Raw genomic sequence first — 144,179 nt, 5'->3', positions numbered from 1 at the left:
TTGTCAAGGACTTTGAGGTATCTTACATTAGCAATTTCCCTCAAGAATGACAAGAGAAAGAATGAGCTGGCTGGGTCACCCCAAGTTTAAAGACAGGACTAATCAAATTCCTTTCAAAATGTCATCTGTTGACCCAACCAACTTCATTGGACATATTTCAAAGTCATAACAGCTAACAATGCTCACAAACAATGTTTCAAAGCAAATACTTCATCATTCATTTACAGTTTTTAAAACTGAGACTCAGAGAAGTTAGACAACTTTGCTAAGGTCACACAGCCTGAAAATGGCACTGCTGGAATCTGAACCCAAGTCAGTCTCGAAACCCAGATTTACCTCTTAATTGCCAAGTTACTTAACCTCTGGAATGGCAAATAGATGGGGAAACACTGGAAACTGTGTCAGACTTTAATTTTTTGGGCTCCCAAATCACTGCAGATGGTGATTGCAGCCATGAAATTAAAAGACACTTACTCCTTGGAAGGAAAGTTATGACCAACCTAGACAGCATATTAAAAAGCAGAGACATTACTTTGCCAACAAAGGTCCATCTAGTCAAGGCCATGGTTTTTCCAGTGGTCATGTATGGATGTGAGAGTTGGACTATAAAGAAAGCTGAGCACAGAAGAATTGATGCTTTTGAACTGTGGTGTTGCAGAAGACTCTTGAGAATCCCTTGGACTGCAAGAAGATCCAACCAGTCCATTCTAAACGAGATCAATCCTAGGTGTTCACTGGAAGGACTGATGTTGAAGCTAAAACTCCAATACTTTGGCTACCTGATACAAAGAGCCGACTCATTTGAAAAGACTCTGATGCTGGGAAAGATTGAGGCAGGAGAAGAAGGGGACGACAGAGGATGAGATGGTTGGATGGCATCACTGACTCAATGGACATGAGTTTGGGTAAACTCTGGAAGTTGCTGATGGACAGGGAGGCCTGGCGTGCTGCAGTTCATGTGGTTACAGAGTCGGACACGACTGAGCAACTGAACTGAACTATCCTTTGGAAGCCTGTTTCCTTGCCTGGAAAATCAGGAAACCAAAAAACCTATCACATAGGCCACAGAGAAAACTAAATGAGGTAACTTGTAAATGGTGATCACAAAAGTCCCTGGAATAATTGTACAGTATATATTCTTAACCAGGGTTGTCATTTATTAATAAATTTAAGTTATGAAGGGCTTCCCTGGTAGCTCAGCTGATAAAGAATCTGCCTGCAATGCAGGAGACCCTGGTTTGATTCCTGGGTTGGGAAGATCAGCGGAGAAGGGATAGGCTACCCACTCCAGTATTCTGGCCTAGAGAATTCCATGGACTTGTACAGTCCATGGGGTCGCAAAGAAGTCATACAGGACTAGTGACTTTCACTTTCACTTGAGTTATGAGCCAGGCCTTCTATAGTAGTTCTGTGCTTCCCTGTATTTTATCTAGAGTTGTATTTGAAGAAATCCTGGCTTCTGCAAAAGATCAGGACAAGCTGTGAACTGAGACGAGTTACCTCTGAGACCTGCTTTGTGTACACTTAAGACCTGTACATTCCTACCAAATTAGTTTCATGCTTAGAAAATACCAAGAGGTCACTTAGCTCATCTTCACGCTGTGGCCTGGTCTCTTCTGAAATTATCTACCTCAGTTGGAAATATCTCCAGAGAAAGAGGTTTTATGGCTTCCTATGGTAACAGATTCAAATGTCAGACGTGGACAGACCCAAAGCCACGAGCACCATGCTGTATGCTTCTCTGGGGCATGAGGTCAAGAATACCTAAAATCTTCCTCTAGAGACCCGGGCCATTTTACAAAGGGGCTTCTTGAATTTCAGCTGGTATCCCTCCTTCTAAATCAATGCCTAGTCCATTCTTCCTTTCATCGGTCCTTGGAATTAATGAATATATCTATTTAAAAACTGTATCATCCATTTACAGGAAAAAAAGTTATGTTCCTTTCAGAACTGCAGAGCTCAGTAAGGAAGTGATTTACTGCAAGCTGAGCTCTGTTAAGGGAGCAAACTGGGGGTGTTCTGGGTGAGGGTGAGGGGTGAGTACTGAACTGGTAAGAGTGAGGTGTTAAGAAAACCTCTAGCCTGGGAATAATAAGAAACAGATTATGCAGAAGGCAATGGCACCCCACTCTGGTACTCTTGCCTAGAAAACCCCATGGATGGAGGAGCCTGGCAGGCTGCAGTCCATGGGATCGCGAAGAGTTGGACACAACTGAGCGACTTCACTTTCAGTTTTCACTTTCATGCATTGGAGAAGGAAATGGCAACCCACTCCAGTGTTCTTGCCTGGAGAATCCCAGGGATGGGGGAGCCTGAGGGGCTGCCGTCTATGGGGCTGCAGAGAGTCGAAAACGAATGAAGCGACTTAGCAGTAGCAGCAGCAGCAGGCCGATAAAAAGTGCGTAAGGCTTTACACACTGACCGTTTATCTGGCCTTAGGCAGACCCATAAAAAGGGGATGATGATAACTATGCTGCTTATTTTAAAGGCGTGTTGTGACAATCGAGATCATGTTAAGCAAAGCATGTCAGTGACTATAAGATACTGTGTAACAGGTGGTTCCTGGCGGGGTTGGAGAGGGGAGGACTTGGACACCACCAGGCAAAGTCTCTGACCCACAATCCCAGCAGCATGACCACAGGTGCCTCAACTTTCTGAGCTCCTTCCACCTTTGCAGAAGAGGGTTTGCGTCAAGAGGTGGTCCTCTGCTGGCTTTCAAAGTGAGGACCTGGCTTACAGAGACAGGGAGATGGAGCCTAGCCAACTAAGGGCCAAACTTGACTCAGGAATGCCCAATGCTCCTTAAACCTGGGGTCATGGCTGCACAGAGCAGCCAGCTTTCCTGGCTGCTACTGCAAGTGCTGGTATCAAAGACGGTGTTTGAGTGGGTCTCGGCTAGGACAAGGCTGTTTATTTTACAGGTGCCCCTGGTCAGGGCTCTGAGGCAGGGTGTACACCCCATAGTGGTCCTTCTGAATACTTGACCCTTGCCATCCTCCTCTTTATTCTGGACAGAGAGCAGCGCTGCTTTCCTTCTCTTCAGAAGCATCACCACTACTGTCAACCACTCTTTGCTGGGCTAGATATGAGACCCTTAAAACCCCCATCTTCCCACCCCACCCCTGCTCCAGAGGGATCCAGGGTGTCCTCACATCAGTCCTTTTCCAGTGTCCCTTTCTGCTGGCGAAGCAGGTCTCTCTCCTGTGTCACTGGGCCCGAGCTTCCACTTCTTCTCTTCTCCTCCTCCTCCGTTCACATCCATCCTCCCTGCCTTCACCAGGAACCTGTACCCTCCCAAACCCTAGTGGGAACCCTCACCATCAACCTTAGACTTAGGATTCCTGTCATCATGATTACTGGCATTTGAAAACCACCCTGAAGTTGGATACTGTGTATAGCTATGTAAAACAAGTCACATTATTACTTTCCTTTAAAAAAAAAAAAGAGTTCAATAATTGAGTGTAGAGAGAAAAGCCTTAATAGATAATGATAGACAAAGTGTATCAAAGGCTTACTATGTGCACAGCATCAGATAACAGTTTAAAAGGATTATATCCGTTAATCCTCCATACAGACCAATGAGTTAGGCATTACTCTTATTAGCTCCACTTAACAAATGATTACACTGAGTCTTTAGAGACATTCTATCGCTCTACTTTACACATTTAATAAGTGTAGAATCAGGATTTAAATCATATATTGCACTGCCTCTGTGAAATAATTAAGCAATGGCTTTCTACTGCTAACTGACAGCTTAGTATATGCATGAGGAAACAGTGACTCTGAATTAATACAGATGTATGATAAAGCAAGATAAAGGGATAATAATCCAAAGGGGAAAATGAAATTAAAATCTTCCTTGGGATCAAGGAAAACCAAGGTTTCATTAAACAGCAATTAATACTAGTCAAATTAGCAACCAGTATGTTAGCATTTCTTTTTATCTTGTTCTCCACTGCATTTGCTTCAAGTCAGCTTTGAAATACTTGAGGTTTGCTGATGATTCATCTCTTTTTAGCAGGAGCATACAATTGGCTAGACCATGTGCTCAGGCTCTTCAGTCGTGTCCTCCTCTTTGCGACCCCACGGACTGTTGCCCATCAGGCTCCTCTGTCCATGGGATTTTTCATGCAAGAATATTGGAATGGGTTGCCATTTCCTCCTCCAGGGGATCTTTCCAACCCACTGATTGAACCTGCGTCTCCTCTGTTTCCTGCATTGGCAGGTCGATTCTTTACCATTGAGTCACTGGGTACACATAGGTAATAAAAAGAGCTCTTTTACCTAAGCCTGCTACTGCTATTGGTAAGGAGTTAAGACACCAAGAAAATAACAAACACCATCCCGGTGTGTCTAGGATCTGTGTGCCCATCCAAGATACAATGAGTAACTATTCCTTATGGCCAACATCACACACTTCTAAATGCTTGAAAGAGCCCAGACCTAGGAGTAAGAAGACCTCACATCCTCCAGAAAATGCCTGCCTCCCCGAAGCCTTCTCTGGCTTCCAGATCTGGGTCTTCATACACGCAGCCCTATTACACAAGCCTGTCCCTAGATAATGGGAGCTTTCAGGCAGAAACACAGTGGCAATTACATTAGCGTGCACCTTCAATACATCTTTTAAAACAAGGCATAGATCTCGGAGTAAAAACGTCTTCAGAAGGAATCCCACAACCACCTCCTCTGAAATTGATTTCACTAAATTTGGAGATAAATTACAACAAGTATACTTTTTCTAAATATTTATTTATATTTATTTATTTGACTGTGCTGAGTCTTTGTTGCGGCATGCAGGATCTAATTCCCCGATCAGGGATTGAACCCAGACACCCTGCATTGGGAGCTTTTTGTCTTGGGCGCTAGACCACCAGGGAAGTCCCAACAAGTATACTATTTTTAAACACATGTACTTTTTACTTTTAACTGTAAACAATGAAATAATGAGAAAGCCTTCATTAGGAAGATGAGACACAGGCATTGATAAAAACGCCTTCATTAATATCATGGATTAATGGCCAGCAGGAGTCCTTCCTCTGTGTTCACCCTTCCAGATTTGAAATGAGAAATATCATTAATAGGCCTCATTTGCAGGCTGGCAGTGGGTGGCTCCTCTAAAAGGATGAATGATGATTAGTTCACCTAAAGAGGAGAATGTTTATGGCTCACAGTTGGGAAGCTAGACCATTAAAGTGGTCCACTGCTCTTTCAAAGAAAGGAAGGGTACATTCATGTTGTCCTTCTCTTCAAAGCCCATCCTCTAAATGAGGGTTATAGAGGAGGAAATGCATGCTTTTATCCAAATAACTGATGTCAAACAACCTAATATGGAATCCATTCCATTTGTACCAAATCATCAGAATCTGACACTTTCATTTATTTCCCTAGACTCATTTATTCATGGCTTTGCCTTTTCCAAGAAAAAGTTAGTAATGCCTTTATTCTCTCATCAAATTAAATTAATACATATTTACCTAGTACCTACCATAAGCCATACCACACCAACAGGATACAAAGGAAAACAAGGCATTGTTCTAATCTTCAAAATCTCACTCTAGAATAAGAGGGAGATTTACAGAAGAGTTGCGCTAACAAAGGTAGCTAAAACCATACAGAGGAAGGACAAAGAAGCAACTGATTGATGCTACTTGGATGAGTCAAGCAAGGTTTCAGAGCAAAGAATGACTGAGCCAATCGTTGATGGGTACTTTGTACTTTCCGAAAAGAAGGGCATTCCTACAAGAGGCACCAAGGTCCAGAGGCCCAGTATAATTAGTCCAGCATGTTATATGTGCAGGAAGAGTATAAATAGGAAGGAAGGTTTGGAAGGTAAAGTAACAGAAGGACATATATCAGAGTTAATGTCTGATCTTGCAAGCAGTGAATAGTCACAAACCAATGTGTGTTTTAGAAAAATCACTGATGAGCAGCGTGCAGAGGGAACTGGAGAAGGGTGGTAGGGAGCCCGTGAGAAACCTACGATAGTAGTCCAGACAGGCAGCAATCCAGGCAGGCAGAGGGTAGGAACTAGGGCAGGAGTGGCAGGGTGGAGAAGAAAGGTCAAATGTTTTCTGAAGGAAGAATAAACAGGTGAGCAGCCATTGATAGACTTGAGTTCTTTGAGAAAAGGATTATAGAATCTGCTACCAAGTCCAAGCTCACCCTGCTTGCTCCAAGATAGGTCAGTAAACCGAGAGATGAGGTGTTGAGGCAAGGAATATGAGTTTATGCAGACAGAGAATATGATAGACTACTGTCTCCAAAGGAAAAAAAAAAACATCTTATCAGTGTCTGGATGCCAGCTTCTTTAATAGAACAGAGAGGAAGAGGAGGTGAGGATGTGAAAAGGCCTTTTGTCTTGCAAAATAGGAAGGGATGTTAATTTCTTCTTTTCTGTAGCCATTCACAGGTGGGCAGGGTTCCCTGAAGCAGGCCATTAGGTATCATCATAATACAAAAGGCTTTCCAGGTGGCTCTAGTGGTAAAGATGGAGAAGGAAATGGCAACCCTCTCCAGTACTCCTGCCTGGAGAATCCCATGGATGTGACAGTCCCTGGGGTCGCGAAGAGTCGGACATGACTGAGCGACTTCGCTTTTGCTTTCTAGCGGTAAAGAACCTGCCTGTCAATGCAGGAGACATAAGAGACATAGGTTCAGGTTCCATCCCTGGGTTGGGAAGACCCCCTGGAAGAGGGCATGGCAACCCACTCCAGCATTCTTGCCTGGCGTATCCCACAGACAGAGGAGCCTGGAGGGTTACAGTCCACGGGGTTGCAAAGAGTCAGGCACAACTGGAGCAACTTAGCATGCATGCACATAATTACAAAAGCAACCGAAAACCAAGGTTAAAGTCAAAGAAACAGATCCAACATGGAGTCAGAATTGGCTCTTCCTTGTTACAAATCCCACAGGAGAACAGTATTAGGAGAAAGAAAATGAGTTCATCCTTTCCAGAACAGCAATGGGTGAAGTAGAAGAAATACTCTTCATTCATTCATCTATCCCCGGGTACTGTTTATGTTTCTATGTAGTTTAGAGTACTAATTTTAAAACCTTTAAAAATACTCCAAGTGTTTCAAAGTGAGAAAGCTCAGTGGGTGATGGGTAAAATCGTTAGCAGATAGAGAGATGAGGTTAGAACATCAGGATTACATTAACGAGACAGGACTGCCTGCCCAGAGCAAAGGCAGGAGATGCCCTCTCCGATCAGACAAGACTCCAGCCAGGAGCAAAGGTGTGACACGCTCACTCATGCATGGAGACAAATCAACTTAGACATAATAAAGCCAAAGGATTTGATTAGGAATGTTTGGGATCAGTGACTAGGTTAAAATAACAGGAAAGAAAAGCACAAGGACAGAACATCACATGATACGTGGGAGGGAGGGGGGCAGGGTATACTTTGGTTTGGGTTGATAAAAATAGGTGAGAGAGTCAGGTGATTCTTCCTGGTTTGGTAATGGCTGTGATCGAGCAAATAAGAAAATAGAAGAGGTTTAAAAAAAGAGAAGCCAAATGAATAAGAAAGGATGGCCTAAGAGGCATAAGGATAACGGAACTGTCAGAGTAAAATATTGGGGTCGTGGATAAGGGCAGCCTCCTATGTATAAAGGTCAATTTTAAACTTAGCAGTGAAAAAGACATTTTAAAGGGCAAGTCAGAGCACAGGCAGAAACGATGAGCTGCCTGGGTCACAAATACAACTAGAATTCTGGCACAGACTTCAGCATTTTCTAGCCCAGGAATGAAATCAAGACACTAAGAGCTGGCCATTGCAGTAATAAGCATTACTTGTAATATGACCATTGCTCTGAAAGAACATTAGACTAATTTGGATTTAACTCCCAATAGGCTCATATTTAAGGTAAAAATACAAAAGGAAACAGAGAAAAATGGGAAAAAATGAACAGAAAGACTCCTCCCCTTCACTGCCAGTAATTAACAGACAAGTGGAATAATCTAGTAAGGAAATAGCCAAATCAGTGATTCTAGAATCTCTTATGTACCTATTATAGAGAACATTGTGGGCAGGTAATTTAAGTAACCAGGCCCAGTTGTCTTGCTCCTATGTTACCAGTTTATGAGGTCAAACTCTAACAGATACAATTCTAGACGAAGCCTCAATTCTATGGGATAAGAATTTTTTAAAGGATTTAATCCTGCTAGTTAATTATATATAATATTCACCTATGAGTTTAAATATGTCTTTGCATACACACACTAATGTCTCAGTCCATGCATATATGTATGAGACTATATGAAGACTCACAGTCATAGAAGAAACGCCTGAAAAATTCAACTCTGTCAATTCCGTTTCAGCAGCTGTGCAGTATGAGAAACAATGAAGAGATATATCCCCAAAGGGACAAGCTTGGGCTTCAAAAGTCAAAAAAGAAAATAAGAATTCACAGCACAGTGGATTTCTGAACAACATAGATGGTAGTCAGCTAAGTGACAGCTTACTTAAGAGAATGGCTATCCTACTTTCAGACTGGGAGGGGGACATAAAGTTCACCTCAACATGTGTAAATTTCACAGTTGCTCTGTATGAGACTCAATGCCAAGTGCTTCAGATCCACAGAGGGTAAGATGAATTCCCATTCATTGGCACTCTGTACCAATCTCATCTCTTATCTCTACAGTATTACCACTTAGAGCTGAGAGTGCGTTCAACAGATATCTAGCTAGCAAATATAACCCATAAGGTTGCAAATTCAATACAATTTAATCCATGACCAAAACAGAAAATTCATTTAATTTGTTGTTATTATTGTTCAGTCACAAAGTCATCTCTAATTATTTGTGACCCCTTGGACTGTAGCATGCCAGGCATCTCTGTCCATGGGGTTCTCAGGCAAGAACACTGGAGTAGGATGTTGCCATTTCCTCTTGTAGAGTCTGTTTCCAACCCAGGGATTGAACTTGCTTCTCCTGCATTGGCAGATGGATTCATACCACTGAGTCACCAGGGAAGCCCTCACTTAATTTAGATACTGGCATTTTCAGAACTAAAATGGACTGGAATGGTTAAGTTTAACTCAGATGACCATTATATCTACTACTGTGGGCAAAAATCCTTCAGAAGAAATGAAGTAGCCATCACAGTCAACGAAAGAGTCGAAAATGCAGTATTTGGATGCAATCTCAAAAACGACAGGATGATCTCTGTTCGTTCCCAAGACAAACCATTCAATATTATGGTAATCTAAGTCTATGCCCCAACCAGTAATGCTGAAGAAGCTGAAGTTGAACAGTTCTATGAAGACCTACAAGACCTTCTAGAACTAACACCCAAAAAAGATGTCCTCTTCATCATAGGGGACTGAAATGCAAAAGTAGGGAGTAACCTGGAGTAACAGGCAAATTTGGCCTTAGAGAACAAAACGGCAGGTCAAAGGCTAACAGAGCTTTTCCAAGAGAACTTACTGGTCATAGCAAACACCCTCTTCCAACAACACAGAAGATTCTACACATGGACATCACCAGATGGTCAATACCGAAATCAGACTGATTATATTCTTTGCAGCCAAAGATGGAGAAGCTCTCTGCAGTCAGCAAAAACAAGACCGGGAGCTGACTGTGCCTCAGATCATGAATGCCTTATCGCCAAATTCAGACTTAAATTGAAGAAAGTAGGGAAAACCACTAAATCATTCAGATATGACCTGAATCAAATCCCTTATGATTATACAGTGGAAGTGACAAATAGATTCAAGGGATTAGATCTGATAGAGTGCCTGAGGAACGACAGATGGAGGTTCTAGACATTGTACAGGAGACAGGAATCAAGACCATCCCCAAGAAAAAGAAATGCAAAAGAGCAAAATGGCTGTCTGAGGAGGCCTTACAAATAGCTGAGAAAAGAGGAGAAGAAAGGCAAAGGAGAAAAGAAAAGATATACCCATTTGAATGCAGATTTCCAAAGAATAGCAAGGAGAGATAAGAAAGCCTTCCTCAGGGATCCTTGTAAAGAAATAGAGGGAAACAATAGAATGGGAAAGACTAGAGATCTCTTCAAGAAAATCAGAGATACAAAGGGAACATTTCATGCAAAGATGGGCCCAATAAAGGACAGAAATGTATGGACCTAAGAGAAGAGAAGATATTAAGAAGAGGTGGCAAGAATACACAGAACAGTACAAAAAAGATCTTCATGACCCAGATAATCACGATGGTGTGATCACTCACCTAGAGCCAGACATCCTGGAATGAGAAGTCAAGTGGGCCTTGGGAAGCTTCACTATGAACAAAGCTAGTGAAGGTGATGGAATTCCAGCTGAGTTCTTTCAAATCCTGAAAGATGATGCTGGGAAAGTTCTGCATTCAATATGCCAGCAAATTTGGAAAACTCAGCAGTGACCACAGCACTGGAAAAGGTCAGTTTTCATTCCAATCCCAAAGAAAGACAATGCCAAAGAATGTTCAGACTATTGCACAACTGCACTCATCTCACACGCTAGCAAAGTAATGCTCAAAATTCTCCAAGCCAGACTTCAGCAGTATGTGAACCATGAACTTTCAGATGTTCAAACTGGATTTAGAAAAGGCAGAGGAACCAGGGATCAAATTGCCAACATCCTCTGGATCATCGAAAAAGCAAGAGAGTTCCAAATCTACTTTTGTCTTATTGACTACACCAAAGCTTTGACTGTGTGGATCACAACAAACTGTGGAAAATTCTTAAAGAGATGGGAATACCTGACCACCTTACCTGCCTCCTGAGAAATCTGTATGCAGGTCAAGAAGCAACAGTTAGAACTGGACATGGAACAACAGACTGGTTCCAAACCAGGTAAGAAGTACATCAAGGCTGTATATTGTCACTCTACCTATTTAACTTCTATGCAGAGTACGTCATGCGAAATGCCAGGCTGGATGAAGCTGGAATCAAGATTGGGAGAAATATCAATAACCTCAGATACACAGGTGACACCCCCCTTATGGCAGAAAGTGAAGAAGAACTAAAGAGCTTTTGATGAAAGTGAAAGAGGAGAATGAAAAAGCTGGCTTAAAATTCACCATTCAGAATACTAGCATCATGGAATCCAGTCCCATCACTTCATGGCAAATAGATGGGGAGACAATGGAAACAGTGAGAGACCTTTTTTTTTGGCTCCAAAATCACTGCAGATGGTGACTGAAGCCATGAAATTAAAAGACACTTGCTCCTTGGAAGAAAAGCTATGACCAACCTAGATAGCATATTAAAAAGCAGAGACATCACCTTGCCAACAAATATCTATCTAGTCAAAGCTATAGTTTTTCCAGTAGTCATGTATGGATGCGAGAGTTGGACCATAAAGAAAGCTGAGCACAAGATGCTCTGTAGATGAGGTGGAGGTAAAATTTTTCCTCACTGATTGGCCGACATTTTTCTTGCCAGTGATGTTATCGTTCATCTTCTAAAGTGAAGACATTTTACAACATTTGGGTATAGTATTAACTCTAAAGAATCTTAAGGTTTTTCATGTCATTGAGAAATCTGTTTATATTGAAATCTACTGAACTCCTACTATGTGTCAGACATAACAGGAGTTTCCAAGCCCTCTGATTGGTCATTTGGGCTGCCTGAGGAGTGTTCAAGACCAGGTCAACCTATGGTTTTTCAGTGCCTGACTGACAACACTGCATAGCGTGTACAGACAAGTTCAGTGAATCTTTTTTATTTTAATTGTCTGGTCATTTGTCCACTTTTTGTAACTATCTAACTATCTAATATATATATATACATACATATGTGTACATATGTACGCATATATATAAACATTCTTTTAAAATTTAAAAGAATTGTCAGGCAAAATACAGTTGTGCTATGTCACTTCAGTAGTGTCCATCTCTCTGGGACCCTATGGAACATCGCCCGCCAGGCTTCTCTGTCCATGGGATTCCCCAGGCAGGAATACTGGAGTGGGCTCCTGTGCCCTCCTCCAGAGGATGTTCCCGACTCAGGGATTAAACCTGTGGGACTCAGGGATTGAACTTTCCTATGTCTCCTGCATTTACAGGAGGGTTCTTCACCACTAGTGCCACCTATTTTAGAAAGCAATGAATAATTTTTTAATGTAAGTATATACCAAGCGTTGCATGGGCTCTACTTCCACTTGAAAAAGCATTTGCAGCCTTCCTGAAATTCAAGTTTAACTGAGCATCCTGTATTTTATTTGCAAAATCTGGTGGAGCTGAGCTCTTCAGGATATGAGAGAAATGTTCAGAGTCGGGGTGGGAGGCAAAAAGGAACCCAAACTGAAGACCTTTCTGAATGGCTGCATATTGTAGAAGCTTCCCATGTGTTTGTTCCTCCTTCTCTTTCTCTTCTTTTCTTGACCTTCTGCTGGGCCTTGAAGAAATACCAAGAAGTTTATGTCCCTGTCCTCTGTGAGCATACTACTGCTAAAACAAATAAAGTCATATAATGAAATATGACATGTGCTGAGGCCAAAGAGGAGGATAAAAACCATAAGTCAAAAAGATACTGCACCCCAATGTTCATTGCAGTGCTATTTATAATAGCCAGGACATGCAAGCAACCTAAAAGTTCATCAAGACCTGGCATATATATTTACAATGGAATATTGCTGCTAAGTCGCTTCAGTTGTGTCCGACTCTGTGCGACCCCATAGATGACCACTCACCAGGCTCCCCCGTCCCTGGGATTCTCCAGGCAAGAACACTGGAGTGGGTTGCCATTTCCTTCTCCAATGCATGAAAGTGAAAAGTGAAAGGGAAGTCGCTCAGTCATGTCCAACTCTTCGCGACTCCATGGACTGCAGCCCACCAGGCTCCTCCGCCCATGAGATTTTCCAGGTAAGAGTACTAGAGTGGGGTGCCATTGCCTTCTCTGACAATGGAATACTACTCGGCCATAAAAAGGAACAAAATTGGGTCATTTGCAGTGACATGGATGGACCTAGAGTCTGTCATACAGAATGAAGTAAGTCAGAAGACAAAAAAACAAATAATTGTATATGAAAGCACATATATGGAATCTAGAAAAAGGGTACAGATCAACGTATTTTCAGGGCAGGAATAGAAATGCAGACATAGACCATTCCACATTCTACATGTGGATACAGAGGGGGAAAGGAGAGGGTGAGATGAATCGAGAGAGTAACACTGACCCAGATACACTACCATGTGTAAAACAGATGGCTAGTGGGAAGCTGCTGAATAACACAGGGAGCTCAGCTTGATGCTCCGTGATGGGTGGGATGAGGGGGGTGAGGGGGAGATTAAGAGGAAGGAGATTACACGTATACATATAGTTGATTCACTTTGCAGAAACTAACACAACATTGTAAAGCAATTATACTCTAATAAAATAATAAAATTAAATTTTAAAAAAAAGAGAGCAATCAAGTCTGGTTAAACATGCAACCTTATCTAGTAAGCAAACATTCCTTAAAATATTTCCAACACACAAAGATGTGAGATAAAGTAGGGCTCCACCTGGAGCACTGTCAGTACCCTTCACATCCCTCAATATATATTTTGAGGTTTACCCTCTATTCTCTAAATTATTTTCTACAGGTATCAGCTCAGTCTCATATCTTTGGACTCAGTTAAGCTGGGTTTAAATATCAAATCTCAACTAGCATTTCATAAAATAAGTCCATCAAGGTGGCCATAGTTAACCAGGCCACAGAAACTGGGGAGCCATCCCCGCAGCCCAAGGACACCCTCATTGCTTCTGGGGAACATCTTGGGGTGAACATTCTCTTTTCAAAGACGCAAAGCACAAGGCTTATATTCCCCTATTCTGCAAATCACATTTGCAAAGGTTATGTAGGCAAAATTACTAAACACACACGTTGAAAACACAGATTTTATTTTTTAAATAGGTATAAAAGTTTCCTATAATCTTCATGAAAGTGAAGGTGTTAGTCGTTCAGTCGTGTTTGACTCTTTGCAACCTTGTGGACTGTAGCCCGCCAGGCTCCTCTGTCCATGGGATTTCCCAGGCAAGAATACTGGAGTGGGTTGCCATTCCTTTCTCCTGAGGATCTTCCTGATCCATGCATCGAACCTAGGTCTCCTCCACTGCAGGCAAATTCTCTACCACCTGAGCCACATAAGCCTAGTCATCTTTGCCAAAATAACATCATCAGTGATTTTTCTACTTTTGCCCCTATACCACTCCCAACATAGAGATTAATTTCAAGTGATTTGCTATTAGTCCCCTTACTGAAAAGAGGCATATTTTAAAACTTTTTTCTAAAAATAAAAATACATGCCCACAATAGAAAAGTTTTTAAATGAATTATTTGGAAAAATAAACATCTAGAATGCTGGCTGAGAACATATTTCTTACTAGCTTATATTTATATAACTTATACAATATATAATTACTTATAATCTTATCCTATATAAAATTTTGTACATGCACTACTGAATATGTGTTACACATACAATTTTATATTGAAAGACTATTCCATAATTCATCACTTGTCTATATTTTAGTAAGTGTTTCTGATCAAGACTTCCTAAGTTGGACCTCAATATCTCCAATTAACCTTGTGTGGCCATTAGCATTCCCTGCCTTGGTTTCCTCTGGTTGTTGTGATGAGTCATAAATGCATTAATAATAAGTATAGCACTTATATACTACCTACCACATTATGAATTCTGAATGACATTAGCTATGAATATTTTTGTAATTATGATAAAATTATTTGGTATATCATTTGAAGGCAAGAAGCTCGAAAAATCAGAACAAAAGAGTGTAAATAAAATAGAAAAATTCCAGTAGGACTGATACCAATTTCTCTGATATTACCAGAAATGAAATTTTGTATAGATTTCCAACATTTGGCACATAACAGATGCCCAATTTATGCTACTGAGTGAACTAATCAAGGAATCACAGACCAGTGGCTTTTGGCTTAGGGACACAGATCATATTTTCATTTGTTTCTATGTGTAAGATGTTTCTCTAGAAACTAAATACACATATATATAAAGCCACCAACTTCTTCTGTCTTTGAAATCAAGGAATCAGTCTGTAGAACTACTTGATATAATAAAACAAAGGCTGTTAAAGCGGTTGAAATATCATAAATTTGTATTTGGGAAGAGATTCTTTCATTGTCAAACAAAAGTCCTTATAAAACTGTTACAAAATACCAAGTAATAGTGGAGGGGGGGGGGAAGTTCCTAAACCAACTTCTGAAATGTGAGCTACTATTTCTGAATTGATAACAAAATGTTTAAATATGAAAAAGATTCAATTATAATAGTATCATAAAGAATAAAATACTTAAGACAAACATAATAAAGGAGGCAAAAGACTTGTACACTAACAATAAGAAACATTCCTGAAACAAATTAAAGACACAAACAAGCAGAAAAACCTCCCACTTAATGCATAATAAGATTTAATATTATTAAGATAATACTACTACCTGAAGTAATCTTCAGATTTAATGCAATCCCTCTCAATATCCCAGCAGTGTTTCTTTCAGAAATAGAACAATCTATCTAAAACTTTGTATGGAATTTCAAGTGATTACCAAATAGTGTAAACAATCTTGAAAAAGAAGAATAAAATGATAGGTCTCATATTTTCTAATTTCAAAATGTATTACAAAACTGTAGTAACCAAAATAGTGTGATACAAGAACAATAGCAAACATGAAAAATAATGGAACAGAAACAGCCCAGAAAAAAACTCTTTCATATATTGTCATATGATTTTCAACAACAGTATCATGCTCATTCAATGGGGGAAAGGACAGACTTATCAACAAGTGGTACTGGAAAAACTGGATATTCACATGCAAAAGAATGATGCTGAACTCTTACCTTATAAAAATTAACTCAAGTTGGATCAAAGACCTAAACATATGCGCTAAAACTATAAAATCCTTAAAAGAAAACACAGAGGAAAATCTTTATGACATTGGATTTGGAAATGGTTTCTTGGCAATGCCACCAAAAGCACAGGCAATAAATGACAAAATAAATAACCTGGACTACTTCAAAATTTTAAACTTCTGCACAGAAAGGATATAATCAACAGAGTGAGAGGCAAATTATAAAACAGGAGACAATATTTGCAAAGCAAGTATCTGATAAAGGGTGAGTATCCGATAAAGGGTGAGAATCCAGAATATATAAAGAATTCCTACCACTCAACAACAAAAACAACCTGCTTTTAAAACGGGCAAAGGGCTTGAATAGACATTTCTACAGAGAAGGTATACGAATGGCCAACAAGCAAATGAAATGATATTCAATATCACTATTAATGAAGTGTGAATTAAAACCACAATGAAATGGCCCCTCATGTCCATCAGGATGGCTCCTATCAAACACTCCCCAAAATACCAAATGCTAAGGATCTAAAGAAACTGGAACCCTTATGCACTGTTGGAAATAAAAAATGATATAGCCTCTATGGAAAACAGTATGGTGATTCCTCAAAAATTTAAACACAGAATTATCACATGATTCAGTAATTCGACTTCTGGGTATATGTCCCAAAGAATTAAAAGTTAGATCTTGAAGAGATACCTGTACAATCATGCTCATAGCAGCTGTTTTTACAATAACCAAAACATGGAAGAAACCTAAGTACCTATCAATAGATGAATGGATAAACAAAATGTGGTAAATACAGGAATGGAATATTACTGAGTCTTAAAGAAGGATGGAAATTTTGACACAAACTAAAACATGGATGAACTCTGAGGAAATTATGTTGAATGAAATAAGCCAGTCAGGAATTCCCTGGTGGTCTTGTGGTTAGGAATCTATGCTTCCATTCCTAGGGGCTTGCAAGCAATGCGGCATGATCAAAAATAAATAAATAAATAAAAGAGAGAAAGAAGCCAGTCACAAAAGACAAATACCAAATACTATATGATTTCAACTATATGAACTACCTAGAGTAGTCAGATTCACAGACAGAAAATAGAACTTACGGTTGCTGAGGGCTGGAAAGGGAGAAGGGAATGGGAAGTTATTGTTTAACTGTTTTAGTTCTTCAAGATGAAAAGAATTGTGGAGACTGGTTGCAAAACAATGTGAATGTACTTAACACTACTGAGCCCTACACTAAAAAAGGTTCAGATGACATGGAGTTTGGGATGGACATGTACAAACTACTATATTTAAAATGGATAACCAACAAGGACCCACTGTATAGCATGGTTCCCTGGTGGCTCAGTGTTAAAGAATATGCCTGTAATGCAGGAACCTGAATGCCCAGGTTCGATCCCTGGGTTGGGAAGATCCCCTGGAGAAAGAAATGGCAACCCACTCTAGTATTCTTGCCTGGGAAATCCCATGGACAGAGCAGCCTGGTGGGCTACAGTCCATGGGGTCGCAAAAAGAGTCAGACACGACTCAGTGACTAAACAGAGGCTGTGTAGCACAGGAATCTCTGCTCAAATTTAGGTGGTAGCCTGGATGAGAGGGAAGTCTGGAGGAGAATGAATATATGTATATGTATGGCTGCATCCCTTTGCTATTCACCTGAAACTATCACAACATTGTTAATCTGGCTATGCCCCAATACAAAACAAAAAGGTTTGTTTTTTTTTTTTTTCAAGTTCAGATGACAAACTTTATGTTATATTATGGCATATTTTACCACAATTAAAAAGAAATACATGATTAAAAAATTTTAAGAATAAATACAGAAATATTTCATGATATATTCTTTCTGGCTTTAAATTTTAGGCTTCACTTCTCTCTTAAATCATTGTGCAAGTATAAGTTCTGTTTTCCTAACAAAACCATAATTTCCATGGGATCATGTACTGGGTCCCCTGATTTGGGCCCACAGTAGATTTATAATAAATCTTTGGTAGTTGGCACTAACAAAATTAACATAATAATGTTTGGTTAATCTTCTGTTGAGCCTCAAACATTAATATCCTTTACACTTGTTGAGAGTAATCAGCAGGCAAAGGAGAATTTCCATTCTGCAGGCACATCTATTTCAAAAGACAGAAAATCCTGGACAAGAGAAACTTCATTTACTTCTCTTAATGAAGTGCCCAGAGGATTGCTGGCACTTAATAAAGTCCTTACCTTTTAGGTCTTCAAGGAGGGAATGGTTTGGTATTGAAATACTCTATGCCTCTCCTATAGGAACTATTTGCTTTCATAAGCTGGACTATTCATTGCTGTCCAAATTTGCAACACACATTTTGCTTCTGAACCTTTGTTCACACTGTTTATTTCTCCTGCTTAGCGTCCTCTTGCCTCAACAGAGCAATGCTCACGTCTCATTCCCTGCAGGAAGTATTGCTTGTGATAAACAGTTTAGAGTCTGCTATCTTTGGTGATTGCTACCATCTATAATTCTCACTTGCTAGGATTTCAAAAAGTTTATTATTTATATAGTCCTCTTGTCTCAATAAGACCTAGTCACCAGATCTGAACAGTCTATCTGACTGTCTTTTTGATATTTCCACTTGAGTATCTCAAAGTCACCTCCATATCAATATGCCCGCAAATTGAATTCAAGATTTTAATCCCACAACTAGGGCCTCTTCCGGTTTTCTTGGTCTTGATGAATGACCCCATGATACAAACCAGAAATCTACAAGTCATCTTCATCACCTACTTTTCCCTCATTCTCAAGATGGGCCTCTCCCGGAATAAAGGTATCTCCTACTTATCTCTGCATCTACCAGCTTCTTGCTATCTCCACCACCAACCTAGTCCAGCATGGTTTTAATAGGTCTTATTATTATTTAGGTATGGTAAAGCCAACAGATGTCGAGACAACGGCCATTGAAAGATTGTTTCTTCTCAACAAATCCTAAGAGAGGAAGTACGTGTCACACCATGGGTTGGGGGGGTGCACCCAGGCAATCACAGGGGTCCGTCTTGAGGCAGAAGGAGAGGCAGGAACTGTGGGCAAGAGCCTCTACTCTGGTTTCCATGGGAAGGAAAGGGTAAGGCAGGATCAGCCAGTTTATCATCAGCTCATCTGAATAAGCTCAGCAGGCACTGGGGGTACCGGCTGTGTCTGACACCTGGCCTTGGGGTGATTAGGGCAGATGGACAGCGGGCCATGGAGTGAAGGCCCAAGAAAGAAGGTGGTTGGTGGTGTGGACTTAATCAGCTGCTCCCAAAGGGGAACTGACCAGCTTCTAAGCCAAAGCCTTAAACAGGGTCAAGACAGCATTTAAACTTCATTACAAGTATATCACCCTGGACCATTTACTGTAACAGCCTCCTAAAGGTCTCCCATCCATCATTCCCTTCCATCTCTATAACTTCCCCACCCTCCCCTAAAATCCTTCAGAGGTTCCTACTTTCTCAGAATAAAGATAGAATCCTCTAACATGGTTTATGAACCCCTGAACACCCTGCGGTTCTCACCTCCCCAGGCCCAGTTTCACCCTGCTTCCTCTCACTGTATACTTAGTCCTTATCTACCTGCTGTCTACCTTGTCATTTGCTCCACAAAAAGGTACTTTCCTGCTGAGAAGACATCGGTTGCAGGAAATCTAATGAACATCCTACATCAATTCCAGTTCTGAGACTTATTTTTACTTGGCGTATTAAACTCTGTTATTCAGCATTAATTAATCACATGCTGCTATCCTTTACACATACTTAGCTGCATCACTATATGAACCCTGAAGGTAAAATTGCCGGATTTATTGCCATGGAAAGAGTAGGTTTCAGGTATACATCTGAAATCTGATTACTGAATCTTGCAATGAAAATAGTCTGCTCAGAAAATCCTTGTTTCCAGGAACTTCCAAGCTAATAGAGGCACAAGTTTTGCTTGAGGATGTGTCTGACGACTCCACCAGACTAAAAAACATCCTCAGGATCCGATTGTAGCATGTTAAAAACTCATTTCAAGATGAAATTTTTCCTACAGCATTTAAATCGCGGAAAGAGGATATGAGAATGTGCTTTAATTTCTTTTTATTGATGCATGATCATCATTTTAAATAAAACATTTATTGAAGAGGCAGCAAATCAGTTTATTTGATCCTTGGATTTGTCATAATTTCTCCCACTAACTTGAACATTTTGGTTCATTTTACCAGCAGACAGAACCAGTCAATAACTGGTAAGATTTACTTTATATATGACTTCCAAAGTCCATGATGCCAAAAACATCGCTTTCAATCCGTATGAATGAATGGGCTTTGTGGAAAGACACAGGAAGCGTAGTTGAAACTCAAGTTCCTTTGTTAAAAAAAAGAAAAGTTCTTTTGTAATAACCCTAAATGAGCTTTCTTTATCTCTGAATCTTTGTTTCTCCTTTCTTTCTTTCTTTCCCTTTTCTCTCTCTGTCTCTCTCTTGACTCCCTCACCTCCTGCTCTCTTGACTCTCCCGTTCTTTTAGCTGGTCTTTCACTCAGTTATCCAATAAGAGTTCAATGATCATTTTCTCTATGTGGACACAACACTAGGCCCTGGGGATGAAACAGTGAATAAGACAGAAAAGAGTCCTGTGGTTAGGAAGCTCACAGTCCAAACAAGTGACCCACCATTGGACAATTACAGTCTAGCATGGGAGATGCTATGGCAGGAAAAGTGTAGGGCACTATGAAAGCACCTAGGACGGAAAATAACCTGAACCCAGGAGTCACAGAGGGCTTTCTCAAAGAAGTGACATCTTAGACTATGACATCAAAGAATTAGCCAGAGGTCCATTCCAAGTAAATTTCCATTTAAATGGAAAGGATGCTGACAAAGAGTCTAATGGTAAGTATTCTGGAGTCCATTGGCTCTTGTCTTTGGCCTGCCTAGTTTCTCCCAACTCCCATCCAACCTGCAAACAGTTGCCAAATCCATCTTCCTAAGGCACCACTCAACGTCACATCTCACCTCCAGGATATTTGTGGTGCTCAAGACAGCATCTCACCTACCCTGCATCACCAGTCCCACCTCATCTCCTGGGATAAGCCTCCCACCTTTTACAGACGCCGCCAGAGAATACCCAGCGCTGGAAACACTGATACCCGCTCCTTCCTGCTAAGAAGCTCCGAAGCACTTCTTCTATCTGGTCATTTCTTATATGAACAGAAAGCTTATCGCTCACCTTCACCTTCTCAGTGAAGCCTTTATGGATCCCTCCAGCCTGCGCTGACTCCCCTTTCTCTAAACATCTACTGTGCCCCGTTTTTTGAAACCTCCTTTTTTTACCCAACACCACAGTTTGTGTTTTTTCATGTCCCTAATGATATTACAAATGCTTTTAGATCTTAAAAATCCTTTTATTACCTCTCCTCCTCACCACCCTCTCTGTTAATACTGTTAAGCCCAGAACATCTCCTGAAGTGAATACAAATGAAGACATATTTTTACCCAGTTCCCAAAAGGCAGGTGTGTGGGCTTGCCCCTAGAACAAACAGACCTACAAGAAACAAAATATCCCTATTTACAGTCCCAGTTCCAACATCTACCAGGTGGCCTTTGCCTTCCAAAGGTGGAGGATAGTGCCCTGGATCAGCAGTACCAGCCCTGCCCCAGCACGAATGGGCCACTATCATCACTTGGCAGTGTCTGAGTCCCTGCTCAGGCGCCCAGAAGTCCAGGCACTCACCCCTTCCTCATCCTGTTCGCTTCAGTCCCTCAGTATTCAGGGAGGGGGTCAACGCTGATAGCTTGAGGCCCTTGGGAAAAGATGAAAAAACGGTCTTCAGCTAAGAAGCTCTAAATGTCCATTAAAGCTCTTGCCATTCTGACCACAAACAAAAACAGTCGCTCTCTCTTCTTTATTTTCAAGGATCAGCTACCTTTTGGCTAGCAGATGTGGTCTAGCAGAGAAAGAAATGAACTAGAAGCCCAGTTTTCCAAGCTCAATTCTGACTCTGCTAGTCTCCAGCTTAATAATTCTGGTCTAGTTTTCTAACATCTCTGTGTCACGATTTTCTCATCTACAAGAGGAAGGAGATGGGTCCACATAGTATTTCAAGTCCCTTTTCAGTCTCTACTCTATTGAGATACATTCTATCCCCCAGGGCATTTATAGATAAGCAGAGCAGTAACTGATTAAAGAGGGAAGCACCAGACGACGTAAGGGGAGACAAAAGAGGAGATGAATCATATCACGAGCCCCACGGATGAACATGAGTTTGGAAAACTATTGTGAGGGGAGGTTAACAGCTCATTCTGGGAACACATTTTCTCTCTAGAAAGTTAGCTGGTAACTCAAGCAGTTTGCAGTTCAATCATTCAGCCCTCCTTGTGAACACAGATCTGGGTTCTTGAGAGTTGACTGTACAATTTTCAAGATCTCAGAACAGTTATATTCACAGTCAGGATAGCCCGCTGTCAGATGATGAAACTGTACTATAAGACTTAGTAAAATATCACCCTACTGGATTTGCAGGTAGCAAGGTTTTTATGTGGTTTTGTTGTTTGTTTTCTTTTTTACTGAGGTATAATGGTCGTAAAAGACTCGGACACAACTTCAGCTCAGTTCAGTTCAGTTCATTTCAGTCACTCAGTCGTGTCCGACTCTTTGCGACCCCATGAATCGCAGCACGCAGGCCTCCCTGTCCATCACCAACTCCCAGAGTTCACTCAGACTCACGTCCATCGAGTCAGTGATGCCATCCAGCCATCTCATCCTCACTAAAAACAACAGTGGATGTAACATTATACTAATTTTAGGTGTACAATGTAAGGATCGCTATTTGCATATGTTGTGAAATGAGCACCATAATAAATTAAGTTAACATCCATCACCCTACATGTAGTTTTTGTTTTAACACTTCATAAGAATGGATTTCAACTTTGTATCTTGAAATCACAGACCTTGATGCAGTTTTAGCCTGAGATGGGAAAGGGATATACCAGAAATAAAATATTTTCAGTGAAACCAAAGGGCATTTTCAGGAATATTTAGAGGTGCCTCTTGGATGCTTAGGACATCAGGAATATTCCTTCAAGTGTTACTGAATAGAGTTAGCAGACAAAGAAATTCAGAACACGTTTTCTTAAAAGCACATCTTTCTGATATAAAAATATGTAAATATATTTATTTACTATTTTCAGATAGGAGCAGTCAGTAAATCATATTGCTTTCCTTCCTTCCTCCCTTCTTCCCTCCTTTCCTTTCTTCTCTTTTTATTTAACGAGAAAAGGAAAATCTGACCTCTCTCTGAGTAATGTCTCTCCTTCTGGACTTCCTAGCTTTATAATTTCTCTCCCTGCCTTCTTTAATATCTCTGAACCTTGATTTGTCCAGCAACTAACAATGTAGGTGAAGTATCTAGCATGATACCTGGGATCTTAAATTGACTTATTTATTCATATTGACCTCAGGCCAAAAGCAATTTGAGGGACTACTTGGCCAATAGTAAGTGCTAAAGAAATGTTAATTTCCTTCCTCTCCTCCCTGGAGATCCAACCAGTCCATCCTAAAGGAGATCAGTGCTGGGTGTTCACTGGAAGGACTGATGTTGAAGCTGAATCTCCAATACTTTGGCCACCTGATGCAAAGAGCTGACTCATTTGAAAAGACCCTGATGCTGGGAAAGGCAGAGGGCAGGAGGAGAAGGGGACGACAGAGGATGAGATGGTTGGATGGCATCACTAACTCAATGGACATGGGTTTGGGTAGACTCCAGGAGTTGGTGATGGACAGGGAGGCCTGGTGTGCTGCGGTTCATGGGGTTGCAAAGAGTCAGACACAACTGAGCGACTGAACTGAACTCCCTCTATTTAAATCACTCCTAATTTTGTTGAGAGGGAAGGATAAACTGAGAAGCAAGAAGAATTTGGGAATAAAGGGTATGGAGATAAACTATTAGTGATACAGTTTTTCCCCATCTGAGAGAACGACACCCTTTCACAAGACACAGCACATCTGCAGTGGAAACAGGAGGCTACACATCAAAGTAGGAACATTGGCAAGTGCCTCTGTCTCTGAGGAAAGAGGAAGTTTGGGGCAGGAGGATGTCTTCAAGGCTAGAACAGCTGTCCATCCAAGAGCTCAGCTGCCCAAAGCCAAACTATAGTTTTATTATAATTACATTTGCAATTTATACAGCCTTTTAATACTTCAAACAGCTAACCAAATCATCATCGTGCAGGGCCCCCCAGTCGTCCTGCAGATTTGACCAGCTGGGCCCTTCTGGAAGTGACTGTGATGCAACAGAAATCAGAAGCTGCAGATGAAGAGTGCTTCGGCACACCAACTTCAACACTCTGGACTGTTTCTCTATACATAACGTGGGCTAATTTAAGTTCCATTTCAGCTCTAGAATCAATGCCATGGAAATGAGGTAACATCACCAAGTACTCACTAGTACTTAGCTGAGTAGGATCTTGGATCCTTTTTCTTTGTTCGCTGAATTGTTGTCTTTTTATACAATTTCTCTTCCTCATGTTAAACAAGCAAACTGTGAAAAGACTAAGCAGTCTTCCTTTAATCCCAAAGAATCTGCATTTTTTAGGTTGAAAGTGTGTCTTCACAGAATCATATTTGTAAACTATACAGAAAAGTAAACTATCTGCAGCCACTCTGGAAAAATTTATGGATGTTGCTTTAAAAATTAAAAATAGGGCTACCATATGACCCTGCAATCTCACTCCTGGGCCTACATCTGGAAAAGATGAAAACCCTAATGAGAAAAGATACACGAACCCCAATGTTTATAGCAGCCCTATTTATAATAGCCAAGACATGGAAACAACCTAAATGTCCATCAACAGACGAATGGATGAAGAAGATGTGGTGCGTATATACCGTGGAATACTGCTCAGCCATGAAAAGAATGAAATAACGCCCCTGCAGCAACATGGATGGACCCAGAGACGATCATACTAACTGAAGTGAGTCAGACCCAGGAAGACAAATACCATATGCTATCACTTCTATGGAATTTAAAATGTGATAAAGTGAACTTATTTATAAAACAGACTCACAGAGATAGGAAACAAATTTATGGTTACCAAAGGGTAAGGTGGGGGGGCATAAATTAGGATTTGGGGATTAACAGATATACATTATTATATACAAAATAAGTAAACAATAAGCACCTACTGTATAGGAGAAAAAAATGGCAACCCACTCCAGTATTCTTGCCTAGAGAATCCTATGGACAGAGGAGCCTGGTGGGCTGCTGTCCACAGGGTCACACAGAGTCGGACACGACTGAAGCGACTTAGCAGCAGCAGAGCACAAGGAGCTGTGTTCAAATCCTACAGTAAACCTTAATGTAAATGTATATATACATATATTTATACATATAACTGAATCTTTCTGCTGTATTCTAGAAACTAACAAAACATTGTAAATAAAATATACTTCATTAAAAAAATACCTATCATGACAGGTCACACCATTCACAATGCTGACTTCTTCACAACTAACATTCCTTTTCCTCATCACATCATCATGCATTAGAGTCATACCTCTAAACAGACAGGATACAATTTTGAATTAAAAAATTCAACTGCAGTTTTTTTAGGGGTAAAGTCTTCCATAAATAGACCCAGTAACTTCAGTTGAGAAGGACTAGGTCAAGACTCTGAAAAGGTTTGTCTGTGGAAACACAAATTCATTCTTCCATTTTTGGACACCTTTTTGTACCTACTTTAGTGATGGAAATTATATCTCACATTAGCTGTGCCAGGGATTCTCGAAAGTAAGTTTGATGCCTCTCCAAAATTGCATTATGATTAGCTTTAAATCAGGAAAGAGGCCAAGACTTACTTATCAAGCTAAGTTAGCAGCCTTCCTAAGAAGTTAAATTTGAGGTCAAAGAAAAAGAAAAATGTCATTTAGAATGAGACCACAGTCTAAAACCACCTCTTAATATCTTTTAAGGTTAGGCAGAATTTTTAATCACCCCAAATAATAATTAAATTAAAAATGCTTATGTACACAAACATAACACAGTATTGCATACCTTGAAATAAATTTGGATATTTTTCCAATCAGTGTAAATATATATAAATTTTATAACTGTTTAGTTTGCTTAAATGTATTTTTCCAAATACCAATTAGAGATATCAACTCTAATGATTTTGAAATATTTACTTGATACATTATTAATGGGAAATCTGGACCAATTCCCATGTATTTCAACTAATGACCAAAGATATAAAGTGACTCCATTTATAATTCAAAGCCTGAAGTCACTGCAAGTAAAACAATTTGCTGTTAAATATTGCAAATCATTAGTGCTATCAGCATATATGTCTTTGGAGAATAGCTTCACATCCTAACACAAACCAACCTCCATTTATTGCAAACATGAGTAAGTAAAACACGCCATGCTGGCAGAATACATCTTACCCCTCCCATGCAGCCACTCTTCTTGTTAAAGTTCCCCCTTGATAAATAGGAAAAGTAACAGATGATTAAGATGCTATTGGCTCAGAGTTTGGATCTCATGGGTCAAATACGGGGGCAGGGGGGGCTTTTTCTTCTGACTGGGAGCACTCTCAAGATACCATGAGAGAACTCTCTACATGAATAACAGGTAAAGGAAAGTTCTCAATCTTTCCGTTGCTGTGGAGCTCATGTTCTTTGAAGATGCTCAAATACTTCTGTAAATATCTCCCAATCTTTCTTACATGGGGCAAGGTGTCTTTCCTTAAGACTTTATCATTACCTGTCAGCTGCCAGTGACACCTTTGATACTTGGCTTCTTTGCTAAACTAAATGTGAAAGTCGTTCCCACAGTGAATTATAGAGTAACTGGCAGTGAGAACTGGATGACTGAGCTTCATTTTTGAAATTTATCTTTCTTTTTCTCCTTACATAATCAAAAGCTCAAGTATCTGAGGGAGCCATTTTAACAACTCTGCTCTTAAGTAATAATTAAAGCTGCTGCTACACAGGAGTTTTATGTCTTTATAAATGTCAGCTCAATTCTAACGAATCCCAGCTTCTCGGCACCACGTCCATGAATATATAAAATTCTGAATATATAAAATTTTGAAATGTCTTTTCGCCATCTACACACTTATAAATCATGAGCCAAAGTTAAAACCCCAGTCAAGTGTGTACCTTTCATAAATTCCTGAGCTCACAATTACTGGCATGCATTCTAACACCAGAATTCTTCTCCAATTATTGAGAATAAATATGATGCTGAGCATGCAGAAAGACTTCAACATCTGAAGTTCGACTGCACTTATTCTATAAGAATATAATTTGAGAATTCATGAATATGATTAGCTCCTCTCATTGGAAATTTAAAAATATACATTCAAATCTATCATTTCTAAATAGATATTAAAAACAGATTATTTTTCTGACTCATGTAATTACTAAAACATGTCTGACTCTATTAGAATTAATAAATAATGATAAACCATTTCAAACTCTTTGGATTGACAGGGATAAGAAAGAAAATAAAGTGAGAAAATCCATAAAGCAAAGGCTTATTGAGTGCTTGCTGGATGCTAGATATACACTGGGGATATAAATACAAATAAGGTATACTTGGACCCTTGATGTGCAATGTTCTGAGAACAGACTGTAATAAAATGGAAATGTGCACTGAGATAGAAAGCATGGATGAATATTTTATATTAGTTACTCCAGGAACAGTATGAAGGAGGGCTCTGTGAGAATTAGCCTTTACTAAGCATTGATTGGACACCAGGTTCTTTAGTTCCACTGTTTCATGGAATCCGCACAATAATCCTATATATCACTGTCTCCATTTCTTGGCTAAGGAAAGGAGAAAAAGAAAAAAATAAATGATTTGGCAAACTCACATTGTTAATAACTGGTAAGACTGGAATTTAAATCCTGCCTGGGTCACACTTCAGTTCAGTTCAGTTGCTCAGTTGTCTCCGACTCTTTGTGACCGCATGGACTACAGCACACCAGGCCTCCCTGTCCATCACAACTCCCGGAGTTAACTTAAACTCATGCCCATCAAGTCAGTGATGCCATCCAACCATCTCATCCTCTGTTGTCCCCTTCTCCTCCCGCCTTCAATCTTTCCCAACATCAGGGTCTTTTCAAATGAGTCTCTTCTTCGCATCAGGTGGCCAAAGTATTGGAGCTTCAGCTTCAGCATCAGTCCTTCCAATGAATATTCAGGACTGACTGGTTTGATCTCCTTGTGGTCCACGGGACTCTCAAGAATCTTCTTCAGCACAGTTCAAAAACATCAATTCTTTGGTGCTCAGCTTTCGTTACAGTCCAACTCTCACATACATACATGACTACTGGAAAAACCATAGCTTTGACTAGATGGACCTTTGTTGTTAAAGTAATGTCTCTGCATTTTAATATGCTATCTAGGTTGGTTGTAGCTTTTCTTCCAAGGAGCAAGTGTCTTTTAATTTCACAGCTGTGGTCACCATCTGCAGTGATTTTGGAGCCCAAGAAAATAAAGTCTCTCACTGTTTCCATTGTTTCTCCAGCTATTTGCCATGGAGTCATGGGACCAGATGCCATGATCTTAGTTTTCTGAATGGTGAATTTGGCCAGCTTTTTCACTCTCCTGTTTCACTTTCATCAAGAGGCTCTTTAGTTCCTCTTCACTTTCTGCCAAAAGGGTGGTGTCATCTGCATATCTGAGGTTATTGATATTTCTCCCGGCCATCTTGATTCCAGCTTGTGCTTCATCCAGCCCAGCGTTTCTCATGATAGACCCTGCATAGAAGTTAAATAAGCAGGGTGAAAAATATACATCCTTGACGTACTCCTTTCCCAATTTGGAACTAGTCTGTTGTTCCATGTCCAGTTCTAACTGCTGCTTCTTGACCTGCATACAGAATTCTCAGGAGACAGATAAGGTGGTCAGGTATTCCCATCTCTTTAAGAATTTTCCAAAAAAAAAGAGAATTTTCCACAGTTTGTTGTGATCTACACAGTGAAAGGCTTTGGCATAATCAATAAAGCAGAAGTAGATGTTTTTCTGGATTTTTTTTTGCTTTTTTGATGATCCAGAGGATGTTGGCAATTTGATCTCTGGTTCCTCTGCCTTTTCTAAATCCAGCTTGAACATCTGGAAGTTCGCAGTTCATGTATTGTTGAAGCCTGGCTTGGAGACTTTTGAGCATTACTTTGCTGGTGTGTGAGATGAGTGCAATTGTGTGATAGTTTGAACATTCCTTGGCATTGCCCTTATTTGGGACTGGAATGAAAACTGATCTTTTCCAGTCTCCAATCTTTCCAATGGCATGAACATGCTGTGAAAAATGCAAAATGAAATATGAACAACCTATGTACAGCCTGACCAATACATGGATGCCACTACAAATTAAAACTCATAGGGCTGATGCAAGAAGGAATCTGTGAGATGGCACCAAAGACGGGAACATGACTATCCCCATGACCCAGGGGGCAGGCAACATGGAGAAACTTCAACATGTTCTCTTATGGACTTCATTCCCACAGCACTTTGTGACAAGCAATTACTTGTTCTTAAATTACAGTGGCCGTCTTTGTCAACATTGCCACTCTCTGAAGTGACGCTTTCAGGCTATTCTTCCTTTTCCATCTGCTTTTTTTTTAGGGTGTGCTGTGAGGGTGGTAGCAGGGAAGAAGGCTGGGGAGAAATCACATTGGTTATCAAATGTCTCGACTTCCCTGGAGGCTCAGATGGTAAAAACGTCTGCCTACAATGCAGGAAACCTGAGTTCGATCCCTGGGTGGGGAAGATTCCCTGGAGAAGGAAATGGCAACCCACTCTAGTACCCTTGCCTGGAAAATCCCATGGATGGAGCAGCCTGGTAGGCTATAGTCCATGGGGTGGCAAAGAGTCGGACACGACTGAGTGGCTTCACTACTACTATTAAATGTCTGAAACTATGTTTCTAAGCCATTAAGACTGAGCTGGAAATACTAAGCTTTACCAGCTGCTACTGTACACAAGGCACATCATATAACTGGCCATATGCTATTAGTCACTTTGATGGACAGCCCTGTCTTCTGGGAATGAAACTGCTCTCTAAGCAAGTTGATTTTTAGAAAAGACAGCTTTACAACTGTTAAATCTGAAACCAAACGGAGCAAAAATACATCTTGGCATAGTTTGTTCTGTATGAGTCTGTATTATCAAGTGAGAGATTCAGTATTCCCACTTTATAGGTAAGAAAACTAAGGGAATGAAGAGAAATGACAAGCATGCTTTCACAGACTTTGGGAACGTCAGCTTTGGCTCTTGAATCCAAGCCTGCTGACACACATTACTTAATGCTTTATCTTCCTACTTTAGAAAGTTCTTTTTTTATTTACTAGTATATTTTTGAAGGCTAAAGCATTTACAAATCAATGAGAAAAAGCCAGTATTTCACCATGTTGCTACAAGAATATCACAGATTATGTTATTTTAAGGTAGCAAAAGAAAAACCTGAGGTTCTTATCATCTCCAGTGCTGATTACTAAATACCAACACAGAAAACAGTGTTTTGATGACATGAATAGAACTAGCTGGAATCTGCTACAGCAGTGCTCTCCAAAATGGGTTCCATAAAAACAACTCCCTTATTGTTCCAATATGTTTGTGAAACGTGAAATATCTTATTCTCATCACGCAGATTCCTAGTGCACTCTGGTATATAAAAGTTTGATAAGTCTTATAATGTAAAAGAACCTGTTTGACGTTATTTAATTCAGAGTGCTTCAGATAATGAAAGCAAAACAATAGAAGTGGTTCAGTCTCAGTGATTGAAAGCCCAGAAAGTTTTATAACATGTCTAGATTCAACTCCAAACAATTAGTTAAATCAAAAGTCAAACCAAAGATGGATTTTATAAGATTTCCACTTACTATACTTTGTCACATAAAAACAGTGCCTACTCTGAGCCGGGTGTCCTCCAAGGCCAGGAGTAGCAAGGCAGCTGAAACTAGGGTATCAATCACAATGAATTTGTAGTAAGTGGCTGACTAAAGCATGCTGTTCAAAAATACCTCATGGCTGTGCCTAGTTTGCAAGAGAAAAAGTACCATGATTGACTTGTAGTGTCTGCCACAGACACAGAAGTGAAGAATGGAGGCGTGTGGCCATATATAGTTCATTCACAAACTAGGGAGTGAAGACACATAAATGAACAAACTGGGACATCCCTAGCGGTCCAGTGGCTAAGACTCCATGCTCCCAGTACAGGAAGCCTGGGTTCAATCCCTGGCCAGGGAACTAGATCCCCCATGCTGCAACTAAAGATGCTGCTTGCTGCAACTAAGACCCGACACAGCCTAATAAATAAATATTTTCAAATCAATAAATGAATGAACTGTGGCTCCTGACTTCAAGAAGCTCATCTGGAGTAGGGAAGAAGAAGTACATCATCATCAGATTTCAACACAGATAAGAATAAGAATGAGTGAGGGCATGCTTAGTCCTGTCCAACTCTTCGCAACCCTAGGGACTGCAGCCCACCAGGATCCTCTGTGCCCTCTGTCCATGGGATTCTCCCTGCAAGAATACCAGAATGGGTTGCCATTTCTTCCTCCAGGGCATTTTCCCAACCCAAGGATCGAATCAACATCTCCTGTGTCTCCTGAGCTGCAGGCAGATTCTTTACCCCTAAGCCACCAGGGTAACTCCAGGAATAAGACCAGAAGACTATAATAGGAAAAGAAGAGAAGTTATCAGCTGGCTTCAAAGATTAAGGGCTACCTGATCTGAATCTTGAACGATAAGTGCAAATTCATCAAGTGTGCAGACAGGATGGAGTATCCAAGGTGACACTACAGTTTGAGGCAATATTAACGTGGAGAATGCAAGTGTGGAATCACAGCACACTCATGGGGCTCTTGGCCATTCATCGTAGCTGAAGCACGGGGATTATGGAGGGTACACTTTCCAGCTTTCTTTTGATCATATTTTCTAGGGTAACCCTTGAAACAATTTTCATCATGTGTTTTCTGTTTGTTTTTTATAAATATATGTTTTTCACTATCAGTACTGTGAAGTTATTCAGCCTGGTAAAGGAAAGAATGTTCTGTTTAATGAACCAACATGGTTAAGAGAGGATTACTATATATACAAGAGATATTTTTTATTCTAATTTTCAAAATGACCAGTATGCTCTTAACTACAACGAAGTTCCACATATTTCAGAATACATATGGTACCCTTACTGCTTCTTTGTGATAATTTACTTTCATCACCATGGTAAGTTTTGTGACTCTGATCTTTGTATGTTTAAGAAGTTAGGATGAATATGAATTGACTTTATGTCATGTCTCAGAACCTCTATTAAAAATATAAATCATTCAAATTGACATTTTTTCCATGGCATTTTGTCTCTTCTGCAGATTGTAACTGTTAGCAGCCTTCCCACGGATGGAATACCAGATAACAATGTCCACTTTTCTCCTTGGAAACATTTCATTTTCTTATAGAGAAAGGTGAACGTAAAACAAAATATAGCAAGACAGCAAAAGAGACACAGATGTAAAGAACAGTCTTTCGGACTGTGCGGGAGAAGGCGAGGGTGGGATGATTTGAGAGAATAGCATTGAAACATGCATATTATCATATGTGAAACAGATCGCCAGTCCAGGTTCAATGTGTGAGACAAGGTGCCCAGGGCTGGTGCACTGGGACGACCTGAGGGATGGGATGGGGAGGGAGGTGGGAGGGGGGTTCAGGAGGGGGAACATATGGACACCCATGGTGGATTCATGTCAATGTATGGCAAAAACCCCTACAATGTTGTAAAGTAATTAGCCTCCAATTAAAATAAATAAATTAAGTTTAAAAACTGGTCAAGAGCCCACTTTTGAAAGGGTCTTGAGACAATCATCTGATACAGGTCACGGTAAGTTTCTTTCAGAGTTGCAGTTAAGGGCAGTCATCCCTTTACATTTAAAACAAAGTCCTTGACTCTAAGCAGACATGACTTGAAGCAAATTTAAACATGAAAAATGACCTCGTGGCATATAGGGGTATACGAGGGAAGTACTGATGGAAATGGAGGAAAAGCTTGTCCCTGGAACAAATATCTAGGACTTTAGTGTTAATTCAGTTGTCGTTTTTGTTGCTGTTGGTTTCAGAGAGATTCAGTATATCAGAGCTATTCCTTGAAAGAATGAGATAACAGAGCCCACTGACAAATTAACAGCATAACCATCATGAGTGACCATTTCTACCTCATTTTTCTATTACCCAATTCCTGTGACTTGTGCAAATATATAATTTCCCCTAACAATTTCTATTATACCCCGCACCACCTTTGCACCGCCACTTTGTTTGGGAATATGAGGCTTATTTAGAATAGGCATTCACCACTGTTATAGATAAATAAGCCAGAAGCAGAACAACTTTTGACTCCAGGATATGAAATGCGACAAATTACCTGGAAATAACAAAATGAGGCTGTAAAGACTAGGATAAATATTCCTGGCATTTTCTGAAAAATGCCAGTGTTAGCCATCACAGATGGCTACAGGCCAGTTAGTTCCTTTAGCCTCGTTGTAGGATCCATGGTTTCCTTTTAGGAGGCAGGTTTTATTGTTGCCAAATACATGTAAGTCTGTTCTAAACCATTATTCAAATTTAATATTCATTTCTGCTTACAGATATATTCAATGCGTGAATTAATAAAAGATAATACAAGAGGAAAAAAGGCTCTGAATGAAACAATTTTCTCAGACTTAGCAACAATCCATCTACATATAGTAACAAAAAATAGTAACAACAAAAAAAATCCTTATCTTACTGAGCTATCTAATTCTGTTCTCTGTTGGAGGCCCATCAACGCATTTAGCAAAAACAACCAGAATCCTATAAGTATTGGTAATTACAACTATATTAACTCCTAAAAATGGTTTTGACGAGATCAGTGCCAATGTGGGCAACTCCTAAAACCAGCACTCTGTGGGTGATGCAGGCCTCAGTCAATGTCCTGAGAATGCTGATTTGCAAGTGGCACCTGGTTGGATTTGGGAGAGAATACTTGGGTCTTAGATCTCCTGAACACCACATTAATATAATCCCACTCAATCACGAACAAACTTTAGATGGAAACAAACAAACTTTCCATCTAAAGGTCCCCAATCACCACCCATCTGCTGCCAGTCTTGATGTCCTCAAGATGGCAAGGCTATGTTAGACATAGGAACTTTGATGACCCACGTGCGTGGGCTGGGATCACCATCCTCCTTTGGGAAGTCACTCTTCAATGTTTAACTCACACACTTTCCAAAAACTATATTTTAATGTAAGGTCCTCATATCCTTAGTCTGGAATCTAAAACAGAGCTTATAAGGATAAATAATTTATTGGAAGAGCCAGGGCTTCTAGGGTGCAACTTGCTCAAAACCCTGGGCTTTGGAGCCTACCAGAGCTGGGTTTATGCTTTTGTTCATCACTAACGGGCTGTGTGAATGACTCAGCATGGTCTCCTCTCCTGGGACAGTCATTCCTCTCTCTCAGAGCTGTCATAAAGATTAAACGTGAATCTCAGCCCAACTACCAAACACACGCTTGCCCTTAGCACACACCTCTCTTAGCACCCCCATAGCTGAATTGTTTCTTTGTTTAAATAGGCTGTCCATCCCCTGATTCTGAGCTCCCTGCTTGCTGGTGTCCTGACTAGGCCATAGCTGCACCCTGGCCCAGGTGCCTTGCTTGGTTTATAGAGGCTCAACCTATACTTTCCATGAAAGGAAGAGCAGGCAACTGTCAGTGCTTCTCCAACTATAATATGCATATGAGTTACCTGGGGCTCTTGTTAAAAAGCATATTCTCATGAATCACCAACCGGAAAGTGTGAAAGTGTTAGTCGCTCTGTCGTGCCTGACTCTTTGCAACCTCGTGGACTGTAGTCCACCAGGCTCCTCTATCCATGGGATTTCCCAGGCAAGAATACTGGGGTGGCTAGCTGTTTCCTTCTCCTGAGGATTTTCCTAACCCAGGGACTGAACCTAGGTCTCCCACATTGTAGGCAGATTATTTACTGTCTGAGCCACCAGGGAAGGTAAGCCTCAAAATATTTCATTTCTGACAAGTATCCAGAGAGATGCATGCTGCCAGGATCGCACTTGGGGTAACTAAGTGCTAGTTTCTTCTCCTGCCCTTTCTTTTTGGATCCCACAACATTCCGTGAAGTGGCAACAGGGAGTTATTTGTGAGCAGCTCTTTGATGGCTGTTACCCTTAGCCAAGGGTTTCCCAGGTGGCGCCAGTGGTAAAGAACCTGCCTGCCAATGCAGGAGACAAGGGAGACGCAGGTTCAATCCCTGGGTCAAGAAGATCCCCTGGAGGAGGGTATGGCAATCCACTCCAGTATTCTTGTCTGAAGAATCCCAAGGACAGTGGGGCCCAGCAGGCTATGGTCCATAGGGTCGCACAGAGTCGGACATGACTGAAGCAACTTAGCACACACCCTTAGCCCAACAGCATCCTTTGCCGGATGCAAACACAGAGGATGGGGACACCCAGGATTATACTGTGTGGGGATTATTTGCTGATATATCGCTACCTTATTAGGACAAGCTATTAAGTGAACTCGTGTTAATTGTCAGAAAATAAAAAGCTCCTTAAGGAACAATGAACCGTTTCACTATACTTCTAGAGGGCAACACTATATAATGTGTTAGTACAAGGTGGAGAAGGAAATGGCAACCCACTCCAGTGTTCTTGCCTGGAGAATCCCAGGGCGGGGGAGCCTGGTGGGCTGCCGTCTAGGGTCACACAGAGTTGGACACGGCTGAAGCGACTTAGCAGCAGCAGCAGCAGTATAAGGCACAAATTTACAAATATGTGACATTTAATACCGTGGACTTCAAACAGGTGTCATTCCCTCCACCACAGTTACGTTAACAGAATGAGTATTTATAAATAAAATAGGCCAGAAATGCACACAGCCACATTTGCAAAGGAAGCTGTCATCCAGTTACCACATGGCGCCATCTGCTGGACAGATCCTGACATGCAGGGTAAAAAAAAAATGCAGGGTAACCCGTTGGGAATAATAAAGATTTCTGCAGCTTTTCAATGAGATTTATGCAAATCAAAGCAACTTCCTATTGTTTTGCACTATTTTATTTGGAGAGAATATTGTACATCGTCTACGTCCTTTTGCTTAGAAAAGTAGAACAGTTTTATAAAGATATGCCTATTGATACAGGACTAAAGATTGAATCCAGAAATCCTCATGTGGTCAGGGAGAAGAAAGAACTGCTTCCTTATTTCAAAGAAAATTTGGTTTTCTTGGAACCACTGGAGTTCAAATGACTCTTAATCAACAAAATACTAGTTCACATTATTTTTCAGCACCCCCAGCAAGAAACAGATATACCAATAGAAAATATAAATCCTATTCGAGTTCACCGTGGACACAAGTTCCCCTTGAGCCTCAACACTGGTCAAATTCTTTAGCACAAATGACAGGAAAGGAATGAATGGGAAAGATGGGAGGCTTATGCAAGACTTTCTTATTGACATCTTTCAAGGAAAATGCAACTTGCTGAATCAGAGTAGTAATATAATTTTGAAAGGACCTAACAACTTGCTGTCTGATATACACTCAGTCTAGTTGCGAGAGCTATCACATAGGACTCAGGTAGTCTTCCATTTTAAAGAATTAAGCAGATGAGTTTAACTGGACATATTAAAGAATAATGATTAGTGCTGTGAAATATCTACTTTGGAATGTTAGAGAAAATATACGTAACCAGGTCCTTTTAAGCAAATTTTTATAGAGGATCTCAACGGGTATTACTGGCTTTCATTCAATGACCCTCAGAATGGCTCTACTGAGGTTTTCCAAAGATTCAGAAGTGGAAACTATGAATAAAATATGGATCAATAAAGTTTCTTACAGGTCCTTTAGAGGAACATTAAGTGAATTGCCTGAGGTCACAAAGTCCTAACAGTGAGGGGGAAGAAAAAGAAAAAAGAAAAAAAAAAACCCTGGGACTCAGATTCTAGCTGAAAACATCTACAGCACTTTTTCCTGTAGAATTCTTCTTGGGGGACAATCCCATAACTAATTTAAATAGCTTTCTGGGGTACATTAATTATGTATGCTATTTGTATGCCAGGCCTCTGCAAAGGAGAAAATGGCTTCCTTGCTACTCATAAATGGACTGCTTTCCTCTTAGTGAGACGAAAGCGCTCCAAAAGGCTCTTGGAAGGAAACAGCAGCAAGGCCAGGAGGGCTGGGAGCTCACGTGGAGCACAGATTTTTCATGCAGCTGTCTTGTCTCATCTTGTGGGACTGCCTCAGTAGTCGGGAAAACTGACCTTTCTATCCAACTGTCAAGGCTCCTCCGCCACCCCCACCTGGGCCTTCACCATCCTCAGCGGGTGCATTCCCAACTATACATTTTCATAAACTAAGCACTGCCAGAAGGCCCAGCTGCACTGGAAGGGAAGTCGCACCTACATTCCATCTCTCCAAATGGTTAAGGCAGCAAACCCTTCCCTGTTTGCATCCATACGAATTTCCAATATGTGGCAGTTTCAAGAATGCTGAACCAGAGTTTTGTGAGCACACTCTCACAGGGTAAGATGATGAAACTTAGGATATGGAACTCTATGGCTTGAAAGACTGAAATTCCAAAACAGACACATTCTAAGCTTGTTAGGAAAAGTATTCCTGATGGAAACAGGGCCTCTGGTAAAGCTTAGAAAATTTAGGAGAATGTTATTTTAAGTGCTTAAGTCTAGAACTCTACCCACTAGCACTGAAACAAAAGCTGACTAAAACTTTCTCTCCTTTCTAGCCAAATTAAATCACTTCCTGTCCCCAAGCGCATCTCTGTAGTTTCAAGCCCCACTGTAACTGTTCTTGCCGTTCATTCTCTCACTCACTCATTCCAGCACACATGCACTGAACAAAATTAATATTTAACATTAAGGCCACCTTTGAGTCAGGCACGGTTCCAGGTGGTAAGACAAGAGCAGTGTCCAAGATAAATATGTCCCTGGACTCATGGAGTTGACATCTAGGAGGGTGGGACAGACAGTAAATAATAAACCAATAAATCTACCAGGGATGAATTACTTAGGGAAGAAAGATAAAGCAAAGTAAGGAGACAGAATGGTGAGACAGGTGTATCTATGTCATCAGGGAAAGCCTTTCTGGTAAAGTGACATCTAAACAGAGCTCTGGAGGAAGTGAAGGAGAGAAAGGTATGGTTGCCTGGAGGGGCATCCGAGGTAGGGGGAAATCGAAGCTGAGAACTGTTGCTCACCAAGTTCAAGCAACAGTTAGGAGGCTGCTGGTGCCCCTGATAGACGATGGAGAATGAGGGGGAGAGGCGACAGGGGCAGCGGGGAGGTAGCTCAGGTAAGTGCTCCTCACATTCTGTGGCAAAGAACCACTGGTGTGTTTCTCGCAATCCATGGCAGAGCAAGTATTTTATCAAGCACAGTTAAAACGCCACAGCAACATCTACTGCAGTATAAGCTTCTGAATCTGTGTCCTCACAGATCCACTGCTCTTCTCAGATCAGCAGTGATGGGGGCGGTGGGGGGGACACTGCACAGCATTGGGAGGCTGGGGTCAGTGCTGTGAATTATATTCTGAGCAGCTGTACCACCGCTAGAAGGTTGGTGTTCACTGGAATATTATTGCTTTACAATGTTGCTTTAGCTTCTGGTGTATAACAAAGTAACTCCACCATATCTATACATGTGTCCCTCCTTCTTGAGCCTCCTGCCCACAACCTCCATCACACTCATCGACTAGGTCATCACAGAGCAACGAGCTGAGCTCTCTGTGTTACATAACAGCTTCACACTAGCTATCTGTTTTATACATGGTAGTGTGTTTATGCTAATTCTAGTCTCCCAATTCGTCCCCATCCTTCCCTTCCCCCATGGTGTCCACAAATCTCCTCCCTATGTCTGCGTGAATGGTCATCATCGAAAAATCCACTGAAAAGTTTCAGAGAGCCCTCTGCGCCCTTCTGCATCCGCAGTGCCATGTGGTAGGAGCTCACTCGGTAACAAGAACCATATTCACCACTCACAGAGAATAGCTTCAACCAGGAGCCCTGTGAGCACTCGACAGTCATGCATTAACCCCATCTTGTGTCTTCTCCTCCAACCCCACCCAGAGAAATCGCTTTCAGTGGAAATTCTTCTCTTTTTCTTGGTCTACTCTGCATGGCACTCACCTGCACAATATTAGGATCTTTTGAGCACATGCCATATCTCTCCCTATGGTCTGCAAGCCCTTAAATATCAGAGACTGCTTCATAAATCTCATACAGATTATGTTAACCTGACACTCAATACATGCGCTCAAATTGAACTCTAAACTAGATCTATAAAGATCAGTCATCAACATGATATGACCATATGAAACGATCTTTTAAAGACCTGTTTACAGCATTTTAGAGATTGCTGACATTTTTCAAGTTCCCTGTAACTCTGCAGATCAAATCCAGAAAATCAATACTGGTTCAAAACTTCTGTGTTCAATAGTTCTAATCTCTTGTTTATAGCATATTTCTTGAAATACATGAGATATATTGGTTGGAACTTGTTACCATCTTAGTGTTATATAGATATCTTTTCTAATGAAACAGGTATAATGTAGTCTGACCTGCAGGGCTAAGAATTTAAATGCTCCCTTAAAAAATCAGCAACCAGGAAAGAGCATTGTTTTTATATGTCACAGACCTGTATCTACTTTCCAAATTAGAAGTAATGATGTGCTGTGTTTCATGTGTAGGGAAATAATTAAACATCTGGATTAGGGAACTATAAGATTTAAAACCCAGTAGCAAGTTGAAAATTCAGCTTTCACTATTTTAGCTCAAAGAAGCAGGGCAGGATTATCTCTCTAAAACCCAATATGAATAAGTATATGATGATTCTAACTTTATTTTTACTATACAGAAACAGAGTCATTTGTACATTCTTGAGCATTTGAGTCTTTGGACTGAATCACCATTTGCAATGAAATTCCTGATTCAAAAAAGAAAACACCATTCCCAATCAGAGAACGTTATTATTTTTCTCAAGTTTATAACTTTCTCCCTTGCAAAAGAGGACAATCTTTTAAAGAGGAGGAGGGCAGTAAGGACTATCTGAACAGAGCAGCAGATCTTTTTTTTTTTTTCAGGAACACATTTAAAAAAACACACTTTTATTTTGTACTGAGGTATAGCCAATTAATAAACAGTGTTGCGATAGCTGCAGGTAAACAGCAAAGGGACTCAGCCGTACATATACATGCTTCCACTCTCCCCCAGACCCCCTCCCACCCAGGCTAGAGCCGCAGATCTTTGCTGTAGCTTTTCTGCACGGCAGAGATGTCTTCATTCCTAGCTGTAAAGGGATCTTATTCCCCCCGTACATAGAGTTTTAAAAGGTCTTAGTCCTTTCAGGCTGCTATGACAAAGTACCACAAGGCTGGATGACTTAGAAACAATATAAATGTTTTCCTCACTGTTGTGGAGGCTGCAAAGTCCAAGATCTGGCCCAGGCAGCTCTGGAGTCTAGTGAGAGCCTACTTCCTGGTTTACAGACGGCACCTGTATGCTCTGTCTTCACAAGGCAGAAGGGATGGAGGCTCTCTCAGGCCTTATTTATGAGAGCTCCAATCCCCTTCATGAGGGTTCCACCTTCATTACCTAAATAACCTCCCAGTGGTTCTATTTCTCAATACTGCCATCTTGAGGGTTAAGGATTTCAACACATGAATTTTGGGAAGATACAAACACTCAGTCTACAGCAGTCAGCAACATAGTCTATACTGTATCTGTTCATCCACCCATCCACCTATCGATCCATACATCCACCCACCCATCCATCCATTTGCCCATCCATCCACTCACTCACATCTCTTTATCAATTGATCACTTGATTTCTCTCTCTTTTTATATTCTTCAGAGTGAAAAAAAATAAAGTTTTCTTCCCCAGATTCTAGGATTCAAAACAAAACATCAGGCATATTTTTATGGTTTTCTTTCTATATATTCCTGGATGATCGTCTTTCTTTCTTCAGCAATTTCGCTATTTCTGCCTTTCCCTGTCTCACTTTTCTCTTTAACCTAATCTAATCCTTTTCTTCACTGTGTAACTCCCCATTTCTTTCTGTCAGCTTGCAGAAGCAAATTTAAATGAACACCATAGCTTTTGCTTAGGGATCTTTGTAAAGCAAGAACAGAATGAGGACTCAAGAATTTCCCTTGCTGGGTCTTCTATAGGAAGCCCCTCTCCCCCTGGGGTGGTGGCTTTATTTGCTGCCCGAAGTAGACTTCTAACTTGGCGGCTTTTCTGCCAGTATTTCACTCAGAAAAAAACATATGAAATAACCTAAAGCCATATGAAAAATATCTATAAGAAATAAGAGAAAAAACTGCTCCTCCTAAATCATTGGAAAAAGAAAAGGCAGTTACTTCATATTATGCATTAAAAATCCATGACCAGAATTTGACCTTCCAAGACAGACACTGCTGCCCCTTAAACTGAAATGACCGAATATCAGAAAAGCTTCAAACACTGAACTAGCATCATTGCTTTCATTATAAATTTAACCATATAAAGTTTAAGCACTTAGGGGTTTTCTTTGGGCAGGGCTGGAGTAGGCAAAGGGCACACAGGAGCTTTTAAATACAGTTGTTACATGAAAAGATGTTCAACATCGCTAATTATTAGAGAAATGCAAATAGAAACTACCATGAGGTATCACCTCACACCAGTCAGAATGTCCATTGTCAAAAAGGCTACAAATAATAAATGCTGGAGAAAGTATGCAATACAGGGAACCTTTTACACTGTTGGTGGGAGTGTAAAATGGTGCAGCCATTATGGACAGCAACACGGAGTTTCATCTGAAAAACTAAAAACAGAGCTACCATACGACTCAGCAGTCCCACTCCTGGGCATATACTAGAGAAAACCATAATCTGAAAAGATGAATGTATCCCAACGTTCACAGCAGCACTATTTACAATAGCCAAGACATGGAAGTGACCTAAATGTCCATCAGTAGATGAATGGATAAAGAAGACGTGGTACATGCATACAATGGAATACTGCTCAGCCGTAAAGAGAATGAAATAGTGCCATTCGCAGCAACAGGGACGGACCCAGGGAGTCTCATACTAAGTGAGGTGTTAGACACAGAAAACAAATGTCACTTCTATGTGAAATCCTTAAAATAACGATATAAGTGAATTTATTTACGAAAGGAAATTGACTCACAGATACAGAAAACAAACTTATGGTTACCAAAAGGGAAACAGTAGGGGGTGAGATAAATAAGGAGTTTGGAAATAAAATATCTGCACTACTATATATAAAATAGATAACCAACAAAGACCTAATGTATAGCATAGGGAATCATATTCAGTATCTTCTAATAACCTATAATGGAACAGAATATAAAAAAGAATATATGTATATATGTGAATATGAATCACTTTGTTACACGTGAAACTATCACAACATTTAATCAACCATGTCTCAATAATTTTTTTAATACACTTGTTTGTTTTCTTAAACTGTTTGGTGGCTTTTGTTATTTATACCTTACACATAAGGTATTCTGTTTTTTATACCATATATATATATATATATATATATATATATAATTATCTTGTCTATGTTTAGTATATGGGGCTTCTATGGTGGATCAGCAGTAAACAATCCACCTGCCAATGCAGGCGATGTGGGTTTGATCCCTGGATTGAGAAGATTCCCTGGATAAGGAAATGGCAACCCACTCCACTATTCTTGCCTGGGAAATCCAATAGACAGAGGAGCCTGGCAGGCTATAGTCCATGGAGGCATAAGAGTCAGACACGACCTAGTAACTGAACCACCACCACCATGTTCAATACACATTAAAAACAAAATCATCAAAGCCCATTCTTTGAAAATGCTTGATATATATAGTGTTATCTCTTTAGAAAACACTAAAGAACTTTATTCATGACAGAGATACTTCACAACTTTTTGTAGAGTTGTTAGATAATTAATTTAAGGCACCTAGCACATTGCTTTGCATACAGCAGGTACTCAATGAACCACCCTGATGTCAAAAAAAGATTGATAAACAGGAAACAAAATTCTACTGTAGGAATACATGCAGAATTTCAACAGGTGAATTTGAGGAATTACAAGCATTCAGAGGAGAGCAATGGTAAAGTATGGAATTAGTTAACACTTTACATTAAACATAACTTTTCTAAAGACATGTGGGAAAATGTATGTGATTGATCAGAATGGCCAGGAAGGGATGGGGGAGAAATCTGTGCTGGTAAGTTGTGAAGGAGCAGAAGCCACAGAAGCTGAGAGAGAGAAGGAGAGAGTTCCTTTTAGATATATTATCCAAGTGAGGAGGATAAACAGTTGGGGAGAAGACTCACTGAAGCATTTCTTGGCAAGCATTTTATATGTCATCTTAATGAATCTTCTCAAAACTATGAAAAGTACATGGTATCATCCTGTCCATACAGACGAAGAAATCACTCTTCTGTGAATTTAGAAATGCTATCCCCAGAGACACAAAATTATACCAGGGATTTCAATCCAAATATATTTGACACCAAACCTTACAGGTTTAAACCATGCCACCTCGAGTAGAGCAAAGTCAAGAGAATGTAACGGAGGTGGAGGGAAGAGAGGGCAATCATCTGCCCCTGGAATGGCGAAACTAACACAGAAATTAAACAAAAATCTCATTTGAGTCCTTTCTTCAGCAGTTATTATGGAGATCAGAAAGCTAAAATCATCTTTTAAAGCAGAGGTCAAATTAGTGTTCAGAATATGTGATGCTATGAGTCCGTCTGACACACTGGACATATGAAAATTACCAGGAGTGGTTGTAATATACCTTAAAGGGCTAAGGAATTTCAGGATGAAACACTGGGCTAAAAGGTACCACTTGTCATTTACAAAATTATCCTGAAGTGAGGAGTCTGGAAGGTTTCCAGTATGATCCTAAGATGGAATATGGGATCCTGAGACCTAGATCAGTAACTTGAACTTTCATGTATGACTGGCAGGCGTTGCACAAGTCTGACGCTTCAGACATACGATGGAGACTCTACTTATATCTCTTGTACATGTACATCTATTTCTATAGCATATTACAGTTATTTATGTACATATCTTATCATCCTAACTAGGTTTTACACTGTTTAGCAAAGGCTATGTCTTATTCACGTTGTATGCCCTGACAGCCTGGCATACTGACCTGTACATAACGGATACTCAGTATTTAATTGAATCAACTCCCTACCATATCAGGAAGCACAACTGCTGAGTGGAAAAGCAACTGTGGTTTCTGTCAGGGGAAATACCATTTCACTGATCTAGAATTCTTTAAAAGATTGACATCAGTTTGTGGCCAAGGAGAACCACTGGACATACTTCTCCAACTGAATTGTATGGTAATGGAGAAAATGTTTTGTCAAGGGGAGAAAAGTGTTTCAAAACTAAAAACAAGAAGGAAGGAAAAGTGTATAATTTCCCTAAACAAAAAGGAGTTAACCACAAATAGTCTGTTGCAGATGACCTTACTTAATCTTTTTAAGATATAAATCATCTGGCTGATGAAACCATAACATGTTTCAGATGAGAGATAAGAAGTCAAGTTGATGGACATAAATGGCAAAGAAAATGGCAGAGATGAGTGGAATGAACAGTGACAGACACACACTGAAGACAAGTGCCAACTAAGGATTAAATACAGAAATAACATATAGGGTGACCAACTTGGAGACTCAGAGCCATTGGTAACAATTCTGGAAAACAAGGAAGGCCCTAAATTCAGGCATTTTCTAAACATACAGACCAAAACCTTCCAAGTATTATCAAACAGTATTTGGGAAAGCAGGGGGTATTATTTTCCCTTTGCACTAAATCCAGATTCTGGGACTGTGCCTAAAGAGAGACAGACATACCAAGTCAGAAAGGATCCAAAGATAGACACCTCGGCAGGACACTCAACCTCCGCACTATTGACATTGTAGAAAAACAGTTCTCTGTTGTTAGGATGTGGGTGCTGTCCATGGTACTGCAGAATGTTTAGCACAATCGCTTCCCTGGTGGCTCAGCCAGTTAAGAATCTGCCTGCAATGCGGGAAACTCAGGTTCAAACTCTGGGTCAGAAAGATCCCCTGGAGAAAGGAATTACAACCCATTTTGCCTGGAGAATTCCATGGACAAAGGAGCCTGGCAGGCTATAGTCCATGGGGTTGAACATAACTGAGCAACTAACACTTCACTTTTCATTGACCTCTACCCACTGGATGCCAGTAGCACATTCCCAGTTATGACCAACAAAAGTATCTCTAGACATTGACAAATGTTCCCTGGGCAGCCAAGCTTAATATAAGAACCACTGCTCTAAAGTGATCCTGTGAGTCCCCAGCTGGAGAAGAAATCTGGTAAGTATACGACAGAAATAAATATTTGATGAGAGAAGGTAAATACGCACATGTTTGCTAAACTCCAGGACCCCAGGTGTAGCTGAAGGAAAGCACTTATAAGTGCATTTTAAATCACAGAAGTATTACTATATAGGGTGCAAACTTGTACATTTAATTTTACCCCAGGAAATGGACCGGATCTGGCAAAAACAGGTTGGAGAAATCTTTGGCAAAGTCAGGTATAGCAGATCCCAAAGTTTTATTTTTAATCTTAATCTTTTAGAGGGCAATGCTGTTCCTTCACAAATAATTTATTAATGCAAAGACAGACAGAATACCAGCATAGCTGATCTAACTGTTACTCAAGCTATTAGCTGATTTCTTCAGTTTTGATATTGTGTTCTGTTCATTCTTGGTTTCACCAAATGAATTTGATGAAACTACAGAAGTTATTTCTCATGTAAAGCTAGCCAAGCTTGGGCATACATATGCAGATGAAAAAGAGACAGTGATTGGGTTCATGCTTCTCACAGCATCACTGACAAGTGCTGTCAGACTGGAAAGATGGGTACTTGACCAACAGATGCAAACTCTTCATAAATGTCAGGACTTATAGTCATGGCTTCATATGTTGCCATTTCATGAAGAGTCACTCCATTTCCAAAGACTACACTTTAATCTGGTGTCCTTGCCATTATTGCTTTTTGACCTTGTTTAGCTGTGCTGCACTGAGATCCTTAACAGCAGAGCTTACCCAGCAGTGGAGAATGTAGGGTTTGTATTCAAAATCTGGTTTTTACCATTTATGGTTTGTGTGATCTTAACCACAACACTAAACCTTCTGAGACCCATTTTTTTTTAATGTGCAAAATGCAAGTATAATGACCGTTCTCTCAGTACTGGTGTGATGATTAAACAAGGTGCAAGGTTAGAGAGCCACAGCTGGACTCGTCATAGGTGGTGGAAGGATGGTTTGCTGGGCAGTAGGGTCTGGAAGGCAGACTGTTGAAGGATAAGACAATGTCATAATTCCATGCTTTTTTCTCTTTTTTAAAAAATGACCTCCTTGTGAAAACCTGTGATAACTGTTTTCGAACACTTTCTATTTTTCCCTGTAGCTAATATATAAACATTACATACTCTTGGCATCTATTTTGACAAGGGGCAAAAGCACAACCACCAAGATACCTTGTAAAATCCCTATCGATTAAGGTTTAAGAAAGCGGATCTAGAGTCAGACTGCCTGGGCCCACATGCCAGCACTACCACTTATTAACCACATGGCCCCTCTGTGCCATGTAGTTTTTCAATCTGTAAAATCAGATAATAAAGTTACCTGCCTCACAACGTTGTTATAAGGTATTAAATGAATTAATAACTGTAAGGTACTTAAAAGAGTTCCTGGCAAGTGGTAAGTACTCAATAAGCATTGGCACCATCATCATCATCATTTGTTCTCAGGATCACACTTTGTCAAGAGACAGATACTGATGGGCAGGGGACCCCGACCCCCATCCTAAAGTGTAAAGAGTAGAGTTAAGCTCCTCTATTTCATTTCTTCACGTAATATTCTCCCTATCTCCACATTATGCCAGGTAGGGGTTTTGCTAAGAGAGACTTGAAATTAAAGTAAGATTGAACGATGTTGTGTTAAAGCAAGGGATTTTTCTTGACCTACGTACATTGCTATGAAATTTAACACCCTAGCCTTCAGGCAGACCTGAACACTCATCAGCTGTTTCTAGTTTTGCTTTTTGGCACTGTTAGAATGATGCAATCTTCTGAGCTGTGGGCAGCAAGACTTCTATTTGTCTTCTTCTAATGTATTCCATTCCATACATAACTATCATGCTTTCAAGCTGACCAGCACCTTCCAAATGCTCTCATTATGTTTGGGAAATCTGCAGCCTAATGGATTGATTTTATCATTTTATCAGAATCTAGTAAAGTCAAGTTCCCAGAGCTTCCTTGCAGCTAGGAAACAGGTGCTTGGACAAGGTTTTGCCAGCCAGTCTGTGCTCCTGACTCTGGTTTGGAAACAAGCAACTTGAGGGGATGAGCTCTGGGAGGAGGCCATTGTGCTAGCTTTGATGGCAACAGAGCCCTCTACAATCAGGGGTAGCCAGCCCGGGGGTTCCCCCTGGTTCTCATGGGGCAGCAGAAGCAGCTGCAGTTTACTCATCAGGCATGGTTTTAGTACAGTTCCTGTAAGCTCAGAGCCAACTCTTCTTATGGTTATGCTCCAACCTCCATCACAATTCTTTGAGTTATCTAATATCCTTATCATAAAAGCCTTTTCTGGTTAACCAGCCCAAGTTGGTTTGTATTGTTTCTCCCTGAAAATCTTGACTGAAGAGCTAGATCTACTATGAAAGGGAACACAGCCACCAACCTACATCAGGAATTTATATAAAACACCTGGTGTTTTTAAATGGTGGTTGATATAATTATGTCTACCATAAATATGTAATTTTTTCCTCCAATGTTTTCAAAAAGTACTGCTTCTACAGAGCAAAAAAAAGCCTTTGCCTTGGCCTTTGCAGTTAATAATGTTTTGTCATTATACTATTGAGTTTATCTTATCACTGATTTTTTTTTTTTCAGTAGACCCCTTCTTCCTTGATCATCTCTGTGGTCTGGGCTGATATGACTCAAAGACTAGGACCACTGTTTGGAGCACCTAGAGATGTCTTAGCTTCCTCACAATGTGGTTGTCTCAGGGTAATCAGACTTGTTAGTTTTCAGCTCAAGTACCCAATAAATGAGGGGGAAGCTGTACTAATTTTTATGACCCATCTTGGAAACCACATAGTGTTAATTCTGGCATACCCTACTAACCGAAGCACTCACAAGTCTGCTCAGATTAAGAGGAGGGAAATCCAATTCACCTCCAGATAAAGGAGTCGCAATGAAAGGTGCTATTGCATCGTCTTTGGAAAAGAAAATGTGACACGGAGATGCTGGCAAAATGGATTTAAAACCCAAATGTTAATTCCAAAGATGTCTAGGAGTCAGAGTCAGACATTTAGACTGCTGGAGTACTTTGAGGCTTGATTGCATCATAATACTCTGTATCTGGTATAGGTCTCATAAGCTGACTTTCTCAATTTTACTTTCTATCTTTCATCTATCAGTACATAATTTGACTATAGAATAACCATCTAGAAGAAATCTGGTGACCACTTACCTCCTGAACATTAAAATCTCTCCCTAATAGTCCAAATTAATATATGGTTTGTGTTTCTTCCAGCTTATCATAAGTCCCTGGTGCTATGATTCCTCTGCAAAATAAAGATCTCTTTAAAAATCTTGTGTTTGCTTTCAGAGCAATGTCATGAATATAAAATTCTTTTGATGATAAAAGGATTTTTATGGTGCTCATGTATTTCTTCTAGTTTTATAAATGGAAGATGGTGTTGATAATGGCATAATAATTTATATCATACTCATGGCACAGATCATTGCAGCTGGGTTTTCCATTGAAATATTCAATTACATTTCTCTACATTCTAACACCACTGTCAAAAGATGCAGTGAAATCTTTCCTGACTCTCTTCTAGGCAAAAACAGATTCTGCAAGGAAAAGTCACTTAAGATTCTTGAAGGACATTTCTTCTCATAAGTATGTGATCCAGGGGAGATATATGCTATTTCAAGATACATGTTCATCAGTTATTCTCTTAGCAAATTTTAAAGTTTTCATCATCTGATGGTAAAGGTACAAACTGAGAGCAATTACTCTTAAGGTACCAAGCCAGAAGAAAATATACCCAGTGTCTTTTTTAATGGAATGTACAATTGTTCCTCAAGGCCAGAGCTTGGGTCTTATCCACAAATACCCAGTTCATTAGTGTTTTTTTACCTAATGTCTGTTGACAAGAATTTTATGATTATACATTGCTTCCATGGATATACAGTTCATGCACCACAATGCTGGCTCTTTTATATTTATCTAGGAATTTAAATTTTTAAACTTAAGATGACTGACTTTCCGTGAACTGGTTATTATATTTACATTCTAAGAATATTTACACTTCTTGCATGCATACTGTGTCTGTATGCTAACATCACAGTCAAAATTGATACTAAGACACAGAATTGGTACTAAGACACATGAGGTCAGGACCATGTATACCTTATATATTCCCTGCACTGAGTTGAGTATTCAACAAAACATTTGTAAAATGATGCAATGATTGATTGAATAAATGAAAGAACAAGGCATCCTTGGGTCTGAGATCACCTTGTCTTATTCATTCATCATCTCATGAACTCATCTCATTCTCAAAATAAAGTCAGTAATATCCACATAGTTATAGAATGGAGCCTTAGCTTCTTAAGAATTTAACTGGCTCATATCCTGGATTGTCATTACTAGGAAGGACTGAATTTTCACAAGCAAAGTATGTAAATTGAGCTCAATTTCTAGGAATGATTCTGGATTGGACCGGATAATGGGACGTGTGCAGGTATGTGCTCCTGTTAAGTGAACAGGAAGTGATAGGCATGTAGTTAGCTGGCTGCAAAATCCCATTTCCATGTACACTCCCCTGTGAGTGCCAGGATTCACCCACTCCACAGGCTGCTTTACAAACATTACACATCCACAGTAAAAATAAAACCCTGGCATCGGTGCTACTTAGTCAGTAATCAAATTCCACACACATTCAGAATTTTGCTAGTATGTACATTTTAATAATGAAGTTGTCTTAAGGGCTGTTGAGGGAGAGTGGAAGACTTCATTGCTATACCAAAGTCTGCCAATTATCCCTTAACTTTGTGGCTTTACTAGGGTCAATTATCCATCATATTGTGGTGTTAACCGGTTACAAATTAAACAGGAAAAGTAACAAGAAAAGAAAACATTCCTAGACTACCCTAATCCTACCAAGCATAAAAATGAATTTAACTGAGAAAACTGCTGAGAGATTAATATATAAAATTTGTGTGCTATTAAAGAAACCATTATACCAGCTAAGTTCTGGGAATATAGCCTCTGCAAAAGTGAAGGGAGACAGTAGTGAGATAAAATTTAGATATTTATTTTCTACCAATGTAAATGGGATTTTATTACTACAATTTCACTTAAAGTCACATATGCAAATCTCTAGTGTGTCAGTGAAGGAAAGATTTCAAGGGCTAGGTAATTTAAATTATAGTATTAGCTAAAAGGAAAAGGATGAGCATTTAAAGAAATCTGTAAGAGTGATAATAAGGATTAAACTGAAATAAAAACTAGGCTAGGTGATCTTGCTGTTTAAAGACAAAAATGTTTAGTTACGTTAGGAAAAAAGTCAAGAATAAGGAATTTTTATCTCAAGTATAATTCTTTTTCGTTTTCATTGTCATCACCATCATCATGGCCATCCTTTGCCAAATGTTTATTTGCTAGCAAGCACTTTATACACACTTTCTGTGGATCCTCAGAACAACGCTATAGTCAGGTTCTATTATTACCTACAGTTTACTATTGAAGAAACCGAGGCTCAAACAGTTTAACTAGCACAGATTACTTGCCTAAACATTGTAAGCGGCAGGTTAAAATTCTAGGCAGTCTGATTTCACATTTTCTCATAATTAAGATCTGTTCAGATATTTCTGACAATAGCTCTGATGGACACAGTAGCTACAGACACAGCAAAGCTGTGAACTCATGAACCTCAAAACTTTACTAGATATGTGACTAGTCTCAGGTCACTGAAACTTTCTGGTTTTCAAAGCCCTGTAGAAGGCGGTAGAACTAGACTAGAGATTCGCATCTGGGTGGCATGAGCTGCTAGGGAGGGACTGCACATTTACAGTGGGGTGGGATCACAATGACTGTGGACCACTCTTACGGGCTTGTGGGCGGGGTGGGTGGCGGGCAGGGTCAGTCACAAGTTGTAAAGCGTGGAATAATTCCACTAGAGGAAAACTGGTTGTGTTCTTCATGATTTTCCAAATGTTCCACCAGACATTCGATAAATTCTTTGTATAACAATCTGAGTCTACATGGTAATTCCTTCTCCACATGCAAACAAAAAGTATTTTTTTGTTTTGCGCTATTTTAACATACACTGATTTCTCTAGGAATGCAACGACAGTCTGTGTGGGTGACTGTGTACGGATAAGTGAAGGTGCTTCTCTTTGAACATATTTAAAATTATAGTTCACCATCTGGGAAAATCATACACTATGGTATTTGAGTTGCCAATTCAGCACACCTGTCCCCAAAGGCATTTCTGACTGTTGCACTCATGATACACCCTATGTACAGGTACAGGCATCCGACTACTTCATATGTTTTTAGAAGAGTCATGCTTAAGGAATTATATATTGATACTGATACATGTACATGTACTTGTAGAATTTTTATTATAAACATACTTTTATATATAAGTTTTAATTGTAATTATATATAAATTTATACATATATAATTTCTATACATATATAAATATATTTATTTTATTGGACATATTTCATATATAAATATTTTATTAGACATATTTTTATTTTCTTGATATTTCAATCAGGCTGTTATATTGATGTTTTAAAATTTTTGTGTTGGTTATATTGTTGGTGATGTTTATTAAGCCTAAGCCAGTAAGGCACTGTTACTAAATATTTGCCAAAAAAGGGTGCACTAGTTCTGAGCAGATGAAGAAATTCTGGACGAGGGGTTTCTAAGGTCTCACTCAGCTTTAAGATTCTATTCTATCCTATTAAATAAAGCCATAGCCAGTGATTTGCTCTACAAAAGTGGCTATAGCCAAAATCAAAAGTAAATTACACACTCCCTCGTATTTTGCATTACTGTTCACAGAATACAGACTTATGTTTCTGGAAGTTCTCTAATTTGCACATTTTTTATGATGGAAGTGCCTTTCCTAGTCTATGAAGCAGAAAATGACATTCCACATACACCCCCACAGATTCATTCTTCCCTTTGAACCCACACATAAAACATATCTGACAGAAAGTCAGCTGGATTAGAAAATGAAGTGAGACTGTGCTTACAAATTAATTTTAAATGAAAAAAATATAGTAAATTAAGTAAAAGGATAACAACAGGAACAATGGCTGACAAATGAGAGAAATGATGTGGAATTGAAGTAATTTGATTACTCTGCACTGTGGGCCAACATTATGAAAATATTCAGAGAATTACAGCAAAGTATCACCATCTTAACTAAAGAAGAGCTTAAAGTTTCCCAAGTGCTCTGCCATCTAGAATGTCACTCTGTCAAATAGTAATCAAATGAGAGCTCAGAACTTTTTTCAGAGGGGTATGATAGCCTTTCTAGCGTCTCTCCTCTCACTCAGGTTCACTGGCTAAACAAGACGAACGGAGCCCCCACTGAGCAGATGGGCAGAGCACCGTGCCGAGTACCACGAAGCGTGATGGGAAGGCAGGGCTCCCTGCCCTGCACATTCCTGCAGGACACACACAGCTAAATAAATCTGAAACGAGGAAGACCAGGAAGCACGCTCTAAGGGAGGAACAAAGCACTGACCTGGCCTGGGAGGAGGAGAGATTCATTTCAACTGGGGAAATCTGAAAATGCTCCTTGGAGGATTTGAACTGAGCTTGAAGGGAAGAGAAGCTCTGTTAAGCAAAAATGAGTAGAAGAAAGAGGTAGCCTAGACACAGGAAACAGCTTGAACCTAGGTCTGGGACAGGAGAGGATGTAGAGCAAATTGGACTGATGGTTTAGGGTGGGGAGTGACCCTGGAGAGGGTGGAAATAAGATAAATTTGAAATCCAAGTTGAAGAGTTGGGTCTATATTCTATATTTTCAACATTCATTAAGCAAACATTATAGAGCACCAATTGTGTATCAGACTCTGTTTTAGGCAGTAAGGAAACAGCAGAAAACAGGAAAAAAAAATTCCTGACCTCACAGGGCTTACATAATTAGAGAAAATACAAATTAATTGGAGAGATAAATAAGAACAAATACATAGTATGTCACTGGGTACAAAGTCTTGTGGATTGGCACAGCCATTAGGGAGAACAGTATGGAAGTTCCTTAAAAAACGAAAAGTAGAGCTATCATGTGATCCAGCAATCCTACTGAGCATATAACTGGAGAAAACCCGAATTTGAAAGGATAAGTACGTGCCCGTGTGTATTGCAGTGCTATTGACAACACCGGGGACACGGAAGCAACCCTAAAGGTCCAATGAGAGAAGAATGGGTAAAGAAGATATGATACAGATATCCAACGGAACACTACTCAGTCGTGAAAAAGGAATGAAACAATGCCGTTTACAGAGACATACATGGGCTCAGACATTGGCATACTGAGTGGAGTAAATCAAAGACAAGTATCATATGATATCACTTATTTATAGAATCTTTAAAAAATGGTACAAATGAACCTATTCACAGAACAAAAGCACAGTCACAGAGGCAGAAAACAAACTTATGGTTACCAAGAGGGAAAGAGGGGTGGGGAGGAATAAATTAGGTCAGAATTGACATATACACATTTGTAGTTCAGTTGCTAAGTTCTGTCTTGACTCTTTGCCACCCGATGGACTGTAGCCCGCCAGGCTCCTCTGTCCACGAGGTTTCCCAAGCAGGAATACTGGAGTGGGTTGTCATTTTCCTTCTCCAGGGGATCTTCCCAACCCAGGGGTCGCACCTGCATCTCCTGCATTAGCAGGCAGATTCTTTACCACTGAGCCACCAGGAAAGCCCTTTATACACACGACTACATAAAACAGACAACTAATAAGGATCTGCTGTATGGCACAGGGAATTCTACTCTGTAATAATGTATACTGGAGTAGGAAATGGAAACCCCCTCCAGTATTCTTGCCTGGAGAATCCCATGGACAGGGGAGCCTTGCAGAACACAGTCCATGGGGTCACAAAGAGTCAGACACAACTGAGCAACTAAACAATGACGTATATGGGAAACGAGTCTTTAAAAAGCGGATATATGTGTATGTATAACTCACTCACTTTGCTGTACATCTGAAATTAACACAACACTGTAAATCAACTATATCCCAATAAAAATTTTTAAGAAAAGAATCACAGAAAAGTATTGTGAGGAAAAAATGAAGACGGGAAGAGGAATGGGATGTTGCCATTTTAGAATGTTCTGGGAAGGCTTCACTGAGAAGGTGGCATTTGAACAACAGCTTGTAGGCGATGAGAATGTATGTAATAGGGATTTAAGAATAGGTTGTGGCCACTATACGCCAATCAGAATGGCGAAAATCCAGAACACCGACAACACGAGGATGTGGAGTGAGAGGACGCTGCATGCATGCGCGCATGCTCAGTCGTGTCCGACTCTTTGTGATTGCATGGACTGGAGTCCGCCGGGCTCCTCTGTCCATGGAATTTTCCAGACAAGAATACTGGAGTAGGTTGCCACTTCCTTCTCCAGGGAATCTTTCCAACTCAGGGAGAGAACCCATGTCTCCTGTGTCTCCTGCATTGGCAGGCAGATTCTTTACCACTGAACCACCTGGGAAGCCCCTCACATTGCTGAAAGGAATACAAAATAATACAGTCACTTTGGAAAACAGTTTGGTAGTTTCTTACAAAAACTAAACATATTCGTAAGCATCTAAACCAGCAATTGCACTCCTTGGTATTTACCCAAAGAAAATTTATCGGGTTATCCACACAAAAACCTGCACGTAGCAATGTTACACATAATTGCCCAAACTTGGAAGTGACCAAGATGTCCTTCAGTAGGTGGTTGGATAAATAAGCCGTGATACATTAGAGAATGGCATATTATTCAGCACTAAAAAGACATGAGCTATTAGTCTAGGGAAAGACATGGGGAAACCTCAAATGGATATAATTAATTGAAAGAGGCCAGCTGGAAAAGGCTACATATTGCAGCCTCTGATCCCAACCATATGACACTTTGGAAAAGGTAAAACAATGGAGACAATGAAAAGATTAGTGGTTTCTTCTAGGGACAGGGTAAGAGAGATGAGCAGGCAGAGTGCAGAGGATTCTCAGGGCAGTGAAGACACTCTGTGTGATACTATAATGATGAATACATGCCATTATACATTTGTCTAAACCTACAGAATGTATGCCAGCACAGTGAACCCTAAGGTAAACAAACTAGGGGCTTTGAGTGATTGTGATGGTCAATGTAGGTTCATCCTTGGTTAAAAAAAAAAAAGGGACCAATTTGGTGACTAATGCTAATAATACGGTAAGCTATGCATACTTGGGAATGGTTATATGTGGGAAATCTTTGTTGTAAATTCAAAGTTTTGTTGTAAATTCAAACTGTCCTGAAAACACAAAGTCTTAGAAAGAAGGGAAGGAGGGAAGGGAGGGAGAGAGGGAGGAAAGAAAGAGAAAAAGAAAGGTGAATGATTTACAGAAACCGATTTGTATCTGGGGATGATAACTCTAGAAGTAATATGACTTACTGGTTTGAGGGATGCATTGGGAGAGGCAGGTAACGAAAGGTAGAGAGATAAGCTGGGCAACGCACTGGAGCCACGCTGTGTTCATTATTCCTAGCTACACAGTCGATGTGTAAAAATAAATGTACAAATGGTAAACAGCAAATCTGGTCAGCAGTTATCTTTGGGATGGAGGAAGAGAGAAGAAAAGGAAAGGAGAGAGGAAAAGTTGAAATAGGAAAGGGTTCTGAGGTGGCTTTTACAGATTTTGATGATTTCTTGCTCAAGCTGGTAGTGGGTGCACGGGTGTTTGTTACATCAATCTCTATTTCTACTTGCATATTTGAAATAGTTCACAAAAATAGAAAAAAAATAAAAGTAGAAGCTAGAAATAATTAAAAACAACTCATATATAATTACCATTTACTATGTCCTAAGCAGTAAGGGCTACACAGGAAATATCTCAATTAATTCACAGCCCAGCCTTATGAAAGGAATGTTACTATCTTTCATTTATAGGTGTGCTGTGTTAAGTTGCTTCAGTCGTGTCCAACTGTTTATGATGCTATAGACGGTAGCCCGCCAGACTCCTTTGTCCATGGGATTCTCCAGGCAAGAACACTGGCGAGGGTTGCCACTTCTGCACTGGCAGGCGTGTTCTCTACTATTGGCACCTCCTGGGAAGCCCCTTCATTTGTAGGTAAATGGGGCACAGAGACTAGGAAATCTGGGCACACAACTAGCAAACTAAGCCACATGGGCTCCAAACAAGGTTGTGGAAAGACAATACATGGAACCACTGAACCAAACCGCCTCCCCGAACATAAATAGAAGCTTGAGCTAAAGAAAACTGAACACGAGGGAGGGCTGACAAAGACAGCAATAAAGTTGAGTCACTCTCAAGACACAATGGATTGAAGGGCAACCTGTTACAACATTCACTCCTTAATTTCTTCTTTTCATTGTTCAACTTTCATTGCACATTTCTTGATGCTTATGTATCAGGTACTACTCTAGATGCAGCAATATAAGACAAGATAAGATTGTTTACAGGCTATTGGAATATGGTGTGATCAGTGCTATGATAAAGATATGCACAGAGGTTTGGGAACCTGTGGGAGGCGTATCTAAAACCCAGATCTCAGAGCTGCATTCAGATGAGGAAGTGAAACGGATACAGCAAAGGTTGAGATGTCTGCTCACAGTAGGTGGAGGTGCATTCCCCAAGGCTTACTTGAAGAAATGCAGATGGCTCACACTGCAGCGGAGACAAAAGCGAGTGCATTTGCAAAAGATGCAGCTGGAGCAGTAAACAGGGGCCAGGCGATGGTTAGCCATGCCAAATTGGGAAGGAGTGAAGGATGGGGGTAATTAAGAGCAAATGAGGGTGCAAGGGAGGGGGCAGATGAACCCTGAGAATCTCACATTTTCTAGAGTTGGGCTTGATGAGATCATCTGCTAAGAGGAAGGGAGGTGGGGGGCAGGTAAAAGCTTTGGCATAGAGAAGGTCAGAAACAGCCATGTTAATTAACCTGACAGGAAATTAACAGGTGATCCGAAATTAATGCACCATGACAAAGCTGAGGATGCAGCGAAGGTGAAGTGCCTTGATGCTAAGTTCACGGGTCAGTGCACACACTGATCAGCACCACCGCTGGGAGATCCTGATCCATTCTCAGCCGCTTGGGAATGGGAACCAGAGAGGCTGCAGCAATAACCACGGATAAAGACAATCAGGGTAGGGCATGGTGGATTCCTGGACTAGTTTTTAAATTATTTATAAGGATGCAATGAGTCATAGCAGTAAGGAACACAGACTCCATTGCTTCCGAGTTTATAATGTAATTGGAATAAAGCAAAAGCAACCAATTTATAGTAGCTGAAGATTAGCGAAACAAATCCCAAAAGAATGCTGCACCCATTCCATAGGCAGACTTTTAACTGACCTGTACCATTCCATAGGTAGGCTTCTAAAAATTAAGCAGACTTTGTTAATGTTTCTCAAGGTTCATTTATATGTGTTTCCTACAGATACGGCATCCAAGTAAGTGGTGAGATGAATGAAGAAATCTCTAGATCTTACCTGTGGCTCCACATTAGAAGACAGGTTTTCAAGCAGAATTTCTGTTATTCTTATGTTCTTTTCCTTTCCTGAAAATTACACGTGTTCGACTAAGTGGGAAAAGGAGGACTAAAGGGAGTTTTCACTTCTCTTCCCCTCACTTATTAATTCCTGCAGGTATTGCTACAAATGGACTCTTTGATGAACAGTAAATAGAGTTAAAGAAAAAGGCCCTGTGGATTGAACAAGAGAGAAAGAGAAGAAGCAGCTTCTGGGTATAGTTACCCTCGGTAATCAGGGGGCAGCAGGGTAGGAATTCATTTTTTCTGGACACTAACATCAGAGGAGAGTTTTAAGCCTTAGTCTGTGAAGATGTGATCTGGGGTTCACAAGGGAAGTAAAGGGTAAAAGACTTAAGGCACTGCTGAAGAAGCTGAAGCTGCTAATTGGCTCTAATGATCTGAATGCAAATTAATAAATCTCTGTGCTAAAAATTACACGCATCTATAACTGTGACTTTTATAACTTAAGAGCTCTTTTTAACCCATTATTCACACTCTTTCCTTCATGGGACCTGATAGAGATGGAGAATGTTCAGTTTACTGCCTTTCCTCATCACATGCACTGTTGAGCTTTACAGCTTCTGAAGGTCTTGTTAAAAGGATCTAAGGACCGCAGGCATGAAACCCACAGACAGTTTCACAAAGGAAGGAGAAACAGTCAGGCACGAAGCTGTGGAAGGCTGAGCAGCTTGAAAATTCCCAGCCCAGTTATCTACTCAAGAACCCTGGGACCCAGCCAGAAGAAAACATTGACGCTGCAGTGTGTAGCTGGGCTGTTAGAAATAAGATGGTCAGACTGTATTTTCTTCAATAAAGGGTAGAGTCGTTGCCAGGATGAATGGAGATAATTGATAGGAAGGCCTGAGCATGCCTGGTACACAGCAGGCACTTTAAGTTTTGTCCTTTCATTCATCCATCCACTGAGTCTGAGAGACAGCATCTAATTCCTAATTCAAGCTCCCATTATTTCACCTCTTCCTCGCTGTAGTCTTCTCTTTCCTGTGCACTTGTTCCTTTTCTTACCCGCCTCGTCCCTTCCTCCTCATCTTACACCCTCCATCATATGCAGAGGCACCATTTCACTCCTCTGGGGTCACATGGGAAGAGTAGGTATTGAACATCATCATGAGACACCCACCAGAGACCTAAGCCTTGGACCCCATCCCCTGCACCCGCTGTGTAAACAGTCTACCTTTGCTTCAAGGACCACACCTTTATCAACATAGATGTTCAAGCACCTGAGTCAACACAAGACTAATATTAAGTGAGAATGTCAACTATATCTGGAATGCTGGCAGCCAGGGCAGTGCACATGGGCAGGACATCTCCAAGACTGCCAGAGGACAACGGGATGCAACTGTACTTGGGATCCGATGAGGATGGTACAGGAGAAAAAGAAGTAAACGGACCCAGCAGACCTGAACCCAAACCCATTTTAGGCCATTAAATGGGTGATGATTCACTTGATTCCTTGAATCACTGCCCAACTTCTCTGTGCCTCTGTCTTTGTAAAGTGAAGTCACGGTGAGAATGAAATTAGTCAATACATCTCAAACCTTGAGAACACTGTCAGTCGTGTCCAACTCTGCAGACTGTAGCCCGCCAGGCTCCTCTGTCCATGGGATTCTCCAAGCAAGAATACTGGGCTCCTCTGTCTATGGAATGTATTAAGCCTCAAATAAAGTATTACCTGACTTCCCTGTGGCTCAGACGGTAAAGCATCTGCCTACAACGCGGGAGACCTGGGTTCAATCCCTGGGTCAGGAAGATCTCCTGGAGAAGGAAATGGCAACCCACTCCAGTATTTTTGCCTGGAAAATCCCACGGACGGAGGAGGCTGGTAGGCTACAGTCTATGGGGTCACAAAGAGTCGGACACGACTGAGCGGCTTCACTTTAAAGTATTAGCTACCATGACCACCACCATCATCATTTCATTTTAAGATAAGTCTGGAATTGTGATAATTAATATTAATTATAATAATAGGATTCTGTTTACATTTTGCTTCTTAGTTTCAGAAGCACCTTCTTTATGCTCACATTCTGGCTCCCCAACAGCCCTGCGGAGTGGGAGTGTTATCATCTCTGCTTCACTGACAAGGAATCTGAGCTGCTTGACATAACTGTCCTCCTCTGCCATTCTCTGCGAAGTTCATACCTAAAGAACTCCTGGATTCTGGCTGCAGACATGAGGAAGACAAACACATAAGCAAGGTAAGAGACTAAAACTGGGAGGAAGGGTCTTTCCCTCTCGCCCACGTGTTATGTGTACTCTGCCCTCTCTGCTTTATCCGCTTCTGTTCTCTGCACTCCCTCCTCACGGCCACAGCCTCTGTCATCTCTCACTGGGATGACTGAAACTATGACTTGATGTTCATCCTGCCCCTCGAGTCCCTGCCCCTCCCAACCTTTCTCCACAGAAAACCCCGTCATGTCCCTCTCCTCCAGGGGCTCCCCTTACCTGCCCAGACAGTCTCCTCCAGTCATGTCCCAGTGAATCCATGCATTCTCCGCACCCCCCTCAGATCTCTGTTCACCCTGCTCTGTTTCACTGCTGGCTTTTGTTTCCACACTAGGTTATAAATTCCTTGAGGGCATGGGCCATGACTTTTCATCTTCATTCTCCCACGACCCATCAAAATACCCAACCCATAGTAAATGCTCAGCAAATATCTGCTGAACAAACAAACTGAAATGCAAATAAACGCAAATAAAGGGAAATGGGGGTATAGCCCTGTCTGTACTTACTCAGTATGGCATCAGTGGACACATTCATGGAAAACTGCCTGCTTTGAGTAAAAACTGAACCTGATTAAATCCAGGGTTTCTGATCTTGGGGAAAGGACCCCAGGGTCTTCTTTTGCTGTTTCAATGATTGAATGCTCCCAACCAAAAGGGCTTAGAGTCCGGGTGAACCTACGTCCTAGTCTGCACACAAAATCTCTGATTTGTAACTTTCATCCAACTAAAAACAGCAAGTGTATCCCATTTCACTCTCAAAGATGTCCCCATACAAATGCTGTATTACAGGATGGGGAAAAGGGCAGACCTGGTTTGGGCTTGGTGGCTCAAACGCTAAAGAATCTGCGTGCAATGCCAGAGACCCGGGTTCAATCCTTGGGTCAAGAAGATTCCCTGGGGAAAGGAATGGCAAGCCATTCCAGTAGTCTTGCCTAGAGAATTCCATGGACAGAGGAGCCTGGCAAGCTACAGTGCATGGGGTTACAAAGAGTCAGGCATGACTAAGTGACTAACACTTTCACTTTCACCTTCCTGATGCATGACTTCGGTCAACTTCTCTGAATTTCTCTAAATTTCCATCTGCAAAATGGGTATTTGTTTTATGGGACTGTGAAGATTAAACAAGATGATGCCTGCAAAGAAGTGAGCAACATAATGCCTGGCACCTGGCTCAAAGATATTAAAGCTGTATTATCACCTGATTGGAGAAGCTGATCACTCCAGTGTGCCTGCATTTACGAGCAAAAAAAATGCAGTTACCAAACGTTAGCTCTCCAACACATTCCAACAAATTGAGTCAGGTTAGAGCAGCAGCAGAGCATGTATGAGTGCCTTTTGTGCAGCATTACAATAGTGCTTTTAAGAGCAGAGAAATGGGGAAAGCAGGGCAAAAGACTGCATGCTTGACCTGCGTATTTTGTTAATAATTTAAGTGAGACCACTTAGCACTTTTGCTTACTACAAAGAGCGGGGACCTGCACTCCCACTGTTGTATTTCTAGAACTCTCATCAGCCACAAGGGAACAGAGAGCTGTTTGAAAAACTGCATCTCTCTAGCCTCTAATAATTATATAAAGCATATCACTGAGGATCTATAATTGGTAGAGACGGCTAAGACTAGAAAATGAGACTATTACCCTCTGGAATCATCTTATGATAAATGATACATTTGTTTTAGAGAAATAAGAATCAAAACACATAGGAATAGGAAAGAAAGTTAATGCAGTTTAAAGTATTACTATTCAGCAGAGTTGACATCAATTGGAAATGAATAATCATGAGATGTAGAAGTTATAAGAAACGAAAGCTTTAAGAGACAAAAATTGTAAATGGATTATAAAAAGAGAAGTCTCAGGTTTTATGAAGATAAAACTTAGTCTTGAATACAAGGGCTGTACAATGAATATCTGATGTACAATTTCTTGGACTGAAAAGCAAGGCATAAAGAAACTAAATGCAAAATAGAAAATAAAAGAATATTACTTTTTTCAGGTAACAGAATAATATTTTGAAATATAATCCTAAATATGCATCATCCCTGGCAATTCTTATTACTTCAAAGTCCTTTACTCAGCTGAGGCATTCACTGCTTAAAGAAGAGAGCAGGCCCAGACAATAAGAACAAGCCATTGCCATCTTAGATTTTAAGTAGCCTTGTTTTAAAACAGGTCATGAAAACACTGATTTTGCCTTTAGTACCTAAAGGAGATACTTTCCCTGGACTCCAAAGATGTACTTTAAATATCAAAGCTAGCTTGAAGGACTTAGAATAAAAATCTACAATGAGTCTGGTAGATTTTGCCCACTGAGATCAACACCCCAGAAGAATGGACAGGAACTCTTTAAAAAGACTCAGCATCCAAAAGCAGAGGACACTTGTGGCCCCTGGTCAACTGAAACTCCCAGTGGTTCCAGGGCCAAATCAAGAAGGCTGCAACAGAGCAGAAATGCCAGATTCAGGCAGAGAGAACTAGCCACTCCCACTTCCCTCCATACCAGTCCCTGTGGGCACCAGCAAGGCATGGAGGAGAGCTGAGAATTCCCACGGGCCCTTGAAAGGCTCATGGAGGGACAGGAGGGGATGGGGTTAAGCAGGGGGCCACTGTGCTATCCCATCCGGGTAGCCAGTGACAGAGAATTTGCAGCAACAGCTGTGCGTAGGCCAAAGCCAGGATTTCGTGCAAGTATGGTGGAATCTCAGAGAGAAAACAGCATGAGGAGAAAGCCAAAGTGATGGCAAGGTTAGAGGAGAAGGAGCTTCAGTAGGAGCTTCAGGTACTGATTGTGCTAAGATCAGATCAGAGACACATCAGGAGCAGATGTATGGCAGGGGCTGATGTCCAAAGATCAGGAAGGATGAGCCATCTCAGAGGAGGCAGGGAGAACGGGGGACAGCTGGGGAGCCAGCTGCTGCCCCTCCACCAAGGTCTGGAGGCTGCAGAGTCCACACTGCACTCTGATACCCAGATGCCTGATAGAAAAGGAGAAAAAATCGGAAAGATTAAGATTCTCCATGAAAGAAGAATGCGTTCACCTAAAAATGACCTTCTTACCTTAAATGGGCAAAATTATGAGGAAATGGAGACCAGTGCTACAGTTAGAGGAAACTGAAGTTATGGTATGTGACTCTTGATATAAAATCCCCACGTATGTCCAACTTATGGGAAATTAAATTGATGGCATCTTTCTGTTCAAAGTTAATGATGAAAAGATCCAACAAAGAGCAAAAGTTAGTTTCTCCTGCCACCCCAGAAAAACTCTCCATTTTAAAGTAAGGAATGGTATGAAAAATTGTAGAAAAAGCACTGTGGGGTAGAGGGTGAGGAGCAGTGTACTTAAAATGTACCGAAGACCTTCTACAACCTGGTATCATAATATACTCTGTACTCGATCCTCCCAACAACCACATGAGATGACACGGGCAACAGCATCCCTGTTTTATGGAAGAGTCCAAGGTTCACAGAAGTCAGTGAACATGTACAAGGTCACACAGCTGATTAGGGGCAAAACTGGGATTCAAACCCAGCTGTTCCTAACTCCCCGAAGTCCAGACTTTCTTTTCCTTGAAAGCAGAATCAAACTTAATGATGTAAGCACCTGAAATCTAGAAGGGGAAAAGGCTGAGGAATAGAATTCCAGTGTGTGTTTCACAATATGTGCTGTGCACATGCCTACCACCAATTTAGATCACATAATACCTAAAAACTGAACTTCCTGAATTATAATGAAGCTGATATTGGAAATGCGGTTACATTTTTTGCAGGGGTTACAGTTTGTCTGCTGCCTCCTCTTACCAGAGAACCTAAGTGCACCACAAGGTACTGTTAATACTTTAGCATGAATTCTTTCAAACTCAAATGAAAATACTCACTTAGTAGGTAAATCAGCTGAGAATTAACTCCATAACTAGGTAAAAGCCTTAATATAATATAGTTTTTAAAGAAAGGATTATCTTTAAGTCATATGTAACAGAGGCCTTCAAGCTAAAAATGCACGTAACAAATAGAACAAAATGACTAGTTTTAAAAAAGGAAAACTGTGCATTTGGAGGAATAAATTAACGATGATCTATATATCCTGGGTGGCTTCTACTCTGCAATTTCTGTTTCCTCCCCAAGCCTATTTACAATCTACCTCACCCCCCCTCCATATCATCTCCCTCTTCAGTCAAAAATATTTTTCTTGAAAGTAAATCCAAGAGATTTCCCAATAAAAATTACTTTCATGTCCCAAAGTTTAAGCTCTCCATATGATCTTAAGAGGTTAGACTCCTGAGCTTGGCTCCTATCTTGAGCACTCATTCATCCTACCCTCCATCTACTCTGGAAAGGTGGGACCATTTTTGGTTGGTGGTAAACATAAGCACAAATAAAAAGACAATAATAGCAACAATAATGACAAAGTAATAGTAATAGGAAAAACTAGTATCTATATACCATCATATAGCCAAAAGTGCTCTCCAACAGATATCTCATTTGGTTGTGCCAACCATACTGTGAAGAGGCTCTGGCAAATGTTGCTGCTTTTGTTAATGACTCCTCTTACCACTCCACTTCCTCTATTGGATAGAACAACAGGAGGTTTCAACAGGTTCAAAGAGTTTCTTTGCAAGATCACACCCCTAAGTGAGAGCTGGAATGAGAAGTTCCCTGGGTTCTTTCTCCCCAGTGCTCAGGATCTCCAAGCATCACTCCTTAGATGTTAAATGAATTTCACATCTTGAAAGTTGGGGAATTGAGAAGCAAAACAATTAAAATTGTGATGTGCGAACCACTTGATCTTACCCTTTGTTTCTCAGGCTTTGTTAACCATGTAGGCCTAGGAGATTCAACTGCTTTGAAGACTTTGCCTTCTGGCTTTGCCTTAGGAGCAAAACATACTTTAATAAAGGTTGGCATTTCAAGTGCTAGCAGTACTTAGACATAATAAGGACTACTAAGGCACAGAAATGTTTGAGAAGGCTTAGAATTCAAATTATAATTACTAATGACAATATTTAAGTAATTATAAATGTAAAGTTGCTCATTCTAACTCAATGTTCTCATGGGTAAAATGAGACGGTATCTGTCTCCTGGATTGCTGTGAGGACTGAATGAAATCCTGACCTAAAACACTCAGAATATTGTCTGGAATACCAGGAGCCCATTAATATTAGCTAGTGGCATTATTATTTCTGAAGGTAGAATAATAAACTATGGATATCTTCATCCAGGTCTTTGTTTTTTCTAGAGGTCAAGGAGATTTACTTCTAATATTTAGCTGCCTTTTACCTAGTTAGAAAATTCTATATGCATTGTTACAGACTGAATGTCTATATCCTTCCCCAAATCCATATGTTGAAATCCTAATTCTAAAGGTGAAGGTATTAGAAGGTGGGCCTGCGGAAGGTGATTAGGTGATGAGGATGGAACCCTCATAAATGGTTCTAGTGCTTTTATAAAAGAGAGTCCAGACAGCTCCCTTGCCCCTTTCATGACGGAGAGAAGACAGCCACCTATAAGAAACGGTTGTCATGAGACACCAAATCTGCTGGCATCTTGGTCTTGGACTTCCCAGCCTCCAGAGCTGCAAGAGGAATGTGTATTCTATATAAGCCATTCAGACTATGGTTTTTTGTTACAGCAACCCAAATGGATGAAGACGTATGTTCTGAAAGTGTGTCTGGGCTATCATGTTTTACATATTGTTATTCTAAGACAAACATCTCTTAAGGAATTGACGGTAAGATATGATTATGAAGATTTTAAAAGTTTCTTTATAAACCTTTTATAAATGAATTTTATTAAAATTTTATAAACTTTTAAAAATGAATCTCAAAGTTCATTTTACTAAAAGCAACAGAGCAGTGCATCCCATGTTAAAGTACCTCTCTTTAACTGAAGATTTCTTTACCAATCAAGAGTATGTGAAGATATTAATATTTATTCCCAGATGGCCCCCATCAGAAGAAACAAAATGTTACTTTAATTAGAAGGAAATTTAATTTAGATAAGGATAGGCCTACCTCAGCAGTTCTCTGTCCTCTGTGTGCATTTGAATCATCTAGATTCTGGAGAGCTTTTAACCAAGTCCTGCTCCTGAGGATTCTAATCCAACTGGTCAGAGGTGGGGCTCAAGAACTGAAACATTTTAAACCTATTCAAGAATGTGCAGCCAGGGTTGAGAATCATGGACCAAAAGTCAATATCCAAGGTCCTATTTTGCTAACAGGAACAAAATTTTTGTGAATCTCTGATGTTTTACTACTGAAAAACAGATTAGCTCTCCTCAGACTTCAAAAGACACATTCAAATAAATGAAGCCACGTTTTGACCTGAAGAATACAATGTCCTACAAAGTTTAAAGACATTTGAAAAAATAGTGTGCTCCTCTATAACCACATGGAGAAGGAAATGGCAACCCACCCCAGTGTTCTTGCCCAGAGAATCCTGTGGACAGAGGAGCCTGGTGGGCTGCCATCTATGGGGCTGCACAGAGTCGGACACGACTGAAGAGACAGCATGCGTGCATAACCACAATGGGATGTTAATGAAGAAGTAATTCTGGAAACCACAGCTGATCTAGAGAAGTGAAACTCCAAGAAGGTCCATGATTTGTCCCAGGGAACAAAGCCGGCAGCAGACTCTGGTATCGCACCTTGCTTCCTACCCTGCCACTGTTCCTCCACTGTATTATGTCTAGCTGTTTGTATGCACAAAGCATCCTTTTTCGTTTGTTTGTTTCACAGATTTTTGAAAAACTGTGATCCAATACTGAACATTATCTGCTGTATATGTTCAATTTTTAATATGCTTATATGTGCATCTGAAACTATCACAACATTGTTAAATGGCTATACTCTGAATAAAATACAAAGGTAAAAAACATGCTTATAAACTGCGCTAAATGGTCAATGACAGAAGCTAAAATATATCCTTAGCTTCTGATCAGAATAGATATATTTAGTAGGCTTCCAAATTTTAATAAGAGTGAGATCATGCTAATTTTCTTAAGTGTAATTTCATACTACCTGTATAACATTTAAAGCATTAATTTGTGACACCTTGGCTATATTCCTGAGTAGAGAATGTGTCATAATGTATCAGCATGTGTCATAATGTGCTAACCTGTCATATTTCACATCACTGAGCTTGGGACTGCATTTGTAATAATATAACAATACTATTATAGACATGATCCTATGGACTGTAGCCCACCAGGATCTTCTGTCCATGGGATTTCCTGGGCAAGAATACCAGAGTGGGTTGCCATGCCCTTCTCCAGGGGATCATCGCCACCCAGGGATCAAATCCATGTCTCTTATGTCTCCTGCATTAAAGGCAGATTCTTTACCACTAGCACCACCTGGGAAGACCATAGCAATGATAATAACTGTCATTTGTCAAGTCCCTATTATATGCCATGCATGGTACTAAGGGTTTATGCAGCCTTTAAATTTATTATATACATTTCATAAATGGATAAACCAAGGCTCAGAAAATTTACAGTGCTCACAAGCATAGCCATTTGGTTGCAAACCAAGGATTCCAATCCAGATCAGTTTATCTTAAACGTAATATTTTATCCACAAATTTATACTGCTGTAATAACTGATTTAAAACATTCAAAGTTAAATTTTGTTGAATATAAAATTAGACTAAAAATTTTTGATGAAATTGAATTTAAGCATAATTTAGGTTGAGAAAACCCCAACTGTCCGAGAAAACACTGATGATGAAGATGAAGATGAACACTGATGAATCCTGAATGTAAGACAGTTGAAGAAGCCCTCGTTGGTCCAAATGACAGAAAAATGACACCGGGTTCAGAAGTGACACACCTGTAACAAAATACCACTCTCTGCTCTGTACCGAGAGTGAGCACCAGGGATTATAAAATCAGAAACACAGGCAGAGAGAAAGCATTTTTAAATGCAAATAATTCAGATGATTATAACTGGAATACAAATGAGTTTATTATATATGTTAATGGGTTAACCATCTTAAGACCCCCCAAAAAAATTATCTGACTAAAGATAAATCTTAGCAGGAGGGCAGGGAATGTAGCAGGGTAACAGATGTGCTATGTCTAGAAAGAACTGCATCAATGCAGGAATTGAAACTACGGCTGTGGGTCTTGCCTCTTACAGGATTACCAGTGGTTGTTCAATGACTTTATGATGTGTTTCCTAGAGACTTAAATAACATCACAGAGAGCAGGCGGATTTCAAGGGAAGAGAGTAAACAAGTAAAGTGTTGCTATATTTTCATGTTGATCTAAAAATTATATAGTTGGTTTTCTAGTAGCAGTTTTATGATCATTATAAGCTGCCTAGAAGTCTGTTTTAATGCAATAAAAGTAGAAGGACCTCAAAGCATGGTAAAGCTTTTATATTTCGCCATAAAGGTTGAGTTCTACACTTGGAAGCAACTGGCAAAAGTTCCAACCATTTTTTTTTAGATAATGCCATATTGATTCAAAATTTATACAGGGGTTCTCATAACCTTACTAAGAAATAGGCTGCAGTTATGACTCAATGGTCCAGAACCACTCAAGGACTTAATGTAAATGTTACATATCAAGGACCTGGCGGGGCTATCAGCCCTGGAAAAGTGTTCCTGTCTGAGTGATCACAAAGTCACATATGCTTCTAGGAGGATGGGAAGGTGGAGGGCCTGGCAGTGGCCTGGAATCAATGTGGGGAGATTTATCTCCCACCATAAGTATACACTGGAAGGGTGTGGGGCAGTGTGCTGAGGTTAGGATGCTGCCTGAAGGGTTGGCTGCCGAAAACAGAAATGGGGCAGCTGAGTCCCCCACATCCCAGGGCCTGGAACTCGGGATGACGTGACTTTGGTACTTCCCCAGAGGTCACAGAGCTAGCCGTGCTCCTAAGCGAGGGTGAGAATATATACCATTCCCCCATGGCTCAGCGCAAGAGAATCTGCCTGCGATGCAAGAGATGGAGGTTTGATTCCTGGGTTAGGAAGATTCCCTGGAGAAGGGCTTGGCAACCCACTCCAGTATTCTTGCCTGGGAAATCCCATGAATAAAGGAGCCTGAAGGGCTATAGTCCATAGGGTCGCAGAGTTGGACATGACTGAGAAACTCACCAAGAATCAACTGGATCAGCACGCAGACAATGCTTTGATACACAGATTTTCTTTCCTTATCTCAGATGAGAATGTGTCTTGAGAGAGAGCTAAGAAGTGAGGAGACCCCTTTGGGAAAGATGCCAAAGCAAACTCTTCCTCATTGATGTGGAAAAGGAATTGGAAGCTTCCTGAGAAGATTCCTCCACATTCCCTGAGAAAATAGTACTTGGAAAAGCAGAACGTGATACACGTCCAGTGGGAGACTGCGGGGAAGTCCAGTTCAAACCACACGGGGCAGGTGGCGGTTGCCTTCCTCACTGGAAGGGCAGAGGAAATGCAGCTCAGAGAGTAGATGATAAGGACCTGTGAAGGCCCGGGCAATTCTGGCACAAGGACGCAGCGGCAGTGATACTGGGGCAGCACGCCCACTGTGAAGCTCAGATGGCAGCTGCAATGGCAGAAAGCAGCATCAGGGCAAGCAATGAGCAAGAGACTGGGTCCAGAGATGACGGGAGAGACAGGAGAGATGGTGACAGGGTAGTGACAGCCTGGCCCTCTGGCACATCCGAAAGTCACTCTATTGTACAGCCCAGAAGGGACAGCTAGAGGCTCCCTTGCCTGGCCCCACGCTGGCCCCAGCCACCATCATCGCTCACCTGGATGGCACCGTAGTCTCCTATCTCATCCCTTCCCCCTCAGTGTTGCCTCAATGTAACTGCCAGGGAGATCTTTTTTTAAACTGTAGTAGGAAATAATTTTAGACTCACAAGAAAGTTTCAAAACTAATACAAAGAGATTCTGTGTCCCCCTTCCCCCAATCTTTCCAGAGTATATTATTAAGCAAGGAACACTGACATGGGTACAATATCATTAACTCAACTATAGACCTTATGAGGCTCTTCACCACATTTTTTCATGCATTCACTTTTTTTTTTTTTTTTTACTGTTTGGTTCTGTGAAACATTATAACACAAATAAGTTTGTGCAACCACATTATAATCAGGATACAGAACTCTCCCTTCACAATAAGAAAAAAAAGCCTGTGCTGCTCCTTCACAATCACATCCTCCCCAATCCTCAGCCTCCCAACCATCGACCCATTCTCCGTCACTATCATTTTGCCATTTAGAACACGTTCTATCAGTGGAATCATAGGCTATAACACCTTTTGAGTTCAGCTTTTTATCAGTCAGCATAAGGTGGCGCTAGTGGTAAAGAGCCCACCGGCCAGTGCAGGGAGATGTAAGAGACAAGGGTTCGATCCCTGGGTAGGGAGGATTCCCTGGAGGAGGAAATGGCAACCCACTCCAGTATTCTTGCCTGGAGAATCCCATGGACAGAGGAGCCTGGTGGGCTACAGTCCATGGGGTCGTAGAGTCAGACATGACTGAAGCGACTTAGCATAACAACCTTAAGCTCCATCCAAGCTGTGTGCAGTTAACAGTTCTTTCTTTTTACTCTTGAGTAGTATTTCATTATCTCTATGTACCAAAGCTTGTTTTCCATTCACTCACTGAGCACTGAGGGACATTTGGGTTGTTTCCAGTTTGCTGCTATGAACATTTTCTGCTGTGAAAATTTAGCTGCTATGCAGCTGCACAGGTTTTTGTGCAAACTCAAGTTCCCACTTCCCTCGGATAAATACCCAGAAGTGTGATTGCAGGGTTAAATGGTAAATGTATGTCAACCTTTATTGGGAACCACTAAGCTATTTTCACGATCATTTTAAATGAAACGTCATGCTATATCATTTCTTGTTCAAAACCCTCCAGGGGCTTTTCCAGTTAAAAGCCGAAGTCCATTCAGTCCTCTCAAACACCTTACAGAATCTGGTCCCTATTACCTCTCTCACCTCATTTCTTGTGGCTTGACTGCTCATTCTGCTCGGCCACATGAGCCTCCTTTCTGTTCATCTCATCAGCCATGCTCCTTCCAACTTGAGTCTTCTGCCTGGACCACTTGTCCCTCAGAAGTCCATGTGCCTTCCTCGCTCATTCTCAAGGCCCGGCCTTTATTTTATCCAGAAAGGACATGTTGCTTTCTTTTTTAAAAAAAAAAATTGAGGCACAGTTGATTTACAGTTGTATTAGTTTCTGTTGTATGGCAAAGCACTTTTTTTTTCCCCAGGTTCTTTTCCATTATAGACTATTACAAGGCACTCAATATAGTTCCCTGTGCTATACCCTAGGTCCTTATTGCTGATCTATTTACAATATTTTGTATCTGCCAAACCCAAACTCCTAATTTATCCCTCCCCTACCCTCCCCCTTCTTTGGTGACCTGAGTTTGTTTCTACGTCTCTGAGGCCTTCTGTTTTGTAAATAAGTTCATTTATAGCATTTGTTTAGAGTCCACACAGAAAGTATGTTGATGTGTCTTTCTCTGCCTAACTTACTTCACTTAACATGACCATCTCTTTTCAGAAGGTCTATTCAGAGAGAACACTTGAAAGTCTTTCTCCAGTCTTTTCTGTGAGTGTCTACTGAGGCTCATGGAGAAAAACCCTTAAGAGAGTGTGCACTCCCGCCACTGCCGCCCCTAAGGCCTCCACATCCTCTCTCTCTACCATAGTCAAATTACCGCCCAGCGCTGCGCTGTGTCTGCTGCAGGTAAGCCAGCGTTTGCATCTTGTCTCTTTGGCAGCAACCTGTTTCCTTAGATGTAGGGTCAGCTGCAACCAACTCTCCAACGAGTTAGAAAAACATAAGCTTGGGGTTTGAAGTGCTTTTTAAATTTTTTTTCACTGTGAAGACAGGAAGATGCTCTTTCCAGCTGACCACCAACCCAGGAGAGAGGCCACGTGCTTCATACCCATGGTGTGCAAAGCAGGCCTCTAGGATCACTGGTCCGGGCCACATTCCCCTGCCTTTGCCTTCCCAGGTCCTCATAGGCCCAGCCCTGCCCTGATTCCTAGGCTAATTCTGAAAATGGCAAGAGTTTGATCAGAAGACAGAGACTGCCATCCAGACCCAGACCTGAGAATTAAACTGTGCTCTCAATCTGCCTCCACAGGGCACAAGCAGGAAGCATCCACCTTTGTATTTCTAGAATCTTCCTGGATATACAGGCCATTAACCTAGGTTCCCTCTGGGACTTGGAACCCTAGTCACTGTGATTGCACCCCTCTGCCCCTTCCCTTGCGCCTCCCAGGTGGCGTTAGTGGGAAAGAACCCGCCTGCCAATACAGGAGACATAAGAGACGTGGGTTCAATCCCTGGGTCAGAAAGATCCTCTGGAGGAGGGCATGGCAAACCACTCGAATATTCTTGCCTGGAGAAACTTATGGACAGAGGAGCCTGGCAGGCTGTAGTCCATAGGGTCACACAGAGTCGGACACGACTGAAGCAACTAAGCCCAGCACAACCCTTCTTGGGGTCTTGCTGTCATCCTCCAGCCAGTGGCTGTGATTCTGCTGGGAAGAAACAGGGTTTCCTGACGTGGCTCAGCTGTGCTGATTCTGCCCGCTGAGAGGGCACTGCAACCATGATGCAGCCCATCTGCCAGACGATCTACCCGCGGACCACAGACTGCTAAGCACACCCCTTCTTTTTTTGAATGACCTTAGATGACTGAAAAAAATCTTTTATTGAGAAATACTCGATGTACAAAAATACATACGTTTCAGGTGTACAACACAGTGATTTACAATTTTTAAAGGTTATACTTCATCTACAGTTAGGATAAAATACTAGCTATCTTTCCTGTGCTGTACTATATAAACAGTCTGTACCTCAGTCTCCTACTACTATCTTGCTCCTTCCTCCTTCCCTCTCTCCACTGGAAACCACTAGTTTATTCTGTTTATCTGTGAGTCTGTTGCAGTTTTGCTGTAGTCACTATCTTATTTTATTTTTTAGATTCCACATATTTCACTGTATGTGATAACATACAGCGTTCATCTTCTCTGATTTGTTTCACTAAGCATGATGCCCATCAGGTCCATCCACATTCAACACTCCCTTATTCTTCAGACACATCTTTGGGTTACTCAGGTGCCCTGACAGCATGCTCACAGCCTTATTGTGTCTGAATTCTCTGCTTCTGCCTGAGCCCTCACTGCAGGCTCCCCTGAGCACCACTGATAAGCAAAAATGAGTCTTGCTTACCAATGACTGCCATATTCAAGGATTTGTCCTCGAAGGTAAAGGTAGCCTAGACCTGCCACTACCTCCCACGGTTCATATCAGTGTGCTACTGGTTTATTTCATATTAATGTTCATTTGTCAGAACCAAAGGAGGTTATACACGTCTTGTAGTATCCTGCTGTTCCTAGTGTCTTAATTCTAATGTTAATACATCTTTGTTACTAGTTTAGCCCAAAGATTAAATGTATTGAAATTCAAACTGACGGTAGCTACTTCTGGCATCTAACAGGAAAGCCAAAATCCATATCTTTGAGAAAAAAACCATGTGCTATCCTCTGATCTTTTGCAGTTTCAGAACTTACGGAGAAGTGAGGGATGGGACAGATGAGACAGAGGTGAGGAGACATGACCGAGAAGGGAGAGGGAAGGCCGAAATTCCAAAGCCGCTGCCAGTTCCGCTGCACGGGTAAAGGCGGGTGGCCATTTTGCATGGTGAGATAGTAATGAATCCTTAGACAGACAGAGGCAGGCATGGAGCCAAACTGTGGGTTGTGCTACACTGCACTGCATAAAGGGTGAGAGAAACTGAATTTGAAGTGGAGAGAGAACTGGAGTGGCACGTGGGTGGGCAAGAGTGACCTGTGAGAATGTTCTCTCTTCCGGAGTGGATGAGGGACATTTAGGAAAAGGAAAGTCTAACGTCAAGTCTAGGTTACTCAGCCACACAAAAGAATGAAGTAACGCTACTTGCAGCAACATGGATGGGCCTAGAGATGCTCACACTAAGTGAAGTAAGTCAGACAGAGACAAATATCATACGGTACCACTTATATATGGACTCTGAAATAAAATAATACAAATAAACTTATTTATGAAACAGAAATAGAGTCACAGAGAGAGAAAACAAACGTATGGTTACCAAAGCGGAAAAGTCGTGGGGGGAAGGGATAAATTAGGAGATAGGGATTAGCATACACATGTTATCATATATAAGATAGATAAACGACAAGGACTTACTGTATAGCACAGGGAAATCTACTCAATATTCTGTAATAATCTATATGGGATAAGAATCTGAAAAAGAATATAGGTGTATGGGTAACTGAATCATTTTGCTGTATACTTGAAATTAACACAACATTGTACATCAAGTACACTCCAATATAAAACAAAAGTAAATATATAAAAACAAATTCAATTCCAGTTAATTTGCATTGTGATGGTGTAACTGCTCACTCTCCCCCACTGCCTCAAGCTTTCAGTAGACTGTTAAACCTAAAAATGTCTTGTCTGAGTAACTGGCAGGGAAATCCAGAGGTGAAAAAGTCACGTGTAGGTCAATATGAAGCAGAGGGAAGAAAACAGCAAAGGCAACCAAGCCTTCCACGGGAACCAGAGCTCAAAGTGAGAATGACTACGAGAATTTATCTAAAAAAACAAAAAGTCTTTCTCGGGTCTGGGTTCCCTCTGGGATGTAGAAGAGAGGATTTAACTCAGTGTTTTTGAATCCTAACAAAGAAGCTTAGCTGTCACCTGCAATGTGGTTCTGCACGTGAGGAGACACCTCCCCACATCTTCTGTGGATGGCTGTGGTATAAGATCAGGCTTCCCAGGTGGCGTAGCGGTAAAGAATTCACCTGCCAATGCAGGAGACGCGGATTTGATCCCTGGGTCAGGAAGATTCCCTAGAGTAGGAAATGGCAACCCACTCCACACTCCACTATTCTTGCCAGGAAAAGTTCACAGACAGAGGAGCGTGGTGGGCCACATACAGTCCATGGGATCACAAAGAGTCGAATACGAGTGAGTACCCACAAGCACATGGTATAAAATTGGGTCCAGGTGATAGGAAGGAAGACATAAAGGGGTTAAAATTCTGCCACAAAGAACTGCTTTGGCAGACTGGAGAGAAAGTCAGGAAGTTGCTTTTAGAATCCAGAGAGTTCCAAGTTAACCAGCTGTAACAAATTCTTCATTCTAAGTTAAGTGTCATGAAACAAGGATTAGGAAGATGGCTTGGCAGTTTTCTGGTTCCACAATTTCAAAAACCATGTCCAAGATAAGGGAACAATAATTAGGATGTGTCAAGGAAATTTCCAGACCCTTCCTAAATCCTGCTTCCACAGTAAGAGGAAGCTGCTCAGACTGAGAGGCAGGGTAGAATGATGGTTAGTGCACAAGCACATGCTGGCTTGCCTGAATCCAAATACTCAGTCATTTGCCAGCTGCGAGACCCTCCTAGTCTACAGTGAGTCTACTACTCATAAGTCTCTGTGTTCATTTTTTCCCTATACCATGTGAACGATAATCAGTTCAGTTCAGTTCAGTCACTCAGTCATGTCAAACTCTTTGCGATCCCATGAATCGCAGCACACCAGGCCTCCCTGTCCATCACCAACTCCCGGAGTCTACTGAGACTCACGTCCATCAAGTCAGTGATGCCATCCAGCCATCTCATCCTCTGTCATCCCCTTCTCCTCCTGTCCCCAATCCCTCCCAGCATCACAGTCTTTTCCAATGAGTCAACTCTTCACATGAGGTGGCCAAAGTACTGGAGTTTCAGCTTTAGCATCATTCCTTCCAAAGAAATCCCAGGGCTGATCTCCTTCAGAATGGACTGGTTGGATCTCCTTGCAGTCCAAGGGATTCTCAAGAGTCTTCTCCAACACCACAGTTCAAAAGCATCAATTCTTCGGGGCTCAGCCTTCTTCACATAATAAACAGTACTACATTCATGGCGTTGTGGGAGGATGTCATGAACGAACACATGTAAAGTTTCTAGATTAGAAGCAGGTGCCCAGAAGGTACTCAATATGTGTTTGTTTCCTTAATAATAAGAAGGAAAGAGCTCCTCGAAAGCACTGGAAACTCCAGCCCCGAAAGCTAGGAATTATGTCCCTCTATTTAGCAAGAAAAGTTAGGATCAAAGCCTAAGACTCTTGGAGCTGTCTATATAAGTGAAGGTCAAAGCACAACAGCTTGTAGCATTTCTGCCTCTTCTTGATTAGCTCTGGCAATACAGAAAGCTGACACTGGATTAACACCTGCACATGCTTACATACCATGTAGGTAAGAAAAATGCATTCCGTTCAATTTGATTAAGACCACGATACAGCCAAGGTGGGCCAGCAGCTGCTTCAGAACACTTGCCTCAGAGACTAGCATACTCACAAGCGGGAGATGGCATTTGAGATCAAACTGTGCGGTGCTGCCTCCATACAGATGTTTTCACAAAGAGGTGACAAAGTGACAATAAACCTAGTAATGTGAACAGATCCAGTTATACCAACACAGGGGAAATTAATACTCTGCCTCAGAATAGTGCTAGACCAGTGATTCCTTTTTGTGACTTATAGTACCTCATTTTCTTGAATTTGATCCTGAAATACTTTTTTATATTGTTCTGTTGGTGACATCGGTGTGAATCCAAACACATGCACACACATCAGTCAGGGCTTTGTAAATCCCAGTAATAATAATCACCTGCCACAAAATGCTAGGATTCATTTTTCTATAAAAGCCAAATCCTTTGCAAAGCAAAGGAAAACCATCAATACTGACGAGAATATACTGCCAAGCCCCTGTGCTGTAAAATCTCAAACAAACAATATTTTGGGAGCTAAGGGGGGGAAATCATGTTTATTTATCACCTTTATCACCTAACTGCTTGTCCAAATGCTAACTGTTCCATAATCCCTGAAAATCCTACAAAGTGAAGGAATTTTAAAGACAATTTTACTCATGTTAAACTAAGGCAAGAACTAAGGTTCAAAATCAGTTCCAAATTCAGAGCCTGTGCTGTGCGCATGACACTAATATCATAAGATACAGATTCCCCAGCCTTCCTCAATAACTGGTTACAGTTTGTGACATTTTTTTATTTAATGATGCTCACTTTAAAGAAATGTTTCCCAATATTTAATCTAAACCTCTTTCTTCTCCTCAGGTTTACACAATTCCTATTATTTATGTCTTCAACGGGGAGAGAGAACGTTGGTCATTGTCTTCCTTAATAACAATTCTTTAATCATGATTACATTGCCTCTACTCCAGACTAAATGCATCCAACTCCTCTAACCTTTCGTTAAAGGCCCGATTTTCCTACCTATTGATAAATGTATCTGCTCTTCTCTGGACTCATTCCAAGCTCTTAAAGTTGTCTCAAAATGCCTATTATACACACACACACAATTGCTGCTGTTTAGACACTCAGTCATGACTCTTTTGCAACCCTATGGACTATAGCCCACCAGGCTCCACTGTCCCTGGTATTTCCCAGGCAAGAAAACAGGACTGGATTACCATTTCCTTCTCCAGGGATAGAATCTGTGTCTCCTGCACTGCAGGCGGATTCTTTACCACTGAGCCACCAGGGAAGGTATATATACTCTCTATATAACAGATAATATATAATGATATTATGTTATATAATATCACTATCCATATATATAGTAATATATAATGATATTATGTTATATATCTATATAATGTATATGATACATGCATATATACATGTACATACACATACATATATGTATGTGTATTTATATACACACACCCTCCTCCTAACACACACACTCCTCCTAAAGTGAAGAACCTATGCCAAGTACACCTAAAATAATCCTTCCCAGTTTCTTTTTCATATGAGAAAGAATGAGATTTGATTCATAATTTTAATAAAAGCTTTATCTTGTTAGGATATTCGAGATCAACTTACAAACCATGATCATCACAGATCTCTTGTTACGACCCTCTTTCCTAGTCCAGCTTGTACTCAATGTGGTGTGTTTATTACCAGCAATTACAATCTACCTTGAAATTACTCTCCACAAGCATGCCAAATGCTCTGGTGCCTAGAGGGGAAATAGAGCATGCTGGTAGGTGTTGGGTTGCTGAGCAGGGGCGTTTATGTAAGGCCTCAACACCCAGCATCCTGACAGTGGCTTAGGGTGATAGCGGCAGGGCACAGTATGCACCTAACAGCCTCGTCCTTTGAGCAGAGGCGTGTGGCAGAGAAAGGTCGCAGGTTACCTTGTTTCTCTGTGGTTGTATTCCTGCACCTCTCTTTGGAGTAACTCACTCCAGCTTCCCAACTTATGTCCATAATGGTCCTTCAAGGTTTTATTTTCTTCTCAGTGGATCACTCCTTTAATATACCCTTGCCTGAATGCGACCTCTATTTTCCTTGACATTAGCAAACCCACAGAAAGTTGCAGGAAGGAATTAAGAGGCCCCTGCCCCTCAGTGAAGGCTTAAAGGCAGATTTCTTCTTCACTGGTCCATGACACACCCAACGAAGTGTTGCTGGCAGGAAAGAATCTACTCCTGTAGACATCATGGAAAAGAAGCTATGTTCCTGTCCCAGGGGACTCTAACCCACGAGTCTCCACCCGCCAGTTCACAGACCAGGGAGTGGTCTGTGCCAATTAGGAACTGGGCCACACAGCAGGAGATGAGCAGCACACCGCGAGCAAGGCTTCATCTGTATTTACAGTCACTCCTCATTGCTGGCATTGCTGCTGAGCTCTGACTCCCGTTAGGTCAGCAGCAGCATTAGATTCTCATACGAGAGGAAACCCTACTGTGAACTGCACATGCGAGGGATCTTGACTGCAGGCTCTCGATGAGAAGCATCTTGAAATCATCCCCACTCTGACCCCAGTCTTGTGGAAAAATTGTCTTCCATGAAACCAGTCCCTGGTGGCAAAAAGGTTGGGGCCCACTGCTCTAACTCGGTGCAATGCATTCTGTGCTGCAGGCTAGATTATAAAAGTTAGTGGCTCATGTGTGCAAAAGAGTTGCCCTGTACTGTCCAGCCCACCCCACACCTACTGTGAGCACTGCTGTGAAAAGTCCCTGGGCCTCTGAAAACTCTTGTGTTCCAAGGAGAACAAAGGAAGAAGTAGAAATAGCCGCAATTACATTTTCCAGCCAGACCAATCTGTGCATGTGATTTTAGGGCAGGCACTTCCAGTCTGAGAATGTCCTCTTAAATGCTGGTAATACGTAGAGGAGGGAGTTAGAGTTGGGAGAAGAGAAGAGACAAGTGAAGTAGGAATCGATGGTTCCACATTAGAGTCATGGGAAAGTTAAATCACACCTATTGGGTATGATCAGGTTTGTCTGCATATAACAGGAACCTCAAATAGGTAGCTTAAATAAGTCAGAAATTTACTTCTGATATAGGCAAGGAAAATAAAGTCACCCTCTCGTATCCACACCGGTTTTGCATCCTTGTATTCAACCAACTGGAGCATCCTTGTATATATGGGACTTGAGCATCCACAGATTTTGGTATCTGTGAGGTGCTGGCACCAGTGCCCCATGGATACCGATGGAAGATCCTAAATACATAGGTGATATATACCACCATGTCAGCTCCAAAACTGACAGAAACCCTGAATCTTATATTTCTACATGGCATTCATCTTGGAAGTCCAAGGTGGCTGTGAAATTCCAGATACTACATTCCAAGCAGAAAGAGGAGCAAGAAGTCAGTCAGTTCAGTCGCTCAGTCGTGTCCGACTCTTTGTGACCTCATGGACTGCAGCACACTAGGCTTCCCTGTCCATCACCAACTCCCGGAGCTTACTCGAATTCATGTGCATCAAGTCGGTGATGCCATCCAACCATCTCATCCTCTGTTGTCCCTTTCTCCTCCTGCCTTCAATCTTTCCCAGCATCAGGGTCTTTTCCAATGAGTCAGTTCTTCACATCAGGTGGCCAAAGTATTGGAGCTTCAGCTTCAGCATCAGTCCTTCCAACGAATATTCATGACTGATTTTCTTTAGGATTGATTGGTTGGTTCTCCTTGCAGTCCAAGAGACTCTCAAGTCTTCTCCAACACCACAGTTCAAAAACATTAGTTCTTTGGTGCTCAGCCTTCTTTATAGTCATACGTCTCACTTGAGTCAGTCTGCCTAACAGAGCCTTCCTGAAAGCCAGTCCAACCATGCAGCTGATTCTCACCGACCACCTAAGGGGTTCTGGGAAACAAAGGTGTTTAATCCAGGCACATTGCCAGTTGGAGGAAAAAAACTAGGTTTTTTTGTGAGTGAAGTTAGAATGGATACTGGGTAGATAACTATCAGTTTGTAACAAGATAACTAGACAAAACACATCTCGTCTTGACTTAAGCGATACATATTTAAAAGCATTTCCCTGAATTTCACATTTCTCCCAGAGCAGTGGAAACCCAGGGATGAAAACACATCAGGATATTTAACTCAGCTGCATGGAAATTTATCACTCACATCTCTTCAGAGTATTTTTAACTTGGAAATGAAAGGAAATCTTGATTATATAAGTAAAATAACAGAACTTGATCATGTCAGAGGGAGCTATTCAAACTGGAATGCAGAGCTTTGTTTTGAAAACAAAAACCATCTATTAGAGGGGGAGTTAATTCACCACAAGAATGAAACCAGTAAACATCTGCAATTTCGCTTGATGAGGGAAGAGAATAAAAAGCTTAGTTATTTTAAGCGATAGACAAAAGATGAAGTGAAAGCAGAATGAGCCTAAGACTTGTCACTCTTGCTTACAAAAGGGCTGGCTTCGCTCAACCATGTGTGGGACACATCTGGTGGAGAGAGAGACCCTAAATATTTCACTAGGTTATCCTTATGGTTCCTGATACCCTGTGGCTATAGTCAACATGCTCTCTGAATAGAAGATCAGATTATATGGCTCGACAGGGGACTTCTTTCTTTCATGGCAACTTATGGAATAGTCTCATATATGTAAGATGGTACACATTTAAGAGATTGCTTTTATGGCTAAGTCTAAGAGCATCCGATCTCATGGCTATCTCAAAACAGTTGGGGCTTACTCTAAACTTGATAAACCTCTACTGACCTTTACAATCAGCCACTGAGATTCTTTGTTAGTGTTAGTTGCTCAGTCGTGTCCAACTCTTTGCAACCCCATGGACTCTAGCCGCCAGGCTCCTCTGTCCATCAGATTCTCCAGGCAAGAATACTGGAGTGCCATTCCCTTCTCCAGTATCCATTCTAACTTCATTCACAAAAAATAGTTAGGCTCGCATGTCTAGCACAATTTGATCACAGTAATACACTGTGAGGGTAGATGAGGATACCGGTATTAGTAGCTGCTGCTAAGTCACTTCAGTCGTGTCCGACTCTGTGCGACCCCAGAGACGGCAGCCCACCAGGCTCCCCCATCTCTGGGATTCTCCAGGCAAGAACACTGGAGTGGGTTGCCATTTCCTTCTCCAATGCATGAAAGTGAAAAGTGAAAGTGAAGTCGCTCAGTCGTATCCGACTCTTAGCGACCCCATGGACTGCAGCCTACCAGGCTCCTCTGTCCATAGGATTTTCCAGGCAAGAGTACTGGAGTGGGGTATTAGCAGAGCCATGGATAAAAAACGTCCACTCCTTCACAATGTGAAGTGCTTCCGGGTGCTGACCCAGAAGAAACAGTTGACCTGAGGGATGCATAAGGCAAGAGTTCTAGGAAAGTACAGGGATATGGGAAGAGCATTAGCTTCAAAGTTCAGGTCAGGGAACTCCCTGGTGGTCCAGTGGCTAAGAGTTCATGCTCTCAATGAGCTCTCTTGAGCTCAGTTAGAGCTCAAGGCTGAAATCACCAGGGAAGGCCGTTTTGGAATGTTGCAAAAGACACACAGGGAAAGAGGGAGAGTGAACTGGATTTTCAGTACCAATCACCTAACACAGGAAATAGGAACAGTCACTGGGAAAATTCACTTAGAAATCATTTAATATCTTTGGATACAGACATAGAAATATTTTTGTTGTTGTTTTAAGAGTGTGTACATCATGATGAAATATAAAGATCCTAAAATATACTGTTTTTACTGCCTTTTGAATTATTTAACAGTAAAGATACATGTTCTGTCTAACTTGCTCATTTCTTCAACACTCAGAATCGAGCACTAGGGAAAGCTTCACGTCTATGTGAAAAATTAATTGCTACATGTTATTTTTCCAAGCATGAAGTTCTGATCTGTTTACCTTCAAACACTATTTGTACAAATAAATAAGTTAGTTTTTAGAGCCGATGCAGAAGGAGAGTACAGAATTAAGTTACTAAAGCCTGAAACGAGGCCAAAATGCCCATTAAAATCTCTTCTTGTTAATTCACATTTAATGACTGGGAAACCCTTTGCCTATTACTATGCTATGCAAATCAACACGTAAAAAAAGCATGAAAAAAAATTAAGAGCCCCGTACCACAATCCATAGTTATCATTTATTTTTGACAACTCTAGCTCTATTTTAATTATTCATTATAGTACTTTATGGCAGAGAGTAAATGCGTAGCAGTATATTTTTTTAAGTTAAAAAGTCTATGTACTGCAAACCTCAGGAGTACTTTTTCCCATTAAATGTTTTCTATAGTCAGGAAAGAGACTGCCTTTTTAGCAAACTTCCAAGGTTACTTAGTGACAAGAGTAGAATAAATTATGTCCTATTATTTACCTACTTCTGCAATTTGGAGATTTTTAAAGATAAAAACCTTTTTTTAATCTCTAAAGAAAATATGTATTGTGGACCTCACTTAATTAGCTTTTCAAGATTGAAGGGGAGGCTTCCCAGGTGGCACTAGTAAAGAATCCACCTGCCAATACAGGAAGCTTAAGAGATGCAGTTCCATCCATGGGTTGGGATGATCCCCTAGAGGAGGAAATGACAAACCACTCCAGTATTCTTGCCAGGAGAATTTCATGGACAGAGGAGCCTGGTGGGCTACAGTCCATGGGGTCACAGAGAGTCAGGCATGACTGAGCATTTGAGCACCTTAAAGTGAAGGCAGGGAAGAAAACCACAGAGAACTAATAAAAAGCTTCAAGGAAATACTAAATCTTTCCCTTAAAATTGAATTTAAATCAACATAGACAGGAAGGCTTACAATTATAGTTTTGTTTTGTTTTCTTCCCAAAATAATATGAAGGGAGAGAATGGTAACAGACAATAATGAGTTTGGGATCAAGGATCATTAGATAACACCAAGGACGCCTGCCTTTGCCACGTTCAAGGATAGTTTATGGATTGCTGCTTTTCAGTGAAGGAAGGGACGAGAGGTGGGAAGTGGAGCTATTCTCTCCCTTGACCCAATCAAAGAAACAAAGATTGACACAGTGGTGCTGTCTCTGCACCTGTTAGCACTTTAGGAAACTGGATATTTCTTCTGCTGGGAGGTATCAGCTCTTCAGGAAAGTGACTTGATGATGCATCATAGGGAGTATTCAATGAAAGGTTCATACTCTTTATATTACATATATATCGAGCCTGGCCACAGCTAAAAAGCTGTTGCTAAATATTGTAGCTCCAGAAATGAACAGCAGGGAGGGGAAACACTTTCCTTCCTGCTATATAGGCTAGAGGGCACTGCGGTATAATCTTTGCAGATATGTCTTCAACCTTTGTCTAACCCAGACTTTTGCACACCAGTTACTGAACAAATACTTCAAATGACTGCATGGTGGTCCTGCCTACTGGCCAACACTTAAGTTGAACAGTGATGCCCTCTTGAAGTGAGCAGCAGTGCTTAATTGAGTATTTCAGTATATCTTCTTATTTTGTTATATAAAATAGCATGGAAAAAAATGGAAATCATGACAGCATTAGTTTTAATGATAAGAAGCAAGGCTCTCAGGTGGAAAACTAGTTGATGTGAGAACTGGTTGATGTTATTAATTAAACAATTAAAGAACCTGTAATGAAATGCTGGAAATTTCTATCCTAAGATAGTGCCTAAAAATATACCTAACTAGAGACATCACCATATATTTAGGTCTTTGTGTATGGAGCCCCATACCCTTAAATTTAGAAAACTTGTTAAAATGTAGTATTGGTATTTTTCATCCTTTTAATGGAAAAGCAAAAGGGAGTTTAGGAGCTAGGTCACTCCTGCAGTGCACTTAGAGAAATGTCAACTCCCCCTTAAGGTCCTCAGATACACCAAATGTTATCGAGTCTTCATAAATGTTGACCCTGCAGAAGCATGTGTGATACTTCACAAAGTGTGTAGCATTGAGGTATTCAGTAAATGCTTTCAAAATAGCCTTATCTAGGAAAACTGGACCCTCTCTTTTTCTTATTTTCTTTCAAATTCTAGATGAAATGGCCCCATTCATTTTTATGCTAAAGGAACAAAAGTGTGGAAAGCTGCCTTGTTAAATTGTAAAAATGTTCTCTGTAGGAAGCTTCTGCTCCAAGCTCCACACTTTAGGTCTGTGGATGTTTGTGTTTGTGAGATGTGAACGCTTAGATACAGAAATGATAGATGCCACAGAAATACCCAGGTAGGTAGCTGAGCAAAGCAGGAAGCCCTAGGGGAGGATGCTAGGCAAGGGAGACTTTTCTTTGCTAAGACAACCTGAACCCTGTTGTTAGTAGTGTATGGTTTATGCAAGCAAATGACAGTGAAGTTAAGGTTGAAATGTGTTTTAGTAGGAAATAATTGCAAGTTAAAGGTTTCATGAGCAGAGGAAAACAACCACACAATGACCCTAAATGTCTATCAAGGATTCAACCTTTAGAAGTCTTTTTCTTAAATTGCCAGCTGATTAGAGGGTCTTATTATAGCTCTTATTAACTATACATGCTACTGTATAGCCATTCTAAAGTGATGGACTAAGTTTAGAATACTCAGAAATGCTCAGGGAATTTCTTAAGAGAATTTCTGAGATTTAGAACTTATTTTTTCAGTTTTTACAAGTTATCCTAAAAGCTACAGGGTTCTGGATTTCTATCACAATGTATTAGGATGAAGATATTCTTTTATATGTTTAAGACGTTTTAGAGGGACATTTTCTACACAAAATTTAAGATTAGTGGTTAGTAAAAAAGGTGGTCAGCCTTTAACATGTAAAATAAAATAAGACTGAATTAAATCATTGAAAAAGAAAAGGATTCTCAGTGGGGAATCTGGCTGGAATATCTTGGCATTCATATAGAAACAAAGAGGGCTTCCCTGGTGGACCAGTGTTTAAGACCTTACATCCTGAGTAGCGAGTGTGTGTTGGGTCCGTGTTCTGGGAGCTAAGATCCCACATGCCTTGTCACCAAAAAAACCAGAACATAAAACAGAAGCAATATTGCAACAAATTCAATAAAGACTTAAAAAAACAGAAACAATTTTCAAAGGTAAAATACAAACAATTTAAAAATCAAGCTATAAGGAGACCAGATTTCCCATTTCTAGTTTGTTTTTCTGTGATACAATTCTTCTTTATTACCTTCAGTAATAAAGGTTTATTTTATTTATTATTTTTATTTTTAATTTATTATATATATAAATAGAGTATTTATAAATTTATTATTATTTTATTTATTACCTTCAGAAGCAAACTGCCAGTACACAGAATGTATGTAGTAGAGTACCTCTGCCACCACAATTGAGGATGCTGGCCTCTCAAGCACACGCACTCTGGGACCAGATCTTCCCTAAAGGCGCCAAGCTGTTGCTAGGTAAGGCAGGAAGGGCAAGGAGAAAACACAGACTGCAAATAACCAATGTGGGAGGAAGCAAGGGTAAATTCATTTGATGTTTATTGAGCACCTACGAGGCTGGGCCCTGTTAGTGGCTAAGATCTAACTATTAAGGCATACTTTCTGTCTATGGAAAGCTCCCAGTTGACTTTAACTTATGATCTTGAAATAATTTTGGACTTTGGGAAGAGTCTTAAAAGTTGTACAAATGATTCCAATATCCCTTTCACCCAGCTTGCCCTAATGTTAATATCCCATATAATCTTCATACCAATTATTTGGTTTAAATTAAAAAAAAATTGACCTTGGTACAATACTATGAATTAACCGACACACTTTATTTATAATTTACCGGTGTTTCCACTGGTGCTCTTCTGTGAGAGGAGCCCGGGTTACATTTGCTCATCATCCCGTCTCTTTGGTCTCCTACAATCTACAACAATTTCTCGGTCTTTCCTTGCTTTTCATGATGTTGACAGTTCTGTTAGTTGACTTCTGAACAGTCATAATGGAATGCACAAATTGTTTGAGGGAACTATGTTTTTGCCTGAGGGTGGGGAGACTTCATAGAAAGATGACATTTGACCTAGTATGGAAAAATAAAGTAGGACTTTGCCGATTTATTATTTATATTTCATCTGTTCAACTCAACATATAGTAATGGGAAGACTCTTCGGCATTGTGAATATGGCCTTGAACAAGACAGAAATGGTCTCTGCTCTTCTGCATTTTATGAGGTATTAAATGAATCATGACAAGAGCATTGAAATTACAAAGTGGAGGGAAGGAGGATGGGGACCATTCAGCAAATGGATTTCACTTCATCTAAGGGGCAAGGGGAGATTCCCTAGAGGAAATGGCAGGCAGTAAGCTGAGATCTATTCAGACCGTAGCCAGTTAAGGGAGGACAAGAGTGTTCCAGAAAGGGGCAATAGCCTCTGCAAATGTCTGGAGTCAGGAGTACTTGTAATTTTAATTAAAACGAGTTGAGGAAGTACAGTAACTTCAAATGTGGCTTCACACACACAATGGAAGGTAGTGGTGTGAAGAAGAGGCGCTCAAGGAGACTGGGAAGAGTAACTGCTGGTTACATATGAGATGAGAAATTTCAAATAAAAATAAGGCAGTAAGAGAAGACAGAGGTAGAAAAGTAAAGGAGAATGGGACTGCTATATCAAACACAAAATAATAAGCTCCATTAATTTTTTGTTTTCAGAGCTATTTGGCAAGAGGATGGCTGGTGAACAGAGAAGGGAGGAAGGCCAAGTCAACGTAAGTCTAGCAGATACAAAGGATCAAGAGACACTGAGGGTCAAGAACAATGTTGGATTACCCTTCAAGACGGCAAAGACTAGGGCATCAGCAAAAGTAGGGTAACAAGAGTAAGAAGAAAATTTTTGGAAAAATAAAGAGATTTATTATTTTCCCAAAAAGGCATCCACATCATGGGACATTGTAAGCACTCTGTTAAACTTCCTTCAACTTATTCTAACAGCTCAGCAATGTTATTATTTTGAATTGCATCACATAGAAAATGTCAGGGTTTATGGTTTCTAAATGTCCTGATCTTGACTAAAAATATAGATTCTGATGATACCCAATATTAAAACCCACAAGAACATGAGACAGAGAAAAGAGTTCAGAACACAGCTTGGCAGGAGGCATCCAGAGACTGATACACAGGGTATGGTGGGCAGACAAAAAGCCAGTGATGATCAGAAGCAAGGCTAACCAAAGAAGAAGAAAAAGTCCAGGAAAATCTCAGTCATTGAAATCAGAGAGGGAGAGGACTTCAAGGAGGCACAACAGAGAGTTTCAAGGCAGGAGGAACACTGAAAGGATCCATATCAACTGGTCCTTAGCAGGTTAGCTGTCATGGGTGACCTTTGTTGGAATGGTTTCAGCGTAGTCATAGACAGGCACAAGACACTGTATTAAAACAAGCTGACGGGGAATTTGATCTGAAGAAAGAGTGTTCTGTCTTGAAAACTCTCTCCCAGAGAGTTTTCCTAAGAGGCAAAGGCATGAGATAAGAGGGCACTGAATAAACAGTGGAAGAGGCATTTTTTCTGGAGGACACCATGTTCCTAGACCAAAGGGAAGGAGTGAGCCAAGAAGGGGTCTGACTGAAAGAGGTCTGCACATCTGCAGGTGTCCTCGGGTGACTAGTGAAGACAGTAACTTTCAGCCATGAAGATACCTTTATTGTATGTCGAAGAGAGGTAGACAGGGGCTTTCCTGGTGCCCCAGTGGCTAAGACTCCATGCTCCCAATGCAGGGGGCTGGGGTCAATCCCTGGTCAGGGAAACAGATCCCATGTGTTGCACTGCACAACCAAAAAAGAAAAAGAAAAAAAAATAAGAGAAGTAGATGCAAGATATCTGCCTGGACACCAGCCCCTCCAAAATCTGCCCTGAAAACAAATCCCAGATTTAAGAGGACCCAAAGGAAGTCTGTAGCACCTGCAAGACTGCCTCTGCCCCTCAATGGAGTTGATAACTTTAAACGTCATTCATCACAGTTGCTAACTTAGAGCCCAGCAGCAAACATCCTTCTTCCTTTTTAGCACATTCCGTGATATTTTTGCTATTTCCCTTTCTTTTAATTGTTTGCTAATACTGTCCACGGGTTTCTATTTAAAAAATTTTTTTTGCTAACTTAATGTTTTTAATCTGCTTTCCTTCATTCCTTGTCTCAGTCCATGTTCGTATTCCTTTCTCTATTTGACTACTTTGCCTGTCAGTACACGCTGATGCCTTAGCTTCTGCGACTTCCCTCACCTCCACTTCAAATGACCTCTCTCAAACCAGCCACCACACCTCACACCAGCTGCCACACCCTTCCAGCGTCCTCTGTGAAGCTGGAGAGGAGGTCACCTGCTGGGGGACAGAGAGATGACGGGGCGGGGCGGCACGTAGCTTGCTGTGAATGCTAAATCCAGGTTGGTTCAACAAATGGGGCATTCACCTGCTCAGTACTGATAAGGATTTTGAAACCTGTTCCATATGCAAAACTGGTTTCAACCTAAAATGTGTTTACAGAACAGCTCAACAGGGATGTTTCAGCATCAGCTCACATGGGCAATTTAAGGTTGAGGGCTCACATGGCCCTCGACCTTGTTGCCAGCATTCAGTTCTGTCTCCACACTCTACTCTTTTACTTCATCCTTTCTTAAACCCACTTAGGATATGCTGAGTGCCTCCTGAATGCAGTTTTTGGATCATGCAAGTAATATATGAGAGAACTACTATCGTGGAGGTGGCAACAGAGTGTGTGGGAACAAGGTTAAAGTGTTCTTCCAAACATCTTTAGGCTCCCTTTGTTTCTTGTTATCCCCTTCCCTACCTTCTCTTTCTCTTTACTCCACACTGTCTGTTCTAATTTAAACTACCATCTCTAGTTACCTGACCAAAAATAATAAAATGGTTCTAAGCTATTTTCATAACTGTCAAATCTCCTGAAAATGGGATCAAAGACTTTCCATCAACAGCTCGCATCCAAAATATCTCATCTCCACCACTTCAACTTCTCATAGCACCCAAGCAAATCATAATCTCTCACCAGCAATTTAATGTCTTCTTTTTTCAAAAAAGATGATTTTAATGTGGACCGCTTTTAAAGTCTTTATTGAATTTGTTACAATATTGCTTCTGTTTTATATTTTGCTTTTCTGGCCGTGAGGCACATGGGATCTTAGTTCTCTGACTAGGGATCAAACCCATACCTCCTCTCTGGAAGGTGAAGTCTTAACCACTGGACCACCAGGGAGGTCCCCAAAGCGCTCTTTCAATGTGCTGCCAAGGTTGAAGGGCACTATTACTAGTATGACTGATTCAGGTAGAACATGGAGTTCCAAACAAAGAAGCACTTGAATTATGAATCTCTCTTGCTCGAAAGCAATACTCAGGCCGAGGATCCAGCTCTCCCACCTCTTCTTGCCATTCATTGGCCTTGTTTCCTCTGTCTTCTTGGCCAGTTTGCTGACAGATCCATCACCAGCCCTAACCCCCAGTTCTCACTCTCTCTCTGCCTGAAGAGGAAGCAGGGCTGAGGGCCATCCAGACACCTGTTTCCCTCTTCAGGGTTGGATCTTCCCTTTCCTTTCTTCTCCTGGTTTTTATCAAGTGTAATTTCATATTTTGGTAATGACATGGGCATATAAAACTTCCAGTTCAACCAGTCTCAGAGCCAGAAGCCAGAACACTGAGAACCCAAGACATATGAAAACCAAAAGCTCATTGCAAAAATGTTCCAGCAAGAACTGTGGAATGCATCTTACATTCTTTCCACCTAAAGAACCTATGAAATTGTGTCTGAGGGTAAACACTAGCTCAGGCCTCTCCTATTTAGCATCTGGCTTTTAACCTCAGGAAATATTCTGAAGGAAAGAAAAGGTGTGAAAATGAAAGACATTAAACTTGAAATAAAGAGATTGAGAATCAAAGACCTAGAGATCAAAAAGTAAACCAAAGAAATCTTCAAAGTTTAACTTTCAAGATCAGTGATTCTTAAACTGTATTCTTCAGAGATGCTTTAAGAACTAAGTGATTGTTAGGTCTCTAACTCCACTTAACCAGAGCAGCAACATTTTTATTTCTTTCAGATGTCAGACTTCAACCTGAAGGACCAGTTCTGCAGCTTGTAAAAAAAGTTTAAAAATCTTATTTCAAACTGCATCTATTCATGCATTCATCCATTCAACAAACATCTATTGAGCATCTCTGTGACAGGCACTGTGCTAAGGCATGGAGACACAAAAATAAGTTACACATGATTGCTGTCCCCCAGAAGTTCTTCCTGGAGATAGGAAGATAGACAAAGGATGCAAAAATCAGGGCAGAATGTGACTGGGTGCTATGAGGGGGGAAAACAGGGGACATTGAGATTAAACTAAACAGATGCCGTAACATCTGGAAACTGGCTTGGAAATTGACTTTGAAACTCTGCTTAGATATATCCAGTGGTGGGTAATTCTACAAGGTAGCCAATTCTATTTTTAACACTTGTAATTATTAGCAATTTTCCGCTTTAGGGTTGAAATCTATGTTCCCGTGGCTTCAATCCATCGGCTCTAGTTCTATCTCTAAGTCTACAGAGATGGGTCTGTTAACCTTTTCCACAAAATTGGCTTTAAAGATTTGAGTTCAGTCTTCACCCCCTTTTCTGGACTCTCCGCTCTCTAGGTATACAGCCTCCATTTATACCAATTGTATTATAGCTTCATGTGAAAAAAAGGGAGAGAATTTGGGGAGAATGAGGACTCGATGAAATCATTTTTCTCTATGTGAAAACTTTGTTTTCTGGGGGATAGCTTTAAGAGCGGTCCTGGTACTATCATGGAACAAGAAAAAATATGTATACCGAAATTAGACATAATAAAATGTGACTGCAGACTGTGAATGCTCATTTTTCTTAATAATTAACATTCAAAATTAATGGAAATCTACACGACTGAGCAACTGAACTGAACAGCATGACAAAAAACATATAAGAACATACATTAAAATGGTTTACTGATGTTAAGTTACAACACATGACACGTTTAAGGTATTGACCATCATTAAAATGCATGGCTCAATATGCTGTTGAAAAGCAGAATGAACATAAGAGTACCAACAGTTCCCATCAATGCCTTCATGAGCATCTGAGTTCTGCTGCTTGAGATAACTATGTCTTGGATTTTCACCAAATAAACCTATACCAAGAAGTAATCTAGGAAGATCAATCTACAACAAACAAGAAAGTAATATTACCTACTTTTGTAGATTTCATGGCCAGAATCTATTTTTCATTAAAATTTTACTTTTATTTTTAATTACTTTTTAACTATTGAAACCTTTAGAAAATCATCATGCTTAAAAAAAAAATTCCAAACTGTTCTACATATGTAATTTTATAAAGTATTTTGGTATTTCTTTCTCTTTTTAACTTCAATCTCTGTGCATGATAATTTTGCTAGCTAATGAATTAAGCTTTGAAGGCCAGCGTGAAATCTAACACACACGTAACTTTACTTCCATGAAAAAATTTATCAGTTAAAACGTTTTGAAGATAAATTTTCTGTGAACACAGGCTGCATAAGAAGTATCTTTCACTGTTAACATAAAATTTAAGTACCACCTGCTTCCAAGGGAATTGAAGTAGTATATAGGCCCGTTTAAATTTTAAAAAGCATATGTAGATATTACTATGGTGTGTATTAAATTTGACTTTGATCTTTCTGGCAGTCTGGGCAAAAAGGAAAACATGAAAGAATACTTAATTATACTTGATGCTTCCGATAAGATCAAATATTCAAGGGATTTTTTTTTTTTAAGGAAAAAAACAAACATTTTTACTACTAAATTCCAGAGTTTATCAAGATGTATTAATCAAGGAAATTTAAACAAGGAACACTTAGTAATACCACGTCTTCAACAAAAATACATAGTAAAAGGCCGGAAGACTATCCCAATAATCTCATGTGTGACATAGATGTGTAAAATCTGATGGCATAGTATTAACGCCATTTAGTGAGGGTGTTTTAATGGAGAATGAACTCCCCTGGTGGCTCAGTGGTAAAGAACCCACCCAACAATAGAGGAGACGTTGGTTCGATCCCTGGGTTGGGAAGTCCCCTGAAGAAGGAAATGGCAACCCATCTAGTAATCTTGCTTGGGAAATCCCACAGACCTAGGAGCCTGGCAGGCTACAGTCCATGAGGGTGTGAAAGAGTTGGACACAACTCAGAGACTAAATAACAACAGATCAATTGATATTGAAATCTAGTCTACTAAGCAGATAATTTCTTTTCTTTCTTGTCATCAAAAAGGCATTTAAATACTGGTTTTGAAGCAGAGACAGACTAACAGACACAGAGAACAGACCTACGGTTGCCAAGGGTTGGAAAGGTGGAGGAGGGATGGATTGGGAGTTTGGGGTTAGCAGGCACAAACTATTATACATAGAATGGATAAACAACAAGGTCCTACTGTATAGCACAGGGAACTATATTCAGTATCCCGAGATAACCCATAATGGAAAATAACATTAGAAAGAATGTATAACTGAATCACTTTGCTGTACCACAGAAATTAATATAACATAAATCAACTATACTTCAATTTTAAGAAAGAAAGATAAATATTGGTTTTGAAGAATCATCATCAGGCTGGGTGCGATAATGATAATAGCCAAGACTTACTTGCTGTATGTCATGGTACACTCATGTTAAGTCATTAAATTCTCATAACAATCCTAAGAGACTGGTATTATTACTGCCACCTCTGTTTAACCAACGAGGAATGGTTTATGGACTACAGAAGGACACTATTAGAAATAAGGAGATCTCTTCTTTATCTCTAAATTTTAACCATTTTTCTCATTGTGCAAATAGCAAATTCTGGGGTTGTAAGTGCTTTTAATTTGATCTATGATTATCTATCTCAAAGACTGTGGGAGGCAAATAATCAATAATGCTGGCTTCAGGCATGATAAGCTAAATCCTTCTTCACTACTTAGTTCTTTTGGGATTTCTTTGTTTGTTTTTAACAATACTGGCAAAGGTTATAAATATTCTTGAACAGGCATTTTCCTTTTGATTGATTCAATTTATTATGTCTAGAAACAATTCTTGACCTTTATTTTCTTTGCACCACATTCAACAGATGAGGTTCACATATGACATATTCCCAAAACTCAACCTATTTTTGACAAAACCAAATCTGATAAAATAAACTGAGAGTATGATAGCATTTTTGCTATGGTATTTATAAAAGTATTTTATAGGCATATGGGTCAAGAAACTGCAATTTTCAAGACCTCAAAATTTTGTCATTTTATGCAGAAGAAAATGAATAGTTACTACTATTTCAAAGTATATATTGATTCAATGTGAGGTTATTTTCCCAAAGCTATTCTACAGGTAAGTTGATTAAACAAAAGGCATACATTGAAGAATAAACATAAAAAAATACATTGTCTTGTTTTTTCAAATCACATAGAACTTACAGATTTTTAAACTGTAATGAGTATAAATCATGTTTTTGCAAATAACACTTGCATCATCATCTTTCCTGCTGTTCTGCTAATAATTGTGATGTAGACATTAATATACCAAGCAAATATCAAAACTTTTACTGGTACAACAACAATAACCACAGAGGATTGGCAACTCATGTTCTACTTGTTTCTATGCTACTCTTTTTCTTCTACCCAAGAAAGAACATCATAAAGCAATTAGCAGTATCATAGGCATAAATCAGAATCTAAATAAAAAAGACAATCATTAGAAAATCCTGGGATCTGTTACGGCATCGTTGATCAGTTGGTATATCATATCACAGTGTGTAAGGCATGTCTGTATTAAAAACTGCCCTTGGAGAGGGCTGCCCAGCCCAGCTTCTCCTCCATGAGAAGTTTGGTGGCTCTCAGACTGCATAATGATCATGACCCCACAACCTGAAAGCTGAGGAAGCTGCATGCACCTTGGCTTGAGAAAAACAAATACCAGGGCGCTGAAGGTGGATCTAATCAGAAAGCTAAATCAAAATCAGATTAAAGCTGAGAAAGAAAACAAGCCTTCCTATTTTATGAGAGACATAAAGCATGCCTCTGGATGTCCCAGTTTGTATCTCCCAATTTACCCCATCTTCGGGAAATTCGTTTCCTAAACTCCAGGCCTTCTACATGAAGTCCCATTGGAACAAGACCAGCACCTTGCCTTTGAGATGCCCATCCTGACATGTTCCAAGTAAACTGTCTTAGCCACTGTAAGGAATAAACATCCTAAAGAAATTCACTGATTGAGAAAAATACTGTCATTTTCTTTTTGGCAAAATCTTACTTATTTGGCAAAGGCTTACTAACTGGAGTAACACCCTGAGAATCAGACTAGCTTAATTGCCTGTGCGTCCCGAGGAAGGAGCTCTAGCGAGAAAGTGTATGGATTTTTCAGACAAAGCCATCTGGAGATGGAAGAGGGGGGTTGTCTAGACAAGAAGACAGCTAGCTCTTGGAAAGAAAAACAAAAAGTCTGTTGTGGCAAAGGGGAGTGAGACAGAAAAAGGGTGAGATCATGCAGAGTCCATGTTCTCTGCAGGCCCGGGATGTGGGTGGGCATTAAACAGTACAGCAGCCTGGATAGAGCTCTCATCCTGGCACCGTGCGCCAACCAGGCAGGTGCCCGAGATCTCCCAACTGGGAAGCTTCTTCATATGGGGTTTTCAGTGAATGAGGAAGATATTAAATGGGGTGAATTAGGGTGGGGTTGACGTCTTGTATGCTGGATAATTAGCGAGCCAAGCTGCAAGCCTGACTTTTCCTCAGGATTGTTTCCTGCTGCTCCATAAACAAAGCTAACGAGTTAACGGTGTGGGCCAGACACTGGGCTTGGCACAGAGGGTGAGACCAAGTCTAAGCCCGTCTACCCTCAGGTGGTCCTGCACCTATTAACACTCAATCAAAACTGGAAGCAGGGATTCCCTGGCCACCCAGTGCTTAAGACTCAGTGCTTCCGATGCAAAGGCTGCCGGCTTGATCCCTGGTCAGGGGAACTGAGATCCTACAAGTCTCCTGGTAAGGCCAAAAAGCAAAAACAACAAAAACTGGGAGCAAAGTGCGAAGAAGGATACAGAACACTCTTCCCGCAGAAGCCCTTTGCGAAGGACCAATGTTGCCAGAAGGCACCTGGCAAATACTTGAGGGTTAGGCAGGAAGCATAGGTGGTTGGGAACCTACTGAGCTTTGGCTGAACACCATGGCACCCCAGGCATGTGCACACAAGCACGTGTGTGTGCACATGCTCAGAAGAGTGCATGTGTGGCCCCTCTGAGCACTGAGGATGCCCAGCCCCGCTCTACCTATTAAACCATGTTATAAGGAAGCCTCATAAAAAAGGAAAATGGTAAATGAAATGATCTTTTAAATTCACGACTAAAAGACAAAGTGTCCTATGTGATGTTTTAGGACATGACCCCCACAAATGACAAAGGGATATCTGTATGGCTGCCCTCTCAGCGTCTGGGATGTCCCTATTTGGAGAATTTGAGAGCCAGCATCTGTGTATTCACACTCCCCTCCACCCACACACAGTTTAGACCTAATCAGGTCGAGGCATGCAGAGCTCACGTCCCCCGGGAGGTACTGATTTTGTACAGACAACAGTCTCAGCACCTTCCAGCAACCCCTCTTGGAAGCTGCCCGTGTACTATAAAGTGCCTTTCATGTTTAAAATATCCCACCTTCAAACAAAAAAGTATTAGAAGTGTTATGTTTTTTAACAGGCAAAAATGTACATACTTCAAAATCTCACATTCCAACAAGTTTCTTAGGTGATTTAAAAAAAAATAGAGTGCTTAAAAATCTTTATTTCTTTCATTTTACAAAAATGTTTAGGGAGCCACCATCAGAAAAAAGTCAAGAAAATCTAGGAAATGAAGATTTGGGTAAAGAAAAAAATCTTAACATTAAATAGAGTTTCTTCTACATGCCCTTTGGCCTAGGATCAAATGGTATTTACTTTACATGGAAGCCTGATATTGTGAAGAGATAATTTATATCACCTTTGCTGTGTTAAAATTAACTCTGTTCAGCACAAGATAGGAAGATAGCACACAGCGCTAGGAATATATCTTTATAAAATACATCAGCATAGGCTTTGGTTTGTTTGTTTGGTTAAAGCTAGAAAGTATATTTTCCTTACAAATGTTCCAAGCTTCAAGATATATTTTCAAGAGATATGAAACATGTCTAGAGGATTTACAAAATTTAATGCAGAGAGGGATTTCTGGGAGTCTACAATAATCTTCAAATTGCATCCCATATATTTAAAGAATACTTTTGAGTTCATCTCCTGTTTTATTTATGCTTATTTTTAACCTTTCTATACTTTATCAGCATAGCCCTAATTCATGACACAGACACAAGTTGCCATTCTGATCAATAAAAAAACAACAAAGCTCAGTAATCAATAATCTCTATGCTATCCTAACACATGGTTTCAAATACAGTACCTCCTGCAAAGCAAAGAGTTTCCCAATATTGTGAAGGCACTTTCCTTATTCCAGAAAAGGACTGTTGAGTAACAGGAGAGTAAAAAAACATCATCAAATAGGATCTACTCTTAATTGCTTATGGTAAAACTATGCCATGATGTCTATTGAGCATAAATCAGGGTTTATAATTGTATATTTTCATGATAATTAAAGTGTGACATTAATTGATAACGTAAGGTAAAGACATGATTTCCTTTATCACATGCCAAGTGCACTGCTTTAATCATTATTTATCCAACACCTAAAATCTGCCAGAGGGGAAATTTACTGCATTAATTTCAATCACAAGACATTTTAAAGAATGTTCTGAGCCACATTTAATACATCATTTCAATTTCCCCTGTTTTCTCAGAATAATTCTTCTTAAATCAGATATTCTAGGAAACATTAAACTGGACCAATTAAGTCATTTTATATAATGTTCCCTCTGGTGTTTGTAATTTTCAGAATAATTACTCATCTCTCTCTTTATATCTCTGAATCAAAACTACTTAGTTTAACTGCATTAGTCAGGGTTCTCCAGAGAAACAAAACAAAAAGGATGTGCACAGACAGATAGACCCCTCTATAGACAGAAAAAAAACCTGTGACAAGTAATTGGCTAACACAGTTATAGTGTTAGTCACAAGACCTGAGGTGAGTCATCAAGCTACAGATCTTGGAGAGCTGATGGTGTAGTTCTAGTCTGAACCCAAAGACCTGAAAACCAGGAGAATCAAGGGTACAGCTCCAGGCCAGAAGGCCAGTAGACTCAAGATGCAGGAAGAACATCCAAAGTTTCCACCCTCAGTCTGAGCCTGAAGAAAAGGAAAAACCCGCCTTCCATGTCAAGGGCAGTCAAGCAGGACGAATTCTCTTACTCATACTAATGGGAGGATTGGCCATTTTTTCTATTCAGACCCTCAACTGATTTGATGCAGCCCACCCAGAGTAGGGAAGGCAGTCTGTTTTACTCAGTCTATGGATTTAAATGCTAACCTAAGCCAAAACACCATCACAGAACCATCCAGATTCATGCTTGACCAGACATCTGGGCACCCTGGTGGCCATACAAATTGTATGGTCACCCATACAAATTGACATAAAATTAATCATCAGACCAAACAATGATGTCCCACGAATGCTACCTTTTATTCTGTTCAGTTCAGTTCAGTCACTCAGTCGTGTCCGACTCTTTGCAACCCCATGAACTGCAGCATAGAGTCCACCCAAACCCATGTCTATCAAGTCGGTGATGCCATCCAACCATCTCATCCTCTGTTGTCCCCTTCTCCTCCTGCCCTCAATCTTTCCCAGCATCAGGGTCTTTTCAAATGAGTCAGCTCTTCACATCAGGTGGCCAAAGTATTGGAGTTTCAGCTTCAGTATCAGTCCTTCCAATGAACACCCAGGACTGATCTCCTTTAGGATGGACTGGTTGGATCTCCTTGAAGTCCAAGGGACTCTCAAGAGTCTTCTCCAACACCACAGTTCAAAAGCATCAATTCTTCGGCACTCAGCTTTCTTTATAGTCCAACTCTCGCATCCATACATGACCACTGGAAAACCCATAGCCTTGACTAGACAGACCCTGTTGGCAAAGTAATGTCTCTGCTTTTAAATATGCTGTCTAGGTTGGTCATAACTTTCCTTTCAAGGAGTAAGCCTTTTAATTTCATGGCTGCAGTCACCATCTGCAGTGATTTTTGGAGTCCAGAAAAACAGTCAGCTACTGTTTCCACTGTTTCCCCACCTATTTGCCATGAAGTGATGGGTCTGGATGCCATGATCTTAGTTTTCTGAATGTTGAGCTTTAAGCCAACTTTTTCACTCTCCTCTTTCACTTTCATTAAGAGGATCTTTAGTTCTTCTTCACTTTCTGCCACAAGGGTGGTGTCATTTGCATATCTGAGATTATTGATATATTTTCCCCCAATTCTCCCAAATTTTGGAGTTTTGGAGGACTGAAATGTTTCCAAACAATAGTTATTCTAAATTATTCAGAAAAACCTTCCTTTCTCACATTTTTAAAGTTCCATATTATTTATGTTAGCTGCCTCTCACAATAAAGTAGTGATATCCTCAAGATAAACTAAAAGAAAGTGTTAAGCCTAGATTTAAATACCAATCTTCATTTGGAAACTTGTCTCCAAGCTTCCAGGATATCATTAAAGATATAAGGTAAAGACATTTTATAAAAATGTAAAATGAAGAGTAAGAATACATGAATAAATTAATACAAATGTCACCGAATCTTATCATTTAACCATTTAGAGCCTTATAACAACCTCACAATGTATACGAAAAAATGAACCACAAATACTGAACATCCATCATGAATAGTTCATAAATGGGTGAAGCCACACAGTCATTTGAGCTTCAGGCTCACTAGGGGCTGAACCTTTGTCATCACTATGATTCATGATCTGACTTTTTACAGTTTCAGAAAAGCAGCTTTGTTTGGTTCCCCCATGCTGTAATGTGTTTAATGGAATGGATTCACATGAATCTAATGAGAAAGAAACCCATTTAAATCCTAAATCATCAACTATTTAAGTGTAAGATATCGTTTGACCCAAGAACTAGAGACATCTCTCTATGGAACAGGTCTTTGCTGGGGGCTGGGGGCTGGGCGGGTATTCACTTGAAAGCCAAGTTAGCAATTGGCAGTTGGCCTGGTGAGAACAGAAGAGAGCACAGATTATGCTATTCCTTAGGGAAGCTGAGCTGAGTGGTGGAGCCCTCTCTACCTTGGGGATATATTTTTGTGGAAAGAGCAGGATAACTCATAATAATCAGAACACCTGCCCTCTGGGCAGCGCTGGAGAAAAACTGCAGATTTTCTCTCTGCAAGTCCCTTTTCTTTTCTAGACTGCACAGGAACTTGTCTACACTTCTTACCTCATTCTCCTTTATTCTGGCTTACGTAATAGACTGTTGTCTGTTTCCTAATAATATAAAGGGAGGCACCTCAATGACACCAGTGTAATGAAGCAAGAATTTGGTCTGGGGCTTGATTTCACCCTCAGAGAATTACCTCAACTATTCATTCCAATGAGAGGATAAGGACAGGAAGTAAACCAGAAATATGTGTCACCGTGTATAATATTGATATACCTCTCCACCAGACTAGGATGGAGGAGGCAGTAGACATTAAAATAAGGGAAAAGACTGGATGTGTTAAGGAACTATTAACAGATTTTTTTAAGTCTTATATACAAAAACACCTTTAAGTAAAATCTACCTTGGTAAAGCTAAAATATTTCTGGGTGAAAATATTCATTTGTACCTTGGAGATACTACATAAACTTACTCAAATAACGTCAATTAACCAGAAATACTAGATGAGCAAGCAATTATCAGTAATATAAATCCAATGGAGATGATATTTTATAGATATATAAAGAAATTTTATATAAATGGGTTATTTGCTTGTACATTCAATTTTGGCAATTATAAATCAATTCGAATCATAAAGCCCAGATTATCAAAAATTAGGATGAAGCAAGAAAAAAATTAAGTTATCCCAAAATGCCAAAATTTTTTCAAAATTTATTTCCTTTTTATATATTTGGCTGTACCCGGTCTCAGTTGCAGCCCTCAGGATCTTTGCTGCAGCATATGGGATCTAGTTCCCTTACCAGGGATCAAACCCAGGCCGTCTGCATTGGGAGCTCAGAGTCTTAACCACTGGACCACCAGGGAAGCCCCCAAAATGCCAAATTTTAATTGACTTAGATTAAAAGTAATGTTTCAGTTGTCCTGGAACTGTCAACGCATGTTCTCCTCCATCTGTATTAATGCAGGATGTCAGTAATTTACTCTTCACCTCTCTGGTGTCCCCACTCTGCTGTTTACCTGGCTTCATGTCTCCCAGCCCACTACTGTCATCACCCCTGCGCATTCACCCCTGGCCCTTCTCCCTCAACAGTAGGATCACTTGATTACACCCAAACCTCTCTCTCCCCCAAGTAGCTGAATTAGCTCAAGAAAAACCCACAAACACGGTAACAAGGCACATGTTATATCCGTGTCCCCAAAGCTCAAAAGGCACTCAGCACCATCTGCTGACTCTCAGAGATACCAAGGAAATTTGTCCTGAGTGAAAAGTCCCTTTAGGGAAACAATGGAATAAACTCAAAGACTAAGAAGACCTGTTGGTGTCTAGTTCAGAATCATCTCCCTATCACTGATCACTCAGTATTTTCATGGTTTTAGGGCAAAAAATTATATTAATTCATAAATATTTTACTCATTGGTGGGCATGAATAGCCTCTTCACAGCTTATCAGTGTCCATGAGGGTTACCTGCTCGCCTGCTGAGACTCCCACTTATTCTGGGTTTAACAGTTTCTACCTCTCCAACACCCCTGTCCCATCATCAAACAATGGGAATTCAACAGTGGGCTCCATTCATGTGGCATAAGGCACAAAAGGACTCCTCAGAATGCACTGTGGCATATTGTTACTTGGGGCGAGGATGCATCCTATCATCCCCTTTCATTTGGTATGGCACAACCCAGCCTCTGAACACCAGCACCCAGATTGACAGGAAATTAGGGGAATGAGATGCCTTGATATTACCATGAAAGGCAGGTGACACGTGCACCTTCGCTACCAATCATGAGACATCACTTGCCACCCTGAGGGAAATGAGAGATGAGTTCGGAAGTCTTTCAGCTCATACGACCATTTATAAGAGCAAAGAAAACACTACCAGAGCCTCCCACCTGATATGTCATCCTGAAAGACAGACAAAATATCCAGGAAAACCATTTCCCATAAATCCAGGATGTGTCAGCTGCCTAAAGCCCCATGCAAGACTTCACACACAAGACTGACAAAGGGGACTGCTCCTAGCTCCTGGCTCTGGGCCCCTGGTTATTGACATATTGATACATAAGAACAAAACAATCCCAGAAAGACCATCTGAAGGAACCTGGGCTGCCTTCCAGCCAGGCTTCTGAGTAATTCCTTCCCATCTTCATTTCTAATTCCTACCTAAACCTACGTGTTCACCCCCAGGCCCTGTGCACTTCCATCTCCCAGTGCTACTGACCTGCCCACACTGCAGACCCCCTGGGTGACTCCCACCTCTAATCACACCCCATCACTTGTTTGTCCCCTTTGGGGCGGGAGATAACCAGGACCAAAAATGCAAATTATCAATTTGAACCTGCTTAAAACTAGACAGAGAGACCAGAAGCTCAGTCTGGGGGCACTTCAACATTTGAAGGATCAGTTCCAGAGATCTAAAGGTATTTTTTCTTCAGCTCTCTTCAACAGGTCCTTGTGATTTCAGGTTATCTTTAGTTTCTTCCCCTGTCACTATCAAGTAGCTACAGAGGCTCCTGCTAATTTTTCCACTTGCCTACCATCTGAAAGAAAAGAGAATTAGAAAAAGGACCACTGCTTCCAAGAACTGCTGCTGCTGCTGCTGCTAATTCGCTTCACTCACGTCCGACTCTGTGCGACCCCATAGAAGGCAGCCCACCAGGCTCCACGCTTCCAAGAACAGAAGTACAGAAAATTATTAACCTGAAATAAATAAACTGTGTTCATTTCAAAAGTGTTTACTTTCCCCTATCTTTTTAGAAAGGATGTAGCTAGTTTATATTTCATTTGGAAACTAACTGTTTATAAGAAAAACCAAGGACTGTGAAATTCTCTTTGGAAAAGAATGTAAAAGACCAATTAATAAATACACAGAACAATCAGCAGTAACCACTTTTTTAATATACCCAGTTTCCCTGCCTCTGGAATACATCAGTAACCCTAGAACAATGTACATAGTGCTAAGCTTGTACTGGGGGGGCGGGGGGGGAAAGGAGGAAGCATCCATTTCTTTTGCCCTTTTTTCTCCTCTATAAAATCAGAACTCCATGGCCTTGTGTCATATTAAAATAAAAAACAATAGCAGCTATTTACATTCTAAACTTGTGAGAGAATTTCACAATGTACCTACCTGATGTCTAATTTTCATCTCAAGTTTCCAAATGTTGGGTGTACAACACAAGGTTTGGGAATAGAAAAGTGTTGCAGAGACTGCAATTGTTCTCAACATATCTCTTTTCTTTGTTTTTCTTTAAAAGCAGATTACCATATTGTTATGGGTGGCAATGTAACTGAGTTTTTAAAAATCTACAATTCCCAAACTCCCTTGTATGAAGGAGAATATAAAGATTTGAACAAATGTCATTGACAGGCTTCTGGAAAATGCTGTTCAAAGGGTTGACAGCCTTCATCTTTCTCCCTCCTGTTCTCTGGAAAGTGGACATGATGGCCAGAACTCCAGCAGCTATCTTGTGAATGGAAGTGACCTTGAAAATGGAAAGCCTGGCCTAAGAAGAACGGAACAAAATAATAGAAACAGTTGAGCCACTGATTTTGTGTGTGTGTGTGTGTGTGTGTGTGTGTGTGTGTGTGTGCGTGTGTGTGTGTGCGTGTGATAGAAGCCCTTAACTACTGACCTTAAGATTTCTTTTGCATAAGAAAAAAAATGAACCTCTAAAGTTACTAGTATCTCAGGTCTCTACAACTGGCAGCTGAAACTATCTCAATACAGTTATTGTAAGTTGTTTGACTCCTTTTTAAAGAAATTTGTCTTGCAACACTGTACATTATTTGGCTGATTGAGGCCACCACTAGTTCATGCTCCACGATATCGACTGATTCCTCAGAAATGCCTGGCACACTACTCAGTTCCCACCATCATCTGACCTTCCAACTGAACAAGAGTTCTTCCAAGTCTCTTCAGCTTTCCACAAACCTCCATCCTCTTTTGAATTCAAACAGACAATCTCACCTTTTACTTCAGGAGAAAAGAAATGTAGAAATCATCAGATAAGGGCCAACACAGCTCCCTCCATGAAATTCATAAACCCCCTCTTACTTCTGAGTCAGTATGGGTTAAGAGGCCAGACTCTGAATGCAGAAAGACCAGGTTGGAACCCTGTCCACTCTCTGAGAAACCTTGGGGAGATTCCTTACCCTGCCTAAGCTTCAACTCATCTATAAAATGGAAACAATTGTATCTGTACTTCATGAGCTTTTGAAAGGATTAAAGGAGATAAATGTTTTGCATGCTGATGCCTGGAACCTAGAAAGCACTGAAACAATGTTAGTTCCTACTGTAATTAAGTCTATCTGTCACAGTCACCATAAGGTAAAGAGCCTGATAAACTGGAGGCACGTAATAAACATTTGCTGAATGAACTATCCATTAAAACAAATTCCATTTAAAATCTAGGGGAAATCCCTGGAAAATAAATTGAGCCCGTATTACAGGTAAAGTTATACACATATGTCTGTGTAACTTATCCAGAGGTGCACCATAAGCCAGCAGAGATGATCACATTTTCTGATTTCTTTTGCCTTTTTCTAGGTGACAGACTTGGTATTGTTAGGTAGTTAAAATAGGAGACAGGAGTCCAGAATGGCGGTGCCTAAAAGATAAGGGAGGGAAAAGCCCGTGAAAATAGAACAAAGGAAGGTCCGAGGACCGGAGTGAAGACCTCAGGTAGAACAAACACTCCTGGCTACATAGGGCAGGCCCAGGGGGAGGACAAAACATATAAAAAGAGGAGCCAAAGGGCCGGGGATCTCTCTCTCTCTCCCAGGTGCTGGCACACTGCCCCACTCTCTTCTCTTCGTGTCTTTGGGCTGACATGCCCTCACGCCTCAAGGATGGATTTTTCTGCTATTTTCTAAATAAAATAGAGCTGTAACAAGAAGCTGTAACACTGATCTGTCTAAGAGCTATAACACGGTCTGTTCGAGACCTGAGAGCTATAACATGGTCTGTCCAAGACCTGAGAGGTACAACACGGTCTGTCCGAGAGCTATGCCACGCCGAGGGCTCTAATGTCCGTAGCCTCAAATTTTTGTTTGGAGGAGACAGAACCGAGGAGAAAATATTCGCCTGATGGTATGAAGATGTGCTTGGCTGATTTAAACAGTGATCTTGGGACTTTCCTGGCAATCCAGTGGTTAAGACTCTCAGTCCCCAATGTAGGGCATATGTTCAATCACTGGTCAGGGAACTAAGATCCCATGTGCCTAGTGGTGCGGACAAAAACAAAATGATAGGGCATTTATGTGAACAAGGTTCGCCTCTCGTCAAATAAAGCAATTTAAAAAGAGAAAACAGGTATCTTGTATTTGTCAGGCGAGTGTACGCTCCTCGGTTCTGTGTCATCACAACAAAGATGTGGAGTGACGGACATTAAAGTCCTCGGCATGTCGCAGCTGTCGGGTCTTGGACAGACCGTGTTATAGCTCTCAGGTCTCAAACAGCCCGTGTTATAGCTCTCAGGCAAATCAGTGTTACAGCTCCGTGTTACAGCTCCATTTTATTTATATAATAGCAGGAAAATCCATCCTCAAGGCATGAGGACATGTCGACCCACAGAGGAGAAGAGACGAGCGCCCCAGCACGCAGGAGAGAGAGCCAGAGAGAGAGAACCCCGGCCGTTCGGCTCCTCTTTATGTCTTTTCCTCCCCCTGGGTCTGCCCTGTGTAAACTGGGCCAGCCAGGAGTGTTGTTTGTTCTACCTGAGGTCCTCACTCCGGTCCTCGGACCTTCCTTTGCTCTATTTTCGCGGGCTCTTCTCTTCTTTGTCTTTTAGCCACCGCCATTCAGGACTCCCGTTTCCTTTTCTAACTACCTACCATATTGAACTGAGAGATTGCTGAGACATACCACAAAGCAAATGATGCCAGCTCAGAAGAGAAGCTGTATAAAAGTTAATACAACAACATAAGAAGTTTCCCCTTCAAAATATAAGTAAATTCTACTATAACTGACATTATTTTAAAAGAAATGGTGAGACTCTTACTTTTCTAACAGGTTTGGGGCACTTGGGAAGGTAAGTAAATAAATCCACAGAATGCTATGAGTTTAAGAAACCACGCCAGAAAAAAAAAAAAAAAAAAAACCATGCCAGAAGAATTTTTAAATCACCATCCCATACACAAAAGCAAAGATGTTAAAAAAAAAAAAAAAAAAGCTAAGTAAAGATCTACACAAACACACTGATGCCTCAAGTGACACAAAATGTAACAGTGCCAATGAAATGGGTTTAGGACAGATCACCAAAGCCAAAGTACCCAAACTTAACATCAGTTTGGTCAGGAACGACACTCCAGGAAATAATTATTTTGAAAAAGGAAGTATGCATGGCCTGTGGGAAGTATAATGCGATATCCTTCTTATATCACAAAGTAGAGTGAATGAATAGACACTGAGGTTTCATTTGTCTGGGTCATTAGAGAGGGTAAGGAATGACAGGATGTCCTGGATGTCCTAAAACCATAGGATTATAGTTAAATCTGTCTGAGAAATTTTCTGAACTATATGAATAAACAGCATGAAGGTAGGAATTATGAATGAATAAACTGACTATAAAAGTATTAGACATTTTAATATTGGAACAATGATAACAGGTATTCTAAGAAGTAAACTGAGAGAATCCTTAACACAGGCGACTAAAGCAGCATTTCAAAGGCAAGCTCCCTTCCTCAAGGTCAGCAAAGTCATTACCCCACCATGCACTTCAGGAGGAGTCACCGAGGGGGTTTTGTTTAAAATTCTCAGTGTTATACAGTGTTACCAGTCCTCTGACAATAACTTCAGTCTTTTACACATAATAATGTTCTCCACCACCTAAGGAGATTGCTACTTTAATTTTTTTTTCCTTATTCCAAATGGCCCATTAGTGAAATAAAGGCCTATTCAATACTTGCAAGAACCCCCATGGCTCCAAGCTAAGCTATTGCCTAAAATCAAACTTTTAAAATAAGCCTGCTGCTCTCAGTTCTCCTTTATTTCCTCACAGGGTTGAAGTTCAGTTGAGAAACCTGAGTTTGGGTTCGGCCTCTCCCGCTTACCAGCACTGAAGTCGCATGTCCTCACCCTGCTTGTCTGGTCCCATGTTTTCCATCTGCAAGATGGGAGGGTTTGATTAAATGGTCTTTGAAGTTCTTCCCAAAGACACTGTCAAGCTCTTCTACGTGATTTTAGATGTCCATTTGCATATTTGATTGGTAGACCTCGAGGTTATCTACTTTCAGACATAAGAAGGCAATTCTTTTAGGTGTGAAGTCTCTTCCTGTGTTCTCTGAATAACCGACTTTTTTTTTTTAACATGGAATATTGAGTCAAAGCACATTTCACTCGGTTACATTTTTCCATTAGAAATATGCTTGCCATTAAAATCATACAGCACTAATATTATCACAAACCATACCACTAGAGCAAAGAAAAAAATAAATTCATGAAGGCACAGTTGGATATGAACTATTTAATCCAATCATGATGTTTCTGTAAATCTGTTTAGATGGCTCGCCATTTATTTGCTCATTCATTCATTCACTCATTATTTATTGAGTGTGTACCATGTGTTAGGTGCTGTGCTAAATTTTATATTTATAATAGTTTTATATTTAGCACAGCACTTAGACACATGGTACACATTCAATAAAATTTTTAAAAGCCTTCTAAGGCATAGATATCACCCAACTCATTACATTATGTTAAAGTCTCTGAGCTTTCTTGACATCAGAAGACCCTCACTATATGCTAATATCCTCCAGGGGAGAAAGAATTGGTTTATCCCCTCAGACTTCTTACCTTACAGAACCTCAACTATTCATGCCCATAACTGGACTTCTGTTATACATGTCTCTTTTATGCCATGATCCTTTCAGAAATTGTTAATGATTCTGGTTCCAATGAACATTTCTTCAATAAATGCGTGTGGTAAGGTTAGCATGTGTCAAGCGGCATGTTGGGTGTCAGACATACACAGCGAACACAGCAGTGGGGTAACCATGCTGTAGACTGATCACTGAGCACATGTTGATGAAAAGTGTGTAAGGTGAGCAGATACTGATGAAAAGTGTGTAAGGTGAGCAGATACTGATGAAAAGTGTGTAAGGTGAGCAGATACCGATGAAAAGCGTGTAAGGTCAGTAAGATGCGTCCCTATGTTCTTGGCCATTCTCATCACTATTACTATTTATTTATGTGACTGTCCTGTGGCTTTGAGTTCTTGACAAAGAGTAGGAACTCATAAATACTTTCCAAATGAAAACGTTCATTTAGAAAGTTCTAAATTTCTGTTTCTGATCACAAGGATATTGCTAACTCCAAAGAAGGTGGCTGCCACCAGTAAAGAACAAGTGAGCACTCATTATCAAAACATCTTTAGACATTTCTGTGGATATCTGCCTCATAGGCGTGGCTGCCTCCTAGTACCCATCCTCCCCTTCCCCTTTCCTAATGGGCCATGATTTAGTTCAAGTCTCCCCCTCTCAATGTGGCCCATAGTTCTCAGAGGAAGCCGATCCTATCCCAGATTCAAGGCTGAGTCTAGACAATGTACTCTTTCCGTGATCATCTCAATGCCCTTGGTGTTGATGGTTCAGAAGTAAGCATATACCTAAGTCAACCAGTCAGACCGAAGAAATGATTTTTAGTCTATGGCCAGAGAAGTAGTCCTTTCTTCCACTATAATTAGGGACAACTGCTGCAGTGGCACCCCACTCCAGTACTCTTGCCTGGAAAATCCCATGGACGGAGGAACCTGGTGGGCTGCAGTCCATGGGGTCGCAAAGAGTCAGACAGGACTGGGCGACTTCACTTTCACTTCTCACTTTCACGCATTGGAGAAGGAAATGGCAACCCACTCCAGTGTTCCTGCCTGGAGAATCCCAGGGTCGGGGGAGCCTGGTGGGCTGCCGTCTATGGGGTTACACAGAGTCAGACACGACTGAGGTGACAGCAGCAGCAGCAGCTGCCAGTGGTGGCAATTATCTTGTAACCATGGTGGGAGCTAGCTTTAGAAAAAGGGTGACATGGAGACCAGAGTAGATCTGAGATATTAGAAAAATGAAGCCAGAACTGTCCAACTTCTGGCTTCCAGTGTGATTATATATCTGTTTATTATTTACAGCATTTTAAGTGGAGTTTTTCGTTGCCTATAGTTAAAAGTATCTTGATAAAATCCTCTGGAAGCTATTTGTTGAACTCCACATTATGGGAAAAGAAATGTGCTTTTAGAATACAAGAATGCATTTAAATTTAAACTCTGACCAGAAGGGCAGAATATCTGCTCCAAGACCCAGCCAGAGAGTGAAGAATCCATGATTATTGCTGTAAAGTCCAAACAACATTTACTATTAATAATTTATAAGGTTCTTTTCCCTCTCTCAAAATTTGATATTTAATACCCTTGATGTTTGCGTTTAAAGTTTCTTTTGTGAATTGAAAAGGACTTCCTTTAAGTTAAAAGCAACATAAAGCAATATTCATTGGATAATTCATTCATTCATAGAGGCAAAAAATTAACAATAAAAAACTCAAAGATGAAAAACTTCTATAACAGTAATGGTCATAGAATCACAGGTGGAAGTAAACCTTACAAGAGTGTCTAGATGAATGCCTTTCAAACTTTTCCACTGAAAACCACAAGGGAAATGTTTATGAGAATGGAAATCGTGCCTAAAGTGGCCAGTCAAAAGTGTGGAATATCTTCGACACTTGACTTTTTAATCTTTAAAAAGCAAAGGGATTTTGTATTCTAGGGCAGAATATTATTCACATATAGTCTTTCCCAACCCCTTAGTGAGATTAATAGCCCAGCAAGATGAGCACTGTCTTTGCTCTGTCTGCAGGCTGTCCTCACTGACACACCACTGTGTATCCCCACGGGCAGATGGTAAGTTTACCCAGCCATTACTCTCATGTCACACATCAGAGAACGGAGGCCAAGAGAGGTTAAATAACTTGACCAAAGGTCTTACGATATTACTAGCAGAGCTGAAAACAGACTCAAGCTCACTGTAACTTCCAAGGCCAAATGCTTCTTTTGATCTTTGTAAGAAAATAAGAACAAATATAAATTAGAAGTTTAGCAACAGGTGTCCCAGAATTCATGAGACTGTGGGTCATATGCTGAAATGCCCACCTCAGTGACTTTGCACTTGCTCTGCTTTTTCTCTAGAAGACTCTTCTCACTCCCTCCATGGCTGGGTGCATCCCAGCATCTCTATCTCAGCTCATACCTTGTTGTTATTGTTTAGTTGCTAAGTCATGTCTGACTCTTTTGTGACCCCATGGACTGTAGTCCACCAGGCTCCTCTGTCCATGGGATTTCCCAGGCAAGCATACTGAAGTGGATGACTATTTCCTTCTCCAGGGGATGTTCCCGACCCAGGGATCAAACCTATGTCTTCTGCATTGGCAGGTGGATTCTTTACCACTGAGCCACCCGGGAAGCCCCAGCTGAGATGTTACTATTTTACAAAAGAAGCCTTCCCTGACCACCCTATCTAAAGTAGTCCTTCCACCTCCAGCTATGCTCTACCATATCAATCTGATTTGGTTCTTTCATAGAACATATCACAATATGAAATTACATATGTATTTGTTCCCATTCTGGTTCCCTCCCTCTTGAACATAAGCTCCACAAAGAACAGACCTTTTCTGTATTGTTAACACCAGAATTGGGAGTTTGCACATAGAAGATGTTTGAGAAATACTTTTAAATTGCAAATAAGTACCCTATGCTGTCCTATCTCTTTTTCCAAGCTGCCACTCTCCTACAACAACTTTCCTCCTTCGTCTTTGGCTTTTCAAGTATTACCCATATTAAGGTGAGGTGAAGTCGCTCAGTCGTGTCCGACTCTTTGCGACCCCGTGGACTGTAACCTACTAGGCTTCTCTGTCCATGGGATTCTCCAGGCAAGAATACTGGAGTGGATTGCCATTTCCTTCTCCAGGGGATCTTCCCGACCCAGGGATATAACCCGGGTCTCCCGCATTGAAGGCAGACGCTTTAACCTCTGAGCCACCAGGAAAGCCCAAGCACAACCCAAATCTTACTTCTTTCAGGAAGCCTCCCTTAGATCTATTTACCCAACTAGCTAGTGAGTACATGGAGAATAGGAAACTTGTCTTATTCACGTTTATACACCCAGATCCTAACATAGGAGGACCTTTGATTCCAGCCCTTCCCTCCCATCGCCTGCTCATTTGCCTTTCTCATCTCAGTGCATTTTTTTCTGGTTCTAGAAGACCATGTCAAGCTTATCCTACACATGACTAACTGTATTTTCCATTATGCCAATTCTGTTCCTTAAACACTTCAATGCAAACTTTAATTCTGTCATTTCATTTGGATACCCCCCCCCCGCCCCCGCCATGTGTTCTTTTCCTCCTGTCATCCAGGTTCTCTTTTTTACCTCAAAGTATTCTTTCATTGGGGCTTTCTGCACTGTTAGTGAGCTTCTGTTTCTTTGTAGTTGATGAAGATGCCTAAGTTATTTAAAATAGCATGCTATTTCCTGTAATAAATTATACTCAGAAGTACTCTCTTCTTCTGATCCTTCAGCTTGATGCCTCTTCTGCTTAGCCTGCACTGTTATTCTGTGGGGCCCAGACTTAGAAGTTCCCCTGTTTTCATCCTTAGAAGGAGGGGAGGTCTAGTCAGATTCATATATTGACCAAACAGGTTATTCAGAGAGCTCTTATCCCTGTCTCTGTCTGGCAGGGAAGAGGTCTAATCCTGGATGTAAAGCAAAGGGAGGTTTGGTGTGTTGGATCTCTCCTGGCTCCAAGAATCTAGCCTAATTTAGCTCCAATGGACCTACGTGGGATATCCTCCCAATTCTTATCAAATGATGGATTTGAGAAGAACTGGAAAAGCCACAACCACCAATGTGTATGCAGTGAAATATTTCCTAAGACGCAATGCACTCTTCCTCCCGCCCCCTCTACGCTGTGTTTCACTCTGCTGCTTTCTAAATGGATTGCCTTCACATGGATACGGAAAGCGACGGGAACAGAATTTAAGCCTCTTCACAGGAAACGAAGAAAAAGAATAAAAGCAAGAGACCAAGAACTGAACCTTACCATTTGCAAAAATTAAGGACGGAGGAAGAGAGGGAGAGAGAAGCAGCAGTCCAAGAGCTAAATGACAGCCCTGTCACGTCACAGAGATGACCTGAGGCAGAGGGAAAGCTGAAATACTGCGAAGACGTGACCATCAGCGTCAGCGATCGCATCAGGGAAAAAGAATGAACAGTGCATGACCGGGAGGTCCTAACGTCCTTGGACTGTTCAGAGGGATAATGAAGAGGATCACTCTGGCAGGTAATTAAGCAATGAATAAAACGATGAAGAAAGGAAAACCAGGGCATGCTTGCTGAGAAAGACTGACAGTGAAATACAGGAGAGAAATAGGGAGTAGGTGTCTATTTCAATGTTGTAGGAGAGATGTTAAAATCTGTGAGCACTATTTAAATCTCTAAGTAAAAATAATTGGTGTGATTGCCCTTTTTGCACTGGGGAAGACTAGCTCAGGTTTAGAAAACATAAGAGGAGCCACGAGTACACTCTCTTTTAAAATAAAGGGTCACAAGTGGGATGAGGGGAAAGAATGCAATTTCAGAAATTAGAAATCTGAGAAAAGTAGGTAAAACGTATATAAGGGAAAGCTCCGTGACTTTTTGAACACAGCATCCAATAATTTCTCCCTTAATTCTGCTAAATACCATGGAATTTGGGGACCTCTCTTTTTAGAATTTTGTAGAACTGTTACATGGCTCCAATACCAACTACAGGTTATTCTGTAGGCTTCTTGCCAAATTCTGAAGGCTTCTTATAACTAAATAGAACACTGAACTTGTATGACTCGATGGCGAGAAATTACCATACTCACTGAGCACAAAGATTATAACAGAAGAAAAAGTGAAATTCCTTTGAAGAGTGTTTAAAATGTATGCATTTTATAGGTAAGGAAAAGTCATTAAATACTACTTTTCATCTCTCACACTCTGAGAGCATCAAAGAGCTATGCTTTTCAACCACCATCCAGCAAGACTAAGTGACAACACAAAGGATCTTGGCCACCAGCAAACTTGGTAAAGGTGTTGGAACCCAAGAACCAGGAGTACTGTGCCTCTCAGCTATGATCTACAACCCCAAAGACAGCCCCAGGAAGATCCCACCCATCCAGGAACAGCAAAAGCACAAACTAGCAGGCAATCACTCCATTAGTCTAACCATCTATTAGCCGCTTTTACTTCATGTGTCATTTGAGAAAGGTAGCAAATTGGAAACTCATACACTCTAAGAACTAATTCCTGCCCTGGAAAAGAATCCTCAATCCATCAACTGCTTCACTATTTTAACTTCTAAAAAGGGATTCATTCAAGTAAGCCAGACAGAGAAAGACCAATATCATACGATGCATAAATGTGACATCTAAAAAAAACAAACAAACAATGAAAGTATATACAAAACAGAAATAGACCCACAGATGTAGAAAACAAAGTTGTGGTTGCCAAAGTGCAAAGTGGGAGATAAATTAAGAGTTTGGGATTAACATATACACACTACTATATTTAAAATAGATAACCAACAAAGAGCTACTATATAGCACAGGGAAGTATACTTGCTATTTTGCAGTAACCAATAAGGGAAAAGAACCTGAAAAAACATATATATGTGTAACTGAATCACTTTGCTGTATACCTGAAACTAACACAACATTGTAAATCAAATATATACTTCAATACTAAACAAAACAAAACAAAACAAAAAAAACCAGTAAAATAAAATGAGATGCACTCATACAAGTAATTTTTGAGGACTCCTATGTTTCAGCTCTAAGACTGGAGCAAACAAATCACTTCGTTATGTGAGCAGAAGGATAAAGATCATATATACTAAGAAACAATATCCAAGGCATTAGGCTCAAGGGGCTAAAATCAGAGGGAAAGAAAAGACTCACAGGTTATCAATGTGCTTAAGTGACAGTAAACCCACCTAGGGATGACATTATTCTTATAGGTGGCAACTGCCTTTTTTATTAAGAATCTTTCCTATAACATCTTTCAGCCCCTAATCTAATTTTTCTCCTGGATACTGAGCTTGTCAGCTGAGCCTAACTTTCCATAGCAAAGTACCTTTCGATGATCTGACCTAACCTTTTTCTTAAGTACAGTCAACATAAATGGAGGCTGACACCATTTTTCCAAGTCTTATGTCAATATAAAAGCATGACCAAGAGTGTACCTCTTCCCAGAGGAGCTGTAGAGGAGTTTGGGATCATCAACATGTTAATTCTCCAGAGAAATCTACAGTATAAGATGAGCTCACTTGTGCGTAATTAAACTAAAAATAAATTCTGTCATATTATATGGAAATGACTGCTGACATTTTCCCCACACATAACTCTAGTCTGAGGATAAAATCAGCCTAGCATTTTGTTGATTTTGAAATTCATTTATCCTACTAAATGCATAACATCAATTATTTAACTCCTTCTACACATTTTAACCAGGGTGTACATCTTAGTTTCTGCATATTCAGTCCTTTTAACAGAAATTAATTCAAAAGTTAATAGGCCTACTATGGCTAGCTGCTATAACAGGCTCTGAGGACCTCATAAGGAAACATAAGGAAGAAGTTCTCTGCCTTCATGGAACTTACATGGGGCTTACATTTTAGTGGATGGATTCACAAGTGCCCCATCTACGAAGATAGTGCAGCAATGCTTTCATCACAGTGAAATCTTTCTTAGCTTTGGAAATATCTGAATACTGAAGTGAGGTCAGTCAGCAACTTTTATTGTGCACAGTATTAAACCACAGCCTACATCTAAATTTTAGCAGATTTGTGTGATAGTCAGTGGGCTTTTTTTCCCCCCACAGCACGTTGTTCTCCCTTGCATAAGCTCCCTTTAATGGAGGTTATTTTTTCCCAGTCTTAACCTCACCAACCCTCCCCCCGCAGCATTACTCATTCTCCCAAAGTGTACTAAATATTCTCTTGCAAATTGTATGCTCATATGAGAGGACCTTGTTTTGAAGGGTACTTTCTCGGCTTTGATCTTGTCTTTTACAAGATCTCCAAAGTCACCTTGATGTGGCATAAAGTGTGATCACTTCTTATCTTTTCAGGTCACTTCATACAACTCACTTTAGAGTCCACAATAACACGCATGCTCCATGTTACCCCCAAAGCCCTTGCTCATGCTTTATGTGCCACCTGGAATAGGCTTTGGCCACATTCTTCCTGGGGCAAAACATTTTTTCATCCTTGAATACTTAGTTCAGACTCTATCTTCTCCAAGAAACTTTCTCTGAGCCTTATATCTGGGCTCCCCAGGAGTCCTTTAACTTCTCTGTGCTGGCACAGTACACAAGAAAGAACTGTATTAACTGAACTTGCCACACTGTATTATAATCATCTGGCAGCAGATCTAAAAAGAGAGATGAAGTCCTGGTCATGTTTGTGAACTTATGTCTTGCACAGTGCCCTCCATATGCCAGATACTAAAAGACATATTTGCCCAATAAACACTTCAGTGAATTTAAAAACACGCTTCAGTAAAATTCTTTAACAGGAAAAATAGCAAGTGACAAAAACTTATAAAATTATCAAGATCCCTAAACTAAAGAATGTTTCTTAACTTGGTCCCAATGTTTTCCTTCTTTTTCAACACAAGCTGTCTATTTATTAAGCTCTGAGTTTTAACTAGATATTAAACCCAAGTAAACGCTTGTTTAAACTTGAAAAATCCTACAGGGATCGTGGAAGTTGATAGAGGAAACACAGTAAGCAACTGAACAAATATCTGTTATGAGATTTACCCTCTGCCCAGGAGACACCAGGAAGAACCTCATTAGCAAAGATCTTCCTTCACCTATGAGGTAATGAAAAGGGAATTGCCAAAGCCCTCGAGGCAAGGAACGGGTGACATCAACCTTACCTGAGCAATCTGAATCTATCTGCAATGCCATGTCCTCCAGAAGGGGCCTGGATGAGAAATGGGAGTTAGCCATGTTTTCATTCATGGTTTTTTCCCCACCCTGAGAGGCTGCCCTTCTAACAAAAAGATGAACTTGCACTTTGGTTATGGAGATCCCCTTCACAGGCAGGCTTTATTTTTTTTTCTTTTTGCCTCTTTCAATTGCTACTTTCTTATTTTTGGGCCAGCTATCTTTTTAGTAAAATTCCTAAGCCAAATAGGTTTTGAATTTCTGTCTGTTGTACAATAATGTATAATAAAGAATGTTATATAATTTTTGTTCAGTCGCTCAATTGTGTCCGACTCTTTGCAACCCCATGGACTGCAGCACACCAGGCTTCCCTGTCCTTCATCATCTCCTGGAGTTTGCTGAAACTCATGTCCATTGAGTTGATGATGCCATCCAACCATCTCATCCTCTGTTGCCCCATTCTCTTCCTGCCCTCAATCTTTTCCAGCATCAGAGTCTTTTCCAATATATAATGAAGAATGCTTTTGTCCTGATTTCCTGGAAGGGAGCTTCCAAACTCAGAACTACCCAAGTGACAGGAGTATCTTTGTTATTCATAGTAGATTCTCAGGCCATGCCTGAATTTATGCTAATGAAGCAACTCTAGGTGGGCTCCTAGTTTCGGGATGGAGGCCAGCAGTGCTAGAAAGACCATCCATGAGATTACAAGGATGGGATTTAAAGCCCTGTGATAAAAAACTTGACCTCTGGGGAGGGAAGTGGGGCTAAGGATTGAATTCAATCGTATGGCCAATGATTCAGTAAGCCATGCCTATGGAATAAAAAGCCCAATATAATCTCTGGACCTAAGGTTCTGGTGAGATTTCTGGTAGATGGACAAACTGATGTGTCTGGAAGGCACTGTCCTGATCCTAAGAAGAGAACACTTGAAAGCTCCCTCTGGACCCTGCTCTGTAAGTCTCTTCATTTGGCTGGTTCTGATTTGTTTAGTTCAGTCGTTCAGTCCTGTCCGACTCTTTGCGACCCCATAGACTGCAGCACACTAGGCCTCCCTGTCCATCACCACTCTCCGAGCTTACTTAAACTCATATCCATCGAGTCGGTGATACCATCCAACCATCTCATGCTCTGTTGTCCCCTTCTCCTCTTTCCTTCAATCTTCCCCAGCATCAGGGTCTTTTCCAATGAGTCAGCTCTTCACATCAGATGGCCAAAGTACTGGAGCTTCAGCTTCCGCATCAGTTCTTCCAATGAATATTCAGGATTGATTTCCTTTAGGATTGACTGCTTTGATCTCCTTGCAGTCCAGGGGACCCTCTGATTTGTATCCTTTATAATACAACTGTAACTATAAACAACAGTGCTTTCCTCAGTTCTGTGGGTCATTCTAGTGAATCATCAAACCTGAAGGGGTTATAGGAACCCCTGAATTTATAGTCAGCTGATCATAAGTCAAGGAGGCCCAGAGAAACCCAGAACTTGCAACTGGCATCTGAAGTGAAGGCAGCCTTGCTGGGAACTCTGCCCTTGACCTGTGGAATCTCCAGGAGGTAGTGGTGGTATGATACTGTTCTCCTATGGTAACTACACAAGTACTATATTGATTCAGCATGAATTAAAAAAAAAAAAAAATGTCAGGTCAAGAGTCAGGGGAGCCGGGTACAGGATCAAACCTGTCATTTAATAGCTCTGTGCTCTTGGACAAGTCACATAACTGCTCTGAGTGTCAATTTTCTCCTTTCATTCTCCTTAGAATGAAAGGGCTGGACTCAGTAGTGGCTTCTGCTATTTCCTATCTCTCCCTGTTGCCATTAGGCCTCAGTTTGGAGGAGAAGACAAGGACCGCTTTTTCATCTGGATGATTTTCTCTGCAGCCCCCTATTATTAGCAACAGTTCACAAATAGGTTTGAGGCCATTGTATTTGCTGGTAATTCACAGGCTTATTTCTGAAGTAACTGTAAAAATGATTTCCCCACAGTTCAAAAAGGAGGCAAAGGACAATGATAGGTTACAACAGAATGCTCAGAGAAAGGAACTGCACCGGTTAAGAGATATAAGGAGTGAAGATGGTGACGAGTGAGGTGGGGATGAGCTAAGCCACTGAGAGATGGTAGGACCACGGGATGGATGACAGGAAAAGGAATAGGGGGAAACGGGATAGCACCTGATGCTACCATAATTCCAAAAAGTGCTTGTTGGTCACAGAGAAGATAATGAAGATCAGGTGATATAAGAGAAAGGCTTTGAAATGGTGAGAAATTGCAGGGGAACAATAGTTGAAACCAGATGTCGCATACAATAGTTGTTAGACACAAGAAGTTATTAAGCCCTTGAAATGTGACTACTGTGGACTTAGATGAGCTGGCATGTGTGAAACGAAGACCAGGTTTCAAAGATTTAGTATGAATTTTAAAATGGAATACATATCATTAAAATTTTTCATATTGGCTATTAATACATGTTAAAATGATAATTGGGGGATATATTAGACTAAAATAAATAAAATTAATACTTTTAATTGTTTTAATGTGGCTAAAGGAACATCTTCAATGACATCTGGGGACTAGCATTATATTTCTATTGGAAGCACTTACAGACATGTTGAGATGTGTCTGAGGGGTATATGAAGGATTCTAAGTGTTTAGTATCAGTTCCGATGAATCTGGAGAAATGAAAGAAAGCACAGCCATCATTAGAGAAGTCTGCTAAAGAAGCAATGTCTTCATTGGAAAGTCAATTTTCAATATCAGGAAGGAAGTAAAGGGTTATTTGAAAAAAAGGATGTGACAGAATGTAACAGGTGTTACCTGGTGCCAAGGTAAGGATCATATTGCAACATATAAATGTATCACATCAACACCCTTTACACTTTACCCTTACACAGTGTGTGCAGGTGTGCTCAGCCACTCAATCATGCCCAACTCTGCGATCCCATGGACTGTAGCCCGCCAGGCTCCTCTGCCCATGGAATTCTCCAGGTAAGAATACTGGAGTGGGTTTCCATCCCACTCTGCAGGGGATCTTCCTGACCCAGGGATTGATCCTGAGTTTCCTGCATTGCAGGTAGATTCTTTACAGTCTGAGCCACCAGGGAAGACCCAGCCTTACACAGTGCTGTGTCAATTCTATTTCAGTTTTTTAAAAAAAAGAGAGAGAGAGAGAAAGAAAAGAAAAATAGGTATAGTTCAAGTGTCAGGGGCAGGTTGGTAAATTAAATCACAAGAGAGGTAGGGACTTTGACATTCATCTACCCCCAGGCTGATTCCAAAGCTGACAGCATTTCCCTTAGTTAAGCCCAACTTCTTTTTGGAAAGCGAGGTGGATGAATAAGTCATCCAACTATAATACAGTCAATTAGCAAACATTTATTAAGGATTTAACACATCCTAGGCTCTAGAGATATAAAAATGAGTAAGTTCCTGCCCACAAATTGTTCTCAGTTTAGTAGGATAAACAAGAATATAAAAATAGATAAATTCCAATATGTGCTGTGCTTAGTTGCTCAGTCATGTCCGATTCTTTGTGACCCCATGGACTGTAGCCCACCAAGCTCCTCTGTCCATGGGTATTCTCCAGGCAATAATACTGGAGGGGGTTGCCATTTCTTCCTCCAGGGGGTTTTCCCAACCCAGGGATCGAACCCAGGTCTCCTGCACTGCAGGCAGATTCTTTACCATCTGAGCCACCAGTGAAGTCCAACTCCAATACAAATCGTGGCAAACAGAATAATTGTGTGTAAACTAAGCCCTGGGGTCAAAGCTGACAGTGAGATATACACAGCTTAAGGCCTGTGTGCTGTTTCCATTGGGTCATGTGTGGTAGGAAGCATCCATTCAGCACAGTTTCAATTCTAGCGACAAAAGGGTCATGCCTTCTTTTACTTAAAAACATTAAACCTTTTGATTGGGGGAAAAATGTTTTTCCCATACTACTTTTACAAATATAAAGGAAAATAACTGATAGTTTACAAATGTACTCAACTGTTTTTCATTTAAACTATAATTATCCTTCATTCAAAAAAATTGAAAAACACCTGCTTATATCCTGCAATATTATTTTTAGAAGTCTTTCTATAAAACAAAATATGCACACAACTGCTACCTGCTTTCACTATCGTAAGATGCCAGATGGTTACAAAAGAGAATATTTCTTTCATTTTCCTAACTTTTAAAAAATAAAATACAGTGTGTTTGGTACAGTTAGTTTCTAAAAGGTGTAATGTGAAACAGCAAAATCTCCTTGGCTTAAACAAATCAGCCCGTGTTGACCTTTCTGGTTCTTCTCATTGTCAAAGGTACCACAGTCAAGGTGAAGATAACTTTGATAACAACTGGTGTGCATGTGTTTATTGGGTGGGGTGAGGGCGGTGCACATACATGTGTGTTTGGGACAAGAACTGACCATCTCTGGGGCTCTAATCACTGTGGTTAGAACAAGTCCATGATGGAGCAAAGGCAATGGGTGTTCAGTTCAGTTCAGTTCAGTCGCTCAGTCGCGCCTGACTCTTTGCGATCCCATGAATCGCAGCATGCCAGGCCTCCCTGTCCATCACCAACTCCCGGAGTTCACTCAGGCTCACGTCCATCGAGTCAGTGATGCCATCCAGCCATCTCATCCTCGGTCGTCCCCTTCTCCTCCTGCCCCCAATCCCTCCCAGCATCAGAGTCTTTTCCAGTGAGTCAACTCTTCGCATGAGGTGGCCAAAGTACTGGTGTTAGAATCTGAATAAACTGGACCCAAATCTTATCTCTATGGCTTACTAAATTTAGAACCTTGGGAATGTGAACAACTTCTCAGAATTTCAGTGTTATCACCAAGATAACGGAGCTCATATGCTTCACACCCAGAGCAGTGCAAAAATTAAATGAATAATCTGCTACATAGGAAGGCGCTCAGTGTCAGTTCTCCAACGCTTCTTTTCTACAATCTCCGCTGCCCCTTCGGACCTGGCCATGGCCATCTGCCTCCAAAAGAATGACAAAACTGTATCAATCAGCAGAGTAGCTATTCATCTCCTAAAGGTATCAGTGCATCAGTGAAAGCGGTCAACCACATCCTGTGTATTAAAATGAAAGAACATGGTTCTAAAATAAAACTGTCATTAATTTCTACAAAAATAACTGCTTAAGGATTTTCTAGCAAAATTAATCCAAGCTAATTGAATAGTCCTTGAAGAGCAGGAAAATCATGAGGGCCATCACAGACTATTGATTCAGTTTCTACGAAGTTGAAAAGCAAATTATAGGAAGTTGTGATGAGAATCTCCCTATCAGCATGAATAAAGGCTCATAAACTTCACTCACTGAATTCCAACAGTCTAAAATTCAATAGAAGAACTATGTCTTAAAATAACCCTAAGACGGTGTGTTTTATCAGAAAAATAACCTACTTTAAGTCATCTGTAAAAAGAAATAAGATATAAACTTATTTTTTATTGAGCAAAGCTTTTCACTTTTTGATAGAAAAGTCTTTTTTTTTTTTAATTTGAGTAAGTATAATTTCCACAAAAAAAGTTCCTAGGGAAAATAATAATCCATTTGGTTCGAATAAATCACAATGCTGAGCACAGTCTCCAGTGATTAGGACACTTAATGAATGTGCAGGAAATGGCAAGAAGAAAAAGCAAGTATGCCTGAACAACATGTTACAAGGCCATACATCAATTCATGTAATTTTTTTTAAAGTAATTTAGAACAGGTAGATATTTTTAAACTAACTATATGGGCGAGAAGGCTCAGAGAGGGTAAGTAATTTGCCCAGGGTCACACTGCCTACATGGACCAGAACTCACATCAACTGATTTATTTGCTCTCCTTTAAACACAGTGTTGGAACCCCATGGAAGTTATTCAGTTTCCCAGGCCACACAGGAATCCTCTCAATAACATTCCTGACATGTGGTTATTTGCTCTCTATTTAACAGTTCCAATGACTCACTCTTTTCGTAAGGTCACTGTTGCCACTTCTGAAATCTCTCTCTACCAGTGATCTAAATTGTCTCCCCAGTTATTTTTAGCCTTTGTCCCTGAGCCACACAGCATAAATCTAATCCCCCCTCCACAAAGGGGGTGTCCTCTAGAACTCTTTGTATATCATAACTAAACACCGCTGGGACTTCCCTGGTGGTTCAGTGGTAAGATTCCATTTCTGATGCAAGAGGCACAGGTTCAATCCCTGGTTGGCGAACTAAGATCCCATATGCTGAGCATCCAAAAAATGAAAAAAAAGCTAAACATTCCTTCCTCCCATCTGGTTTTACCATGAGGTGCTGCTATGGGTGCCATCAAGGTACGATGTCAGAAAATCCTCGCTCATTTCTACCTTCCCATTTCCTGCCACCTTTCTATTTTCATTTCCTAATACCCCTGAGGTGTTTAAAATGGAATCATGCATAGACTGACAAATGAAGCCATGTACAATTAAAAGGCAACCAGTATCAATAACTATGCTCATCCTGAATTATTGATATTCCTGAAATATGTGGCGCTCTTGCATGGAAGATTATTTATAATTTCTCTCTGTCAGCATCAACAGTTATCATATCTCTTCATCTTTCACATTCAAAGAGAGAATCATCCAATCACATACACAATAAGCATTTATTGAATATCAACTACATGTCACGTTCTATGCCTTGATCTATGACAAGCACTACCCATAGAAAAATTGGTACTAACCTAAAAAAGGCTAATAGTATTATTATTATCATATAACTTTCACTGAGCCATTTATTGTGTACTAAGCACAGTTTCAAGTGATTTACATTTACATGCATTAACTTACTTAATCCTCACAATGACCAGAAGTAGGTGCTATGGTGATCATCATTTTTTGATAAGGAAACTGAGTCCCAAAGACACAGGGGAATTTACCCAAGACTTCCAAGCAAGTAGTGGCTGCCACCAGGGCATGGGGTAAGAATTTCAAAGAAAGTAATTTCTCTTTCTTTTCCCAGTCTTTTTTTTTTTCTCCTTTCTTTCAGTTTTTCTGTTATTTCTCAGCTGCCTAAAAGTGAAGTCACTCAGTCACATCCGACTCTTTGCGGTACCGTGGACTGAAGCCTACCAGGCTCCTCTGTCCATGGGATTTCCCAGGCAAGAATACTGGAGTGGGTTGCCATTTCCTTCTCCAGGGGATCTTCCCAACCCAGGGACTGAACCCAGGTTTCCTGCATTGCAGACAGATGCTTTACCATCTGAGCCACCAGGGACTAAGGAAGAAGTGAAAGTCAGTCATGTCCGACTCTTTGTGACCCCATGGACTATTCTATCCATGGAATCTGCCAGGCTAGAATACTGGAGTGGGTAGCCTTTCCCTTCTCCAGGGGATCTTCCCAACCAGGGATTGAACCCAGGTCTCCCAAATTATAGGCGTATTCTTTACCAACTGGGCCACATGGAAAGCCCACAAGGAAAGGAATGGGGCAGAGAACAGGGAGTTAGGGTTTTCACAGCAAGAGGCCCAGCATGTACAAAGGCGCCAAGCTGGGGAGGCTGGTGGCTTCCAGGAACAAGTACCAGGCTGAGGGAGAGGGAAGGGAGAGAAATACTGCCAAGGAAGAACTTTCTGATGGGAGGGTCTCTGAGTGACATGAGGAACCACAGTATATTTAGCAACATAACTAATATTCACTAATTGATTCCCTCTATTTAAGTATTATAAGCACTAAAGGCATCTTTATTGTCTATGCTTTATTGTCTATGTAATGCTAAAAGGTAGTATTACAAATATTTAGAATTTAATATTATCTATAGTCTTCTTTTCTGTGAAATTGCTTCAGTTCATAATAAACACAAAAGGAAAGAAAGGTAGCAAGCATCTCCCTGATTAAATTTGTAAAAGGGAAGCAGCATTATAAAATGCATTTACAGATTATCCCACTTGTGAAATTTCATTTGATAGATATCACCATCTTCTTAATCTTTGGACTGTGAAATGTTTAAAAGGTCTTTTGGCTTGTGTGTTTTGGGTTTTGAATTAAAAAGGATCTTCAGTGGTCCCTTAAAAATGTAGTGTAACTAAAAATCTGCAAAATCAGTGGAAGAATTTCATTCCGTATACACACACACACACACACACAATCATATAGCTGCAATATTGGTCTTCAAGTTCCCTTTATACCATCTGAAGAAGAGAGCTGGATCCTGACTAATGTCCTCGTGTGTGTTAGTTGCTCAGTCGTGTCCAACTCTTTGTGACTCCATGGACTGTAGCCCGCCAGGCTCCTCTGTCCATGGGATTCTCCAGGCAAGAATACTTCAGTGGGTTGCCATTTCCTTCTCCAATATCCTCATAGGCTAATCATTTTTTAAAAGTTCACTTTGACTCATGTCAGCCAATACTGTTAAAAATCTATCATCCCTAATATTTCCCTGATACCCTGAGATGATCAATAATTCCAGCTCCTAGGCTTTTCAGGAGTTAATGTTACCTAACTACAGATTCTTCTGTGCAGACTGCCAGTGGCAGGGCCTTCTGAAGCCTTTCTCTATGTAGTTGATAGAAAGGACCTTGAGAGGCTTTTGTACTGTGAAACCACACACACTCTTTAGCAGAGGCGACTCATTTACCCTTCCGGCTTTCGATCTGTTAGATCAAGAGGTTAGACAATGCAATCTCTAAGGTCCTCTCTGCTCTCATGTGCAATGATTGTGTGAACTGTGGCCGACTTGGTTTCCTCCTTGATAGACGTGGAGTGTGACAGAGAGCTTGACCTCGAGGCTACCATTAAAAAATCTATCTTAGCCATGTAAAAGGCTATGTCCTTTTAGGCAGGTGTGACATACAGGCTAGAAATTCACACTGATCAAGTGATTCATTTAGTCACAAGACTTTACATTTTTAATGGGTCATTTTGTTAAAGAGGGGCCAGTCTACCCATTGGAAGCAATGAAGACAAAGGAGGGGTACAACTCTGAGCCTTAGCATGCAGTCTGATTCTGATCTAGAGCACTCTGATCTACGTCCTGTGTGTGGCGGGTGGGAGAGAAAACGTCTTTCTACTTCCTTCCCTCCAAGAATTCTCATGGAGCCATTCTATTTAGATTTCTCACTCTTTGCTCGCCCGTCTCTCTCCCTCTATTTACCACCTTGCCCAAGAAAATTCTACATAATCTCTCTTTATTATTTAGAGCAATTCAGTTCTCTCCATGCTCCTCTTATAACCCAGTTTTAAAAAATGCAAACCCAGTGGAGAGCCTTTCCTTAAAAATAATCACAAAGTCTTACATAGTGTCATGGTTTTAAATAATGACATTTTACCATTACAAATATCTTCAAAATATGTGCCCTAAATGATGGACATCAACTCTAAACAAAAGTTAGCCTCGGCTGTATTATAATATCATGACTTCCAAAAGGGACATTACAAGTGTATTACTCATTATAATTTTATACATTAATACAGTTATTCTCAAACTTGAGCATGTATCCAAATCAACTAAAAAGCTTGGCAAAACAGATTTCTGGGCCTCATCTCCAGGGTCTTGGTTTTGGATCGTTTGGAAATTTGCATTTCATACTTGTTCTGTGCATTGCTAATACTGTCCCTTTAAACATCCCTGCTTTAACACAAGTTCTCATCCCCTGCACCTGAGAAGAGCAGAAGTGCATCAGAGTGCTTTCAGGAACATAATGGCTAAAGCTTTCTGCCAAAGGTGTAGGTAGCAAATACTTTCACCTGTCCCCTTTCAGCCCACATAGAGTGATGAATCGTGCCATTCCCACAGATTCTAGTCTATTTCCTCTACGATCTACTGAGCGAGGGCTGGTGTGGTCTCACATTAATCATCCTGCCCAGACCCCTGTCATCACAGTAAGGATATGCTCAAGGCTTACATTATAAATGTGAAACTGTAGAAGATGACGTTTATTTCCATCCCCATAGTTTTCCCTTAATCACGGTGATTGTTGCTGATTATTCCTGAATGCTGGTGGGAGAGAATATGTAAAGAATGAAAATTTTGAAGGAGATGAAAACAGTTGATATGGCACACGATGCTTCATGTGTTTAGTGTGTAAACCTGATAATAATTTTTGTATTCTTTTGAGCAGGTGACAGATGGGTGACTTCAGGCATAGAAAGGATTGATGCTCTGATTTGATGGGCGCTCCCACGACATCATTGACAAGGCTTTGTGAACAAGAATCACAATCAAAATTTTAGCTACTGTTCAGCATCAACTACTCAGCATCTTCTTACCAGTGAGATTTCTCCTGAAATCAGATGTTTCTACAGGATTCCTTAAATTTACCAACCTAATCAATAATCATGTATAATACAGAAACTCACACAACACAGTGACAGGCTCTGTAAGAAACATTTGTGGCTGAAATTAAAGAATCACCTTAATGGTTCAGTGTAGAAAGTGAAGCTTCTCCTATAGTGTCTCTTTCCTGACTCCTCTGTCATGCAGGACCTCATTGGTTATATAAGAATGGCCAGTAAAACTCTTTTTCAAAGTGGGTTCACCCCAGAGTATCAGATCACATCAAGATATACAAGCCCCTCTCATCACAGCAAAAAAAAAAAAAAAAAACACACCAAAACCCTTAAAACTAAAAATCAGATGCTGTGCTTATTTCCAAATGGGTGTGTACTAAGTCACTTCAGTTGTGTCTGACTCTGCAACTCCACAGACTATAGCCTGCCAGGCTCCTCTGTCCATGGGGTTTCTCCAGGCAAGAATGGAGATTTTTTAATGTGATTTTTCTTTTTTTTTTTTGGTATGGAGAAGTCTCATTTTTTTACTCTTACCAACCTGTTCTTAGAGATGCTAGAAATTCAGCTGGCATGAGAATTAAACAGATCTTTTTTTATTAATTTTAAAATAACAGATGTATCTTTTTAGTCACAGATAAATTTTTCATGGGTGATAGCTTGAAATCTCTGTCTGATTTACTGGGAAAAGAGGAGGAGGGGGCTAAGGCAGCATCATGAGGTGATTTTTCATGAAAACAGAAAACCTGTATGGCTCAGCTGATGAACATGGAGAGTAGATTAATGCTGATTACTTGGCACACACTAAAAGACTGATTTATAGAATGTATGTTTCTCAGATATTAGAAGTATTTTAACACTTTAAATGGCCATTATATATCCTTCTGGGGGAGAGTGAACGTCTAAATCTGTCCTTAAATAATATTTAGTCAGTTCCTCTGACACTGGGTTTGTTGGATACCTGTTTGTTCTTTCTTCTCTTGTTCTTCTCTACTTTGTTTAGCTCCATGATCTGGGGCATGACTCTACTTAAGAACTTGTGACATGGAAACTTATTCAATCATCAAATCTTATTGGGTAGAGACTGTCTTATAAACAGTGTCATACAGAAGGATGCCCAAGATGGATATGTGATAGTACCTGCCTTAAAGGTGAATATAGTTCAGAGGGGGAGACAGACATATGACTAGATGAATTACTGTAAAACTAATGAACAAATACCTATACTGGGAAGGGTAGGTAAGGAGAGATTCACTTCCTAGGGATATGAAGGTGACTTCAAATGGAGGCTTTGGCTGAGCTGAGTTTCCAAGGATGTATTAGCAAATGGAAGAAGAGAAAGGGAGAGAAAGGAAGAACATTCATACAGGTTCTATCTTTCCTCCAATTTGCATAAAGGACAAATTCCTAACTTCCTAAGACAGAAAGTCAGAACTACAGGACTTCACTTTACAGTTACTTTCACTTCCATTTTTAGCCAATGTTACAGAATGTCTCTAATAAATGACTAAAGATGTGTTGCAGCTAAAAGCATAAACTAGAAGCATATAGCTGACCTGAAAGGGAGGGAAGAGTAAGAAGAAAATTAATGTTGCCCCTACAGTTCAGCATTGTTTGTCCTTTTTTTTAAACCGAATTAATCTGATTAAATTAGCTTAAACATCAAACAGCAATTGCTTACATTTCGTTGAAAATGTTTTATATGAGGGTTTTGGCTCTTTAAGAACATTATATTAAGACATAATTTCAAGTACCCTATATCATATTTTAAATTATTAATTATAAAAAGCTGTTAGAAAAAAGTATGTATATTAAACTAGCTGTACTAGTTACAGGAGAAAAAAAAGCTTAAGACTTTCGGCAAAGAAGAAAGGAAACCAAAAAGATTAGCAGATCATCCTGGGGCAAGACTTATAAAGCCATTTTCCTCCAGTTTTACTCTGAACTATTAGGCTGAGAGGTCTATGTACAATCAGCTCAGAAAGTGACGTGAATGCAAACCTATGGCTAAGACACAACTTAGCAAGCCCAACAGCTAATGGTCACAGTGAACTGATAAAAGTTAAAGATGAATGGAAAATGTATCCTTTTCTTTTAAAACTTTTTCTGAAAGAACATTTGTCTTATTAAATTTCAGCTGTCTTAATGACAAATTGTATATCTTATTCTAAACAGTAGACAGGAAAGTGTATTAACACTAACCATCCTCACTTCGATGAGCTGTGGGTCCCACCAACCTGGTGTTTCATGCTTTACTCCGCAAAAATTGGCTGTGCAAATCCAAGGCCATGAAATAAACAGACGTCAAGAGTTCCTCTTTCCTTTATATTTTTTTTCCCTACTGTTTGTCTTTCTCCATTCAAAGTTTCATCAAAACATTATCAAAACCTTTCTGACCCCGCTAATGCAGCGGCTCAAAACCAAATTTAATATCCCTACTGCACTACATAGCTTTAGATACAAAGAAAAGGGACTTTCAAAACAGCCAATAGTTCTCAAAACTAATATTTCCCAGTACTAGCTGGGAAAAAATTTTGATATATTAACTTTCATATACTTTCAATGAGATTGTGTCTTAGACCCTCAAAAACATTTTCCTTTCTTTAGTCAAAATAGTTTTCTTGACTCAGAAATAAAATGTCTATCCAATCTTAATTTATTTCTTGATTTTAACATTTATATCCATGGAAAGTCACAGCTTTAAAAACAAAATATTTTCTAGGGAAAAAAAAACCTTTTCTAACTGTGAAATCAATTTAGTTCTAACCCATATTAATCAATAAATAATACAGAAAAGCATAAAATAGAAAAGAACAGAATAGAAATTAATATGCTGCATGTAGTCAGCGAAAATACTGGCTTCTGGAGTTTTCAGTCACGTGTGTGCACATGTAGCTATATCAATCATGAGGGAAGCTGGCTCGTGGCCCAAAACATTGAAAAAACAATGTTCCAAGACATGCTGATGTCTAACTGTATTACATTTATTAAGAAGAACTACTGTAGAGTGCAGGGAACCATACTCAGTGATCCGTGGTGACCTAAATGGAAAGGAAATCTAAAGAGGAAGGGATGTATGTATACATACATCTGATTCACTTTACAGTAGAAACTAACACAATATTGTAAAGCAGCTATACTCCAGAAAAATTTTTAAGTGTTTAATTTAATACATATTTTAATAATTTACTATGTAATTTAATACAGATAAGCATATGGCCATTTATTCTATGTCTCAGAAACAGTGAGTACTGTGTAGCCTGGCCACTGAGCTCATCCTGCAAGATGAAAGAAGATGCTACTAAAGAAACTGTTGATAATATGTTGAAATTGAACTCTAATAACACTGGCTCCTAAAAGAATACGTTGCAAATATCTGAGTATCTCTGGCTTTCATTCAATCATGTAACCTGCATTTATGAAGAAAAATTTATACAGGCCCCATGACAGACCCGGAAACTATGAACAAAGAAAGCCATAGTCACTGCTGTCATGGAGCTTATAATAAGCAAATAAACACACAAATAAGGTAAAAGAATAGCTTCAAGGACTTCGCTGGTAGTTCAGTGGTTTAAAAAAAAAAAAAAATCTCCCTGCCAACGCAGGAGACATGAGTTCGAATCCTGGGTGGGGAAGATCCTCTGAAGAAGGAAATGGCAACCCACTCAGTATTTTTGCCTAGGAAATCCCATGGACAGAGGAGCCTGATGGTGTACAGTCCATGTAGTCGCAGAGTCAGACACAACTGAGTGACTAAACAACAATAACAAAAGCTGTTAAATGCTATGATGTGTGAAAAAAGGGTGATACATAAGCCTCACCTTCATAAATATATAAATTAATATATTATAATTGAGTAATATCAATTATTAACATCATGATATAAATAATAGTATAATATCTTATGCTAATTTAATACTATTTTTACAGATGCCCAATAAGCCAAAGAAAAGATGCTCAATATCACTAATTATTTAAGAAATGTAAATCAAATCTACAATAAGGTGTCACCTCACACCAGTCAGAATGTGTATGTGCTCATTCATGTCTGACTCTGCAATCCCATGGAATGTAGCCTGCCAGGCTCCTCTGCCCATGGGATTTTCCAGGCAAGAATACTGGAATGTGTTGCCATTTCCTCCTCTAGGAGATCTTCCCGACCCAGGGATCGAACCTGCATCTCCTGCTTTTACAGGTGGATTCTTTACCATTGAGCCACCTGAGAAGCCCCTGTTCAGAATGGTTAGCATTAAAATATCTACAAATAAATGCTAGAGAGGATGTGGAGAAAAGGGAACCCTCCTACACTGTTGATGGGAATGCAAATTGGGGCAGCCACTATGGAAAACTGTATGGGAATTCCTCAAGAAACTAAAAATAGAGTTGCCGTATGATCCAACAATCCCACTCTTGGGCACATACCCAAACAAGACTATAATTCAAAAAGATACATGCACCCATATGTTCATAGCAGCGCTATTCACAACAGCCAAGACATGGAAACCACCTAAATGTGCATTGAGAGATGCATGGATAAAAAAGATATGCTACAGACATACAGTGGAATACTACTCAATTCTAAAAAAGAAAAACAATATAATGCCATTTGTAGCAACATAGATGCTACATAGAGAGATTATCGTATTAAGTCAGAGAAAGACAAATACCATATGACATCACTCATATGTGGAATCTAAAGTATGGCACAAATGAACTTATCTACAAAACAGAAGGTTTCCCCGATGGCTCAGTGGGTAAAGAATCTGCCGGCAAACAGACTCAGACCTAGAGAACATATTTGCCAGAGGGGAACAGAGGTGGGGGATGGATGACCTGAGAGTCTGGGGTTAGCAGATGTAAGATATTATAAATAGAGTGGATAAACAACAAAGCCTTTCTGTATATCATGAGAAACTATTATATCCAATATCCTGGAATAAACCATAATGGAAAAAAATATAAAAAAGAATGCATATATGTGTAAAAGTGAGTCACCTGGCTGTATAGCAGAAATTAACACATTATAAATCAACTATACTTCAATTAATAATTTTAAAATACAATGATTTTTATATTAACAATATTTAAGTGGTATTAACTTCATTGAGGAAATGGTATTCCAACTGAGATTTTGAGAGTGAGCAGTAAACTACATTCAGCCCTGTGCAGTAAAAGCTGGGGGAGGGAGAAGAGCATTCCAGGCAGAGGAAACAGCAGGTACAAAGTTCCTGTGGCAGGAGACAGCAGGGTGCATTTCCAGCAACTGAACAGATGATGATGTGGCTTGGCAGAAACCACAGTGAGGAGTATCGATGACATAGGTTGGAGGGGTCCACACAGGAAATTGTGGTCGTGTTAAAGATTTTTATCTTAACAAGGGGATATCAACTTTCTGTTTTGACATGATTACTCTGGCTGCGACATGAATGTTGCATGGATAGTAGCTGTGATGAACAAGAACGAATATGAGAAAACCAGTCTGGAGATCTGTCTATAATAGCAATCCCTATTGTAGTCCATATGAAAGATTTTGCTGCCTTAGCCTAGAGTGTTGAGACAGGTGCTCTCATGGTGAAGTGAAGCTATTAGAGGATGAAATAAACAGGTGACGGAGTAGACTTGAAAGGGTAAGTCAAAGGGAAGTGCAGTCAGGATACCTAGGAGGAATCTCTCGTTTAGAGACCTGGGTGGGCAGTGGTGATGTGGAAGAGGATTTTACACTGAGACATGGACATGCCCTAGACCCAAAGGGAGATGTTTGGATGCGAGGTCTGGTCTTCAGAGAAAAGGCACGGGCTGAGGGTTTTTTGACTTCGGAATCAACAGCACAGTGCAGGTAACTGACGATAGATAGGGACACAGACGAGATGATTTAGAAAAAAAAGCATGAAGTGAGAAGAGATGAGAGGGAAAGGGAAGGACAGAGAGGGAAAGAGAAGAGGAAAGAAGCATTGTGGCTGAACCTTGAGGATGAGCAGCCGGGCAGAGCAGACAGAAAGTGGGAAGGAAAACCATGTGGCAAAGTCAAAGGAAGGAGCAGTTCAAAGAGGGAGTGGCTGTCGGGTGGAAAGCTGTTGAGTCAACAAGATGAGGACTGAAAGAGTCCTTTAGATCTCAGACACCGAGGGCATCAGAGATCTCAGTGCTCAAGAAAGCACTGATTTTCTCTTTTATAAATGTAGAGAGTTTCAAAGCTTGAGACTATGAATGAAAACCACATACAGTATTATTTATCAATGGCCTATTAATAGGACCCAATAAATGCATGAACAACGATCTCCTTTTATAACAGAAGTATAAGTAACATCCCCAGAATCTGTTCATTTTTTTTCTGTGATTAATCACATCCTCTTGCCCTTCGCTATGGTGAACTAGGACTTAAAAACAATAGGAATGGCAGGTAAACATTTGCTTTCTCATTTTAATACAAAGCATAATATTTCATCTCAGTGGAGTTCAAATTTCTCTGACTCAATATAGTCAACATCTTTCATGACCACAATTCAATCTAATTTGACATCTCCTTAAAGCCATTCTTTCTCTGCTGCTGGATGAGTGATTTCATAAACTGCATACATGATCCAGGCCCTAGAAGAAAGAAAGGAACATGATTCTGATGGGTAAACATCTGCCATTTTTAGTTCAGTTTATTGTGCACCCTTGCGAAGTGATTCCAGTTTATGAGCAGAGTTGCATGAGGACTTTTATAAATATTCTGTATAGCTCCACTCTGCCACACATAGAAATTTAAATTCCAAAGCTGGTTGAGCATAGCTGCAACCCAAATCAGAAGCTGGGGGATGCTCGCAAAGCATAGAAAGTGTACCACATCTCCAAAGAAATCATCCAGCCAGCAACAAATGGAAAATGGCATTTTTTGAGAATGTCTTTTAATCTAAAAAAAAATCCAACATAATCATGTATTCATTGATTTGTTTTGTCAATATTTATCAAGTGTCTACCATGTGTTGAACACTAAACCACAGCGTGAACAAACAGATATGTTCCATGTGAGCCAAGGCTCTGAGGGAAAGAACTAGTCAGGGGTTGGAATGTGGTGATGGTGTCACTGCACCGGGCCCTGACGAAGCTCCATAAAGATGATCTCATTCGAACCTCAAAGTCACTCTCTGAATTGTGTAATAATGTCCTGATTCCCATGTTTAGATAAGAAAAGTAACAGAGAGGTAATGTGAGCCTGATTGTCTGGGGGCATAAACCATAAGGCTCACAACAGTTAGCCCGAGATCAAGAAAACAAATTCTGCTCAGTAGAACAAGAGAGGAAGCAGGGTTTTGGAAGTGCTATCACTAAAGCACAGTCATGATTTTGTCCCTACCTTAATGCTCGCAGGTATAAGTGGTTTCTTAGGAAGACTCTCCTTTCTCCCCGAGGATGACAGATTAAAAAGGCAGTACTATATTAGGGAAAAAGTGAGAAGGAAATAGGAAGGCAAGAAGAAGAATAAACAAAAGTGAATAACACTGGGTGATCCTGAACCAACTACTATATGACAGACCAAAAAGAGAGAGTCTCACACACACACATACATCCACACACAATACACACATACATACATACACACAAATACACATGTACATACACATATAAACATGCACACACAAACATACATGTATACACAGAAACATACACACAAATACACATTCGTAAAAACACACACATAAATATTCAAACATATACACACAAATACATAGATACATACATACACACACATATATATACAAGCACACGCCACTTCCCACCTAGGAAGTGAGGATCCTCTAGTAAAACTTTACACTTAAGATCTGGTCTCTTGCTCAGTAGATTCTTCCCATGCCCAATCTGTTAAAAAATACTGTCAGAACCCATCTCGTCTGCAGCTGTCACAACACCTCTCGCTCAGAATCCTCTGCTGACTTGATGCATGGGGTTCACATTTCTCTTACGGGATTTTCACATCTATTCCTCACATGGGCTTTGCCTTTATCACCTCTCCTACTTCATTCACCATGATCTCCACTTCTGCCTGGTCCATCTAAATCCCCCCAGTCTCATCTCTTCCATCTCCTAACTCTTTCCTCTTGACATCTCTACTCACTTCCTTCTGCCAAGAACCAATCCTCAGCTCTTATCTGCCACGCTCACCAAGGAAAAATGGCTGCAGTCTTCAGCTGTATTTGGGAAAGCAAATTCATTCCAACCTAATGGTACAGAGAAGCAAGCTTCAGACTCTTTCAGATACACAGTTCTGTGGTCAGTGAAATTCCTCCCAGAATCTAACTATTTGGGACTAGAGCACTAAGGGAAGGGTGGATGACTGGGGCATACAAGGGGACTGGAACCCCATTCTTGCCTCAACCCCAGCAGCTCTCCAGATGGCTTTGGGGTGCAGAGATCATCAACCAGTGCCAAAAGCACAACCTAATTATTGGAAGCATTTCACAAGTCAAATCAAACATTCAGAACACCTAAAGTGCTTGAAGAGCACTTAGAAGCCTGCTTTCATAAAGCAGTCATATCAACCATTCATTGTGGAAACAAATATTAAAATGCCTACCATGTGCCAGGCATTGATTTTAGCACTTGGGCTCCATACATGAAAACAAAGATCCCCTGCCCTTGAGGAGTTACAGTCCAACCAGGGAAGACATACATTTAGGAACACATAATTAATGTGCAAATTATATTATTGATGAGACAGTGATAAGTGATATGAGGGGTGGGGGAAGGGCACACCAGGGAGAAAAGGAGATTGGGAGTTCCAGACAGCAGGGCAAGAGAGACAGGCATATTGTAGTTATAAAGAGGGCCTCCTTGATTAAGTGCCATTCAAGCAATGCCCCTGAGGAGGGAGGGGAGTTAGCTGGGTAGACATCTGAGGGAAGGAGTGGCAATAACTGGCATTTATTGGTACCTTTTACTGAACCACTTACAATATGCCAGGCAATTGCTAAATTGGTTTACACTGCACACTCATATTATATATAAGACTATTAGAGGCTGGTAGTATTATTATTTGCATGGATACTGTGATTTGGAGAAGCAGAATTACCTGGAGGACTTGTTAAAAACACAGATTGCTGAACCTGATCACCAGAGTCTCCAACTTAACAAAACTGGGGTTCAGCCTGAGAATTTGCCCTTCTAACAATCTCTCATTAATGCTGTTGGTTCCTGCAGCATACTTCAAAAACCACTGATTTAAAGGAATGAGGTAATCTCTGCAAGACCTGTTTCCAAATCCCTATGTGTGTGTGTGTGTGTGTGTTAGTCACTCAGGCATGTCCAACTCTTTGTGACCCTAGGGACTGTAGCCCACCAGGCTCCTCTGTCCGTTATTCTCCAGGCAATAATACTGACGTAAGTTGCCATTCCCTTCTCCAGTGGATCTTCCCAATCCAGGGATCAAACCCAAGTCTCCTGCACTGCAGGCAGATTCTCTACCATCTGAGCTACCAGGGAAGCCCATAGTATATATTCTATATTTATAAGTACAGTTTTTTTTTTTAAAAAAAGGACCAATTGGTAATAAAATAAAAAAAACTCTATAAGAGCAAGAATAATATCTGATTCATTGCAATATTCTCAGCACACAGAAGAATATCTGGCACATATCAAGTACTTAATAAACAACTTTTGAGTGAATCAATGCTATTATGTACGCTACATTTTGTAACTTTTTTACAGTAATTTTAGGTTTACAGTAGTTTTGAAGACAGGATAAAGAATTCCCATATACCCTTCAAGCAGCTTCTCCTAATGATAACATCTTAACATTTCTCAAAACTAAGAAATTAACACTGATAGAGTACTAATAACTAACCTTCCATTTCAGATTTTAACAGTTTTTCCTCTAATGTTCTTTTCCACTCCAGGATAACATGTGGCATCTAGTCATTATGTTTGGTCTATGACAGTTTTTTAGTCTTTCCTTATTTTTCATGACCTTGACACTTTTGAAACAAATTAGTCAAACACACTGTAGAATGTCCCTTAATCTGAGAATCTTCTTTCTCCCCCCATGAATAGACTGGGGTTATGGATTTGGAGGAAAAACACGACAGAAGTAAAATGCTCTTCCCATTTCATCCTACCAGTGATACAGGATATCAGTATCAACAGGACTTCCCATTGGCGATGTCGAACCTGATCACTTGGTTAAGGTGCTGTCCGGCTGGTTTCGCCACTGAAAAGTTCCTGCTTTTTCTTTCCATAATTTTAGAAGGCGAGTCGTTAAGTCCACATTCAAATGACAGAGAACTGAGCTCCATCTCTTGGAGGGAGGCATATGAAGGTGTTTGTGGACATATGTAAAAACCACCACAGTAACTAACAAGTACTTGGGGTGGTTGAGATAGTTTGAGACTATGTACATATCCTTTTTCTCCTTTAATTTTCTCCCTAACCAATCATATTTTTCTTGCCTCGGTCCTAGGATTAGCCATTTCTCCTTTGCTTAAACAATGGTTTTCAGAAACTAACTGGTCGTAGACATGCTTGTTGCTACTGGAATGTCACAGCTTCTAGCAACTCTCAGCGAATGAGCTATGCAATGTGTTCACATATACTAACCATGTGTCCACACATGACTATTTATTTCTGCATCTATATGCATATATATTAAAGTGAACGTGAGTCCCCACTGACATCTCCAGCCCTCATCTATCACCACAGGGTTGTTCTAGCCTTCCTCTGTTGCTGCTCTCTTCTCTCTCTGACAGTGAGAAACCTGGTATCATGAGACGAATTGCAACATGCCCCCAAATTCCTATGTTGAGTCCCTAACCCCCAGCATCTCAGACCGTAATAACCACGTTTGGAGATAGGATCTTTAAAGAGGTAGCAAAACTAGAACAAGGACGTTAGGGTGGGCCCTGATCCAATACAACCTGTGTCCTTCCAAGAAGAGAAAATTTAAATACAGATATGCACAGAAGGAAGACAATGTGAAGACGCAAAGAGAAGACAGCCATCTGCAAGCCAGTGGGTGAGACCTGACACATATCCTTTCCTCATGGCCCCTGGAAGGAACTGACTCTGCCAACAGCTTCATCTCAGTCTTCTAGTAATTACAATTAAATCATCAACGTTGATGTACTATTAGGTAGAGTCCATACTATTAAGATTTCCTTCATTTTAACCTAATGTCCCTTTTCTGTTCCAGAACTCTATCCAGTTTAACACACTGCACTGAGTCATCATTTCTCCTTGAGCCATCCTTGGCTGTGACAGTTTCCTTGATGTTCTTTATTTTTGATGACCTTGACAGTTTTAAGGACTCCTGGTCAGATTGGTTGTAGAATTTCCCTAAATTGGGATCTGTCTGGTGTTTTCTTCTCATGATTAGACTGGGGTTTGGGATTTGGAGAGGGCTCAGGTAATAAAGAATCTGCCTGAGATAAAGGAGACCTAGGTTTGGTCCCTGGGTTGGAAAGATCCCCTGGAGAAGGGAATGACACCCTACTCCAGTATTCTGGCCTGGAGAATCCCCATGGACTGACGAGCTTGGTGGGCTGTAATCCATGGGGTTGCAAAGAGTCAGATACAACTGAGGGACTAACACTTTGGAATTTGGAGAAGGAAGATCAGAGGATATAAAATGTCATTTCACCACATTATATCAAAGGTGCATACAATTAACCTGACTAACCACTATTGATATTTACTTTGATCACATGGCTGAGGTAATGTTCTCATAATCCTCCACTGTACAGTTACCCTTTTGCATGCTGCCCTCTTCCATAATGTGTTCTTCGGAAGAAGTCCCTTTTAGCAGGGTACATTCACGAGTAGAGTGCTTCATTTCACCTCCCTGAGGGTGGAATACCTTTGTAAATTACTTCGAATTTCTCTGTAGGGACCATTTATCTCTTGCTCTCCATTTATTTATTCACTCATTTATTTATATTAGTGTACACTCATGAATATTTATTTCATACTTTGGATTATAATCCAACACTTTATTCTGTTGCTCTAATCATACCAGCTTTGGGCACTAGGAGCTCTTTCAGTTGGTTCCCATGTTCCTCTGAAATAGTCCATCCCTGTGAGTTTGTTAGTTTAACACTTCCTTACTTTCAGGCACTATAAGATGATCCAAGGCCAGATGGGGAAAAAATGGAAACAGTGACAGACTTTATTTTCTTGGGCTCCAAAATCACCATGGATGGTGACTGCTGCCATGAAATTAAAAGACATTTGCTCCTTGGAAGAAAAGCTATGACAAACCTAGACAGCATATTAAAAAGCAGAGACATCACTTTGCAGACAAAGGTCCATAGAGTCAAAGCTATGGTTTTTCCAGTAGTCAAGTGAAAGTTGAACCATAAAAAAGGCTGAGCACCGAAGAATTGATGCTTTCAAACCATGGTGCTGAAGAAGACTTTTGAGAGTTCCATTAACTGAAAGGAGATCAAACCAGTCAATCCTAAAGGAAGTCAATTCTGAATATTCATTGGAAGGACTAATGCTGAAGCTGAAGCTCCAATACTTTGGCCATCTGATGCAAAGAGCTGACTCACTGGAAAAGACCCTGACACTCAGAAAGATCGAAGGCAGGGGGAGAAGGGGACGACAGAGGATGAGATGGTTGGATGGCATCACCGATTCAATGGACACGAATTTGAGCAAACTCTAGGGAGTTAGTGAAAGACAGGGAAGCCTGGAGTGCTGCAGTCCATGGTGTCACAACGAGTTGGACATGACTGAGCAACTAAACAACAACAAGAAGGTCATTATGTATATTTTCTGAAATAGTCCTAGAATCAGTTATTTCTCCATTGACTCCAGATATCTTTCATTAGAAAATGGTATTAAGAACCAAGATCTGGGGCTTCCCTGATATCTCAATGGTTTAAAAAAAAAAAAAATCTGCCTGCCGATGCAGGAGACATGGATTCAATCCCTGATTTAGGAAGATCCCACATACCTTGGAGCAACTAAGCCCATGCACCACAACTACTGAGCCCTGTGCTCTAGAGTCCAGGAGTGGCAACTACTGAAGCCCAGGTGCCTTAGACCCCATGCTCTGTAACGAGAGAAGTCACTGCAATAAGAAGCCCATAGACCGCAACTGGACAGGAGCTCCTGCTCACCACAACTAGAGAAATGCTCACACAGTAACAAAAACCCAGCACGGCCAAAAATAAATAAACAAATAACATTTTTGAAAAAGGGAACCAAGATTTGGGTGCTAGGTGTGTACTGCATTTTGATCTAAAAATTCATCATGAGTAATTTTCCCATGTAAATACACACTTTAAATGATCTTTTTCTGAAAGGCATCATATTCTACTTTATGGATAAATCATAATGTATTATCATCTAATCATCCATATTTGCACTATTTCTATACATTTTGATATTGCAAACAAAATTGGGATAAACCTTCTGGTATCAAAATCAGCATACTCAGGACTAATTATTTCTTTAGGATAAATTCCTAGAATTAGAAATTATGGGTTTGAGGCTTTTGAGGCATATTGTGAAGGAGGCTTCCAGAATCTGATCTGCAGACAATGACTGCTCATTGGTCCATACTCTCCAACACCAGGTATTAACATCTATCATTATTTTTTGTCACTTTCTATTTAATGGACAGAACTTTCTTTGTAGTTATAAATGATTCCTATCCAGGATGAGCAATGTTTTAAACATTTGCCATTTGAATCTCCTTTTAAACTTTTTTTCTGTTCAAGTACTTTGCCCACTTTTCTGTTGGATTGATTTTTAAATTGTTATGTAACAGTGCTTGTATATTAAAGAAATTAACTCTTTACCTGTTTTATATATATATATACATATATATTTAACTATCTTTTACCAGCTTGTCATTTGTCTTCTAATTTGGTTTATGGCCAAATTTCTTTTAAACAATAAATTTCCATATTCTGTATTCTATAATTTAAGCAAATTTATAGATTTTTGAGGGGCCTAAGCTACATTTACATTTTTGTAATTTTGTTTTGTCTGCTTTCACATCTTTGCATTATGTGAGCCAATGTGAAAAAGAGCTGATGATGTATTATTGATTCTGACATAGTCATGAAAGCAAATATTATGCTTCTATTAAAACTTATATTTTATGACAAGTTTGTCAGGTTTAATTTATGACTCATGCACATTTCTGGCTCAGTAGCCACAAATTATCTCTTCTTGAATCTTTATGATATAGTACACTTTTTGCCAGGGCATTTTTCAAATATCTTGATACAGTCTAACAACAACAACAACAAAAACAGGAAAACATACACCAAAAATTGATATGTAAAAAGTACCATTTTTAAAGATAATTTTCAATAGATATGTATATGTGTATAGTACCTAATTCCATCTCCTCTTCATTTCTCATGGTAGTTTCATATTTTTATAAATATATTTTTCTCATTTTAAGAAAATGATATAACATAGCTATTCTCTATGTCATACAGAATATAAAATTACTTCTCTAATTTTCTGGATAAACAAAATATGCACACACACAAAAAAATGGATCTGATGAACCATCTTCTTCATAGTAGCATCAGTGAAATTTCAAATGAGAAGAGACAAAATACATGTCCCTAATACTAGGGATTAGCTACAATGGTAGGGTGAGGAGGAACTGGCTAAAACTGTCCTGATCACGTGCATGCTATGTGGGAAGATCTGTGGTATGTTCAGGAAATGAAGGAAAGGCAGGCAGGGTCAGGCCACACAGGCCAGCTGGTCTTGTTAAGGATTTGCATCCTTAACCTTAGAGCAAACGGAAGCACGTGTAAGTGACTCGTTCAAATTTATTGTTTTGCAAGATCCTCTGAATGACATAGAGCATGGATTGAAGGGCAGTAGAAATCCCTGAAGCCCAGGGTTGAGGCCCTTCAGTCGTTCAGGCAATATATGATGGTGGCGTGACTTGCAGTGGCTAGGGGCTGGGGTGGGAAGGAGGATAAATATGAAGAGACGGAGCTGGAACTGGGCGGAGTTGGAATACACAATCACCCAGCACTTAGTGACTGACTAGAAACGGAATGAAGGAGCTGGGTGGATGGTAGAGCCTCATCAGACAGAAAATAGCAAGAGAGGAAGTATGGTAAGAAGATCAGTATTGTGACTTTTAGCTTTGCAGTCTCTCTGAGATACCCAAGAAGATGTGTTGCCACTAGAGATCAGAAACAAGGTCTGAACTGAGACGGTCCAATGAGCAGGATGAACATGTAGACCATCACAGAACACAAGACTGTGGACAGAACTGCTTAGGAAGAGTGCCAACCAGGGATGAGGGCATTATACTGACCCTCAGGAAAATGTCTGAAGATATGTTTGGTTGTCATGAATGGGGGTACCTAGTGAAGAGAGGTCTGCTGCTGCTGCTGCTGCTAAGTCGCTTCAGTCGTGACCGACTGTGCAACCCTAGGATGCTGCTAGACATCCTGCGACAAATGCACAAGGCAGGCCTTCGCAACAATGACTGCCAAATCAAAATCTCAATGGTGTCCAGGTTGAGAAACCTTGACATAAATTGTGATGACAGGAGGGCTTTAGGAACTCCCCCTGAAGACCATGATGGGTCAGGAATAGAGACTGAGGAAGGCAGCCGCAGAACCAGAAGGAACTCCAGGGGTGTCTGGTGCCCTGAACACCACCAGTGCTGAATGCCGATACTGAAAAACAAACGATTATATATAGTGGTGCAGAGTCTTATTCACACACAGAATATTTTTTATAATCTCCCTAAACTATTTTCAAACCTTTGCTATAATTCAACAAGCCACAACACAGGCACACACAGAGAAAGAGATGGAATTTTGCCTCACTTCTCATTAATCCCAGCCTTAGTCAACTTCCTACATTTTTTTATTTCTCAGGATAATCACTATTTCAGGGGTGGAGGGGTGAAGGAGGCAGGGAATTTGGGTAGGAGAAAGAAAGGATGAATAACTTTATATGGGGAAAAAAAGGAAGCCTGGTCCTACAGATATGAAGCATTCCAAGTGACTGTTTAAGAGTCTGTTACTTGGAATTCTGTATGCGTCTTCCCACAATGTTATGAGAAGTAGTTAAGTTGGAGAAAAAACCACAAAAGCCTGTTTTGCCTATGATATCTTTTGATACTGCTGACAGTCCAAGTTGTAGAAGACCTGAGCTTGGGGGGTTTAGGAGGTTTGGGAAAAATGTCAGCTGACTTCCCCTTTCCCGGGAATACCTTTAATCCCAGTATTTTTCAGCTCATTTGTTCATCAGAGATTTCTTAAACACTTGTGTAGGACCTGTCTAGTGTCCATGCCCCTCACTGAATTATAAGCTTCATGAGAGTCCACCCCACACCCACTTTAGCCACCGCTAAGTGCTAAGAAACTACCATTACTGCCTGGATCCTAAGGATAATAATTGATTATGGAGTGAGTGATGAAAAAATGAATGAATATATTTCTATTTCTTAAAATGACATTTATCCTAATGTATTTCAAAAGGATGACTTTTAAGCAGAATTAATGTACAAACTTTTTAGAAAATAGCCTGACATCATGAAGAATGATGTTTCAAGGCAGAAGGGTCACCCATAAGTAGGCCAGTCCTGCCTGAGAGCCTACCCTTGGGGTCAGCCTCATTCAAATGGTATATATATTTATAGTCACAGTTTTCTTCCTCCCGCTTGGATATTAAAACATGTATTTTTGCCATAGCCATGATAATAGTGATACAAGCATAGGAGGAAACAGTCTATTTTTAATAACAAAAGGAAATCTTCAGGAGTGGTGACTTTTTGAAATGTATGGAAACCTACTAACAGGATTAATGTATTATCGTAAACAATTTTATGCAAAGAAACTTCCACACTGGACTTCAAAGGGGAACGGAATTGAGATGGGCAAAGTGGGTCAGGTGGGGAGGACGTTTCTGATGAGGAAAAGGTAGTCAGAGGGGAGCGTTTTGCAGTGAACTCAAGCATAAGGTCTTTGCAATGAGCTTTTCTTATAGCTAAATGATGCCATTTAGACCAAAGCATGATATTAGAGAATGAAAGCAGCTTGTCTGCAGAAAATAGGTAGGAAGAACTGGGCACCCCAGCTCTTTGCCATCAGGAACTGGGAAGGTTTGCCATCAAGATGTCAGTTAAAGGAATTTTGGGGGAATTTTTTAGTTCCTCAGTCATGTCTGACTCTTTGCATGTCTGACCCCATGGACAATAGCCCACCAGGCTCCTCTGTCCATGGGATTTCCCAGGCAAGAATACTGGAATGGGTTGCCATTCCTTTCTCCAGGGGATCTTCCCAACCTAGGGATCAAACCCACATCTCCTGCACTAGCAGGCAGATTCTTTATCGCTGAGCTACCAGGAAAGCTCAGCTAAAGGAGACAACAGATTAAAAAAAAATTGCAAATACACACTTTAATGAGCCAATAACTGTGTATGAGTCTGGGACTTTGGAATATTTAAAGGACTAATACAAAAGTCCATATGAAAACAAAAATGAGGAAACAGTAAAACTCTGATTAAACAGTAAATAAGGTTTAGTCAATGGCACAGTTAATTTATTCTGGAGTTTGCATTTTATTAAGTGTTGCTTTGAATTTAATACCATTTGGTTTATAACTTGTAACTAGTAATTAGTATGTGTACGGTATATTTTAATAATTACTCACACACATACACAGGCACAAGCATAACATAAAGGAGTGCTCCATCCCACTCCATAATCCACATCTAGAGACATCTCTTGTGGTTGATCGTGGGAGCCATAAGCACTCATGTCCCCAACTAGAAATACAACAATAATTAAAAATAATAATGGTAAGAGTTAACAGTTATTGGGTACACACTATGTATTACAAACGTTATATCTACTTCATCTCTTCCTCACAACAAACCCATGATTGAGACAGATATGATCATTGGACCGGTTTTACAGATGAAGAACAAGATAGTAAGTAGTTAAGTAACTTACTACGATTGTAAGCTTCAGAGCTACAATTTAAAATACACATTCTTCTTAAAATTCTAAAAGGAATAAAAACCATACAATAGGAATTCACAGAACTTTGGGGGAGCACACTAACCTTCCCACTGCCCCTTTGGAGTCTCTATTTCCATTTCACTCTCAGTACTCCTTGTTCTTACCTTCTGTGTCTACATACATTTCCCTGGCTTTTGTTTTACCCTGGATTCGAGGGTTCCTAACTGTAGGTCCAGCCCAGACAGCCCTCCTGTACAGACACAGCCAAGCAGATTATCTCCACGTAGATATCATTCTGCTAACTCAAGCTAAACACAACAATCACTGAACTCAGTTCCTCCAGCTCACCCCCAAGTCTCCCTTTCTTAATATGCTGCTTCTTGCCTCAGGCCATGACCTATCCTTCTTTCAGTGCCTAAGACTGGAACCTGGGAGTAACCCTGGATTCTCCTCTTCTGCCTCATACCCTATGTATACATACGTGTTAGTAACTCAGTTGTGTCCAACTCTTTGTGACCCAGTGGACTGTAGCCCACCAGGCTCCTCTGTCCATGGGATTCTCCAGGCAAGAAGACTGGAGTGGGTTGCCATGCCCTCCTCCAGGGTATCTTCCCGACCCAGGGATCAAACCCACATCTTTTGTGTCTTCTGCATTAGC

This window comes from Capricornis sumatraensis, chromosome 4, assembly GCF_032405125.1.
Source record: "Capricornis sumatraensis isolate serow.1 chromosome 4, serow.2, whole genome shotgun sequence".
Taxonomy (NCBI): domain Eukaryota; kingdom Metazoa; phylum Chordata; class Mammalia; order Artiodactyla; family Bovidae; genus Capricornis; species Capricornis sumatraensis.
The sequence above is the reverse complement of the archived record's forward strand: the minus strand, read 5'-3'. Positions refer to the sequence as shown.